The sequence below is a fragment of the Aplidium turbinatum genome, chromosome 5 (genome assembly GCF_918807975.1).
Source record: "Aplidium turbinatum chromosome 5, kaAplTurb1.1, whole genome shotgun sequence".
In the NCBI taxonomy this organism is placed as follows: domain Eukaryota; kingdom Metazoa; phylum Chordata; class Ascidiacea; order Aplousobranchia; family Polyclinidae; genus Aplidium; species Aplidium turbinatum.
Window position 1 is genome coordinate 4,529,122 of NC_137476.1, and position 144,179 is coordinate 4,673,300.

Genomic DNA, 144,179 nt, shown 5'->3' on the forward strand with positions numbered 1-144,179 from the left:
CAAAGAAAAATTGGTACCTCCAGCAAGATTCGAACCTATGACCTTCCAATAAACACTTAGTTTTTCCAAAAAAAAAAAAAACCGAAGATAGTTTTCTTCTTGCCCTCTCTTTCACTGGAATCACTACACTTAGTACACTATGGGACAAAGTCACTAGTCAGGAGACTGAAAACAATCGAAGCTACAGAAGAACATCTGCAAATTTATGACAAAAATAATAACTTTCAAACACATCACAAGAACTTGTTACAACCGAACATATTGCGTCTTACGGTAGTGCGCATTGAAAACTCATTAGCGCTGTCATTTATGCTGATGTCATTAAAAATATTTTGGTGAATGTTGCAAACAATGCTAGCATTCAACCTTTCCTGTCCCAAAGTATTTCTCAGCCAAGTTTCCAATCTACGAAGATTAGAAAACGACCTCTCACAAGCAGCATAGCTTTCAGGCAAACTAAGAAGATCTTAATCAGCTGGACTGGAGTAGTTGAGTATAGAGAGATTTTTCCAACTCGGACAATGCCTGGTAAGCTCTTTTAGCATCGTACAGAGATTTTGCTCCTGTTGCCTTGCTGAATGAATAAATTTGATAACTCATCGATTGTCTGTTCAGCTCTGGATAATTTTTGACCATTTCAGGAACTAAGCCGGTCTTGAAAATTCGTGTAAGTTCTTTATACTTTGCCGAATCGGAATTCAGGCTACTTTTAAACCTTTCGGTCAGTTTAGAGATAACTCTGTCCATGAACTGATTGTAAAGTATTTTATAATGCAGTTGAGTGTCTGCCGTAGTTGCCACCGAGCCTCCACCCAATCTTTCAGGGACTCTTCTTTGCCGTGGTGCTTGCAAAGGCGTGATAAAATAAGCAGCAAAATTTTCCGGAAGTGAAACTGCATTTTTGTTATTGTTCTCAAACTCCAAATCATTTTCAAGGTTTGAAACAGGTCTTCACAAGAGTCAATGTCAAGCTTTTCTTGCAGCGTGATACTATATTGCTCTATAAGTGCAAAAGGCTTCAAAATCAGCACAAGTTCCAAATATGTTTGTGCAGTTTTTTCATTACTGCAGTGCCGTGGCCAGTGGCCTGGTCCAACTCGTCCTTAATACCTTCAATGAAGTCCTGCATTGTCTAGCGTCAAATCCAAGATAACTTAGAACTGTGATCAAACATCAATAAAAGAAAAACAACTGCAATGCAAGATGCTTGCAAACAACTAGATCGAAGTAGCCTACAACTTCATAGCAAATAATTTTTTATGAATTATTGGGAGGGGATGCTGCCAAAATATTGGGGGGTATATCCCCTCCCCCAACTTCGGCACAACTGCCCTCCAAAACATACTTTCTGAAACGAATTGGAAACCCTATGCACAGGCATGATCAATGAAGCTGACGCTACAATGGGGGGTCTGGGGGGCGTAGCCCCCCAGAAGTTGAAATGACTATGACGTTTTTAGCCCACTGTCCAAAAATCACCCCCCCAAATTCTAAAAGTGGATAGAGCCCCTGGCATTTTAACAGGAAATTTAATGAACCCAGAAAATATCTTCGTTTAAAACAGCATATTATTGTAGATGTTGAAAGTCCCATGCTTTTCGAAATCCTTATCAGTACGTGACGTCGAACCACATGATCAACAATTGTAGCAATTAGGGTTGGGATTTCGGGATCAAATTTGAAATCCCGGGATCGGGATTTCCCGGGATTTTTACTACTTAATCCCGGGATTTCTCGGGATTAGCAAAGTAGGAAAATACCCATGCAATCTACACAAACGATATTTATTTATTGTAATACTGACGCAAAACATGAGAGCATCAAGAGTATCATCGTTTTAAGACGATTTCTGATTTTGCTGGCAAAATATCCAAGAGCTGAAAATGCACGTTCAGCCTCAACAGATGTTGGCTTAGTACTTTTCAATGCCTCATATAAATTGTTCAGGTTTTCTGGTCTTTTTTTTGCTTGCTTCATATAGCAGAATTTCTTTTTGCATTGCTCGAGCGCCGTCATCAAAGTTTTGTGCTTCTTCACTTGCATCTTCTGCTACGAAAACATGCAGCTCTTGAGCTAAAGTTATTTCAGTGTCATGGCTACTATCCTCTGTAATGACATCTTCATGCTGTTCAGTGTTCAGTAGAGCCTCAATCCAATTCAACTGTTGGGCTTGGGAACAATCTTTGAAGAACGTTCGTGGCCCGAGTTTCTGACGTTTTATTTTATGACCAAGCTGATCCTGCGGTTGATCAATGTAGAAAGGTTTCTTAACACTAGAACGGCCGAAAAAAAAGTATACCTCTAACGGCCGCTGGTGTCGAAATCGACATTTTTCACAAAAACTTTATTTTTCCATAAAATTAACAGTAAGAATTCGTTTTATTTTACAGTGATAAAATTATCTGAAGCACTTAATACTTTTGTCACCTATTTGCGCTGTTCCTTTTTTGGTTTTTGACGAAAATTATGACGTAGGCTACCAGTAGGTTTTGATCAGTTCGAAGCTTGACTGTATCTGTATCTTGACTCTGTACGATGATCTAAAAACTCAACAGAGAGAAGACATAATTATCATAAAAATAGCACAAAGTTTTATTATTCAAGGGAAAAAAAATCAAACAAACCAACAAACACTTTACGCAGTGCAGCCTTTGCACTATGTGACTTTCCAGTCACCATTATCACACTTCCCACTTTTCGACAGTGGCGGTAAATGGTAACTGTATTGTTTTTACAATAATGTCCAGCACATTTTCTGCGCTTTCTAGATTGTCGTCCTTGCTCTTCTTCTCTTTGCAGTGTCTGCTTTTGTTTCAGCACATGAGCAGTTCCCAAGCTCTCAATCTGGAGGATAAAATCACTTCGGCTGATGTTGCTGCCGGAACGTTTTCTAAAAATAATCCAAGAGTTCAAAACTGCAATATCTAGCATATTTATCCACCCTGCAAGGGGCCATATTTTGCTTGCTGCATGTGTGGTGCATTTTCTTGCCATTTAGTCGAACACATCAACTGCTACTTTGTTCTCGCTATAAAAATGGATCACAAAGGGTTTCTTTTTCTCTGTTGCATCAACACTGGGGCTGTCATGCACAGTGGTAAGAACATTTGCATTTTTTTGCATTGATACTTCACAAGCATGCAGCTGTTCGTTGAATTATAGAAGAATTTACTGGAAAATCGCTCTCCTCCACCTTTGGCCATCTCCTTTGTCAGCCCTTTACTGTTAGCTCGAACAGTTCCAACAATGGTTATATTTCTTTCATGTAGCAAACCAGAAAGATTCACCCTAGTAATGAAGTTAACTGTTGTGACGTTGTACCGGCTTTGTCTGTGTAAATTGGTGGTGATCCTTATCACTACATCCTCAGGGAGAAGCCTTCCATTTCGTTGCTTTCTTTCCATTGCTCCGTGGTACGATAAGTACGGTACGGTATTGCATACGTATTTGGAATGAACCTCAGCTAACACCAAGAATTTCATGACAAACTTCTCTGGTTTGTTTGGCATGAACAAGATAAAAGGACATCTGTTTTTCATTGGAAATAGCTGTTCGTCGATTGGCAGGCTCCAATCCGGAGTGTAATTGTTGATGCAATTAGCAACAAGTCCTTTCAGTGGCTCTCGAATATGAATAAACTTATCTGTTGCAAATCGCTGATAGATTTGTGGAAGGTATTTGTAAACTCATTAGGATGACCTAAAATCAAGCCGAGCGATAACACACATCAAGCCCAGCGTTGGACAATTACCATGAGAAACGTTATAAGTAAGTGTGAAAACTATTGAATTAGTTTTTTTCACACAGAAAATCTTTTATACTTTACAAATCTTATTAAATTTGTATGAGGTGTCGATTTCGACACCTCAGCCGTTGGAGGTATATCCGCACATTGTAGATAACATAAAAAGATTTAAAAAAATAATAATACTGAACTATAAAGTGTAAGCATAATTGGGAAGCTACTGGAAGTTTGAAAACGTTGCGATAACAATTAGGGCCCAAAATAATGAACTAAATTTCTAAAAGTGTCGATTTCGACACCTCGGCCGTTCTAATGTTAAGGTACCCAAAAAGGTGAATCAGTTCAACATTCCGATGCTGGTCGATTCGAAGCTTAAAGCTTTTCTTCGTCCTTGAATTTCCGAATTTAGTTATTAGTCCCTTTGTACTAAATGCTGAAGCTTTCAAAACGGCTTGACAGAAGTTACATTTTGCTTTTTCTGCAGATTTACAATACAAAACGTTTTGCCACACCTCGGATTTTCTCTTTGAACTTACATCTTCAAAATTCGCCATTCTGAGCTAAATTTTAATTTCTCCTTTGCAAAAAGATAGGGCAGAATTAGCAGAAACCATCCTAATAGGACAATGGCACAATCCTCTTTCTTACTCTAAGATACTCTGTTGCACTAATGCTATGCGACTGAAGCGATTGCGTGGTTTCATTGTTAAGCCATGGTTGTTATTATTATCAAACCAATGTGGAGTGTTCAAGACAACCAGCTGATATTGTAAAGCTGCTTTAAAACCAAAACAATATGAGCGTCAAGCGATATGGCGCTACATCAGCTTTTGTGGATGTTTTCTGGAAATCCCGAGATTTTAATAAATAATCCCAGGATCGGGATCAGAAAAACAGGTTAAAATCCCGGGATTTCGGGATCGTTGAGGTAATTTTGGGGTGCTGACTGCTGAATCCGCATCTGGCCTCAGATTTATTCCATCACGTCAGATTTTTGAGATATGATATCAACAAACTGTTACTTTTTCCAAACGTGGAAGATTTGAAGTTGCTTTTATTACACACACACACACACTGTGCTATATCCATTAATCCCTGCCATGGAGTGCGCAAATAGCTGAAATACACCCACAAACTACAATTTTGATACCTATTTGTTTTCGACGCAACATTATTAACAAAGCATTAATGACAAACTAAAAGAAAAGCTAAAAGTATAACTGACCATCTCCTGTCAATGTTTTGCATGAAATCACAAATATTTAAGCAGGCCTATGGCAACGCTTGCCCAGTAAACTTATATAAGCTATCTTGGCTTGTCTAACACTAACCTTTCGCTATGGCACTGCATTGGTGGTAAACGCAACGTCAAATCGTCCACTTTTGGCAAAAGTAACAGTGTGTTGTTATCATATCTCAAAAACCTGACGTGATAAGATAAATCTGATGCCAGATTCGGATTCAGCAGTCAGCACCTCAAAATTACCTCAAATCAGTTTTCAAAATTGAACCGCGAAAAAAAATGCTTTTTTTGTAGACCAGTGTTATCAGTCATAATTTTCAAACAAAAAGGCAAAAATCGAATGGGATTTGATACAGAGCTTATATTTTCCACATGTTTTATGTTTGCAGTTGAAGAAACCACGTCTATAACTTCAACACCAATCATCACTTCACTTTCCGAAATAGAATCTACAGTTATTCGTGAGTAATGGATGAGTAATTTTTTAAATAATGTGCAATAATTACTGTGCAAAATCGTATTGTAAAACAACAGCAATTTCGGCGCGGTCACTGTATGTCAGCGGGAAAGTTATTATAGTTCATCTTATTTTCAGTAATAATAAAAAAACAAAACAAAGATAAAATAATTGATGTTGCTTTAAAGTGTTGCATTTTTGATGAAATCTTGACCACTAGAGGGTAGTAAAATTCTCACATTTTTGCTACTGTTTGGCGGGTGAGTGTCTTGCCAAAAGTACAAGAAGACTGTCTCCTCTTCGCTTCCATTAATTTGAAAAACCGAAGAGGTCATGTTGGTGGTCTTTCATCTTCTTTCGTGTGAGACAGGATTGTTCAAATTTCAGGACAGGTGATGGAAATCCAAGTGGGTGTAGCTTTTTCCAGTGCTGCTATAGGCTTACCATGCATTCCATTTGGTGCCTTGTGAATGAGACATTCAAGAATGACATGGTCAGCAGTTTATTCCTCCGCGCCGCATTTGCAGGCCGATGAAGAAGCCAAACCTCACTTGTACATCATGGAATGGAAGCGGCCGAATCCTGTTCGGATTCTGTTTAGATTAACTCAAATCAGCCGGGGCAGGTCCTTACCAGGGTGGCGTGCCACCGGTGAAGTTTAACGCCATGGAGTTTGGTGTCGGCGGCACATCATACTGCATTCCAAGTATCTTCCATGTAATGTGCTGCGCTGATGGTATGATCGCTGAATGGTTGTAATAATTCAATGGTAGCTGGTACGAAGGGGTGTCTACTTTAATTGCCGAGAGGGTTCCTGAGGTGGGACGCTGAGTTTTGCGTGGAGCAGGTGATTGGGATCTTCTGCCCGGCGAGTCAGATGTATAACGGCTCTCTTTCGGTGAAGCTTAGCAGGTTGAATGCCTGCAAGGATTGATAGGTACTCTGTTGGAGCTAGGCGCACTCATCCAGTCACAATTCGCAATGCATCGTTGATTGGCCGGTCGATGAGGCGAGTATTGGCATCAGGCAGGAGAGCAGTATTCATCAGTGGAGTGAACCAAAGCCAGGGTTGCAGTCCGCAAAGTGTCAGCTCCTGCACCTACCCACGTTGTGCCTGCCAAACGTTTTAGCAAGGCGACGTGAGATGTCATTTTTTTGCGTAGTGACTGTAAACGGTGGCGGTATGTGAGTGACCTGTCAAGCGTAACCTTAAGTATGTTGGCTCTGGGCAGGAATGCAGCAGTGTGCAGCAGCTATTATCTTGTACCACTAGTGTGATTATCCAAATTGTGCGTGATGCACGTCTATGGTAGTAAACGTTTTGTATACACCTGCGTTGTCATACTTTTGGCTCGCAATTTTCAAGTCAGGTTTCAAAAGCACCTTAGCTTTGGTTCTTTGCCTGGTAGATACCCAATGAGGTCCATCGACGGTCCTAGACAACGGTTCTCTTTGTTATTTTGCGGTTTCGACGAATCGAAAAATAATTGCAGTTCGTGCATGATAACATGACCAGGCATCACGCCAAATTTCATGTAACAAATGAGCCAGAAGTTGAAGTAAGACAGAGAACCAGGTGTTAGATCAAAGTTCAGATATTTTGTTTATGTGAGACAGAGGACTGCCAAGTTTTAAAAACAGTGAATCCTTTATTACGAATAGAGCTTATATTTATTCCAAGCCACACTCGTTGTTTGTGTCAGCGAGGGCAAGGTCTTCATGTATCGCCAAAAAATCACATTCCAAGTCAAAATTCCTTTTTTAATTGAAGCTACAAGTAGGCTGTAAGATACAAGTGACGCTCCCCATTCAGTGAACACAAATTTAAAGCTTTGTTCTGTTTCTGTAGTTGAGTGCATTAAACACAAGGTGGAGTTTCCTTCGGATACCTCTATCCTGGTCGTCTTTTCCACAACACCAGCAGGATATTTGACATCATCTGAAACAACTTGTGGTGATGACACACCTAGCGGTAAGTATATTTGAGATCGACCTCATAGTTATTAGTTCCTGACGTAATTTATAACACGCAAACATGGACTGGGGTCAGCACAAAATACGTAAAGCATTATATCAAACAATGGAACAGCTGTGCACAAAAAAATGTTACTATATTATCAAGAACAGGACAGAAAGGCAAACAAATTTGATAGCTATATGGCATCATGCAGCACTGTCTCCTGGTGCCTCTGTAATGCAGAATCACGTTGGACCAACTTTAGAATACAATTCTACCCTATTGAAAGTGTGCAGTAGACCGCGTAGCTGTAACGGTAATATCGTATAGTCTACTATAGGCCTACTTATTATCTCCTGAGATCATGACAATCCTCAGACAGAAAAAGTCCACCAGGCTATAAGGCTATCCAGAACATCTGTGGTGCATGTAGCGACACTGTAGTAATTCGCCCACACACAGTTGCAATTAGTGCCGCAACATCCGAGCACTATGGCAATGGGGATGACCTGAGAAAAATGTCTACACTCTAGAATAGCAGTTTGTTGCAATAACAAAAATATCCTGAAACCATCAGAATAAAAGGGGGAAGACCGGCCTGACGCCCAAAATTAAACCATCATTCAAGCGTAGAACTGATAGAAATCAAACTTGTAACTGATGTCCAAAATAGAGCCTCCGGTAGGTACATATCGAGAGCCTACGTCTTGAAACGCACTGGTTGTACTGCTGGAATATACTGATTATCTTGAAAACTATTAAAACTACTTCACTACATTTTGACTACATATTGAAACTTCTTAAAACATATACAAAACTTACATATTGTTGTATTTTTAGACATATGATAAAGGTTTGGTAGAGAGTTTGCTTTGTTGAACCATAGAGAAATAAAACAAAGTAACCTTAGCTGGTTTAACATACTTTTTTTTACACACAAAATATAACATAATTAAAATAAACTCAAACATTTTCGACACGTAGGCCTACGTGTGTCTTCATCAGGAATTAAATCTACAATATACATAAAATGAAAATTCGTAACATAGATTTGACTTTGCACTATAACTGTAACGACATTCTAGACTGAAAAGCACAAACTGAACAAATGACACAAGAATGATTACGAGTAAATTATGCGGTGAGAAACATATCACATGAGGTGTAACCTGCAGGTGATCTGTTTCCCACCGCATAATTTACTCGTAATCATTCTTGTGTCATCTGTTCAGTTTGTGCTTTTCAGTATAACGCAATCACAAGAAAGTGGCCAATCGCTCTGTGGTCTTAAGCGCACTGAAGCTCGCAGGAGCTACAGTGCGCATTGATCACAATTTACAACTTCAAAATATTGCCTCCTTCGGAAAAAAAAGACTCTCTTCCTTGATTGCAGACTCAGAAAAAATGCTTCTTCAAGTTGAATTACCTTTCTACGAGCTACGTAAAGAAATTATGATGGTGATTATTAGGCTAGGGTGAAGTTTTGAGTTTTTCGAAGATGAATATGAAACGATCAAAGAGTTTTCTAAAACTCTTAGTCTGATTGAAATAACAGTCGAATACTTTTGCAAAGAGAATGGTGACCTTCGTCTGACTGAAAAAATGGTCACGTTCACTCCAAAAACGCTGAAAGACTTAGGAACAGCAATCAGTAGAGATCTGAAAGATAGATCGGAAAAACGTGTATGCGAAAAGGGAAAATGTAAAACAGATTCCATCATTTAAATATTCAAAGTCTCCCATTTACCTGGGTTGGTACGAAGGCCAATATGCGCACAAAACTTGGAAGCCAAAAATTGTATCCCAGCAAAATCTTTTTTGGAAAGACTTTATCAACAAAGGCCTGACGATCATATGGAAGAAAGACCAACATAAGAATTCATTCTGAGGAATTCGCTTCATTTCCGAAAAGTGAAGTTCACGACTGCGAGGCCATTCCTCCACGCAAAGAATAGCGAAAAAGCGATGTATTTTTTTCACCTACAAGCAAAAAACTTAAAAATCTTAAAAAAATCTTATTTACTTAGCTTACAATCAATTCATTTCAGTGGAGCCCAAAGGAGCTAATTCATCCATAGAATCCAATGGTTAGTGGTCACAAAACTGAGAAACAAGCTGATTGAAAAATTTCAACGCTTTAATTTTTTAGCGTTAATTTGATAAAAATCTCTTGTAAATAACGTGTTTTAGCGACAAACATTTAACCAAAGTGTATTATTGGTTATCTTTGTATATTTTAAGTAAGGGAAAGTGCAATATCGTACCAAACTGCAGTTTATTTAAAACCTGAAAAAATAAAGTATTTCTCGGGGTTCTTGGTTTTCCATTACCTGAAACCCGGCTTTAAAATTTTGTTTCAAATTAGAAACATTAATATCTACTGTCCATTATAATTTAAAAAAACTTAGAGTTGGATTCCGCAAATAAAGATAAACTTCATTTTACTAAACGTTGTATGACATATTTTCCAAGTCCTCTTGCAGAAGGCAAACATTAGAATGAATCAGATCCCCATAATTGTGCCAATTTAAATACTTGTTAATGGCAGAATGATAATAGTATTCTATTTCATAAAAAAAAGTCCTTTCCAAGTTTTATTTATTTTTAGATGTACACTAGAAAGGGTTTTACAATTAATCACTCGCATTAAATCACAAACCACAGAATAACCAGATAGTTCAGTAATTCATTTAGATTAGTCTCCATAGAAAGCAAGGCTATAAAACACAGAACTTAACGTACTTCTATTTGCTTCTAGCTGGAACACCCTATGGGTCAAGGAACTGCTTTCTCAATGAAACATGGGGTGAAATTACTTGGTTGTCATCTTGCATGGTAACTTTGCAGGTAATACCAAACATTAGGGTGATTGTCTTGTAAAGAATATTTCATAAACCATTATATACACATTATACTTTTAAATATTTCACTTGAAAAGTTTACAAACATTGTAAAATGTTCTAGTTATATTTTTTAGATAGTTTGGGAATGGAAATTGGAAAGTTTAAAAACTGTTAAAATATTAAAAACATAAAAATGTTACAAATATTTTGGTTTACATGTAAATACACAAATCTCATTTTTCGTATTTATTTTTCCAAAGCAACATTGCAGACATTACTATAAATGATGTGAGGCTATTGGAACGTTTGTTTTAGTAACTGAATACCAATTTACATTTTAATATCTTTATTGTATGTATACCGCTTATTATTATATTTATTTTCAAGATATTTAACTGTTTGTTTGTTTCACATCACAACTTTAATTTTTTTTTAAATTTTTGTTAGATTATTACGAATGGTAGTACAGACGTCGCAATACATATTTTTTTGGTATCACAGGACTATGAGAATATTACGATAACAACTTCTGAAAAGCGTCTGGAAGTTGCAAACGATTTACAAGTTCTGACATCTGAACCCGAAACTCTAAATGCTGAAAACGTGTCTTCAACTCTGTCTGCTCTGAAAACAGTCGTCAATACGTCAAAGTTGGAGAAAGAGGTAAGAGTGTTTTATGAAAGGTCGGGATTTCATCTCAGTAAACTGCATAAAAAAGTATTATGAACATACTAGAACTTAAAAAAGGAAATAAATGCATATAACCACTCATAGGTCAGATTGCAAGTATAGCCTTACGTTATATTAATATGCATTACAAAACGTTTTTGAAATACAAATTTATTTTAAATATTTACTTAATTTTTTTCGTAAAGTCTTGTTTAATGTTTATGTTTGTACTTTTGTAGTACTACCAAGTTTATTTTGTGTATTTACTTATTATTAGATAGCATCTTCTGTCGTGCAAACGGTCGGAAACTTGCTTAGCGTGTCTGAAGAGGAATTGCAGAAAAGCGATGAAACGAGCAAGTGAGTTGAAAAACCTTTGACATCTTGATTTACAGTGAATTACAATAATCTATTTTGACGAAAAACATCTGTATTTTGTGATGATTGAAAACTGTTTCTCAGTTTTTGTTTGATTTTAGTAAAATTTTTGTAGTAGTAGTTTATTAACATTAAAAATATAAAGCAGCATCATCGATAATATTGTCAGGTAGGCTAATAATAGACAAACATCCTTAGTTTAAATAAAATCTAAAGGAGGTCAGGCATGGTGTACAAGTGTGTTGTACATTATCTGGAGGCAAACAAGCAATACATTGTTTAGAATATTGAACACCCTTGATGCCCTTCATGAAAACGTTGAATTAGAGCAGTGGTTCCCAACCTTTTTAACCACCCTATCAAAGAGATAAATAGTTTGCGGCGCCCTGGCAAAACTGGTTAAATTTGATGAGATTTCTGTATTTCAAATAACTGTATGAAATAACACAGAAATGAGTTGTACAGTATAGCGAGAGTAAATAAATGTAGGCTATTTATTCAAAAGTCAGTGTGAAGTTTGGACTTGACTTCTTGCAAAAAGTCTCTTAATATCTGGGGGCACTAGTCGATAAAGCCACCCGCATTTCTTCCGCGAATATAATCAGTCGTTCTCGTTTTTTTTAGTTTTTATGTTCGTAGGGAAAATCCACTCTCACAAAGGTATGACGTGGAAAACTGCAGCAAAAGCACAATTGCTTTCTTTCCAACGCAAGGATATTCATTTTGAATTTTTATCCAGAGCTCGTCAAATTTTTATCCAACAAAATTTTCGAACTACATATTGGTTCCCAAACAATTGTGATATTTTATAATCGTGCTGGGTCACCCAATCCGATAATCCTATCTGTGAAATCACTGCGATTTGACTTTGTGCGCAGTGAAACGCAAAATAAAATCATGAAACCTGGCAATAATGATGCGTTTCAAACGTTTTTATGGAAAGAACAGCAACGAGTCAAAATCTCTTTCACGCTGTTTTTCCTGGGTGAGAAAACGAAAGCTTACCGCGGATCGGAGTTAAAATAAATAAATTTCGCACTTAACAGTTAAAATAAAGAATGGGCGGCAGTATTGCAATATCTCAATATCTCGCGGCACCCTTGGGTATTGCAATTGGCACCCCAGGGTGCTTCGGCACCCTGGTTGGGAACCACTGAATTAGAGGGTTGAGGAAAATATGAACAAGTTGCATCTATATAAATAATAATAAATTTTATAATAAATACTGAAGCAGGTCAGATATGGTGTATACGCTGTGTTATGGATTATCTGTAGGTTACCAAACATTTATTTGTTTAGTATATTGGACATACTTGATGACATCGGTGAAAACGTGGAATTAGAAGATGGGGTATATGAAGAAGTTGCAGCGACACTTGGATTCGCAGTTGTGCAAACAAATTCAAAAAGTAAAAGAATAAAATAAATAAACTAATTCTAAACTTAAACTGGCTTGGAAAATATTTATGAAATCTGGCACTATTACTTTAAACATACGAACAGAGAGCCTTACAGAACTGTGAAAGTTGCAGATGAATACACTGTTGAATGGTCTTTGTAATCGAGGTTATGATTTTAAAAATTCTAAATAGCCAATTGAATTTTAGTTCTATGCTATGAAGACTTCCGTCTAAGCCAGATAGAGAATGTTCCATCCATTTAATTATTGTTGCACGTTATAGCTTCCCAAAAGTTGTGCTACCATTTTCAGTTCATTGCTGTGCTGACGTGTAGGTTATTATTGGAACTGAAATAGAAAACACTATTTTATTTGACAAGTTAAACTAATTATTTTAATCAAACAAATAAAAAGGAAATTCTGTACATCCCGTCTTCTTCAAGTTCTTATTTTTTGTGATAGGTTTTCTTCAATCATTGGTAGGTACAGTTTACATACAGTTATTGTTTATAATGTTGCAGATATACAACAACCGGGAATAGGCTTCGTATTCAATGCTTCGACAACACCAAGTGACCTTCGCTTTCGAGAAGATCAACTAAGTATTTTTAAAAGTAGACCCACAAAAGGAAACTTTACATCGTCTGTATATGTACCAGATGAGGCTATCAACAAAAGTCCAGGTATTGAGCCTACTTCAACAAAACATAACCTTGAGCACTAAGTTTCTTTACCACTACCGTAGTTACAGCAATATAGGCTAGCTACTTCTCAAACACTTTTGCAAGTTGCAGTCTTTATTACCAGCGGACATGTTTTTTTTATTCTAAATCGTAGTAAAATTGTGCTTTGTGGTTGCACCCTTTAAATTCAAAATCAATTTAAACCAAAGAAAGGACATTTTAAAAAAACTTTTGCAGTGCTTAGCATTTGATCGTTTGAAGATAGAATTGAGAACGAGATGAGTTTTTCATTACGCAAAAAGCTAATTTTACAAATTAATTTTTTAGCAGGACTTGAGTTTATTAATTGTTTGGGTGATTTTAACTTTGTCTCCTACAAAACGTGACGTTTTTAATATACCTCGCGTGTGGATTATCATTTTTTGCGTTTTGTAAATAGATAGATTTTCCAGTTTAAATTTAAAGTGTAGTTTGATGTTAGCATATTTTAACCCTATTTCCTGTGGGGGGGGGGGGGTCGGTGGGGACTTGCTCCTTTTCAAAGCAATATCATTAAAGAACTACGCGATCCACAGCTTTAAAATTTCTTGACTTTTCCTAAAAATTATTCAAGTATTTATTCCGCTTTAAATGACGTTGCTATTGTCTATAGTTTTAGAGATATGGCATGATTTTCATAACATACTCTGATATTTTAGCTAGCTACTAGCTAGCCCTTTTGTTTTCAAATTATACGGATTAACAGGATTACTGAGCGCCGCCGTGCGTGGAACTGCGACGCAGATATCTCATGAGTTGGCTTTGTTGTAAAGCATTCAACCGTAATGAGTCCGCCTTTTGTTTGCAAACTCGAGTTTTGAGTTGCTTTGATTAATCTTTTAATTACATCTGAGTTGCTTTGAAATTATCAGAGAGCATCCGATAAGCTATACTGAAAAAATGTAATTTTACGTTGTTTTCTATGGCAAATACATTTTGTTTCTAACTTATAACAAGAAGCAGTCGGAAAATTCTTGACAAAACTCTGTTTATCTCATAAAACAAACAGACTGATGTGGTAAGTTTCTTGATTTCTTGTCGGAAAGCAAGGAGTGCGTTTTTGCCCCGCCAATAAACTTTTCCATGTACCTGAACACTAGGCGGGGTGAACCAAAAATTTTGCTTTGTCTCGTTGATATTTCTTGTGGAACAACATAAAACGACCAGAAACCGAATTTGAGGAAATTTTGACCTTGGGAACCTACCCACTTTTTGGGTTGAAAATTCTGCCTTTTTCGAAAAATATGCGAAACATGCTTATGAAAATAGAACTTTAAAGACACTTTTTTTGGCTAGATCTTCAATATACTATTTCGCATTGCACTAATACTGACTTGGACTAGCTTCTAATACAAGTTTGTTTTAGGTTTTGAGATTCGATTGCTTTAATTTTTTTGCAAAAACATGCAATTTTTTCCAAAAATCGAATTGCCTACCATTGCATTTTAAAATCAGTTTTGGGAATATAAAATGATAGACATGCAAAATCAACTGGATTCAACAGTCACTAATTCAATTGTAACACAAATATACTAGCACTTGATTTTAGTGTTAACAGTAACTACAAATGTGCTTGGCTGTAGTGCGCCTTTGTGTCTGCAACAGGAATCAGATTCCTGGAAGCTATACCAGCACGGATGAATCCATGTCTTCTATCAAACCCACACACTTTGTACGATGCATCAGTCACCAATTTCACAATTCTTTCTACTGATTGCGAGTGGTTTGGATAGCTTTTCACTTCTATTTTGCTTTCACGGTACGAGGTGATGTCATCAGATGTTATTGTGGTTGTGAAGATAGGTTCATAACATAAAAATACGGTGATGTCGGAATAATGGTTGGCCTCATAATTTATCGTTGGAACAACAAACTTCCGAACGGATCTATCACCAATATTTGCCTCATTGCGAATTTTCAATATAGCCATGACTGCATTTTCTCGAACTTCTCTGGAGTCATCAGCAAGCATTGCCATTATCACATTTTCAGAGTGTGCTGCGGTCGTAGAAGTAACTACACTCCGTGCTGGGATGCAGAGTGCGAGCGCCTCTACCAATCCTTTGTTAGCTCTTCAGATGGTCAAACAACACCCTCAGCCGCCAAGGCTCTTCTGGAAAGACTCGATGCAAAAAGAAAAGAACGCTGGACAGAGACCATCCAATCTCTCGCACTCAAGCCGTACAGCGTGGAGCACACTCAATAGCCTAACCTTACGGGACGATCAAGACAATCACCCCGACAATGTCCCATTCCTGCTAATAAGATCGCATCGCAGGTAATAAAAAATGGGAGATATAAGCCGTGTGACCGTACCTCCAATCGGTTTGTTACCAAAGAAGTGACAAAGCTTTGGAAGATCAACACACCCAACCAGGAGAGCATTTCTAGCTCCTTCTCACGGAGCGAATTCAATGCTGCCCTCAAGCACCTAAAACCTGGTAAGGCCCCTGGTCCAGATAGGATATGTCCAGAGCTTATCATGCAAGCTGGTTATGTTCTAAAGTCCTGGTTATGCGATTTCCTGTCGTCCTGCCTGCGCCGCCTCAAGATTCCTAAAGTATGGAGAAGATCTCTGGTCGTCGCAATCTCTAAGCCAAACAAACCACTAGACGATGCAAAGAGCTATCGCCCCATCTCCTAGCTCTGCATCCCTTTCAAGATCCTTGAGAGACTGATCTACGCCCGTGTCGAACCAATAATCGACCCACTGCTTCCCAAAGAACAAGCTGGTTTCCGACACGGAAGGTCAACTGTAGACCAAGTCACACTACTAACTCAGGATATTGAGGAGAATTTCTCGGCATAAAAGAAAGCGGGGGCTGTTTTTATCGACCTAACAGCAGCCTATGACACTGTTTGGCACCGTGGCCTAGTCTACAAGCTACTCCGCCTACTCCCTGACAGGCACATGGTCAAAATGATCATGGAACTCATCCACAACAGGAGTTTTACCCTTACCACCGGCAGCGGAAAACCAAGTAGACTGTGGCGACTCAAAAACGGTGTCCCACAGGGATCAGTCTTGGCTCCCCTCCTTTTCAACGTCTATACGCACGACCTACCATCAACAACATCTGACAAATATGCATATGCTGATGACTTGGCCATCTTGTACTCTGCGAAAGACTGGCAATCATTACAAACGACGTTGAGCCAAGACATGACGACCATATCTGGATACCTTCATCAATAGAAACTGAAACTCAGCGAAAGTAAAGCTGTGACGGCAGCCTTCCATCTCAACAACAGATAGGCAAAACGTGACCTGAAAATGACCGTTAACGGCAAAATTCTGTCGCCATGCCCAGAACCAACATACATTGGGGTTACACTTGACAGGTCACTCACATACCATTTACAGTCACTGTGCAAAAGGAACAAACTGCTGACCATGTCGTTCTCGAATGTCCCATCTACAAGGCACCAAATGGAACGCATGGCATAGCAACGCTGGACGAAGCTACACTCACCTGGCTCTCCACCACATGCCCTGAAAGTTGATCTAGTCTCAAACGAAAGAAGAAGACCGTCTCTATCAAATTGTCAGACAATCACGAAAGGGTAAACGACGCAGAAACTAACCAGACTATTCGACGCAGAAACTATTGACTGCGGGAATTATTGGCCTATACAAAACTAGATACTGTAACTTTTGACTTTGGTAAATTTTTAGAAAAAATCCAAGATTTTTACACTTTTTGTGATTCATTTCCCTACTTTAATTTGCATCTATTGGCCCCATATTGGGAAAAACACAAAAGTAAACTAATAGTTTTAGGTATAAAAGAAATATTACAATATTATATCAACTTTAAATACTGCGAAAAAAACTTTGAAATTTTAGAGATTTTTTGAAATATTATGAAATTTCAACTCAAAAAGTGGGTAGGTTCCTGTTGTCAAAAATCGCTGAAATTTTTTGTGTGATGTTTTCTCAAACCTCCACAAGAAATATCTGCGAGAGAATGCTCAAATCCAAAATTAGTACTTTTTCACCCCACCCTACTGAACACTTATATTCACATGAATGTTGTGAAAATGTTTTATGAAAACGAGAGATTGATGGGTATTGAAAAGAACTTGACACAGACTATCTAAACTGCTTGGCTTTTGTGGAAAAACACGCGCAGCTAAATTATTGTGCTTTGACAAGCATTGTGCATATTGTATCATCACTGAATCTTTACCTAAATGGTAATTTTGCAGTTGCTTGAGAGATTACAAAATTATTTTTTTATACGAGGATTGAAAATTTTTGATATATCTCAGCAGAAACACTATTAGGACCAACTCAATAATTTCAAACTTTTCATTCAAATGTTCGTCTTCAATAGCTTATTTTCACAAAACGGTGTAGGCCTACATCTTTTTCTCCATAAATTTAGACGTTTGTGTCATTTGGAGCAAAGTTGTTTGTTGGGTTGAAAGAATCTGAAATCAATGCCTCGTTTGTGTAACGTATCGTAACGTAATCTATCAGTCAGCGCTTTTGCGCCTTTTTGTTTTCGAATACATTTCCGTGACAAAAGATTGGCTTTTGTAATAACGCCATCAACCATAGAGTTGTATTCTCTGACTGCATCTCAAACGCTATGCCATACTCAGCAATTTTTCTAAAGCATTGTTACACAAAATGCATATCTGACAAAAGAAGGGAAATATGTTGAATTGATTTATATTTTATACGGATCGTTTTCCTTGTCCTTGAAAAAAAGAAAGAACGATTTTTATCGTTTGGCATAAAAATATGTATATTGAGGTTCACCTTGGTTTGCATAATGAAAATCACCCCAAAGAATTGCTTGAAGTGATTTTTGCAGCTATTTGATCCTTCGCGATGATATCAATTATAGTTTCTATCAGATGAAACCTGTTCAAACTATTTTTTTAAAACTATGGTTCATTCAAGAATATAATACTTTGTAAATATAGCTTACTTCATTTTTGCGTTTTTACTTCGATTTTTTCACAAGCAAGACTTTACACAAAACAAGTTATTTGCAACGTGAGTTGATTGACCATAGTAGCCTAAATGGACCAAAATGCTGTGGCCAAAACTTGATTACTTTTTATCAAAATGTTTGCACATTGGACACAGCAATCACTTTGTTTCAAATCAGCAAATCACTTTTTGTCATTGGTTCAACGTCTGCAGACGTCTAATCTAATATACGACAAAATTGGTTTTCTGGGTCTTCGGTTCGGAAAAACATCATTATGATGTATTGTGACGTGGTCTATCAGCCAGCAGTAGTTTATGCGTCTTTTGTTTTTGGATGTGTGTCAATTACAAAAGATGGTTTTTGCAGTAACGCCATCAACCGCAAACTGCATCTAAAATGCTATTTCAAAATTTGAACAGAAAGAAATCTTCTAATGCGTAATAAATAACTTGACACAAAATGCATGTCCAACAAATCAGAAAAAAAATGTAGAAAACGTTATTTTGCAAATCTAATTAACAACATGAAAAAAAACACTTCAATCATATTGACACAAACGTGCATTTTTAAAATATCAATAACCTTCAATTTTGCCCAAGGAAAAAGTCAACACTTTAGTGATTTTTTGTTTTTTTACGACAATAGCACTCGGCCTGAAAAATAATTTTTTTCTATTTTTCGTATTGTTATGCCACGACTTTGAGTTTGTCACGCAGAACGGGAGTTCCATTTGGCAAACGACCTGTTCTATAGCCTACCAACACGATTTGACTAAACGATTATTATCACCACATTTTGTCACAACTGTTTGCAAAATTGTTTCATTCAAAGTGATCATTGTTGGTAAGTATTGAAACATTTCACTTTGGAATGCATCGTGACATAGTTTATCAGTAAGGAGTTTTAGACGCTCTTTGTTTTTAGAGTGCATGATGGCCTAAAATGGAACAAGCTCCTATCGAAGCAAGTCACTACCTTTGGATAGGTTGTTGTTCAAATACCACGTGACACCACAGGCTACCTTACTTTTCTGTATTCAACCGCTACCCAGACAGCAAATCAGACACTTTTTACATCGATTCAACGTGTTTAGACGTTGAAATAATGTTAAAAACGAATAAATAGCTTCCTGAGATGTGCTGTGAAATACAAAGTGTTTCTTGATCATGCATAACCAAATTCGACAGTGTGAATGTGAAAAAAAATTTGCTTGATTTAGTTCCAATATCAAGTAATGACAGTACGTTTGAAAAAGTGTAGACTATAAACATGTGACTCAAAAAGAACTTGAAATAGTTTTTTTGTGGTGATTTTGTCTCATTCTCTGCAAATGTTGAAACAAAGCAAATTTTTTTTACAATGCCTCCGGCAAAACAACAAGCAAACGCGAGTTGGACGCCAATTACGATTTCATTGAAGCGTGGACGACGTCTCCGCGTAAGAGATTAAAATCTACACAATGGAATTAATCCGTCACACTCAATTATAAGTTAATTACGAAGCAATTTCTCAAGTCAAATAAAAAAATATGACCAACCATCAAATTAATTGATTTTTCAAGTTGCGCTGTTGAACAAATTGCAAAAGAGTTTCGATGTTATGTTGTCAGATAAATTATCTACACCATGTGAAAATTTGATTGATCTATCTTGCGTAGTTTTTGAGTTACACGAGCTCAAAGTGATAGTGTCGAACCGACCCCCCGTCCGCAAGTCAACTGGCCAAAATACGTCACAGGATAAAGGGTTAAACAAACTGGTCAAGCGAATACTGTATAGTAACCACACAGTACATGCATCTTAACTTTTATGTTGTCAACAGAACGTCGTGTTAGTTTTTATGCGTTTCTTGATGATTTTCTTTTCAAATCAATCACCCAACAATCTGAAAGTAGAATTGTCAATTCAGAAGTTATTCTGACAGCTACAATTGTTGGAAATGATGACGTAATAAATCTTGAAACTCCGATAGAGCTATATTTCTCACTTATTGAAAAGGTAAATTATGATTTAAATACTGTACAGTCAGGGCCGGATTTAGCTGATGGAGAGCCTGGGGCGCTTTTAGATCGAGGGGCCGGTGCGAAAAACCACCTCTACGTCTACATCAGCACTAATCCATCACTGCACTGCACAGCATTTTGCAGAAACTTTAAAGGCTGAAAGAAAAAAATAATAGCCAAACACAAAATCACATCTTTTCCACGTCAGGAAGCCCTTCAAAAGGGGGGCCCGAGGTACCTGCACCGTCTGCCCCCGTTTAATCGGGACCTGAGTACAGTTGATTTCGTGTTAGTCGGAGAGTAAAGACAGCTACCCACAACGAAAGGATTATTTTGTTTTCCTTTTCACAACTTCGAGTCCAATTGCATTAATTCAGTTTATTACATTTGTAAAAGGCAATTTAGGCCTACTCCATAGATAGGACTATGGTGCAGCGAAAAACTATATAGTGATACGTTTAGGTTTTTCCTATTCAAATCATCATTTAAAATTTTGTTCAAATTTAAAAGACAAAACATTTTATTTTTATTAAAATCTACATAATCCTCTACAATGTTCGACAGCTGATATGATGTAAATCAACCGTTTCACAAATGGATATACGGTATTTGTAAATGAAACCCATGTAAATAACTTTTAGGATGACGCTGAACTAGAAACTGCCAATACAGAATGTGTGTATTGGGATGAAGCAACTCAGATGTGGACAAATGAAGGAGGCAAAACAAACTTTTCAGATTCAGGAGTGTATTGTATCTTTAATCATCTCACAAACTTTGCAACATTATTTGTAAGTTTAGATTGTGTTTTTAACCCTTTCAAGAAGTAATTTGTTTTTCAAACATACGAGCGGTAGTTGCATAAAAATTGTGAAATGCATGACTGGCACACTAAATCTATCTGACTGTAAAAGTTTTTTATAATTCTCTGCAATAAAGTGATGCACATATATGTCCTGTTAGACTTTTTCGTCACAATCTAGTAGGACATACTGTAGGTGTCTCATTTGACTTTTTGTCACAGTTGAGTGGGACATATGTGTCCTACTAACCATAAAGTACGCAGCTGCTCCCTTTCATAAAGCAACCAGGACAGAATTAAATTGAATTTTACTCTGTGGCCACTCATATGTGATCAATTCAGTTAAAACCACAAAAATAGAAACGATTCGGACAGTAAGGGAACTGGTATGGTTCACCAAACTAGAAAAGTACCGTAGCAGGCTGGCCGGCCGCCCATACTTTAGAGGTTGGCCGACAGAAATGCAGCATGTAAATCTTGTAAAACCAAGAACAATTCAGTCTACCGTAAACAATTATTCAGCTTAATATAAACAATTATTTTCTGTGCAACACGAGTGTATTGAAAATTATAAAATAAAAAATATATTTAAATGATTTGTTTATTATTTAAAAATTATTTTTGAAAAACTTAAAAGGGGTAATTTTGGATTTATGGTTCAGAATTAAAGGTCATTCTTTGTGAAATCATCTATAGTTTGAACATTTGTTACCCATAATCACAACTATCCAAGAAGTTTTAAACAGGTTTAGAGTTTTTTTTTTTTTTGAGCAAACTAATACCGATTTCCGAAAACATGGGTCAGTAGTTTTTTAGTTATAACTCTTTGAAATTGGAGAAAATTAGTGATTACTCAAGTATGAAAATAAAAAAAGAATTCCAAGGAAGTAGTAAAATTAGGCTACGGTGGGATGGGATGGCGGTGGGATGGCGCAGCGGATAAGGCGCTCGCTTTCCAATCATGCAATCTTGGTTCGATTCCCGGCTTAAGCTGATTGTTGACAAACACCGCTCACCTCTACCCAGGGTGTAATAAATTGGGTGGGTGTAGTTGCTGAAGGAAAGGCGGCCGAGAGAAAAGAACTGGCCACCCTACTCTCGTTAGTGCCGAAGGCTTAGTATAATGAGAACCTTATCTTCTCATCCCCCGATGCTTGGATCAAGTATGGGACTCACCTTTACCTTTTACCCATAATCACAACTATCCAAGAAATTTTAAACAGGTTTAGAGTTTATATTTTTGAGCAAACTAATACCGATTTCCGAAAACATGGGTCAATAGTTTTTAAGTTATAACACTTTAAAAATGGAGAAAATTAGTGATGACTAAAGTATGAAAATAAAAAAAGAATTCCAAGGAAGTAGTAAAATTAGGCTACTACATCAAACGCAGTTTTCAACTTGCAAATATGGAATTTGACCAATTTGTTATTAATGCATCATCATTGCTTCATGCGTTCAGCCACTAACCTCAACCAAGGAAGAAGCAAGACTTAGGCAATGGAAATAACAATTCGAAAATGACTCATCATACACTGAAATGAAGGTCCCCCATCAGAGTCCCTTCCCCCAGGAGCAAACGCTCCTTGTGCAAAGTGGAAAACATTAAACCGACTCCGAACCGGTATCGGGCGCACTAAGTCTGCAATGGTGGAGTGGGGCTACGACACAGGCCCAGTTGCATGTATCTGTGGCACCGAGCCCCAAACAGCGGACCACCTTCTTGTTTTCCCTCGGCTTGCCACCTGGTGCAGTAGGTGGGACCTGCCAGTGTATAACCCCGTTGCGGAAGAATGTGTCGATCTGTGGTGTGCCAACGAACTTTAGAAGACTTGATAGAAGAAGAAGAATTGCTTCATGTCAATTTCAAGCAACCTTGGTCTCAGTTGAGTATTTTACCAGACATTTTTTCTAAGTTTGCTTTCATGTTATCACTCATTTGCAACAAAACCTTGACCAATTGTAACAATATGAAAGGTCTTAACATGCTCTTTTCAATGGTGAAAACAAACTAATGTGTATTAGAGTTTATTGCACCAAAATTAGTCAAAATGTAATCTCAACATTTTTGATAGGTAGTCTATTCATGCATTTTCAATGTGGTCATCAAATGATACATTAAAATTATGACAAATAAAATGATAACAGCAGCTGTAGAGCAAGAAAAGTATGTTTGTTCACCATTGATGAAACGGCATATTTTTGAAAAACAAAAATGGGTATTGCTGGCAAGTCATGGCTTGTAATAATTCTACAAAGTTTGTTTAAACCAAACAGACAGGTCTCATGTTGTCAACACAACATAACACGCAAAACAAAACAGAATATTTAAACGGAAATTATGCTATGCGCCTAAAAATAAAACAGTTCTTGTGTGGGATAATTGTAGAAAAGTAAACAGCGACTGTGACTGTTGAAGTCAGGCGGTTTGACGAAATTGTAGAGTGAATTTATCAACCAATATTTTGAAAACTTGTAACGACGAAAGAAATTGTTTAAGAAGTGCTACATGGAAACTCAAAAGAATTTGTTCTAGGCTACTTAAATAGTACAAAAGCTGTCACTGACGCGGTAAATCACGTGGCCTATCACAAGCAAAGCATCATTGCAAGCAATATGCAATTCATTTATGGAAGTAGGTTTCATGAATGATGGCACCAAAGCTATCATACAAACAAATGAACACAATGCAACTGAAATGCAAATATTGGAACAGATTTCGAGCACTTTGTTCGTATATTTAAATGATCTTCATCAACGTAATTCATTTGTCACTTCTTCAGTACACAAATGATATAAATAAGTTGAAAAATACCAACTTTTTGTACTGGCGTATAAAATATGTAAGCCTACCAACAGCGCATTAAAATAAAAAGGGACACTGTTATAATGATGTAAAAACAATTGAAAAAATTTTTTTTTCTTTTAACAAATTCTGTCAATGAATAGTTAATTAATTAATATTATTTAAGCTGACAATTACGTTGTACAGCAATAAAGTATGTCTCAAAAAGACACTTGTAAAAAAACATATTTAACCACAGAATCGTTTCCATTATTGACAAAATTTTTGATGGACTTTTCGGAAAAATTATACTGTACCATGTTTTTTTGCAAGGCATGGGAATTCTGTGGTTCACACAAAGTAGCGTTGAAAAAAGTGTCCAAAGGGTACGTTTTACACTCTGAATCATTTTAGGAGGCCTCAAAGCAAAAACAATCACGCCTATTCTTTGGAGTTCCATTGATTTTAGAGGTCTGTTGTTTGAAGGGGCTCGGGCTCTTCTTTCTACTGGATCCAATTTGTCTTCCGACGGCCCCGGGTGTAGAACACATGGGTCATAGTAAAGATTTGTGGTCATAGTAAAATAAAGAAGCTGGACCGCTTGGATGCATGAAATGTATTTACAATCACTATTTTCTTCTAACATACTTGCAACATACTCCCACATACAATTGCATGCCAAACACGGTTGACAAAATTTATCATGTTTTTACTATTTTCTCATTTTATTTATGTTTGAAACTGTGTGTATATGCATATATGTCATCATTGTTGACAAATACAAGCAATTACATGCATCATAAGTGGTAACATTCCATTTCTGAAAAATTAGCATCTATTTCTTGAGAGATTGATGAGTACTTTGAAGATGTAGTAGATGAAGTAGAAAAGCAGTCAATCATCAATAGGCCTAATCACCTAACTGATTTAATCGATTAGTGCTTATCGTTTTTCCAAAGTTAAAACCACGTTTTTGTAGCCATGTTTTTTAAAAATTGACGGAGTGAGTTTTTGTAGACTTTGTTTATGATCTTTCCATGTTGTTTCAAATAAGTTTGAATAATGTGGGCTGACATATAAGGTAGAATAAATAACATATTTATTCCGCAGACTCCTTGTGCTAATGTTAACAATATTCCACTGAATTTGATAACTTTGATTGGATCTTCGATATCAAGCGCTTGCTTAATCTTAACTTTGACTATATTCGCGTTTATGAGGTAAGGGATTGTTTGGTACGCCGAAAGTTGACTTATCATGCCATTGGTGAATTAATATAGGCTGATTTAACTCTGTTAATCTACAGTGAGATTTTATTTTATTGAAACTTGTTCATGAAAATATTATAAAGTATTATTTAAAGTTACAGTAAATATATTTGCATCACATAATGAAATAAAAGAGAGAATGTCTACTAAAGCGTCGACCCCTTCCACAACCTGTTTCATCATCAAGTTGGCTATCATCAAATAAGTTAAAACCAAATATAAATTATGATATGAGGATCGCCTGGTCATTCTGCTTAGTCTCTTAGGCGGCTAATTAAAGTCTCTTAGCCGGCTATTATAGTAATTAATTATCCATGATTATGCTGCACATTCAGCAGGAATGGCCAAAATTAAATTAATCTGTTATACTTTTTCTGATCACAAGGTTCCTATCAAATTTTTTACTTTTAGTGACCTCACATTTTGCATCGTTCTGCTTTGTAAAGCGCTGAGGAGCAACGCATTCTGCGATTGATACAGCGCTGTATAAAAACGAGCATTACTATTATTATTTAGGAAACTTATTTCGTTCCATAATTGTTTTTTACTATCTGTTATTTAAACTTTGCAAATATACGCGTTTCTATCTTTTGGTTTGTTTTCTCGTTAGTTTTATATTACAAAATGCAGGCTACTTTAGTTTTTATTTTCTGCGTATTATTGCTACATGAATCGTGTTAAGAATGCTCCTGATGACGTACATTTTCAGGTCAACATCAACTGGAACAAAATTCCGATCCTCTTTCTTGCTGGCCCATCTATGCTTGGCGTTGCTTTGCCTCAACCTTCTTCTCATTTTTAGTCAGCAGGAATATGTTACATCCTCTGACGAAGGATGCATTGCAGTCGCCGTGCTTTTGCATTTCTTTTTTCTCAGCGCAATGGCCTGGATGACAAATGAAGCTTTAGTTATTCACATGGCATTGGTTCATGTGAGTTTGTTTGTATATAATTGGATCTATTAGCTAACATTGATGTTTTTACTTCAGAAATGAATCATAGTAAACGATCATGGCAATTCTTGCAGGATAGCAAAAGGCTGCCTCGGTAGCAATGTCCAATAAAGAGTGTAAGTGAAACACCATGACGGAGAGACTTGGCTAATAAAATGATGTTAGTGAAATACAATTTCAATTTTCTTAATGTTTCAGTTGCCAGTTTCATAGTTTTGTAATCATAATGTTAGATATCATGACCGTGAACTAACTTTTAACAAAAAACATGTTTTGACACTATTTAACATATCAACTAGTAACAGATAACCATTTGTTGACACTATTTCCAGGTTGCCAGTTTCATAATCTTGTAACCATAATGTTAGATATCATGACCGTGAACTAACTTTTAACAAAAAACATGTTTTGACACTATTTAACATATCAACTAGTAACAGATAACCATTTGTTGACACTATTTCCAGGTTGCCAGTTTCATAATCTTGTAACCATAATGTTAGATATCATGACCGTGAACTAACTTTTAACAAAAAACATGTTTTGACACTATTTAACATATCAACTAGTAACAGATAACCATTTGTTGACACTATTTCCAGGTTGCCAGTTTCATAATCTTGTAACCATAATGTTAGATATCATGACCGTGAACTAACTTTTAACAAAAAACATGTTTTGACACTATTTAACATATCAACTAGTAACAGATAACCATTTGTTGACACTATTTCCAGGTTGCCAGTTTCATAATCTTGTAACCATAATGTTAGATATCATGACCGTGAACTAACTTTTAACAAAAAACATGTTTTGACACTATTTAACATATCAACTAGTAACAGATAACCATTTGTTGACACTATTTCCAGGTTGCCAGTTTCATAATCTTGTAACCATAATGTTAGATATCATGACCGTGAACTAACTTTTAACAAAAAACATGTTTTGACACTATTTAACATATCAACTAGTAACAGATAACCATTTGTTGACACTATTTCCAGGTTGCCAGTTTCATAATCTTGTAACCATAATGTTAGATATCATGACCGTGAACTAACTTTTAACAAAAAACATGTTTTGACACTATTTAACATATCAACTAGTCACAGATAACCATTTGTTGACACTATTTCCAGGTGATATACACCAAAGCTCACGTGACCGATCGAATGGTGGTAACCATCTCATGTCTATGGGGTTGGTTAATGCCAACTGTATTTGTTTCCATAGTAGTTGGAGTGGATGTTCATAATTACGTTGTAGCAGGCGACCAGTATGTATCTAACTGTTATATTTAAATTCTAGAATTGGCATTAACAGAATCAGAAAAAATAATAATATATCTCTGAGCCATCTGCTAGATTTTCTTATTAAAAAAGATTAAAAAAGCAATGTTTTAAAAATGTTGTTTAGAGGTTTGATAGAAACCTTTGTTTGTAAGTGCAATTAAGTGCAGACGACGGCAGACGACAAGCCATTTACATGTACAGTAATTAAGGATTTTTGCTACGCAAACCACAGTGTAGAGGAGCTAGTCTACATTTATGATGACCCAGGCATTGGCCAAATGACGGTAACCTAATCGTAAGAAATGTATGGGTAAGAAATTACCTAATGCTGAGAAATGTATAATAATACGAGAAAAGTATTAACCGTATCTGTCACTGCTTCCTTTTGACGTCAAGAGTTACTGGCCGAGACCATCAGGTATACGTCTCTCTTATTGCTAATTACTCCGTCGGCTTATATCAAATAACAATGGGAAAAAGTATGCCATTGGTCAAAAGCCTTATCTATCACTTCAATCAATTTATTTCGCAAAATATATTCGTGATTGTGTATTTTAGGTAGAAAAGGTGATAAAGACTCGGTTTTTGACCTATTTTCGCTATTTCTTGGTCAAATTTCTCAGTTGACATTTTATTTTGAAAGTCCTCTTGCATAGAACACAGAATTTCATCAATTTTGTTTTTCCGTTTTTGTGCAAACAGTATTCCATGCACTTTGTGCACTACAAAGCAATTTGCGCAAAAAATAAATTACCTTCCTAATTGATGTCTGTCAGCAAGAATGACTCATATCGCGTGAAAGACCAACTCCTTACCCAGACAGCAAAATCGACGTTGAATCAATGTAAAAATGACGGATTTTTCTGCCTGGGTAGAGAATGGAATTTTAGCGCCGTCGTGTTATGACTGACAGACACAAAATGAAACCGCACGCTAATAGTAAACTGTCAATCAAGCTATTGAATATCAGGAAATTTCTTGCATTTTATAACTGGCTGTGACAAAAGGTTTATTGTGAACTTCACAATTATCCGATACCAACAAAATCGTACGATTAAAAGTTAAGGCAAGAAAAAAAAGTAAAAGTCAAGAAATCTCAGGTTTCTAGCGTCACTGCTTCCATGTGAAATCGCTGAATTAGCAGAGGGCGAGACCATAAGGTCTACGCCAGTAACAGATACGGTTAAATACTGCAGATTTATAACCATCTTCTTCATCATGTGTCACACGGCTGTAGCCCAGAGCATCACGAAGCTCTTGCTTTATCATTAAACTCGGCGACATCCTGTGCAAAGCACCTTGCTTTTAGGTCAGGGCATTCGAGTAGATGTTGCATAGTTTGCTCCTGTCCGCATTTGCAACTTGTGCTCCCCATGGAATAGCCCCAGTGTTTCATCAAAGTTTTATAATAATGAAATACAAAGCATCGGTGGGAAATATGTAAGCAAAGTCAATATAGTTTTTTATATTTTTATACGAGTCAAAGTAAAACGATTTGACAAGAAATCATACTAACTCTGTTAAACTACAATTGCTGTGATTAATAACAATATACAATGGTAACCAACGCAAGAAAAGTGCTGAATCTAAGATGAGATCTTTTAATGCAACATATCTTGCAGTACACCGGATGAATAGAAAACCTAATAGCAATTGCATAACGCAAACTTGGTAACCTGAGATTGATTGATTGATTGAATCTTCATCCTCGGACCGGGAAAACTTCTTGCAGAGCTTAATCCTGACAGTTTAGCATACTTACAGAGGCTTTGAATCACTGACGCTGGCCTGGTCACTGAGGTTGACAGAGTGAAGTTTCCGATTGTTGAAGTGTTGTTGCCGGGGAATTATTCCATCCATTAGATGCCGCTGAATGGAGAGCAGTACTCAACGTGCGTTGCTCAAGCGCACACCCCGAGAGTCTAACCAGCGCCGCTTGATCTTGAAGCTTCTTCGTTCCAGAAGTGACGTGCTAACCAACTGAGTTATCGGGGCTCTTACATGAACAGATTTGAATACGTGAACAACGACGATTGTTTTACTTTTTGAAGAAATAGTCGCGATATTTCATAATTAGCAATTTAATTTGACTGGGCTCTACTACGCGCTTGAATACATTACTAAGTACAAATTTCACGCAAAGCAAGCATTAAATCCTTTACGTTTAAACTTCCAGCTTATAACCTTACAACATTTCCAGGTACGTTAGCTAGTAGAAGGAAAAAACAACGATACTAAAGATTCAAATACATACCTCTAACTAACTTCAGGAAATATGAAATAATATTGTTGTGCTAAGTTTGTGCTGTTGGCAGATCATAGCGTTTCAGATGCAATATGCCCTATATTTGATTTGTTGAAATATTATAGTTCTCACGATACCACTGACAATATAATTATAATTTTTAAGGTGTTGGATATCTCCGGATTTGATTGAACACTTAATAGTTATACCATGCTCCATCATGTTAGGTTCCAACCTCATTCTCTATGTGATAACAACATATAAAGTGACTTGTGGTCGCAAACCTGTCAACGAGGTAAGATTAATCCTTAGATAAGTATTATCTAAAAGCAACACACAGTAAAATACATAACAACAGTTTCAAGGGTTTCTTGTTTCGATTTTCTTACCCTAGCGGTGTAGATTTCATACTAGCTATAAAGAATTTCCAACTAATTTCCCAAGATCCGCTTACGACTTTATGTTAAAAAAAATTACATCGCTGTCTAATGTTACATCGTACAATCATAGCAAGAACAGAGTTGTGAAAACTGGTAGGCCATGCTAAAGTGGACACTCGGTCAAGTCTACTCGGTAAAGAATTTAACGTCCTTAACGTGCTCCACACTGTAGTCCTTGACGCACAACAGCTCACACTTCAACGCCTGCCTTCCAGGCGCCCCTTTTCTCGACACATTGTGGCGCTTCATGAAGATCACTTCGACCTTATACAGTCATTTAAAGACTGCTGGGAAGCCATTTCACGGCCCAACCAGATCCAGGTCATACCAGACACTAAAGTACCACCTTGCTTAGACCTGCAAAGAAAAGAATGGGTGACTTTGAATCGCCTCCGTACTGGTGATGGTCGCTTCAAACATAAGATGTTTCCTCTGGTTTGTGTCACTCACCAGCCTGTGATTGCGGCAAACCTCAAATAGCACAGCACATCATAAATCATTGTTCAGTGTTTCGACCTTCTGAGCACGTGGATCCCAGACCTTGATATAAACATTGCGCTGACTGCAGCAATTGGGAGATGTTGCTATGACCCTCAGGCTGATCTACAGTACCGTTGAGAGGATATTAGTGTCCCGGCACCAGTGAGTCTAAAAGTAGTGGTCCTTCATGTAACGCTATTGCTGATCCATGTTCGTGGATCGTACAAAAGAGCACCTATTTATCTGAAAATCGTACAGTAGTATTTAATTGACATTTTAAAGTAAAAGTTTGCATCTGCTTTTCAAGGTAAGATATAAAACTGGTTGTTCTTTCGATTGTGTTGGTAAAGGGCTGACATTGCATTGCCACACATGCTGTATCAATGACATTTGTTCAGAGTTCCAGGCGTACATCTGATGTCAAGCACAACTTTCTAATCTCCTGGACACTCTTTTTGACTTTTGGAGGAACTTGGATATTTGGATTCGTAGTGTTTGCTTCAGGCTGTAGTGAAAGCGTACAATTAGCATTTTCCTACGTTTTTGCAATCTTGAATTCACTACAAGGTAAAATCTCAAGCAATATTTTAAATTTATGATGATTGTAGTTTTTTAGTTTTTGTTTCAGTCAAAAGTGTTTGAAGCTCTAAAAACGTTTCTCATTCCAAGAATGGGCAATGTGGAGCTTATTGGCTTTTTCATGTTGCTTTCTGCGCTGAGAAGGAAAAAAGTTTCTTTGTTTATATACCTCGGTACTGAATCTATTTATTAAAGCAGAATGCTAACTAATATGGAGACTAGTTACACTGCAACTAAACTAACTAGAGAAACCATATCTAACCTCTCACCCTTATTCCTGGCTACATTCTTTTTTACTCAGGCCAACACCCAACTGGTAGCCTATTGTTGGTATGATCCATCCTTAAACATTCTTCCAACTATGATGAAAAGTTTAAAAGCCACTGTGGTCACGCAAAAAATTCTGTTTAGTTTTTAGTTTGTCTTTTATTTCAAAAACATACTCTAGCTTGTCTTGCTTCTCCAACATCTGATTGGCAAAGTTTTTGCCAACGAAAAAATTCGAAAACATAAAGTGAAAATGTGGCTAACCAAGTTAGATATTTTTGTGTCATAAACTTAATCAATTTCTACATGTTTAACACATTTTATATTCTACCAGGCTAAATGCAGATTGTAGGATATGAAAATCAATTAAAGTCACAAGAGCTGTGATATTTTTTCCCCGAAACACAGGACAATCGAGAATCTGCGAGCGTGACTATTGCTAGAAAGTCATTGTTATAAACCAGAGAAAAAGTTATATGACCAAGTTTAATTTAGGGCTATATAGTTTAATCAAATTAATAGCTTTACCAAAACTATAACAAGCAAACTCAATAAGAGGATACTGTTGACAAAAATAAGACAACAGGTGTAAATTCAGCGTTATGGGTAAGGGTTATTGCGATGGTAGTTAACCCTACAATAACGAAATTTTTTATTATCAAAATTAATAATGGGGTCAATTGACCCTTGGCATTAATAAGGTGGAAATGTTTGGAAATGGCATCATTGTATCTTTAATTTCTTTTATAAAAGTCGCTTCAGCCAGTTTGAGTATTTTCTCTGATGACTATGACGATTTTTTTGTAACCTCAAAAACTCAAAAAAGTGACTTTAATTTTGCGAAAAAGTAATCAAAATATAACTTTATTCAACGAAAACAAGAAAGCGAAAGAAATCGCAGCAATTCAACATCAAATACATCTAAATTAGTTTCAATTTGTGTTTAAATTATAATTACACATTCAAATTACACATGTTTAACCCTCAGAATGTTGTGCTCCTGGATTCTTGCTCAGTTTGGGGGGGGGGGGGGGGGGCTGGCGATTCTTCTTATTCTTTAGGAGTGATATCTCTGTTATTTTTTCAGGCACGGTTTCAAAATTTGGGATTCACGTTGCAAAATTATTCGCGCTGAGCATATCCGAAAATCAAAAATTAGGTGAATTTTAGAACTACTCATATACGTTGAAATGTTGAGGTGACTTATGACTTTGCGATTAAAGCAATTGTAGCGTGAGTTTTACACATTATTTTTGGGTAGAGTAGGCTAATGAACATGCATTGCAATGTTGTGATTAATTTTTTTTTTACATAAGTTTACATACAGCCAATTCCCTTCACACTGTAAAACAGTTAGGATTAACGAGACATGGGTCAAATTAATTACTTTCATCCAGCTGGTGGACAAATTTTGAACAATAGGAAATAAAATATTTCAAAGGATGTGCTGAGAAATGCCTTATATCTCTCAATTTATAACCTTTATTCGCTCAAAATTTCAGCTCAATAGAGGTGAATACAAGTTAGGAAAAGTCAAGAAGTCTCGTAGTCGCAGCCTCAGTGGTTTTAGAGATACAACTATTGATAGCAAAAAGTTGAATTGACAGACCCCCCAACCGTCAAAGGGTTAATGTTTTACATTCTCTGGCAGGAAGTTTTTGTCAATCAAACACTTTAGCTGTTGCAGAGAAAACAAGTGGCTAAATCTAGTTAACACAATTTGTTTCATTAAAACAATTACTTAACGTTTACGAATTTTCGGAATACACGCGATATGAACAAGTATGGGCTTGTGCAAACCTAAAATCCGTACCACAGAAGAAGATATGTTAAAAGTCTTGGCATTATATAGAATCTAAATTCATATCTCCAGTAGCAATCAAAGATGAATAAATAGGGGAATTAGTCAAAAACGTAAGCAAATAAAGTGACCTAACAAATGAAAAGTAACCTAAAAGCACAAAAAGTGACCTTTAGTAACTTTATAACTTCTTAAATATTGACCCCACTACCATGGAATTTTGGTTCTAGATTTCTTTTGTTAATTGGTACAACCAAAAAAAGTAGGCTAACTTGTAATAACAACAAATCGCCCTACTAATGACTTTTTAACCGTTTTTTTTGCGCATGCCCATTAGCAATGTCTTTCATTTGAGTCACTCATTGCTGGAATCAATTCTTTCAAACGTGTTTTTGTGAAGTGCTTACGCAACGTTAGCAACTATTTTAGGAACCTACAAACAAAGTAGGATTTATGGTAGACAGAGAAGCTCTCATTGAGAAATCATGCCAGTCAACTACCTTATTGTTTAGAAAACTACCTGAATACTGTTAGTTTTATGGTACATCTACCAGCGAATATCTGGAACTTCACAGTTGAACGTTAGAAGTTCATGTTTTAAACTTTTGTACTTTGTGACACGAGACGCATATTGTCTTATTGAAAACATAAAAGATTTTATGACAAAACTGGCTGCGAATTTGTGCTCATCAGAGAAAACAAGAGATGTCGGTTCCCCAACTTGTTGCATCTGAAACACGTTTGGGAAGAACTAAATGCCAAATGTGGCAGTCAGACAAAACATGGGTGAAATTTGGTAACTCTTCAAAGTTTGTTTGTGTTAGGTATTGTCAATCTATCCCCACAGCTTGCTTTGAAATGTAGTTGAAAAATCTCTCTACTCTCAGCTTATGGGTCAGTTCAAAATAAACCTTTCATCCAGTAGATAATATGTTTAATAGTAAGACAAAAAAAAATTGAGGTTGTTGGCAAAATATAATTAACTTAAAATTAAAAATAAAATCGCAAAGGGGCAATTGACCCGTACGGTAGTTTTATAAGTAATCCATGGTATCTATGAGATGGTAAAAAATTGTACTTTTTGTGATTGCGGTTACGTATTGATTCCAAAAGGTTATCGAAAGCATGTTTTACATAAACAGCCGCTTTAGATTTTACGTCTCGCTAGAGCTTAGGACCATATACAAACTCAGTTGGTACGTTTGGTGGGTCGATATGTGAAGATGGCAATAACTACCACAGATACACTTCACAGTGGCTCCAGAAACGAGATAGCTCCCCACTGCTATATTTTCTAAGGTAGACATGTAAACGTTACGGTTTTTTGCCATCACACAGACATCATTGATTAATTATAGAACAAACGATGCTCACATGCAGCTCTTTTCCTGATTTTTGCGGATGCTACGCTCGGTACAACTCGCCTAAGTCGACTTTGGTACGTCATTAATTTCTCAAATTTCACAATAAATTCGAGCATCATCATGAAGCCTGTGACAGAAATCATCAACTACTTTGTGACTGGCTATTTAAGAGTCTCATAACTGAGCTAGATCATGAACTTCCAGGTGACCTGCCACTGCCATGTGCTGTACGATGGCTGTCAAAAACTCAGGCACTCTCTCGCTTCTTTCAGCTTTTAAATGGTTTGAAACTGTTCATGGCAAAAAAATAACAGCTATTCCGAGCTTTTAAATCTTACAAATTGGGGATATGAATTTTTTTTTTGGTTTACATTGACATTATGTATCACTTGGAAAAACTAAAACTGTGTTTTCGGAATCTACAACCGAAAAGGGAACAATTTACGTTTCTCTTCGACCCGTTTAATTCTGTAACGGACTGTTTAAACGTCCCACTAGTTTCAGATGAAGATGCGCTAAGTTGGACAATATTGATCTTGGTGAGGAGGATCAACTAAAACCTGTTCTTAGGAAAGGGACCATTGAGTTATTAAAATATGTGCCAATGAAATAAACACCTCAATGTCAAACGGGGTGCACTGACGTCATTTTCAATGTTTGAATCAACATACGTCTGTAGTTTCTACCTTAAAATACATGACATCAAACCATCGATTTGCTCTAACTGACTTTCATGTGAACAAATTGCTTCGATTGGCAACGAAGAAACACAAGCCACATTTGCAGAGGACTGTTTCCGATAAATTCTGCCAAAATCTCCACTAAGTACTGTATTGCAACATGCGTAGAAATAAATGACTTCTAAATTTTTGTCCTTTTCACGTTTGCCTGTGATACATTATTACATAGGGATGGTTAAAAACATTTTTTAGTCATCGTTTTTTTCTGATATTTTTTCTTTAGTCATTGTTTTTTTACGTTATATTACCTTTTTTTTCATTTTTTGTCAATTTTCCAAAAGGTTCATACATTTTTTCAGCTAACAACTGTTTTTATTTATCATAAGAACTGAAAAAAGAAACTGTTGAAATATAGCTACTGAATAACTTATTATAAATTAGTTTACTGCCGTTTTGATCAAGTTCTGTAAGTCAGAAGTGTGACCGCATGCTCAGCAAGTGGTTCTAATGAACCATCCAACTTCAAGTGCTACCAATAACGAGGAAGAGGACTACTTGGTCTCCGTGGTTACCATAATTACAATAAACTCCTTTGCTGCTTGTCTTAATTTTTTTTATCAGTTTATTTATTTATTTCACTTTTTATCATTTCTTTCATTGCATACTGTATAGCTTATTATATGGTGAGTATTATACGGAGTATTAAGATGTTTTTTAAAGTCTAATTGATGAGCGTGTAGTCTAATCGATTGATATAGGTTAACATATCAATGAAAAAGTAGAGATTACTAGACCAAATTGGTAAATTCATGTTATTTCAATTTAAATTTAATCAGCGTAAATTTGCCAATTTAGTCTTGTACTCTAAACATTTTGGAACTAACAATTAATTAAAAATTAAAAGTAAAGAAATGATTATTTTATCACCCTATACTCATCCTTTCGGATCATTGGTGAAGTCAAAGGAAGATTTCCATGAAACGTTTAGTGGAAAAATGTTATTTTTGTAACCTATCCAAGTCTTGATTATTTCGGAACTGATATATTTGAAAAGCAGAAGTGCAAACTTGTTCCAAAATTTAAATTTTAAACAGATTGTATGTGCAAAAAACGTTTGTTTATTTATTTATTTTATTTTTACAAGCAACAAAAACCGACTCACATCTCTAGTAATATGCACAATAAATCTAGCTGAGCAAAAGGGTGTGTATGAGTGAGTAAATGGGGTGATATTCATGTTTATGATGCGGCTTTTTGCAGTTACAGTACAGTAACATTGTAAAAGATGAAGCTTGATTACTGACTGGTTGGTCACCCCTGAGCTATACCATAAGAAACTGCCTTAAAAAATTACCAACACGATAATGTGATGCGTAGTACCTATTCGTTCTGGATCATTGTTATGTTGACAATTATTAGGAACAAATATATAGAAAATGTCCATGATACCATTACAGTACAGCATACAGTGTAGCGTTTGTTTATTTTTGATTATTAAAACGTAAAATTATGTCATAAACTACCAGGGATTTATAAGAAAGTGAAAACCAGCAAACGCAAACTTAATGGCGTGATCAAGACAAAATAATATTTAAAATAACAAATAAGTGGCGACAATACTTACGCTTTCAATATTTTCTTGTAAACAAAATATTTTCATAATACTTAGTAATAAATAAGGTATTAGTGGTCATGTGATTAGTTACGTTTTGCTTAACACTAGAACGGCCGAGGTGTCGAAATCGACACTTTTAGAAATTTAGTTCACTATTTTGGGCCTTAATTATTATCGCAACGTTTTCAAACTTTCAGTAGCTTCCCAATTCTGCTTACACTTTATAGTTTAGTAGTATTTTTCTAAAAAATCTTTTTATGTTATCTACAATGTGCAGATACACCTCCAACGGCCGAGGTGTCGAAATCGACACCTCATAAAAATTTAATAAGATTTGCAAAGTATAAAAGATTTTCTGTGTGAAAAAACTAATTCAATAGTTTTCACACTTACTTATAGCGTTTCTCATGGTAATTGTTTAACACTCGGCTTGACGTGTGTTATCGCTCGGCTTGATTTTAGGTCATCCTACTGAGTTTAGAAATACCTTCCACAAATCTATTAGCGATTTGCAACAGATAAGTTTATTCATATTCGAGAGCCACTGGAAGGACTTGTTGTAAAATTGCATCAACAATAACAGTTGCGCATGAGAAAAACAATTACACTCCGGATTGGAGCCTGCCAATCGATGAGCAGCTCTTTCCAATGGAAGACAGATGTCCTTTTTTCGTGTTCATGCCAAACAAACCAGACCAGTTTGGCATGAAATTCTGGGCATTAGCCGAGGTTCATTCGAAATACGTATGCAATACCGTACCGTAGGCTACTTATCGTACCTCGGAACTATTGAAAAAAAGCAACGAAATGGAAGGCTTCTCCCCGAGGATGTAGTGATCAAGATCACCACTAATTTACACAGACAAAGCGGGTACAATGTCACAACTGTTAACTTTACTAGGGTAAATCTTGCTGGTTTACTACAGGAAAGAAATATATCCATTGTTGGAACTGTTCGAGCTAACAGTAAAGGACTGACAAAGGAGATGACCAAGGGTGGAGGAGAAAGATTTTCCAGTAAATTCTTCTACAATTCAACAAACAGCTGCATGCTTGTAAATTATCAGTGCAAAAAAATGCAATTGTCCTTTCCACTATGCATGACAGCCCCAGTATTGATGCAAACAGAGAAAAATAAACCCTGTGATCTATTTTTATAGCGAAAACAAAGTAGCAGTTGATGTGTTTGACGAAATGGTAAGAAAATACACCACACATGCAGCAAGTAAAAGATGGCCTCTTGCAGTTTGGACAAATATGCTAGATATTGCAGCTTTGAACTCTTGGATTATTTTTAGAAAACGTTCCGGCAGCAACATCAGCCAACGTGATTTTCTCCTCCAGCTCATTGAGAGCTTGATGATGGCGTATGAGCGATCTTTCCAGGCTAGATTGGAGGGCAGGAAATCTTCAGCCACTCTGCAGTCTCGTCGTCCAGGACCCTCAGACCATGCGCACCGTGTGGAGGCCGGTGGGTTAGGCAGTGGTGGATGACATGGTCTGCGGTCTGTTCAGTGGCACCACACTCGCATTCTGATGAAGGAGCCAGGCCCCACTTGTGCATGTCCGAACGAAAGCGGCCGACGCCAGTTCGCAGGCGGTTAAGCCTGACCCACGCAAGCCTTGCGAGGGACATCCCTGGTGGGTGGGGATCGGCGTCGGGTATGAAGTCACGGAGCGTGGAGGTGTGATTTTGCCACTCCGTGTTCCACATATGGTTCGTCCAGTGTGCCGCACTTAAACCAAGTTCTTCTGCGTTCTTAAGTAGTTGTTGTGCGGCAGGCACAAAGGTGCGTCTTGATTTCAGCCGCTGCTTTATAGGTGGTGGTCTCTTGAATGTTGCATGGAGGAGATGGTCGGGGTCCAAAGCGCAGCGAGCGAGAGAAATCGTGGCTCCTTTACGGCGTAGCTCAGCGGGTTGGATGCCTGCTAGGATGGGTAGACAGTCCGTTGGAGTGGGGCGTAGGCATCCAGTCACAGTACGCAGTGCGTCGTTGATGGCGGTATCAATCTGGTGGGTGTGAGAACTACGACACCAGACCGGCGCGCAGTACTCAGCGGTGGAATGAACAAGGGCTAGGGTAGCTGTACGAAGAGTTTTAGCACCAGCTCCCCAGCCGGAACCCGCCAATCGCCTCAAAAGTGCGACGCGTGTAGATAGTTTTTTGCGCAGTGACTTCAGGTGCCGGCGATACGTGAGTGACCTGTCCAGGGTTATGCCGAGGTATGTAGGTTCGGCACAGTAGGGCAGGCGTTCCCCATCAATGTTGATGTTTATCTCACGCTGTGCCTCCCGATTGTTAAGGTGGAAGGCCGCCGACACTGTCTTTGACTTGCTGAGCTGTAGCTTCCATTTCTGGAGGTATGCTGATAGTGTTTGCATGTCTTGGCTGAGGTTCCTCTCCACTGACTGCCAGTTTCCTGCTGAGTGCAGGAGTGCCAGGTCGTCTGCGTAAGCATATTTCCTGGAGATGGTGGGGGGCAAGTCGTAGGTGTATATGTTGAACAGGAGAGGAGCCAAGACTGAGCCCTGTGGGACGCCGTTTTTAAGTCGGCGTAGTCTGCTTTGACGACCGCTACCGGTTGTGAGGGTAAAACTGCGGTTTTGCACAAGTTCCATCATCATATGGACCATGTGTCTGTCAGGGAGCAGACGGAGTAACTTGCAGGTAAGGCCGCTATGCCATACGGTATCATAGGCAGCCGTGAGATCAACAAACACGGCGCCAGCCTTCTTCTTAGCCGAGAAGCTGTCCTCTATGTCTTGGGTCATAAGTGTGACCTGATCTACGGTTGATCGTCCGTGTCGGAAACCAGCTTGTTCACGGGGGAGCTGCGGATCTATTATTGGTTCGACACGGGCGTAGATGAGTCTCTCGAGGATCTTGAAGGGGATGCAGAGCAGTGAGATTGGACGGTAGCTCTTCGGGTCCCATGGGGGCTTATTCGGCTTAGGAACTGCAACCACAAGGGCTCTTCTCCAGATTCTGGGAATTCTCAGGTGGCGCAAACAGCAGGAAAGGAAGTCTTTTAACCAGGACTTTAAGGAGGCAGCAGCATGGAGTATCAGCTCCGGGCAAAGGTGGTCAGGGCCCGGGGCTTTACCTGGCTTTATGTGCTGGAGGGCGGCGGAAAATTCTTCCGGGGTCAACTCACCCGAGATGTTGTCCCCGTCTGGGGTTGTTACCCTCCAGAGGTCCGTCATTTCTTGCAAGACGGATCTATCTGATTCACAGTCTCTCGATTTGTATTTCCCGTTCTCCACAAGTTGTGAGGCGATGGAATTTGCTGAAACGGGACATTGTTGACGAGAGGCACGTGATCTGCCAGTTAGGTTGTTCAGTGTACTCCATGCTATGCGGCTGGAGTGCGTGAAGTCGATTGATTCAACGGCTTCTGTCCAGCGCTCCTTCCTCTTTGAGTCCAGCCTTGCCAGCAGAGCTGTGGCTGAGTTGTTGGTGTCATTGCCCTGAGGGGCGTGGAGGAAGTCGGAGTAGAGGCTTTCGCACTCCTTATCCCAGCACGGTATGTAGGTCTTTCGTCGGCCGCGGGGGATGGATTGTTTTGCCGCTGATGTTATTGCATCACAAAAGTCCTGGTAGGCTTCTTCCACGTTGTTGGTGTGAGGGGATGGGAGATACTGTGTGGCTTCATTTGTGAGGATGCTATAGTACTCCCAGTTAGCCATTCTGAAGTTCCATCGCTTAACAGGCTTGCTCGGGACAGGCATTATGAGCGTTGGAGCCGTGATAATCGAGGGTCGATGTTGGGACCTGGGGAACTTCTCTAGCACACGTCTGTCCGGTTGGCAATTATCTGGGTCATCACTTGCGAAAGCCAGATCGGGGTTTGTACCAGTGTTCCAGCGTCCGGAGAAGAAGCTCGCTGCACCCTTGGGATCGTGCAGTAGGGTGAGGTTATTATGGGCTGACCATGAGGCCAGGCTTTCTCCGTCGATGTTGGTGGTGTTGTAGCCCCAGTCAACGTGGTGGCAATTAAAATCGCCAGCATAGAGGCTGGGTTGGGGGAACACGGGGATGGCTGTTGGTGTTAAGCGTGAGGGTGGTGGCTTATAGACATTGATGATGTGATAGCCTGATATGTCTATGCATAGCCACTCTATCTCCGATTGGGCACTGGACTGGTCTATTGGCGTCCAGCTCAGTTGCTCATGGACAAACGTGGCGAGGCCGTGTTTCCTGCTGATGGTTGCGCCTGCGAGTGTGAAGTTGGGTAATACCAACTTATCCACAGATGTGCAGTGGGTCTCCTGGAGGAGAATGACGAGAGCCTGATGTTTTGTGGCCAGATACTCGATGATGCTGAGCTTGCTGGCCGTAATGCCCTCGGTGTTCAGCTGCAGTACGGTGGGTCGTCGGTACTTTTCGACAGAGGAGCTGCCGCGCCCTGAGAAGGGCGTTTCCCTATCCACCCTGCGCTGAACCTGGGCCTGGTTTGCTCGAGTATGACAAGCTTCGCTTCGCATATCTTTTTTTCTTGAAGATATGGTACTGACGGGAGGGACCACGAGAAGGTGCTTGTTCTTCCCTTCCCCCATTGAGAGCTTGAGAACTGCTCATGTGCTGAAACGAAAGCCGACACTGCAGAGAGAAGAAGACCAGCGACGACCATCTAGAAAACGCGGAAAATGTGCTGGATATAATTGTAAAAACAATACAGTTACCATTTGCAGCCACTGTCGAAAAGTGGGAAGTGTGATAATGGTGACTGGAAAGTTACAGGGTGCAAAGGCTGCACTGCGTAAAGTGTTTGTTGGCTTGTTTGAGTTTTTCTTCTCCTGAATAAGAAAACTTTGTGCTATTTTTATGATAATTATGTCTTCTCTCTGTTGAATTTTTAGATCATCGTACAGAGTCAAGATACAGATACAGTCAAGCTTCGAACTGATCAAAACCTGGTAGCTAACGTCATAATTTTTGTCTAAAACCAACAAATGAACAGCGCAAATAGGTGACAAAAGTAATAAGTGCTTCAAATAGTTTTATCACTGTAAAATAAAACGAACTCTTACTGCTAATTTTGCGAAAAAATAAAGTTTTTGTGAAAAGTGTCGATTTCGACACCAGCGGCCGTTGGAGGTATACTTTTTTTGTCGGCCGTTCTAGTGTTAATCAAGTTTTGTGCTGCAGCATTTCAATACTACTGCACGCAGGTTTCTTTTTGTTTTTGATGTACGTTGTACGACAAGGATTGCTTCCTATGTTTATTCAAAAGGCAAGAGCAATGATGTTCAAAAATAAATAGTAAGTTTTGTTTCGGAATACCGTTATAGCCGATGCTTTGTTGCTCCATCAGCCTTTAATTGCAGCCTTTAATGACTTTTGACATCAGCCTTTTGCAGCTTTTGCACATCAGCTTTTGCAGCCTTTTAACATCAGCCTTTGATGCAGTAGCTATGCCACATAAAGTGTGTAACGTATCTAAGACTAATGTTTGGTGATTAAAATTTAGCTTAGATAGATAAACAATAGACAGATAAAACCAAGCAACCAGACGGCATTTAACCCTTTGCTTTTCAACGTTTTTTTGGAAGTTAACTGCTCAAGGGGGGGCCGTTGTTGGATCAAATTCAATCAGCTGTTACGTGTTATCCGCTGGTGCTATTTCAACAGAAGTTGCACTGGTGTGAAAACAAATCATTTGTCTATAAGTTTAAAAAGTCATTATTTTAAAATTTTATATGTTAAACTTGATATTTCAATTTTTGCAAAGGTATCCAAAAACGACAATTTTGATTTATCTTGCCGCTATTTAATTACCATGCTAATCCGATTTCATGCAAAATTCTGAATAACAAAGAGCTCGATCAACCGCACGAAGTGTGTGTACGGTGTGCCGAATAATTGCATTGATAAAGATTTACAACTTGCCAACAAATCTTATTCCAGGCTGTACTCACTGATTCTGAAATAGTTACAATCAGAGTAATATTGTTACACGAATTTGAAAAAAAACAAAACTGCGTTTGTTGTTTTACATTTTTGTCCTAAGCTAATGCATTCCGAAACTCATGGCTAGCTTCTAGTTTTATGGAACCAGACTTCTCATAAGTAACACCTTAGCCTGCTTCAATAGCTGTTTACATCTTCGTTTGTGTATTTTAGGTCTACAATTGAGTTTGTAGTATGAATATTTTTAGTAGAGAAAAGACAATTGAACAAGTTGTTGAAATTATCTGAAATTTCTAAGTTCAAATTAGGTGCTTTTGAAATTGTGGATTTGTGTCAAGTAGCATCACAAATATCATGCAGGCTACATCATAAGTCATTTCGCTTACGGGTGTTTATAAACATAACTCATAAATTACATCCACAAAAAATACAGCATTTACATCAACAAAGCTAAGTTCGAAGCTCACTTTTCATTGAAGATTGTGTCAATCAATTTGAAAATACATTTTTAGTCCGCCCGCGTCGAAACAATGCAACAGCGAATTGAGGAACATGCGTAAACAAAGGAAATGTGAAATAACTCACAGTCAGCAAATCTACATAAATTTAACGTTTACAAATGTTGAATCAATGCAAAAGGACTGGATTGCTGACTGGGTCCTTATTGTTTGAAGCACAAAAAATACGCGTAAAGGCGTATCAGCAAGGCAGCAATTATGTATCTGGCCAAAAAAAAAATTAATTTTTGACTTCAAAGATAAAAATGCTTATAACGAAGCTTCAAAGTTTGTCGTAAAAAATATTGCAGAGATACAATGAACATAATCATTTTGTGCCAGATTGTGAGAAGACTTACTAGATTCTTTCCAAATATTTGCATGATTACAAATTATTTTCTATAACTTTATATTGCCAAAAAATTGCTTCTTTGTTGAAACAACGTGGCTACAATTCTATAAAAATTCTTAGGCCTACTACATTGAAGTAGTGAAATGTTTTTTTGTGATTTTGCTGATGACGTTTTACAACATCCGAGAAGTAAAAAATAATAATGATGAATTATTTTACAAAACCGTGGTTTGCAAGCGCTTCACAAAAAATTGTTGAGAAAATTCACTATTAGACGTAAAACGTTTGTAAAATAAAATTGTCGGTTTACGTATTTATAATGTTTATTACGCTGTTATCGAATTATATACTGCCTGTATTGTCTACCTTTGTGGTTGCCGGCCAGCTTAGAGCAGCATGCAAACTACGCGTTTATGGTATTTGCATCGTGTTATGATTCTCGAAAATTTCCCACAAAGTCTTTATTTTTATCGTGATATTTTTGTGCCTTTTCTGTCCTAAACTTGAAGTCATTGTGCAGCACAATCCACATCGCTTTTTAGACTCAGTCTTCATTGAAAATCTTTTGTGTGGTGCATCATTTCAAGTAGTGTCTTCCCCTAAGTTGTTACACAAGCCGCCCAGAACCAGGTTGATTAGTATGATCTTACAGCCGTTGAGAGCCCGTTATTGTATGTGTGGAATTATTAGATGTCTGACTAAATTCATGCCAAAGTCGAGCAAATTCTGCTTTCAGGATCCTTACCGTTATTTACGGTATTTTTTGTTGATAAGTTTAGGCAGCATTTTTCCAAGATAAATGAAGACATCGGTATTGTTCGTCACTTAGATTTAGTTTTCTAAGCATTGTTTATTCATTCTTTGATCCACTAGTTTGTCCCACTTTTGGTACAATTGGATCGTTTATAAATGGCGGGTCTTCACAATAGCCGGCCTCTCATACATTGGCGCAACGTATTCAGATGTTGAATCAATGATCAAGAAAGCTGATTAATTGTTGTTTGTTTTATGTGACGCCTTACTTTATGCCTCGTCTACATTACAAAATATTTTGAAATGTAGATGAGGCATTATCATCTTTATTTTGCGCTCTTTGGAACAACATTACAACACACAGTGCACTGTGAAACAAAAATGCAGGACATAACAACAAGTAGGCGACATAAAGCAGGGAAGGGACGCCATCGAGTTAGCTGCTACGTGTAAATGGAGCCTATATCATAATTTTAGTGTATCTCACAATTACTGTTTGCAAAAACGCTATTTCTCCGGCTTCTCCCAAAAGCATTTGCAGTGATACATTTCCTCAATTGCAAGTTTTGTCAATGAGAGCATTTCCATACAACGTTTATTTCGAAACCAGGTTTTTCGTGCCTTTATCCAAGAGAAGATTTCTTATTGTAACGTTTTTTATTCGTCAATGAATATTATCTGCTTGAAACAACTGTTTTGAATAGTTTGTGGCCTACATAGCCTACTATTTTGATCGTGGATTGCGATTCTTCTTTGTAGAGCTGATAACGCAGAAAACGTTTGCTATTATTGTTTCTAATTAACAGCTTTGTGATCACTGGCTTTTCTTTTGTAGAATAAGAAATAACGCGCTTTGTATTATTGAGGTCAAACCAAACAAAGGAGAACAAGAGGATGTTTCTCTCTGCTCGCGCATATCGATGCACGAAGCAATTATGAGCTTATGGCTTGTTATCGCAATGTAATCCATTTCACGCTTTGCTGGAAGTAAGCTAGAAATAGCAAAAATTCACCAAAATCTTGAATTTACAAGAAAACTACACAAATTTTAGCATCAAATTTAATATCATCAGATCCGCCTGGCAATTTTAGGAAAAGTCAAGAAAAACCAAGTGCATGGCGTTATTGTGCTTCAAATAATCAAAGGAAATATGAGGGGGGGGGGCAAATCTGGCCTCCCTTTGAGGAGCAAAGTGTTAACATAATACATTAAAGTGAACATCAACTATAACCTACGAACGTTTTCTGCCATACACATTAGGGTGAAGTGAAAAAAACTTTTTATAAAATTTTTATTAGCTTGGGGTTGGAAAACTTGCCAATTACTACTAAAACTAATTGTGCAAAATTAGAATGTAATCTGACGAGATCTTGATCTGCCACCAGCCACTTGAAAATTTACCATTGGGCCATTCCGTGTCAATTCACACAGTCAAGAAATTAAACCTCTTCAATTTTTCCTAAATTTTACACACCTTTTCACTATCTTATATCATGAACACCTGCAAAATTTGAGTGAAATTTATTGAGAAACACGAGAGTTATAAAGCATTTAATTTGGGGGGTCTGCCTAGGGGACACAATTTTTTTATTTTTGGCCATGTTTGAGGTCACATTACTGCTTAAGTAAATTAGGTAAGAACCTAATTTTTTTACAGGTGATAGTACTTCTGCCAAATATTTAACAAACAACATCGTTTATATTGTCACTTTAAAAGGTCAAAGGTCATAGACATCCAAATGTGGCCGTTTCCAGCTCTCGGTTAAAATTTTCCAAAATTTTAAAACCTTGCCAAGACACTATTTTTGATTGGTTTTGGCTGAAATTTAGTAGAAATGTTGTCCACAGGATTCTCTATGAAATTACAGTGTAAATTTTTACTGGGGTCATGGGTAACCGGGATATTAAAAGGATCTCTTTTTTGCTTTTTGCCATTTCGACCCATGTTTCACATTAAATACCTCCCAACCCCTTTAATATTTTGTACTGAAATTTCATGGAGAATCCTGTAAACAACATTTCTACTAAATTTGATCCAAAATCAATCAAAAATAGGGTCTTGGCAAGGTTTTAATATTTTGGAAAATTTTAACCGAGAGCTGGAAACGGCCACATTTGGATATCTTTGACCTTTGACCTTTTAAAGTGACAATGTGAACGATGTTGTGTTTTCAATACTTGTCAGCAGTACTATCACCTGTAAAAACATTGGGTTCTTGCCTAATTTTCTAGCAGTAATAGGACCTCAAGCATGGCCAAAAATAAAAAAAAAATGGTGCCCTCTCGGCAGAGCCCCCCAAACTAAATGCTTTATAACTCTCGTGTTTATCAACAAATTTCACTCAAATTTTGCAGGTGTTCATTATATAAGATCGTGAAAATGTGTGTAAAATTTCAGAAAATCTGAAGAGTTTGAATTTCTTGACTATGTGAATTGACACAGAATGGCCCAATGGTAAATGTTCAAGTGGCTGGTGGCAGATCAAGCTCTCGTCAGATTAAATTCTAACTTTGCATAATTAGTTATAGTAGTAATTGGCAAGTTTTCCAACCCCAAGCTAATAAAAATTTTATAAACAGTTTTTTTCACTCCACCCTAATACACATGTTAGCCTTTTTTAAGTAATGAAAATTTACTGAATTTACATCTACATTGAAAATAAATAACTGATCTACACAATGACTTGAAAAACAAAATGCATAAGAATGAAACGGCAAAGCATGGGTGAAAGGCACATCACGTGGTGGTTAATTCCGCGAGGCAAAAAGCGCATTATATGACGAATTAAAAAAGACGTTTAGCAGATATGAAACGCCTGCAGCAAATAACTTCGTATTGAGGCGAAGATTGCAGGATTTTATGAGCAAAGCCTCGTGGATTTTGATGTCAAATTCGGTGAAACATTTATGTAAAACTTTAAGAGACTCCAAGGATGGTTTATTGTTCAAACACCAACAAACAAACAACATAGTTGTTTGCTGCAGGCGCTTCCTATCAGCTTAACGTCTATTTTTTAATTCGTCACCTGGTGCGCTTTTTGTCTCGCGGAATTAACCTCCATGTGATGTGCTTTTCTCCCCTGCTTTGCCGATTCATTCTTATGCATTTCGTTTTTCAATTCATTGTGTAGATCAGTTACTTATTTTCAATGTAGATGTAAAATCAGTTATATTTCGTTATTTGAAAAGGGCTAACATGTGTAATGTGTATGGCCGAAAACGTTCGTAGCTTGTAGTTTATGTTCAGGTTAATGTATTACTATTACAGTATGTTAAATGCCGTGTGGTTGCTTGGTTTTATCTGTCTATGGTTGAAGAAAGTCACATGTTTACCAAAATTGTAGGCGTATAGATAAACAAGGCAAAGGTCTCCCTCTTCATATCCGCTTTCGAACACGTTTGTAACCGGTGGCTTGCCATGTATTGCACTCTATGAAGTTCATGTGTTGTGTGTTTAGTGAAATTCGTTCAAATAGTAAAATGAAGAATCCTCCAATCTCTGAGCCACAAACCAACATACGAACCAAGAAACTAACACCCACATCGGGTGCTGATGATGTAAAGATGGAAATCGTAACTGTGTGTAAAACCGTAAGTAGATTATTTGCTTGGCGTTGGCTTTTCAATAATGCGGTCCTGTTTAGATACTCGATTTAAACTGGTTGATGTACACCCCTCACCTCTAACCAGGCTGTAATAAACTGGGCTGGCGTAAGTGCTGAAGGAAAGGCTGCCGAGAAGATGTAACTGGCCTCCAACGAAAGCTGAGTGTGATAAGATCCTTATCTGCTCATTCCACCGAAGCTCAATATCTGAGCATGGAAAAAGTTTTGCCTTTAGAAAGACATCATTTCATTTGTTGAATAATAAGATAACATTGAAAAAAATGTTAAAGATGAACTTTTTTATTTTCAAAAGGAAATCCTCGAGCTCAGCAAAATTTCAAAAGTAAAGAATTCAGTTCTGTCCAATGGAAATGTCCAGTCAACGAAGAGCTGCTAAATCAAGGAACCACTTTATAATTTCGCACTTATCATTGTCGTTCTCTGCATTTTTGACAATTAATCAGTTTTTATGGGTGTAGGATTTGATTTTACTTTGTGTCTGATTTAACCTGCTTATGTTTAGTTTATAGAATGTCCATTTTGGCAAAATGTTTGAATCGGCAGGTCAGAGGCTGATTCCTCTTTCGAAAATTACATTTAAAGTTAGTTCTTATTTAGCCTTTGTGAATGAATGCGATATGAAGAGTTGAGACAAACTTATAAATATAAACAATTACAACAAAAAAAGTGGAATGAGATTTATCATAACCAAAATACTGGCGGCTGAAACAAATGATTAAAAGTTGCTTATTGCATCGGAGATTAAAGAAGCGTTCTTGCTTAAATTTGCTTCCTTAATTTAACCCTATTCGGACCAAGCTATTTTTGGCAGCTAATGGCCTGACGTGTGGACTTATTCCATCCACACTTTCATTTTGTAATAACGTTTGGCATAAAAACGTTACAAGGTTGCTTTTCTAGTAAAGTTAGAGCAAAATTATTGATAAACTGGTAAAATTTTTAAATTTTAAAACTATACCACTTTTTTGCTATTGCTTTTTTGCTATATTTGCTTTTTTGATGTCTCCGCCATAATCTCCTTGAAATCGCTAATTTCTTGGTTAAAGGCACGCACAGTCCACTCATACTTTCGTGAAATGACCTACTTTCTTCTGACAACTGCTGACGCAAAATCCAGTGGTGAAGTTAATCCCTCTTCAATTTTACGCAGATTATTTTTTTACTAGTTTTGCTGACAATTTTGGGAGTAGGGTGTCAAAAACTGCTGATAACTAAAAAACTATACTAAACAAAATCATTTTATTACTAAACCAAAGTTGAATAATTTTTAGGAAAAGTCATAAAACTTTAGTTAATTTGAGCCAGTAACTTTTATGTAATCGATGAAAGGTTTAGGTATGATCGGAACCCGTCCACCCGATAGTTGTGTTTAGAAGTTCAATCCATTTGCATTGTACTGCAGATATTATAATTTGCTTTAATTATGTTATGTTTTATTATTGTGTTAATTATGCCTTAATTTGCACTAAAAAATTTTGACCAATACAACAATCTTTAAATGAAAGAAATTGCAAATTTTTATACACTAGGACGCTTTGACATTATGCGCACATGGGCCTACTTTACAAGCATATCTACCTGGAGATGCGTCCTGATTTGTTATAGCCTACTTTGTAGATTTTTACTACTGCTACTGTATGACTGTTATTTTCTGAAACAAAATTACTGTTTGCTGACTCGTGATGGTACAAAAACTTTTTTTCCATCGAAAAAACAGTAAAAAATACATTGAAAGTATTTTTAAGAAACTACCTTTCTGACGGTTACAAAACGTTGGCAAAATCTAGAAAACTATGCGGAATCTAACACATCAGGCAGTATCTCTTGGTAGGCATAGTTATAGTAAGAGCTATTGGTTACAAGAGTAGAGGCTCAATGCTTTGCTACAATCCCACCTGTTCCAGCCTCAACCATGCTTGCAATCGTTTCTTGTATTTTTATTTATTACGTATGATTTGATTTAGTGAGTTGGGATAAAAAGCTGAATTTTTGTAGACACTTATAATTCTTAACGATTTAACTTAAATCCGAAGTCACACATTCCTCTAGCTTGCTTCACCAATACTGAAACCCAATATAAAGGCAAATGGTGTGCAGAAACAACAGCACCCGGCACTCGGCAAAAAGCGACAATCAGAAGTGAAATGTCTTGATAGTCAGGCAAGCCACGTCACGTAGAACCCAGGAACAACGCAAATTCAACGTTTACAAATTTCATCACAATTATAATCTGGAGGGCAATTGACCCGACGGAACAGCTATAAATTTCAAATTGCACAAGTTTTCAATGGTTGTATCACCATGAAATAGCTATTTTGAATGTTACTCCATCACCTGACTTCTAAGTTCAGTTCAGGCAGTTCAGGTTGTTTTGTTCTGTTGGCAAATAAACAAAAATTTACAAAACACAATAAATACAAATAATTTGCACAAGTATGGAAGCGAAAGACAAAAAAATCCCCAATGTCAGAGCTATACCACAAAAAATTTCATCAAAACACCCAAAATTAAGAACATTAATAACACAGCTAATGCATAATACCCGTACTTTACATAATATATAATAATGAAATAATAAAAGAAGTTAACATAAAACATAAAGACTATGTGTAAGAAGACAAACAACAGATATGTTTTAAGAGCGACTATTGTACAAATTCTTTAAAAAACATTTGTATTAACACTATTAAATCATAGCATCTACTTATCAAAGTTTGATGTTGCAGATGGTAAATGTATATCATTCCTTTTGTTTTGACAAGTGATATAATAGTAAGTTTTATTGACAAAAGCAAAGCAGCCATATAAGGCCCATTGCAGCATTTTGTGCTCATATTTGTACATGAACTTTGTCGTCTCTAATTTAATGATATCTTCAATCTTGAGCACATTAAACTTATGATCAAGAATAATTGTACTTGTTAATCTCGGTAAAAATAGACACGACCGAGCAAACTTGTTTTGTAACGTATGAATTGAAGCAACTACAGTAGGCTAGAGCAAAATTTGCTCTTCCTAATTTATAGCAGTATTGAATCTTGAATTTCAACAAAGCATAATATAAAGTTTGTAATATTGTTAATAGTTTGTTAATTGTTGATGGTCCAAAGCTTATCAGAATATTCAGGCAAAGCTTGCAAGGTAATGGTTTGCTTCCTTCAGTTGAGAGTCGTAATGTAGGCCAACTATAATTCTAACATCTGTGAGACAACAACACTACACAACATGCGAGTAGCTTGCATATTACGCATAATAGCCTACACATGCAGCCAACAGCGTGATCACACCGGTGCAGTTTTAAGCAATCGTTGATGTTAACGTTCCATTCAGTAAAATGCGCGTTTATGATTCCAGTGCATTCTATTGTGGAATAACTCGATTTTTTCTCGTGCTAGAAGGGCAAATACAACACATCGCTCTCTAATCCACCAGCAGAATTCGATTTCTCAAATCTTAATAGAACCTTGTGGATAAGACGATTCGAACGGTTTTTGATGTTTCAGGTTTAACAGAAAACGATTGCAAATTGCAAATCAATGCAGAATACACGTCTACACTGTATCGGCAATAAAGCTGAAAATAGTGCAAATCTTTGATCTTTCGATGGAAAGTTCCACGGAATGTGTAGTACAAAAAATGAACTCAAACAACATTTTCTTTTGAGAAGCAATATCATATTTGACCGCGCCCAGTTCAACATTAGAAACCAAAGCGAAACTGAGTTTGCAAGTTCATTTATATCTTGTTTTGAATAATGCTATTCAATGCTATCAAGTTATTTTCAGTCATTTGTTTGTGGTATTGTAAATTACTTCTCAAAACTATACTCTTGCTTGTACTAGGGTTGGGCACACATAGACTTTTTCTCTGTTGTCCCATTCAAAGGAGTGTTTTTATGGCCATTTTTCACGCTGATCACGAATCCGTTGAAATTTTTGATCTATGATGATGTTTTAGGTTGGTAAAATGCAAAAATTTTAAAATGGCTGCCAAATTTATACATTTTTTCAGCTAAAATTTGGTAATTATGTCTTACTATGTCATCTAATACGCCATTTCTTCTGTTTTCAGGGTCACTGATATCGATAATCGTGTTTTCAAAACTCGCACAGGTCAACTGGACCGCTCCAGATGCATATTGCGATAATATCTGCACAGAAATGTGAGCATCAGGACCATAATTTCAAAGGAAAAAATTAAGATGTAAATTTCCATAAGCTACTTTTTTTCACTTCAACATCTGGGTACCAGCATCTCAACAACTTTTTTTCTACAAGAGTCCTTTGAATTTCAAAGGATTTTTTTGAGCAAGATATCGACATCAACAGAAACATTGTCTTCTGGCTTGATCGCATTTCTGATGGATGTTTTCAGTTCGTCTACACTGAACTTCTCAAACGTGAATGTTTTTATGCCGTCGGCACATTTAACTCTACGCTTTTGGCGTATATCGTGCGCCACTGTCGATCTAAAGTAACCAATTTCCTTGAGCAGTTGTGATTCATTAAGTCTATAAAGAGAGTCAAGGGTATTTGGAGTCGCCGGACCTCTATGCTTCTTACACTCTTCAAGTACCAGTAGACTAGCACTTTGGACATTTTCTTCTTCTTCGCTTCTTGCTTCTTCAGAAGCGCAAGTTGTTGACTTGTTTTTAACTTAACAATAGTCTTGTTCAAGCTTTTTCGCCTGGGTAACTACTTCTGAGCACCTTGCCTATTTCCATTTCTTCAATTTCTCATCTTCACTGAGATCTGTAAACGACGAGTCCATGAGAAATTTATCCGTTGAAACTACATTCTTCCTTGAATGAGTTCTCACTGTCGTCGATCCACCACTAAAGTTATACGGTTATCAAGTTTGGCGAATTCGGATTCGCATTCTAAATTTGTCAATGGTGCATGTTTCAAACCAATTTGGCGATTGCTATCTGTGCCAAAGTATGGATGCTGGTGCTGGGAGATATGAATACTTTCTCACCAGCAGATACGTGTAGTAACTTCTGAACACCAATCTTTTGCTCTATATTATGAAAAACCTTATCGCAAGCATGGTCAATTCCAAAATTACATGGGCACAGCATTTTATCATCTCCTCCGCTTCAATACCTAGATGTTGCAAGAGCGTGGTACAGTCACCTGCCCTGTCGGACATCCAAAAATCAATGGCACCCTTAATTTCATCAACGGTTGAATTTGACAATGCTGCCAAGCATTTAAGCTTGTACTCGTATGCTGCGGCGCCATCTGCTCCTGCGTGACTTAGATTCTCTGTGAAACCAGTAGTCATAGTACATCTGTCTCGACTGGGTCCCAATATTGTAATGTGGTCGGCCTTTACATCATACAACCGATGGCCGGTCGCTTTACAGCAGTAGTGTCATCGAGGCCGACGGTTACAACACTGTCTCCTTTCTCTAGAAGTATATTAGTGACCATCTCCAAATTTATATGTGAGGCATCCTCCAAATACTTGTTGAGAGTTCTCCTACTTGGGAAAACGAAGGTCAAATCTTTGGTACATTTTCGTCGTTTTTGTGCAGGTGTCTCGGCTTCGGAGCTTCCGCTTGGAAGCAAAGAGATTAGTTCTTGGCTTTCAGAATCGGATTCATCATCACCATCTTCATTTTCTTCAGTGCTCAACTCCCAGTTTTGATCAAATATCAAGTTAGCAATTTGTACTTTTATACCGGCTAAATCTGCAGCACTCGCTTTATAATCCGAGAAACATTGCACTGTACATCGCACTATTTTTTCGTTGAGTTTATTGCGACTTTCTCTGACCTTGACTATTGGAAAACGATCACTGTAGAAGTCATTGACACTGTCCACTGTCCAGAGTATCAGGTAAACTGGACGATTTCTTATTACGGGTAGTGATAGAAGATGAAGAGGTACGAAAGTTCAGATTATCCATTGAAAAATCTACATCTTGTTTCTGCTCACCGCTGATCATGATTGATTGATTATCGCCATCAGCCAGAGACAATTATTCCTCATACTGCAGCTTTCTACCCTCTATTTCTCGCATTGTAGAAGATTTCATTTCTTCTCTTTTCTTCTCAGCTGATAATTGGCGTGTACCTTGTCGGTGCTTTTGTTTTCGCCAGGAACTTGAAACAGTAGAATAGCTTTATAACTTCCACAGCAGTTATAGCTGTAGAATTCTTCATCTTCTGGAGTCATTTTTACTCCAATCTGCTTCTCTAATTTCGCTTGATAGTCGCTGTTTTTTTGTTCGAACATCGTATGAATTTTTTGTCATTCTCTCATTAAAACTCATTATTTTCCTAATCCATGCGTTCGTTTTCTTGTACCTTGTATTGTTATCTTGTTTGCACAAATTTCTCAGAAGTTTGTAGTCATTTTTGATGTTTTTGGATACCACGCTTTCATGATCTGGGTAATGGGTATACGTTCTTTTCCACCCAATCTTTGCAAAGTTCAGTTGCAACTATTTTACTGCTATCTACTAATGTCAGTTGTTTCTTTCCTTTCTTTGTTTTCCATACATTTAACATGAGACCGCAGATGTACCTTCCATTGGGTACTTTACTCAATGTCTTTATTTCAGGTTCCTCATGGTAAACTATCCCATACAACGTTTTTTTTCACAGAGTCACTTCGTGTATTAAGCGTATAACTAGTTTCAGACATCACTGTTGATTATCTGTAACGACATGAAAAACATAGGCTACAACACCAAAAACAAAGGATATAGTTGATTAATCAACTCAAAAATGGTTCTGAAATTAAAAAGTAACTATTTTTCAATAAAAAATACACAGTTTTAGCTATAACTGTATAAAGCCATTATGTATCATTGTTTTACCTCATATTCGATGTCAGTGACCCTGAAAACATAAAAAATAACATGTTACATGACCTAGTAAGACATAATTATCAAATTTTATCTGAAAAATGCGTGAATTTGGCGGCCATTTTGAATTTTTGCATTTTACCAACCTAAGACATCCTAAGTCAAACATTTCAACGGATTCGTCATCAGCGTGAAAAATGGCCATAAAAAGCACTCCTTGTAACAAAAGTAATGTTGTTTGCCCAACCCTACTTGTACCTACAACATAGTAGAAGGTTTGCAGTTCGCGGCCTTCACGATGAATTTTTGTGTGACCACATCGTGGTAGGAATTCGAAACAAACGATTCTCTGAACGACCACAGATAGACACTAAGCTCACACTTCACACAGCGATGAACCGAGTTTATTAAATCGAGAAAGCAAAACAACATTTACACAAAAGCTTTAATTCAAAAGAGCAGCAAACCCGCAAGCTACTACCGTAGAATCCATCAAATAAAATGCGCTTTACAAAAAATAAATGTATTTTGTGTGGGATGTGCAGTCGATTCGTTCATGCTAATGGTAAAATCTGCAGTCACTTCCTATAAAAGCAAAAGGTACCACACGTTGCTTTATGTTATAATACCTAAACTTATAAAAGTGTCAACGAAGAATGGGAAATGACATCACGTAACTCCACTTGGTTTGCGAAAGTTTTGGAAAACAATTCTTTTGTGTATTTTAATATCGACACTGTGTCATGCCTGCTCATGTTTGGGGGCAGTTGGGTAAATAGACGTTACCCCAAACAGACAAAGCAAGACCCATGTTGCAATGTTTTGTTTACTTGCTGTATTTATTTATTCCCATTGTTTGTTTTAATTTTTTACGTTAATCAGGCCAATAAGTTCATAGTTACAGCAAAAGATGCAGATATTTACCTTGCTTGTAGCTACAACATGTTGGAAGGTTTACAGTTCGCGAGCTTCACGATGAATTGTTGTGTGACCATATCGTGGTAGGAATTCGAAACAAACAATTATCTGAACGATCACAGATAAACACTGAGCTCGCACTTCATACGGCGATGAACCGAGTTTGTCAAACCGAGAAAGAAAAACAGCATTTACACAAAACTTTTAATTCAAAAGAGCAGCAAACGCGTAAGCTACTGTAGAAGCCATCAAATAAAAGACAACCGGCGCTTTACAAAAAATAAATGTATTTTGTGTGGGATGTGCAGTCGATCAGTTCATGCTAATGGTAAAATCTGTAGTCACTTCCTATTAACCCCAAAGGAACATGTTACTTTACGTTGAAACACCTAAACTTACAAAAGTGTCAAAAAAGAATGGGAAATGACATCACATATCTCTACTTAGTGTGCGAAAGTTTTTTTAAAAACAATTCTTTTGTTCATTTTACTGTCGACACTGGTTCATGCCTGCGCTGTATTCATGCCAGACTTGTATTTAACAAAGACAGATTAAGGCAAAGATAGGTAAAATAAGTCGAAGTGGAGTATTGTGGTTGATTACACTACAGTAGTACCTGCTAATAATAATGTTATCATATTATTTATTGTCTCTCTACAACAGCTAGGGTCATTTAGCCAAAGGGCCCATTTTTAATTTTATATAAGGTTTACGATGGCGTCACATTATTACCCGACTTATTCTCACAGCAGTATGGCAACATGGTCCTGTTTTTTACCATGCTAGACAAAGTAGACAGGTAGTCACTACCTGTTCTATCTCCCTGAAGAAGTCAGTCGTGTATGATTGACGTGTACTTTATCCTTTATACATCGTGTGATAGTTTAGCTTAATTTGCACCAGTAGAAAGCATCATGTTATTTAACCATCATTCCTGTTCGGCATTACATTTGATGTTGCTATAACTTTTTCTCAAGATGGATTACTTCACTTTTGGGTGTAAACTATTTGCTAAAACTGCAAAAATATAAAATTTTGTTTGTGGATTTTGTTTGTCAACACATTAATCGATCCCAGTAACTATTCATATTAAATGACAAGAGAGGCTTGGAAGAACATATTGATCAAGTCTGTGTCAGATCAGGCACACACACGATCATCATCAATTAAATTTGTACTTTTTTATTGTTTGAGCATCATTAAGTGTATTGAGATTTAATCTGGTGATTTAGTGTGACTAAGTGATGTAGTATATAAGAAAGTTGAAAACTATTGTTGATATATTTTGTTATTGAAACTATTGTCATATGTATCGGCATGGCTGTTGATAAGATGATTTTGGCCTGGTACCCATTAGATCATCGGGCTCCATATTAAGCAATCTGTACGTTTCTTCTTTCAGCTTTGTTTTGAATATTCTTTAACGTTAATAAAACCAATATGCAACAACAACAACAGTAGTAGTGAAAGAGGAGATCGATATCTGCTGGCAGAGCCAAAAGCAGAGTCTTGGCAGAGCAAAAGCAGAGCAGAGTCTTGGCAGAGCAAAAGCAGAGCAGAGTCTTGGCAGAGCAAAAGCAGAGTCTTGGCAGAGCAGTCTGGCAGAGTCTTAGCCTCTGTCCTGGCAGTATTTCTTGTTTGTTTATAAAAGCAGTGCTCTGGCACTGCCCTGGTCTTGTTTGTTTATAAAACACTGTCCTGGCAGAGTCTTGGTCGTACGAAGCAGTGCTCTGGCACTGCCCTGGTCTTGTTTGTTTATAAAACACTGTCCTGGCAGAGTCTTGGCAGTACCTGGCACTGTCCTGGCAGAGTCTTGGTCGTACGAAGCAGTACCAAAAGCAGTGTACAAGCAGTGCTCTGGCACTGCCCTGGCAGTGGTCTTGTGCAAAGCTTACCACGATGTCACAACCATTGCGTCAGATGTTTTATTTCAATACATACACAATAAACAAATACAATAAAAAGGTCGTCACATTTGAGAAGAAAACAATGATCGTACTGCTAAAAGAGAAACTTATTTATATCTTGTTTGTTTATTTTATACGAAATTGTTATTATTTATTTCTTGTTTGTTTATTTTATGTGAAGTTGATATTATTTATTTCTTGTTTGTTTATTTTATGAGGAAAACAACCCCCTTACAATGCTACGACTGGCAGTACAGAGCAAGAAGTAGTGTGACAAAGCAGGGAAAGCTGAGTATTGTTTCTTGTTTGTTTATTTAATGTGAAGTTGATATTATTTATATCTTGTTTGTTTATTTTATACGAAATTGTTATTATTTATTTCTTGTTTGTTTTATTTTATGTGAAGTTGATATTATTTATTTCTTTTTTGTTTATTTTATGAGGAAAACAGCCCCCTTACAATGCTACGACTGGCAGTACAGAGCAAGAAGCAGTGTGGCAAAGCAGTGAAAACTGGGTATTATTTCTTGTTTGTGTATTTTATGAGAAATTGTTATTATTTATTTCTTGTTTGTTTTATTTTGTGAGAAAGACAGCCCCCTTACAATGCTACGACCGGCAGTACAGAGCAAGAAGCAGTGTGGCAAAGCAGTGAGGCAAAGCAGTGAAAACTGGGTATTATTTCTTGTTTGTTTTATTTTATGCTAAATTGTTATTATTTATTTCTTTTTTGTTTATTTTATGAGGAAAACAACCCCCTTACAATGCAACGACTGGCAGTACAGAGCAAGAAGTAGTGTGACAAAGCAGTGAAAGCTGAGTATTGTTTCTTGTTTGTTTATTTAATGTGAAGTTGATATTATTTATATCTTGTTTGTTTATTTTATGCAAATTGTTATTATTTATTTCTTGTTTGTTTATTTTATGAGGAAAACAGCCCCCTTGCAATGGTACATCTGCCAGTACAGAGCAAGAAGCAGTGTGAAAAAACAGTGAAAGCTGGGTATCATTTCTTGTTTGTTTATTTTATGTGAAATTGATATTATTTCTTATTTGTTTATATGATGAGACAAGTTGAGTCCTAACAGAGCAAGAGTCCTGACAATGTCCTTAGCGTCTGGTAGCAGTGTAGAAAAGTAGTAAAAGCTGAGTATTATTTCTTGTTTGTGTATTTTATGTGCAATTGAAATGATACCATACAGTGCTACGTCTGGTAGTACTAGTACACAGCAAGAAGCAGGTAACTAAACAGAGCAGTGTAGCCAAACAGAGCAGTGTAGCCAAACAAAGCAGTGTCTTAAAAGCTGAGCAACGACATTATATTAGTTCCACCGCGTCATCGTTCATCGGTGTCACAACCATAGCGTAATCTTAATTCGACTGGATAAATGAAAAAAGAAGTCGGTACTTTCCCTACTCATAATTTTGTAGGAAATTTGTTGTTAATTACTTCCTTGCCTAGGTATGTTCACAGTTACCTCAAATTATATTACAATATTGATTTTAATTCATACTCTTTAACCTTAGAAGATTAGTTGAACTAAAGTTTTATTTTAGTTTTGTAAAAAAAAAAATTATCATTTAAGGTACATTTGTTAGGTAACAGCTTTTTGGTTGGTTTAAATTTATCGTAATCCAAGGTTTTAAAGGGTTCCTTTGTTACTTATCATTTAGTTTTGGGATTCATTATTATCTGTAACCTTTGCAGTTGCCTCAAATTATATTACAATACTGATTTTAATTCATACTCTTTAACCTTAGAAGATTAGTTGAACTAAAGTTTTATTTTAGTTTCATAAAAAAATCATCATCTAAGGTACATTTGTTAGGTAACAGCTTTTTGGTTGGTTTAAGTTTATCGCAATCCAAGGTTTTAAAGGGTTCCTTAGTCACTTATCATTTAGTTTTGGGATTCATTATTATCTGTAACCTTTCGCAGTTGCCACAAACTATGTTGCAACTCTGATATTAATTCATACTCTTTAATTTTTATCCCTCTATGTCCAACAGTTTAACCCAAAGACTTAACAAATCCTATATTCTTTCATCTTGTTTTAGTTTATATACTTGTATTGGTAAACCTCCATTAGGTCTTCGTTTAGTGAAGGTTAGCGCAACAACGGCTTTCGTTAAAAGCTTGATACCAATTGTTTGTAACTGCAGTAAACCCTGAAATTGTTACAACCCAAGGTTTGCAAAAGTGATAACTTTGTCGCAATGACGTAAGTTTAAGTTTGTAGTTTTATTTGTATTTTTGGAAATAACTTTTTTGTCTTACTGTATGATACTAACAACAACTAAGCACTGACATGATAATATAACAACACGACTTGGTAAACGATCACTCTCTTTTACAATAGCACCTAGCCTCCAAGACATTTTGTTTTTTGTAAGAACACGCAATCACACCAACAAAACATACAATAAGTCTACAAAAATTCATGTATTCTGAGTTTTTTTTTTTTTCTTATGAAGTTGTTCGGTTCAGATTTTGTAAGATACTTGCCTATCAAGTTTCCTCAGGTGTGATTCTACATGAGGTGATCACAAGAGATGTGTTTGAAATTATCAGGTGAGACACTATCGATCTATGACATACTCAAGTGATTGTTACCAATAGGGTTTTTAGATAAACTTCTGAGTGTTGTAGTCATTTCAAGTTTTATTTTAAACTATTTGTAATGATAAAGAGACAAGATTTTCTAAATATGAGAAACAAACGCAAGTGTAGACAATCCCTTTTGCATAAAGAACCACACAAATGAACACCTAACACAAGTCGCATATAATGCTTTTATAATGATGATCAAAACAATCAATTTTTAGCACAAGGTTTACAACGCATGATTTGACAAGTGGACGACTTTATAACAACTGCAAGTTTACTTTTGGTGACAGAGCACAGAGTACGTGTCCTTAATTAAATTTTCTTTACAAATTTATAAGAAATTTTATAAGTTTTAGTCTGTAATTTTATTGAGTAGACCTTTATAAGTTTTAGTTTGCGATTTTGTAAAACAAAAGATGAAATGTGCGGGCATATGTTGAGAGGATCGTTAGACCAGATGCATCAATTGGTTGTTGAAGGTAGGGTAGAAACAGAAAGGTCCAGGGAAAAAGAGACAAACATGGAGAGCTGTTGTACACCTTGTCAAGCATGGAGAAGCTAAAAGAATAACATAGGTACTAACAACTGAAAGTTTCTTTTTTGTAACAAAACACATATTGTCCTTTGCTTCAGTTTATCTTTTAGTTCAATTTTGTAGAATAAAATATGAAATTTAAAAGACATATCTTGAGACCGTTGTCAGATCAGGTACATCAATTGTTTGTTGAAGGTAAGGTGAACAAAAAAGATGCAAGGGAAAACGGAGACGAACTTGGAGAGGTGTTGTACAAATGTGAGCTGACTTGTCAAACATCGAGACGCAAAAAGAATAACAAAGGTACTAACAACTGAAAGTTTGTTTTTTTTCAGTTCAATTTTGTGAAACAAAAGATGACATTTGGGAGACATGTTGAGACGATTGTCAGACATCACTTGGGTGTTGAAGGTAAGGTCGTCGTCATCGTTCGTATGAAGCAAAAAGTTTGTGGTCGGTCGAAAGGAAGGACTTGGAGCCAACTTTTCGTCAGATCGTCAAGTGTACGGATGACTGTTATTCCGTTGGGAGGGGAATAGATGAGACGCCCAAAGATGATGTGGTTGGCTGTTTGTTCCGTGGCACTGCGCTAACACACAGCAGAGTCCCTCATACCCCAGCGTGTCAAGCAAGCATTGAAGTGCCAACTCCCGTTCTTAATCGTAAGGCAAGGTGAACGAAAAAGATGCAAGGGAAAACGGAGACGAACTTGGAGAGGTGTTGTACAACTTGTCAAGCATCGAGAAGCAAAAAGAATAGCGTAGGAACTAACAGCTGGAAGTTTCTGTTTTATAGCAAAGCACAGAGTTGTCCTCCAAATATATTTTCGTTTCTAAATTTATAAGAAATTTTATAAGTTTTAATTTGCGATTTTGTAAAACAAAAGATGAAATTTACGGACATATTTTGAGAGGATAGTCAGGCCAGCTACATCAATTGGTTGTTGAAGGTGTGGTGGAGGAAAAAAGATGCAAGGGAAAACGGAGACGAACTTGGAGAGATGTTGTACACCAGTGACTGACTTGTCAAACATCGAGAAGCAAAAAAAAAAAAATAGTACAAGCGTGACATGTGGAAGCAAGTGACAACCAACCTTCGGTTCAAAGACGACACATCACGATGGAAAGTGATAACAAGGTTTATTAAATAGACTGGACAAGGAGAGGGTATAAGGTGTCAGTCTTAAAAACCAATTGGTTAACGTTCGCGTGGATTCGAATCTCACATCCAACATTGATGACCATTCTCATTCACTTCATTTAAAAAACTTTTATTTTTAAAAAGCTTGAAAGAAATGCTTTATTACGAAGATAAAATGGTTAAAGAATTTTGCTTCCAAGTTTCATTATTTAAGAATATTGTGCCCAATATATCTAACTTACAAATCCACTTAAAGCAAAATGTAATACCGGTACCAATAAAATTTAGAGAAAGCTTATAGGCTACATGTCATTAATTACAGATCACAAGATATTTTATGAAAGTGCGGATTTACCTCACGTTAGCTTTCAATAAGAACAGTCCCCACACCACTCATAGATTACCTTTCATTCATGTAGGCTATATATCAAATGATATCTTACGCATACAAAGAAAACTTAAGAAGAAACTAACATGATTAAAATTACCAATGTTTATAGAAAGCGATACGAAACCGATCAAATTATAGTTGTCATACGAAAATTAACAACTTGCTCTTAAACTTTTGTCCGATAATAGGCTATGTCTTTGGCAACCCTTTTGTAACCGTAATTATTTTGAGTTTTTATGATTGTAGCAGTATTAATCTATCTTTTGTTTGAAAATGTCGGATGAAAAGACTCAGTTTAAAATGGTGTACGATACCCATATACCTTTCAAATAACTTTCTTAAGTTTTATTATTATTTATTCTTCCGGGTATCAACGTTAAACTTGACAACAATTTCGGTCTACACATTAATTGTATTTCATTTGCAAATAATAACAAAAAATAATTGTTAAGCAAAAATAAACCTTCCTCATTGTTCTCCGATCATAAAGCATCATCTGTACTGTTACACTTGACACAATCTACTTTTTTGAAACAAGTCTGAACATGCTTTGTATTTGCATTGATTGCAACATTGTTTCAACTTTATGCTGTAACAAGGTTTTTTAGATTTCGGTGAATGTCACGTATTTACACCAAGGAAAGGATCATATTTTTAATGTCACTGTATTCTTTGGTAACTATTTTAATCTTTTTGTGTAACTTTAAACGTTTTGTTAGACATGACAATCTCATACATGTTATCATAGCTTTTAAACCGATCTTACCAGGTGTTGATAAAAAACGGGCTTGAATAGCCTACACATTAGGGTGGCTCGTTTTTGAACTTTTTTTTTTAATTCTCTCGGGGTAGTGGGGAAATGGTGCCAATGAGTGAGAAAACAATCATGACAAAATTTGAGATTTGTAAAAAATTGTCTTCAGCCTCCTCATGGGGCCCAAAAATCGAAAAATGGGGTCAAAAACGCAATTTTTTTTTTAAATATTTTTAGTTTGGGTAGATACAATATTGTTTAGATATATCTAAATAACCTATAAAAAAAAATTGGAGTCATTTGAATGATTCCTTCAGCTTCCTCACAGCTTCTAAAAATTTTTATTTTGCTGAAAATTTCGCATTTTTGTTTGTGGTTACATAACTACAAACTTTGTCAGTGACGTAAATTCAAATAAAAGACGTCACTTTTTCCTACCAAATTAACCCAATTTCATTAAAAAATGACGCAACAGCTCAGGGCAGGCCTATAAAGAGAAATACAATGACGTTTTATAGCTGGCAAAATGTCTAACGCAATTATGTATCATGTACCCACCCACAAAAATGCGAAATTTTCAGCAAAAGGGAAATTTTCAGAAGCTGTGAGGAAGCTGAAGGAATAGTTCAAATGACTCCAATTTTTTTTCTTAGGCTAATTAGACATATCTAAACAATATTGTATCTACCCAAACTAAAAATATTTAAAAAAAAAATTGCGTTTTTGACCCCATTTTTCGATTTTTGGGCCCCATGAGGAGGCTGAAGACAATTTTTTACAAATCTCAAATTTTGTCATGATTGTTTTCTCACTCATTGGCACCATTTCCCCACTACCCCGAGAGAATTTAAAAAAAAAGTTCAAAAACGAGCCACCCTACTACACATACTAGATTGTTGAATGATCAGCTTAATTGTGTGAATGAAAATACGAACTGGTTACAATACGCTTGTTTTACTTAAGTAAAATTTTGTCTTCCTAAAATTTTAGACATAGTTTGCACCTAATAAACTCCATCAGATTGTTTGTAATTAACTTTCGTGTAAACATGAGAAAACTACTCGAATTGTCAGTAGCATTTAAATGTTCCAACGCTTTAAAACAACCGCAATGTACTTTTTCCGCTTTCAACTCTATCCTTATTTTCTGTATGAAGAGACGGAATTTCTTCATAAAGTTGTATATTTTAGTGAAGAGACCAAAAGGCAACCAACCAAATGTTCAAAAAACTATAATATTTATAGTATATTGATATGTATATATAAAATCAAATGTAGTTATTACTATCTGAAGCCTTTACAAATTGTTTCACCTAACGGATCATCAGAAGGTCTTATTCAAATAGAATCTATTTGAATAAGTCCTTCTGATGATCCGTTAGGTGAAACAATTTGTAAAGGCTTCAGATAGTAATAACTACATTTGATTTAATTCGCTCTGCTTTGCCTTTTTGCTTGGCATTGAGCACTTTTTGTAGTATTAATAGTTTTCATTGTTTTGATATATATATATATATATATTATACTATATAACTGCAGTATTTCATAGGAATAGGTATATATTTTACATAAGTTTTAATATATTTTATTATATATCATAAATAGCTATAATTTTATAGGATAACCTAGTTATAATAAGTGTTTTTTGAACATTTAGTTGGTTGCCTTTTGGTCTCTTCACTAAAATATACAACTTTATGAAGAAATTCCGTCTCTTCATACAGAAAATAAGGATAGAGTTGAAAGCGGAAAAAGTACATTGCGGTTGTTTTAAAGCGTTGGAACATTTAAATGCTACTGACAATTCGAGTAGTTTTCTCATGTTTACACGAAAGTTAATTACAAACAATCTGATGGAGTTTATTAGGTGCAAACTATGTCTAAAATTTTAGGAAGACAAAATTTTACTTAAGTAAAACAAGCGTATTGTAACCAGTTCGTATTTTCATTCACACAATTAAGCTGATCATTCAACAATCTAGTATGTGTAGGCTATTCAAGCCCGTTTTTTATCAACACCTGGTGAGATCGGTTTAAAAGCTATGATAACATGTATGAGATTGTCATGTCTAACAAAACGTTTAAAGTTACACAAAAAGATTAAAATAGTTACCAAAGAATACAGTGACATTAAAAATATGATCCTTTCCTTGGTGTAAATACGTGACATTCACCGAAATCTAAAAAACCTTGTTACAGCATAAAGTTGAAACAATGTTGCAATCAATGCAAATACAAAGCATGTTCAGACTTGTTTCAAAAAAGTAGATTGTGTCGAGTGTAACAGTACAGATGATGCTTTATGATCGGAGAACAATGAGGAAGGTTTATTTTTGCTTAACAATTATTTTTTGTTATTATTTGCAAATGAAATACAATTAATGTGTAGACCGAAATTGTTGTCAAGTTTAACGTTGATACCCTGAAGAATAAATATAATAAAACTTAAGAAAGTTATTTGAAAGGTATATGGGTATCGTACACCATTTTAAACTGAGTCTTTTCATCCGACATTTTCAAACAAAAGATAGATTAATACTGCTACAATAATAAAAACTCAAAATAATTACGGTTACAAAAGGGTTGCCAAAGACATAGCCTATTATCGGACAAAAGTTTAAGAGCAAGTTGTTAATTTTCGTATGACAACTATAATTTGATCGGTTTCGTATCGCTTTCTATAAACATTGGTAATTTTAATCATGTTAGTTTCTTCTTAAGTTTTCTTTGTATGCGTAAGATATCATTTGATATATAGCCTACATGAATGAAAGGTAATCTATGAGTGGTGTGGGGACTGTTCTTATTGAAAGCCAACGTGAGGTAAATCCGCACTTTCATAAAATATCTTGTGATCTGTAATTAATGACATGTAGCCTATAAGCTTTCTCTAAATTTTATTGGTACCGGTATTACATTTTGCTTTAAGTGGATTTGTAAGTTAGATATATTGGGCACAATATTCTTAAATAATGAAACTTGGAAGCAAAATTCTTTAACCATTTTATCTTCGTAATAAAGCATTTCTTTCAAGCTTTTTAAAAATAAAAGTTTTTTAAATGAAGTGAATGAGAATGGTCATCAATGTTGGATGTGAGATTCGAATCCACGCGAACGTTAACCAATTGGTTTTTAAGACTGACACCTTATACCCTCTCCTTGTCCAGTCTATTTAATAAACCTTGTTATCACTTTCCATCGTGATGTGTCGTCTTTGAACCGAAGGTTGGTTGTCACTTGCTTCCACATGTCACGCTTGTACTATTTTTTTTTTTTGCTTCTCGATGTTTGACAAGTCAGTCACTGGTGTACAACATCTCTCCAAGTTCGTCTCCGTTTTCCCTTGCATCTTTTTTCCTCCACCACACCTTCAACAACCAATTGATGTAGCTGGCCTGACTATCCTCTCAAAATATGTCCGTAAATTTCATCTTTTGTTTTACAAAATCGCAAATTAAAACTTATAAAATTTCTTATAAATTTAGAAACGAAAATATATTTGGAGGACAACTCTGTGCTTTGCTATAAAACAGAAACTTCCAGCTGTTAGTTCCTACGCTATTCTTTTTGCTTCTCGATGCTTGACAAGTTGTACAACACCTCTCCAAGTTCGTCTCCGTTTTCCCTTGCATCTTTTTCGTTCACCTTGCCTTACGATTAAGAACGGGAGTTGGCACTTCAATGCTTGCTTGACACGCTGGGGTATGAGGGACTCTGCTGTGTGTTAGCGCAGTGCCACGGAACAAACAGCCAACCACATCATCTTTGGGCGTCTCATCTATTCCCCTCCCAACGAAATAACAGTCATCCGTACACTTGACGATCTGACGAAAAGTTGGCTCCAAGTCCTTCCTTTCGACCGACCACAAACTTTTTGCTTCATACGAACGATGACGACGACCTTACCTTCAACACCCAAGTGATGTCTGACAATCGTCTCAACATGTCTCCCAAATGTCATCTTTTGTTTCACAAAATTGAACTGAAAAAAAACAAACTTTCAGTTGTTAGTACCTTTGTTATTCTTTTTGCGTCTCGATGTTTGGCAAGTCAGCTCACATTTGTACAACACCTCTCCAAGTTCGTCTCCGTTTTCCCTTGCATCTTTTTTGTTCACCTTACCTTCAACAAACAATTGATGTACCTGATCTGACAACGGTCTCAAGATATGTCTTTTAAATTTCATATTTTATTCTACAAAATTGAACTAAAAGATAAACTGAAGCAAAGGACAATATGTGTTTTGTTACAAAAAAGAAACTTTCAGTTGTTAGTACCTATGTTATTCTTTTAGCTTCTCCATGCTTGACAAGGTGTACAACAGCTCTCCATGTTCGTCTCTTTTTCCCTGGACCATTCTGTTTCTACCCTACCTTCAACAACCAATTGATGCATCTGGTCTAACGATCCTCTCAACATATGCCCGCACATTTCATCTTTTGTTTTACAAAATCGCAAACTAAAACTTATAAAGGTCTACTCAATAAAATTACAGACTAAAACTTATAAAATTTCTTATAAATTTGTAAAGAAAATTTAATTAAGGACACGTACTCTGTGCTCTGTCACCAAAAGTAAACTTGCAGTTGTTATAAAGTCGTCCACTTGTCAAATCATGCGTTGTAAACCTTGTGCTAAAAATTGATTGTTTTGATCATCATTATAAAAGCATTATATGCGACTTGTGTTAGGTGTTCATTTGTGTGGTTCTTTATGCAAAAGGGATTGTCTACACTTGCGTTTGTTTCTCATATTTAGAAAATCTTGTCTCTTTATCATTACAAATAGTTTAAAATAAAACTTGAAATGACTACAACACTCAGAAGTTTATCTAAAAACCCTATTGGTAACAATCACTTGAGTATGTCATAGATCGATAGTGTCTCACCTGATAATTTTAAACACATCTCTTGTGATCACCTCATGTAGAATCACACCTGAGGAAACTTGATAGGCAAGTATCTTACAACATCTGAACCGAACAACTTCATAAGAAAAAAAAAAAAAACTCAGAATACATGAATTTTTGTAGACTTATTGTATGTTTTGTTGGTGTGATTGCGTGTTCTTACAAAAAACAAAATGTCTTGGAGGCTAGGTGCTATTGTAAAAGAGAGTGATCGTTTACCAAGTCGTGTTGTTATATTATCATGTCAGTGCTTAGTTGTTGTTAGTATCATACAGTAAGACAAAAAAGTTATTTCCAAAAATACAAATAAAACTACAAACTTAAACTTACGTCATTGCGACAAAGTTATCACTTTTGCAAACCTTGGGTTGTAACAATTTCAGGATTTACTGCAGTTACAAACAATTGGTATCAAGCTTTTAACGAAAGCCGTTGTTGCGCTAACCTTCACTAAACGAAGACCTAATGGAGGTTTACCAATACAAGTATATAAACTAAAACAAGATGAAAGAATATAGGATTTGTTAAGTCTTTGGGTTAAACTGTTGGACATAGAGGGATAAAAATTAAAGAGTATGAATTAATATCAGAGTTGCAACATAGTTTGTGGCAACTGCGAAAGGTTACAGATAATAATGAATCCCAAAACTAAATGATAAGTGACTAAGGAACCCTTTAAAACCTTGGATTGCGATAAACTTAAACCAACCAAAAAGCTGTTACCTAACAAATGTACCTTAGATGATGATTTTTTTATGAAACTAAAATAAAACTTTAGTTCAACTAATCTTCTAAGGTTAAAGAGTATGAATTAAAATCAGTATTGTAATATAATTTGAGGCAACTGCAAAGGTTACAGATAATAATGAATCCCAAAACTAAATGATAAGTGACAAAGGAACCCTTTAAAACCTTGGATTACGATAAATTTAAACCAACCAAAAAGCTGTTACCTAACAAATGTACCTTAGATGATAATTTTTTTTTTTACAAAACTAAAATAAAACTTTAGTTCAACTAATCTTCTAAGGTTAAAGAGTATGAATTAAAATCAATATTGTAATATAATTTGAGGCATGGCCACCTAAATATACGGCCTGATTTGTCACATTTTGCAGAAATTTCCAGGTTTTTCTAACTTTGGGCGAACGTTTAAATAAATTTTTCTAAAACTTAGATTTTTACCCTTTCTTTATTCTTTTCCCCAGATGACACAATAGGTTTTAACATCTTCACATGTTGAAAAACAAAGAAAATTTGATTTCGAGGATTTTAGTCAGACTGTTAATTTTCAATAACAGTCTGATTTTGCGTTTTTCAACTTAGTTTTTCTCATTTGCTACTGCTTCCCCAAGGCAACAAAAAAGTTTTATGTCATTTGGAAACCGCAAAAAGTAAAAACATCTCAAAAAATTTCAGTCAAGCACTAGCAGTAGCTGTAATCAAAATTTGCAAAATGTGACAAATCAGGCCGCATCTCCAGGTGGCCATGTTTGAGGTAACTGTGAACATACCTAGGCAAGGAAGTAATTAACAACAAATTTCCTACAAAATTATGAGTAGGGAAAGTACCGACTTCTTTTTTCATTTATCCAGACGAATTAAGATTACGCTATGGTTGTGACACCGATGAACGATGACGCGGTGGAACTAATATAATGTCGTTGCTCAGCTTTTAAGACACTGCTTTGTTTGGCTACACTGCTCTGTTTGGCTACACTGCTCTGTTTAGTTACCCTGCTTCTTGCTGTGTACTAGTACTACCAGACGTAGCACTGTATGGTATCATTTCAATTGCACATAAAATACACAAACAAGAAATAATACTCAGCTTTTACTACTTTTCTACACTGCTACCAGACGCTAAGGACATTGTCAGGACTCTTGCTCTGTTAGGACTCAACTTGTCTCATCATATAAACAAATAAGAAATAATATCAATTTCACATAAAATAAACAAACAAGAAATGATACCCAGCTTTCACTGTTTTTCACACTGCTTCTTGCTCTGTACTGGCAGATGTACCATTGCAAGGGGGCTGTTTTCCTCATAAAATAAACAAACAAGAAATAAATAATAACAATTTCGCATAAAATAAACAAACAAGATATAAATAATATCAACTTCACATTAAATAAACAAACAAGAAACAATACTCAGCTTTCACTGCTTTGTCACACTACTTCTTGCTCTGTACTGCCAGTCGTTGCATTGTAAGGGGGTTGTTTTCCTCATAAAATAAACAAAAAAGAAATAAATAATAACAATTTAGCATAAAATAAAACAAACAAGAAATAATACCCAGTTTTCACTGCTTTGCCACACTGCTTCTTGCTCTGTACTGCCAGTCGTAGCATTGTAAGGGGGCTGTCTTTCTCACAAAATAAAACAAACAAGAAATAAATAATAACAATTTCTCATAAAATACACAAACAAGAAATAATACCCAGTTTTCACTGCTTTGCCACACTGCTTCTTGCTCTGTACTGCCAGTTGTAGCATTGTAAGGGGGCTGTTTTCCTCATAAAATAAACAAAAAAGAAATAAATAATATCAACTTCACATAAAATAAAACAAACAAGAAATAAATAATAACAATTTCGTATAAAATAAACAAACAAGATATAAATAATATCAACTTCACATTAAATAAACAAACAAGAAACAATACTCAGCTTTCACTGCTTTGTCACACTACTTCTTGCTCTGTACTGCCAGTCGTAGCATTGTAAGGGGGTTGTTTTCCTCATAAAATAAACAAACAAGAAATAAATAATATCAACTTCACATAAAATAAACAAACAAGAAATAAATAATATCAACTTCACATAAAATAAACAAACAAGAAATAAATAATAACAATTTCGTATAAAATAAACAAACAAGATATAAATAAGTTTCTCTTTTAGCAGTACGATCATTGTTTTCTTCACAAATGTGACGACTTTTTATTGTATTTGTTTATTGTGTATGTATTGAAATAAAACATCTGACGCAATGGTTGTGACATCGTGGTAAGCTTTGCACAAGACCACTGCCAGGGCAGTGCCAGAGCACTGCTTGTACACTGCTTTTGGTACTGCTTCGTACGACCAAGACTCTGCCAGGACAGTGCCAGGTACTGCCAAGACTCTGCCAGGACAGTGTTTTATAAACAAACAAGACCAGGGCAGTGCCAGAGCACTGCTTCGTACGACCAAGACTCTGCCAGGACAGTGTTTTATAAACAAACAAGACCAGGGCAGTGCCAGAGCACTGCTTTTATAAACAAACAAGAAATACTGCCAGGACAGAGGCTAAGACTCTGCCAGACTGCTCTGCCAAGACTCTGCTTTTGCTCTGCCAAGACTCTGCTCTGCTTTTGCTCTGCCAAGACTCTGCTCTGCTTTTGCTCTGCCAAGACTCTGCTTTTGGCTCTGCCAGCAGATATCGATCTCCTCTTTCACTACTATTAACAACAAGCTAACATGATGACTGCACAACCACAACCTGTTATTGCTATGACAACACAGCAACCACCGGTCATTCCATCATCCAGGACACCTGAAAGCACACAACGTGCTCTGAACATAATCCGTTGGTTAGGGGTAAGCAGCAATTTATGACAAAGAACTTATTTTGGGTTGCAAAATTAACTTATTATAATTTCCCTTTTCTTGTTCAGGCTTAACTTACCCTGACGAGCAAAAATAGTTCTTTTCACATGCCTACTGCAACTCCTGAGAATGAATCAATGAAAAAAAAAAAAAATTAAAGAATAACTTTGAAGATGGATATGTGGAGCGTTAGGTCTGCTAAAAGTGATATAGGAAATTGTTAACAATCAAGGAGAGTAATTGCAAGAAAACCGAGTTTTCCTCGCATCAGTGGGAACAGCTGTGTAAATCGAAACTAAAATAAAAATTGTGGAGCTATGAACACAAATTTCTTTTAAAATAAATTAAGATTTAAAATTCAAAATAGTTTTATGATCCCTAAAATATGATCAACAACTTAAATTTGGCAATAACAAACGTAGGCTACTTGTTGGCAAAACAACAAATTGTGTGATTTGTTTCAAAGCTGACATACTGATGTTCGTTTGCTAAACACTACTTCTCAAAATTAATCATAAATGTGGCATTGTAAAACATTTGAGTTGTAAATACACCTATTCTAGATCAACAAACAAAACAAGCATCAATCTTACGTATTGAACAACATAAATGGCAATGAGAGAGGAGTAAATCCACGAAGTGGTGTGATTTTTCGTGGTAGGCACTTTAACAAGACGAAATTCTGCTACTAAAAATGACTAGAATGAAACCGCCAACCAATCATAAGCTACGGTTTAAATGACGTAAAAAATGACGAAAAGAAGGTGATAGAAAGCAAATTAAGTGATGGATTTTTTGTCAGCTGGTTGGCTTAGAGGTTAGGGCTAGAAAGTAGTCATTTCATTGACGCGGGTTCGATTCCCACCATTGCTATTGCTCTTTTTCTTCTGTAATTACCAAATAAAGTCCAAAACAAGCATTAACTCTCTGGCTGAGTGCTAGAAGGGTCACAATTGGACGGTAGCGTCTTACAAGATGTTCTGATTGGTTGGCGGTTGCATTGTAGTCATTCGCAGCGGCAGAATTTCGATTTGTTAAAGTGGCTACCATTTTTCGTAGCATCCAGTAGGGTGACCAAAACAAAAATAAATTTTGATTTTTAAACTTTTTCTTGTTTAGACCTCTGCATTATGGTCCAAAATGACACCTTGACAAGTTATGTTGAGATTGGTCTACATTTGACGCCGCCGCGAATTTTTTTTTCCCACAAGATTTCTGTCTCATTGATTCTAGTCACTCTAAAAGTAAGATTTTCCGAAAGTGTTTTGAGAGATTGGTTGATTCAGAATGCGAAATAACTATTTACCAATGAAATTCTGCAATGATAATAAAATATAAGCTTTCCCTAACCCTACTTTTTTTTTAAAAGCTCTTGTGCACCGCAAAAATTAATTTAAAGAAAAAAAAAAGTTTGACTTCGACGGGCGTCGAACCCTCGTTCTCAGGATCACTAGGCAGAGGATGAAAACACTGAACCAACCGTGCCAACGAGAAACCGTTGCATTCACACGGTTTTAATACAAACTTTTACCAAAATATGTAAATGAGACAGAAATCTCAAGAAAAAAAAAATTTCGCGCCCCGGCCGGATCAAAATCGGCCAATCTGGCTGCATCTCAGCAACCGGTAGGCCTAGAATGATCAAAATTGGCTTTGAAGAAGCATAATGCATTGTTTCCTATCTAACTTCCAGAGGGTTTTGAGGTCTAAACCATTTAGTTTATGACAAAAATGCAAAAAACACATTTTTGACCAAATGTGGCCCCCATAAATGTGTAATGTTCAGCTTTTAGTTTAATATACAACACTAATTGACTAATGACACAAAATTTAAAATACAAGCAACTTTTGTTTAATCATAGACAAGCTTTATTGCTTTTGCACTTTAGTTTACCACTTAACTTTCAACCACTGACGACTATAATTACTCATTAAATAATTCAGACTTTCATGAGTCGGACCAGACTATTTTGAACTCATTAGAATTTTTCCCATGTTTGAATGTCTGACTCATGAAAGTCCTAGATCTTGGCACCATATGGAGGAGTTTTCATCATTCAAAACTCTGCTACAGAACATGCCTGCTACAAATGATGTTGTTGAGAGAGTTTTGGGCATGGTCACTGTTGTTGAGGAAAGGGCTTCTGCTCCAAGTAGTGAGAAAGAGTTGGACAAAGCAATCAAAGTCACTCATGCTTACCTTTCCAAAGTTCGAGATATAGCCAAGAAGTCATTGTCTACCAATCAGCTGGACACAACCACAAAATCATTTTTAAGAAATGTTAAGTGGTAAACTAATACGAGAAATGAAAAAAAAACTGTCTTGAATTATTTAATGGGTAATTACATTGGTCAGTGGTTGAAAGTTAAGTGGTAAACTAAAGTGCAAAAGCAATAAAGCTTGTCTATGATTAAACAAAAGTTGCTTATATTTTAAATTTTGTGTTATTAGTCAATTAGTGTTGTATATTAAACCATGGCCACCTGGAGATGCGGCCTGATTTGTCACATTTTGCAGATTTTGATTACAGCTACTGCTAGTGCTTAACTGACATTTTTTGAGATGTTTTTACTTTTTGCGGTTTCCAAATGACATAAAACTTTTTTGTTGCCTTGGGGAAACAATAGCAAATGAGAAAAGGTAAGTTGAAAAACGCAAAATCAGACTGTCATTGAAAATTAACAGTCTGACTAAAATCTTCGAAATCAAATTTTCTTTGTTTTTCAACATGTGAGGATGTTAAAAACTATTGTGTCATCTGGGGAAAAGAATAAAGAAAGCGCAAAAATCTAATTTTTAGAAAAAAAATATTTAAACGTTCGCCCAAAGTTAGAAAAACCTGGTAATTTCTGCAAAATGTGACAAATCAGGCCGTATCTTTAGGTGGCCATGATTAAACTAAATTTGAACATTACACGTTTATAGGGGCCACATTTGGTCAAAAATGTGTTTTTTGCATTTTTTTCATAAACTAAATGGTTTAGACCCCAAAACCCTCTGGAAGTTATATAGGAAACCATGCATTCTGCTTCTTCAAAGCCAAATTTGAGCATTCCAGGCCTACCGGTTGCTGAAATACAGCCAGATTGGCCGATTTTGACCCGGCCGGGGGCACCGGCCCACTGCTAGGGCGTCAAATGTAGACCAATCTCAACAAAACTTGGCAAGGTGTCATTTTGGACCATAATGCAGAGGTCCAGTGGCGTAGGAGCATATGCTGCCGCCCCTGGCTTTCGTTGAAAATGCCGCCCTAAGTAGACTGCAGCAAATTTCGAAATAGTTTCATGTTCAAGCAATCTTTTCAATAAAAATAATTACAAATAATGTGCGGCGTCTCAGAAGTTCTATATTGCTTGAGAAAGAAGTCTCACTGTCTCAGCGTTAAGGCCAAAAATAAAAGACAAAAAATGGACAACAAATGTATTAGGCAAATAAAAGATCAATAGCCGCCTCAAAATTGAACTTTTCGAGCTTTCGCCGAAGCAAAATCAGCGATAAATATCTTCAAAATCAAGTTTTTGAACGTAGTCTCTTTCTATAGAAAGAATCGATAGAGCTGATAGCCGATCATCATTCATGGTAGAACGTAAATAGGCTACGATTTTATGATTTTGAGCTTTGAGAAACTCCTCTCACAGCTCGCAATTGAAACACCAATGGTAAGACAAAGTTTCAGACACAAGCATGGTGTCGAATCAAGTAGGTGTGATTTAGTAAGACCACTGTAAAACATCAAACGCTGTATGAAGATAGAGATTATAACAATGAATCGTGATTATAACAACAGATTTATGACGTAATAAATGTTACTAAGAATTGAACAACAGACGGAGTACAGGCTACAGCTATCCAACATCACGCAAGAAGCAACTTGAGCTTTTTAGCTGTTGTTCTATCCTTAAATTTTTTAAGGTGTGCTAACTGTCTCTTTGTAAATCATTTTTTTGTTTTACTTTTTATTTATTTTTGCATTACTTCATTTCTCGTGCTGTGTGCACTGTACAGCCTCATTTTGCCGCCCCCTTGCAGCCTGCCGCCCCTGGCGCAGAGCCAGAACCGCCAGGTGGCTGCTACGCCACTGCAGAGGTCTAACAAGAAAAAATTTAAAAATCAAAATTTAGTTTTGTTTTGGTCACCCTAGCATCCAGGCTTATGTTTCATGCAGGGATATCTGGTTTCATGATTGTAGATTCAGTTAAGTTGCACAGGAGAGCGGAAAAATAATCTCTGTCTTTCACCTTCAGGTAGCCTATGCCATTGCGTTTTCTGCTATAAACACTGTCATATAATGTTTGAGCAGTGTCGAAGCGACGCTGTCAAAGCGTCGTTCTGGGATTCACGTCACTAAACTGCGCAGCCTACTACAACATGATGAAATTTGATCTAAAAATAAAAAATGTCACCTCTAGGAATTAAATCAAGAAATGGTTTTGCCAAAATGTGTTTCTTTCACTGTTTTCACATTTTTTAATCTATGCAGATATCTCTAATTATAATGGGATCCCATTCTATTTTTATTGAAATCAGTATGATCGGAGTGGTCAACAACATATATGGGTACGGTTACGGCAGTACCAGTGGAGAAGGACTATGGTGTGGTGTATGGGTAAGTTTCATTAACGATTGTAGACAAAATAGTTTCAAAATAGTCGACAAAAGCAGTGTAGCCTATTCATCAATATAACGTGATCACTATTCTTTTGAGAATGAGAATTTGATGTATTTTTTTTTGTAGTCTACAAGTATACAAATGTTTGGGTGGCAGCTGACTTTGGTGACCTTTTGGTTTTTCGCTGCCATCCTTGTTGTGCGAATTATTTGTGTTTATTGTGTTTTTGTATACTTTTGTTTTTTTCTTTCTTTTTCGCCAACAAAACAAAAATAAACTGAACTGAACTATACATAACTTCCAGGCATAACCTATCTGAGACTTTGTCAGTCCGAGTAGCAGTGGCGTACAGTAACCACTTGTTTAGGTCTTCAAAGTTTTTTAAAAAGCTTTAATCACATGCTTTATTTGCACAGTGTCTTATTATATCATATCACAGTAGTTTATTTTGATAATGTCTGAACAGCCATTCAGCAAATTGCAAACCTGGTGTGTGTTTAAAACCTGCTGAAAAAAAGGACACCCAAAAAATTTGTAACGTACGACATTGGCATAAAGCTTCAAAACCAACTAACGATTTATTATTTGCTCAGTTAAAATAGGTGATGATAATGGAAAGTAATCTTTTGTAGTAACCTGGTTATCAGACACAAAAAGATCAAATCTTTGGTTTTCTTATTTATGTTATAGATTATTGTTGCTGGTGCACTTGGTATCTCTGCATCAAGACAAGTCTCCAACAGATGCTTGGTGAGTTGATCCATGGAAGTCAACAGCTCAACACTTTTGTTGAATCTGAGATTTCATAAAGTCAACATAACAAAATCACACAGAAAAATTGCTGCTCCTTGAGCAAGATCATTTATCATTCAGAATTTCTTTCTTGACTTTTGTAAGCTGGTAAATACAGCATTGCACGTAGCCTCATTCTCCCCAGAGTTGTTGGAAGATTACTTTGGGCCCATTTCCAATGAAATCTCCTAACACCGAAGTTAGATATTTATTTAAATTTAAACACAACTCTTAGAAATTGCAAAAATAAACTACCTTAAAGGAAGAGAAAAATACAAAAATATTTGTGAAATCATTGTGAAGGTGGTTTTATAGTTTTTCTAAAAACTGAATAACTTATCATTAAAAAAACTACAGATCAGATTCGCACCCATTATAGACTCCTGGCAACGCTGTTACTTATTCTTGATCTCTGCCAAAGACATTTGAAGTTGTAATTAAAAAAGTAGCCTGCTAAAGCGTAGTTGACATTCTTCAAGTTACAATCAAAACCTTTAAGCGGTGACAGGACAACTAATAGTGTAGGCATATTTGTAATTTCGTGTTTTTTTTTTGTTAAAAGCAAAAATCACTTGTTTTTGAAACAAAACATGATAAGCTTAAAAAAAATTTAGGGTGGCATTTTTTCTGAACATTTTTGGGGCATGAAATCCAAGATGGCGTCCAAAATGGGGCACAACAATAATTATGCAATATTTTCACAAGTATTTTCAGGAGGGATCCATCTGAAGCAAACAATGATCGAGGCACCACACCAAACTCATACGTTCCGATGCATTCCTTGAGGTCCAGCTCCGGTCGACTTCTTGATATTACAATGAGCCGATTCAACAGCCCTCTCTCTTCTTTAATTTTGATTACCTTGTCTCCCATGCTGACTTTTGCAATTGCAATGGCACTTTTGAATGTAGACAGTTTCTTTCTGGTCATTTTGTCCCACACGGAAAGTTTTCCTTCTACTAGAGGTTCAGTGACGAAATTTTCAAAACTCTGTTGCCCAATCTCATCACGCCGAAGGATGTCGTTGGTAGCAGTTTCATTCATAACTGCTTTGGTGAGCAAACCGTAAATTTCATCTTCGTCAGAGGATTCAAATAGGTTTCCATGCTCGTAAAATACTACGCTGGGTTTGATAGCATTTTGCGTTATTCGGGAGAATTTTCCTCCTGTAAGCTATTGGTGCTGCGTTCTCTTTGCCTTGCTACCAGAGTGGTACTTTTTCTCAAAGTCATGCTGCAAATTTGAGAGTTCGTTTGCGATGAGAAAGTATTTGTACAGTGACTTTTGATTCTGTATAATTCCAAGTATGCCTCCAATAATCTTCGATGTACTGTATATATAAACTCTGGCTACTCGCAGACTGCTTGCTTCACAGATCATCGCCAGAAACTATTCTATATAAAAAAGCAACAACTATGAGTTCTTCAATTTATTAAAAATCTTTAACAGGCTGTTTCGCCCTTTACTCCAGTATCACTTCTTTGTTATTTTTATCCAGCAGCCTGAGTAAACCTGTAAAAACAGTTATACAAGCTTGGGTACTGTCATTTATCTATGACGTCACAAATTATAAAAAAAGCTGATTAAAATGATTCAATAAGCTTGCTGTATGTGCGTCACAAAGTAACTTTGTTACAAAGTATTTACGTCATAAAGTACTTTTGTACATTTTTTTTTGTAAATGAATGGGGTTTGATAGGGGATTTCAGGTCATTAGAGTGCACAGAAAAAATGCCACCCTAATTTTTTTTTATCTTTATAGTATTATCTGACAAAATCAAGAAAGTTTTTGCTTTTAACAAAAAAAAAATACACGAAACCATTTTTCATGACAAATGTGCCCACACTATAACAGAAACTGTTAACAAACTAAACATTTAACTGCAACTTTCTTCTTCGTTGTAATAGCAAGCCATTGGTGCTAAAAGGCTGAAGCAATACAGTAGTCCTCGCTTATTAGCCCACCTGCTTATTCAGTTCAATTTGGTCCGGTCCGAATTTATTGAAGGTATAAGAGTGGCAGAGAATCGTCTCCTTCTAATAGGCCCACCCGCTAAATAAGCCAATAACCGTCCGGTCCCTAGGTGGGCTTAATAAGCGATGACTACTCAATTATGAAACAAAACAAAAAATCGTCAAAGAATTGTAGCTTTGAAATCAGTGAAATGCCATTCCTTCGCACTTTAACCGATGAAACATAACTTAGATTGTGACTGAATAAAATTCCAGAAGTTGGAAAATCTTAGGAGTGCAGCTTTGTTTTTGATTAATGTTTGTCCAAGACCTCAACCTTGCTGAAACAACTTTGATATTAAATCGCAGATAACATGCCTTTTAGCCTTCAGCATAGTTGGAGCAGTGTTTTCTGTCATACATTTTGGAATCAGCGTTGCATCAACCTTAGGTCAATGGTCGGTAAGTAAAACATCTAATAGACTTAAAAAAATCGAAAATCTATTTGATTAGGAAGAAAATTCATTAGAACAGATTGCACTGTAATGTGAGGAAGTTTTTCAATCACACTTAGGAGACCGGGGCAAGTTGAGCAGGTTTTTTTTTAATCTTTTTTTTTTTTTTACTAACTTTTTCGAAGACTCAAGTATTGCATTTCAAAAACATGCTAATAAGCCAAGTTTTAAGACAAAAACTGGTTGGTTTTATTTATTATTTTGCACTGTATTCAAGTTTAAGTAACGATTGCGCAACTTGCCCCGAATTATTTTCCGGGGCAAGTTGTGCAACACCATGGTGGGCAAGCTGTGTAGCACCATGGGGTAAGTTGAGCAACACTACTGCCAGGGGCAAGTTGAGCAACATATTACGATCATATTACAGTTGCACACCTTGCCCCGTCATCAATTGCACAACTTGCCCCATTCACACTTTTTTTTTTAAAGAACAAAAAATTTCAAGAAAACTAACAAATATACAAAAAAATTTTACCTGCGAAAATACAACTACATCACATGTCTACTGACCCCTACTGCTAAAGTTTGACTAGTTCTATTGTGCATCCAAAAAATCAAAATTTTGTTTGCATCCGAATTTAGATCCTAAGACCTAAACACCTTATATCGTTGATCAAGCCTAACCTGCCCAAAAAACTGATAACTGCAATTCATGTGCTTCAAAGGCATTATAGGTAAAATATAATAATGGCGTTAAAGATTCATTACGCTCTTTATTTCCTTTCAAACGGGGACTTGCAAAATAGGGTGGCTCGTTTTTAAACTTTTTTTTTAATTCTCTCGGGGTAGTGGGGAAATGGTGCCAATGAGTGAGAAAACGCTCATGACAAAATTTGAGATTCGTAAAAAATTGTCTTCAGCCTCCTCATGGGGCCCAAAAATCGAAAAATGGGGTCAAAAACGCAATGTTTTTCAAAAATATTTTTAGTTTGGGTAGATACAATATTGTTTAGATATATCTAATTAGCCTAAGAAAAAAAATTGGAGTCATTTGAACTATTCCTTCAGCTTCCTCACAGCTTATGAAAATTTTCATTTTGCTGAAAATTTCGCATTTTTGTGGGTGGTTACATGAAACATAATTGAGTTAGACATTTTGCCAGCTATAAAACGACATTGTTTTTCTCTTTATAGGCCTGCCCTGAGCTGTTGCGTCATTTTTTAATGAAATTGGGTTAATTTGGTAGCAAAAAGTGACGTCTTTTATTTGAATTTACGTCACTAAAGAAGTTTGTAGTTATGCACCACCAACAAAAATGCGAAAATTTCAGGAAAATCAAATTTTCAAAAGCTGTGAGGAAGCTGAAGGAATAGTTCAAATGACTTCAATTTTTTTTCTTAGGCTAATTAGATATATCTGAACAATATTGTATCTACCCAACTAAAAATATTTTTGAAAAAAAATGCGTTTTTGACCCCATTTTTCGATTTTTTGGCCCCATGAGGAGGCTGAAGACAATTTTTTACGAATCTCAAATTTTGTCATGATTGTTTTCTCACTCATTAGCACCATTTCCCCACTACCCCGAGAAAATTAAAAAAAAAAGTTAAAAACGAGCCACCCTATTGCACAACTTGCCCCGTCGCACAACTTGCCCCGGTCTCCCCTACTGACTGTTAGACACAAAAATGATCGCCTGAGGGTTAGGCAAGACGAACTGTAGAAGTAAAACTTCAAGGATTTACAATATATATTCAAAATTAACACAGATACAATGAATATTTCAAGAGTTTCAAGAGTTTTGGTTTGAATCACATTAGTGATTGTTACACATAGCGTGACATTTAGTTTATCCACAAAATATTGTTTTGGCACGTTACATACAAAATTACGCTTTGTTGTTTTTGACTGTTTACTGATAGCAGCTGAAGCTATAGGCTACTGTTGGTATTTTCACTCGGGTGTTTCAACATATACTTCACATAGTCTTCCACTCCAGTGCATCAGTGCTTTCAGACGCCGAAGGTAACAATTTGGCAGCACTGCAAAGCACTTCTACACGGTTCGAATAGCCTTTTTCTCTTTCAGACAATCGGCTATGTTTTGAAAATAATTCAAAGCTTGCTTTCATTTGCTTCTTTGGTAGTTCTCATCATAAGCGCTTGCTACAGTGGATATCTTGTACCAGGATGCTGCCAGGTAAGTTATCTCGTAGGCTACGTCGTCGTTGTGAAACAAAAAGTTTGTAATCAACAGAATGGTTGCACGCAGTATCAAGTCGGTGAAAGCCAGTTACTTGTTTTTTTAAACTGAATATGCTTTATATATTTTTTGTTTTAGGCAGTTTTACAGTTAGATGCATTTCCTTGACTAACTTGATACACTTTTGGCAGACCAAGACCTCTACCGTTCCCAGCTAACTGGGGTAGTTATAAAAAATTCCACCTGCATAATGCACTGATTTTCCTATAATATACCACTAACCAGTAACCAGATGCACATGCTGCTGTCATCCAGGTCATCACAGGCCATCAAAGATAACAGACGCCAGATAACCTTGTGACCGTATATTGGATTGCTGAGTGCCGAGATGTTTCCACATGTCAGCCGGCTCTGCACACTGTGCTCCGAGATCCCATTAGTGTCTTGGCAATAAAGGCAATATAGGCAATAGAGCTGCTGTTAAATGCACTCTTATTCCGTTAAATGCATGGGAAGATACCTGGCTTTTTTCGAATAAACTGAGACGCATGAATCCACAATGCTAATAATCTCCACGCAAAAACCTCGCAACGAGGATTTTATCTTTTAGCCTACATCATAAGCATCTCACTTACTTAAATTTCCGGCAGGAAAATATGGAAGATATAAGGGGATGTGGGGGGTTGTCAGTTCATCAAGGCTCTCGATCGAACAAAACTAGAAGACGTGCGTATCCAAAGTGGTGCGTATCCATGTGTCTTGAGCGAGAATCGAACTTCCAAGGACGTCCATGACTTGAACGTAAGGGAGTAAATGGGGAGATTGAAGTTGATGTGATTAGTAGTCTGCTTCATCGTCACACACTACAGCATGCAACTGACACAGTTGTCTATCCTTTAACACAATATAACTTTTTCAGCCTAATGCATTTGGCCAGCCTCAAGTATACGTCACAGCAAATCCACAACAACCAATCATAGTGCAACAACGTAAGTGAAATGATTTTGTTAAAACCGAAAGTAGCATAATATTTGACCTGTGATTTTGGCCTATCTATGGAAATATATTTCTTCAGACATTCCAGTCTAATTGCGTTGGCGTGCAGACATTTCTGTACTTAGGCCTAATATTTGTTTGATAATCTGATTCATAGCTGGAGTATCCGGAGCACAAGGATACGCCATACAAGGTAATAAACCAGTGTCCCAGATGGTCCAGTATCCTGGAATACCAATCCAGCAACAAATGGCACCAGTAGCTACTCAAAATCCAGCACATACAATGGAACAACAAGCCTAGGCCTTCCAAACCGGCTAACCTAATCATCCACCTGTTTATTCCAATGTATAATCTTAATCAAGAACATGTTTCTTTTTTGCGTTTTGTGAATAAATTCATTAATTATATTATCATCTGATTTCCGTGTATCGATTACTCTCTGCCTTGCGTGAATTGCAGTTGTTGTGTTCTAATGTTTGACGATGGTCTGCAAGCATAATAAAAATATTAAGTTTTAATTGCACCAACATTGTATTATTTGAAGATTAAGCAAATCTGTCTATTAAGAAATTTAATTTGTCAAAACTATTAAGAAATTTAATTTGTCATTGAAGTCAAAACTGCCTCTTTCTCTCAAGAAACAAGTCTACGATCAATGCATCCTTCCAACCGCTACATATGGTGCAGAAACTTGGAACCTTACAAAGAAATTAACACTTAAACTAAGAACTATGCAGAGAGCACATGAACGAATCATGATGGGTTTGACATGGCTAGATAAAAAGACTGCCGAATGGATCAGAAATCAAACGAAATTACGAGATATATTAAGCACAATCAAGAAACTAAAATGGTCCTGGGCAGGTCATATAGTAAGATATCAGGACAATACATGGACTAAAAAATTAACAACATGGACACCACGAGAAACCAAAAGAAAGAAAGGAAAACCAAAAGTGAGATGGAGGAACGACATTGACAAACAATGCAATACAACCAATTGGTACCAACTAGCACATAATCATGTAAATTGGCATGAAAAGGGGAGTCTTGCGCTCTGCAGTGGGCTCTCACAGGCTGAAAATGGTGATGATGATGATAATGCCGAACAAACAATTTCAAATTGTAATCGTTCAGTTGACCTTAATTTGATGTCTTTCAACAAGTTATATGTGGTCTGTAGAACAGCATTTGAAGCCCATTTTTGTTTGTTCATTATGACAAGACTTTTTATTTGCAGAAAACAATAATATTAATAATGACTTTTAATTCATAAATTAAAAATTAGATTTTCAGAAAATGCTTAATTCGATAACCTTCGTCAGTTACTTTATGGCCTGTATCACATACTGTATACTAAAGCCTAGTGCATGTAGCCTTTTTGTAAAATAAAAATTGTAACTTATCACTTGTGACAGTTTATTACTTGCCTGCAACTTACAACTTTTTGAGCAAAGATTGTTAATTAAAAATATCACAATCATCCTACTTAACAATCATCATGAGCACGAAGTATGATATTTCTGCTTAAAAAAGTTTTGCATGTGACCAGTTACTTACGCACGGGATATTAGGCCATGCCCCTCCCCCTTCCAAGTTTTTTTTAGAAATTCAACGAAGTATATTTAATATGTTTTGGATAGCACAGTCAAAGCAATTAACAATGTTGGTATAGGCTAAGCCAGGGGTGGGCAACTTTCGGCTTTTTAGCTTCTCTGAAGCGGCTTCCTCTGGGTTTGAGCAAAGCTTGTAATTTATTTTTGCGTTTGATAATAATTACAATTAGAAAAAAAATGGTAGCCTATCAAAACATTGTTTAATACTTATGCAATGAGCCTTTGAAAATAAAACTGTTTGAAAATAGATCATTTTTCTATTTAAGTTTTGATTTTATCAGATCATTTTATAGATTTTAGCGCTTATGCCACTAACAGCAAACCTTTTTTATCAGTAGCCATCCCATGCAAAAGAACAAGAAGGCGCGAAAATGATAGGCTGTTGCACTAGTATGCTGATGTATAGTGCAAGTCGTGAACAGAAATGTTGGTAACAACTTTTTTTGTGTCCAGTGTCCACTAGTGATGTGACCTAATTTTAATTTTAATCACTTAAGCGAGAAAAGCGAACATAATGTTTTAGAAGTGACGTCAAGGGTGGTAGCATCCAATTACTTAGTTTAAGAACTGCTGATTTACCCTATAAACCCTATCAAATAAATGAAGGATTACTCTTTGAATGGACTTTCCTTTTCAACTTTTTATGACAGAGACGGGAGTGAGTGACGTTGAACCGATTAGGAACGGGAGTAGGCCGCTTCAATGCTTGCTTGACACGCACTGGGGCATGAGGGATTCTGCTGAGTGTCAGTGCAGTGCGACGGAGCGGCTCGGGTTCCAAATAGCGACTGTCAGAACAGCGACTGTCAATAGAGCGACCACACGACAGCGATTAATTAAAAACAGCGACTGTCAATAGAGCGACTACACGACAGCGATTCATCAAGAACAGCGACTGCCACAACAGCGACCTCACTTCTTTTACCTTAGCCTACTAATTCTAACCCAATTTGGCCTCCAAGTCAAAACCTGCTGACTGGCATGATATAAATCCAAAAACTTGTCGCTATAAATATGAGTAGCCGCACTTGGCACTTAAAGTGTTAACACTTTGCTCCTCAAAGGGAGGCCAGATTTGGCCCCCCTCTCATATTTCCTTTGATTATTTGAAGCACAGTAACGCCATGCACTTGGTTTTTCTTGACTTTTCCTAAAATTGCCAGGCGGATCTGATGATATTAAATTTGATGCTAACAGTTGTGTAGTTTTCTTGTAAATTCAAGATTTTGATGAATTTTTGCTATTTCTAGCTAACTTCCAGCAAAGCGTGAAATGGATTACATTGCGATAACAAGCCATAAGCTCATAATTGCTTCGTGCATCGATATGCGCGAGCAGAGCTTGTTTTCCTTTGTTTGGTTTGACCTCAATAATACAAAGCGCGTTATTTCTTATGCTACAAAAGAAAAGCCAGTGATCACAAAGCTGTTAATTAGAAAAAATAATAGCAAACGTTTTTTGCGTTATCAGCTCTACAAAGAAGAATAGCAATCCACGATCAAAATAGTAGGCTATGTAGTCCACAAACTATTCAAAACAGTTGTTTCAAGCAGATAATATTCATTGACGAATAAAAAACGTTACAATAAGAAATCTTGGGTAAAGGCACGAAAACCTGGTTTCGAAATAAACGTTCTATGGAAATACTCTCATTGACAAGCATTGCAATTGCGGAAATGTATGACTGCAAATGCTTTTGGGAGAAGCCGGAAAAATAGCGTTTTTGCAAACAGTAATTGTGAGATACACTCAAAATTATAAGATATAGGCTCCATTTACACGTAGCAGCTAACTCGATGGCGTCCCTTCCCTGCTTTATGTCGCCTACTTGTTCTTATGTCCTGCATTATTGTTTCACCGTGCACTGTGTGTTGTTCCAAAGAGCGCAAAATAAAGATGATAATGCCTCATCTACATTACAAAATACTTTGTAATCTAGACAAGGCATAAAGTTAGGCGTCACATTAGACAAAAAACAAATCAGCTTTCTTGATCATTGATTCAACATCTGAATACGTTGCGCCAATGTACAGTATAAAAGGCCGACTATTGTGAAGACCCGCCATTTATAAACGATCCGATTATACCAAAAGTGAGACAAACTAGTGGATCAAAGAATGAATAAACAATGCTGAGAAAACTAAATCTAAGTGACGAACAATACCGATGTCTTCATTTATCTTGGAAAAATGCTGCCTAAACTTATCAACAAAAAATACAGTAAATAACGGCAAGGATCCCGAAAGCAGAATTTGCTCGACTTTGGCATGAATTTAGTCAAACATCTACAATAATAATTCCACATATACAATAACGGGCTCTCAACGGATGTAAGATACATAATAATCAACCTGGTTCTGGGCGGTTTGTGTAACAGCTTAGGGGAAGACACTACTTGAAATGATGCATCACGCAAAAGATTTTCAATGAAGACTGAGTCTAAAAACCGGTGTGGATTGTGCTTCACAATGACTTCAAGTTTAGGACAGAAAAAGGCACAAAAAATATCACGATAAAAATAAAGACCTTGTGGGAAAGTTTCGAGAATCATAACACGATGCAAATACCAAAAACGCGTAGTTTGCATGCTGCTCTAAGCTGGCCGGCAACCACAAAGGTAGACAATACAGGCAGTTTATAATTCGATAACAGCGTAATAAACATTATAAATACGTAAACCGACAATTTTCTTTTACAAACATTTTACGTCTAATAGTAAATTTTCCCCCAACAATTTTTTGTGAAGCGCTTGCAAACCACGGTTTTGTAAAATAATTCATCATTATTATTTTTTACTTCTCGGATATTGTAAAAGGTCATCAGCAAAATCACAAAAAAAAATTTCATTACTTCAATGTAGTAGGCCTAAGAATTTTTTATAGAATTGTAGCCACGTTGTTTCAACAAAGAAGCTATTTTTGGCAATATAAAATTATAGAAAATAATTTGCAATCATGCAAATGTTTGGAAAGAATCTAGGAAGTCTTCTCACAATCTGGCACAAAATGATTATGTATATTGTATCTCTGCAATATTTTTTACGACAAACTTTGAAGCTTCGTTATAATCATTTTTATCTTTGAAGTCAAACGTTAATTTTTTTTTTTGGCCAGAAACATAATCGCTGCCTTGCTGATGTTGTCGCCTTTACGCGTATTTTTTGTGCTTCAAACAATAAGGACCCAGCCTGCAATCCATTCCTTTTACATTGATTCAACATTTGTAAACGTTAAATTTATGTAGATTTGCTGACTGTGAGTTATTTCACATTTCCTTTGTTTACGCATGTTCCTCAATTCGCTGTTGCATTGTTTCGACGCTGGCAGACTAAAAATGTTATTTCAAATTGATTGACACAATCTTCAATAAAAAGTGAGCTTCGAACTTAGCTTTGTTGATGTAAATGCTGTATTTTTTGTGGATGTAATTTATGAGTCATGTTTATAAACACCCGTAAGCGAAATGACTTATGATGTGGCCTGCATGATATTTGTGATGCGACTTAACACAAATCCACAATTTCAAAAGCACCTAATTTGAACTTAGAAATTTCAGATAATTTCAACAACTTGTTCAATTGTCTTCTCTCTACTAAAAATATTCATACTACAAACTCAATTGTAGACCTAAAATACACAAACGAAGATGTAAACAGCTATTGAAGCAGGCTAAGGTGTTACTTATGAGAAATTTGGTTCCATAAAACCAGAAGCTAGCCATGAGTTTCGGAATGCATTAGTTTAGGATAAAAATGTAAAACAACAAACGCAGTTTTGATTTTTTTCAAATTCGTGTAACAATGTTACTCTGATTGTAACTATTTTAGAATCAGTGAGTAGCTTACAATAAGATTTGCTCGCAAGTCGTAAATCTTTATCAATGCAATGATTCGGCACACCGTACACACACTTCGTGCGTTCGATCGAGCTCTTTGTTATTCAGAAGTTTGCATGAAATCGGATTATCACGGTAATTAAATAGCGGCAAGTTAAATCAAAATTGTCGTTTTTGGGTACCTTTGCAAAAATTGAAATATCAAGTTTAACATATAAAATGTTAAAATAATGACTTTTCAAACTTATAGACAAATGATTTGCTTTTACACCAGTGCAACTTCTGTTGAAATAGCATCAGCGGATAACACGTAACAGCTGATTGAATTTAATCCAAAAACGGCCCCCCCTTGAGCAGTTAACTTCCAAAAAAACGTTGAAAAGCAAAGGGTTAAGTCGCTATCATAACAGTCGCTGTTTTAATGCAGTCGGCATTTATACAATCGCTGTTTGGAATGTCGCTCACTTCATTACGTCGCTATTATGAAGTCGCCATTATGACAGTCGCTGTTTTGACAGTCGCTATCCGGCCTGGATGCCATTTTGGCCAGTTGACTTGCGGAAGGGGGGGGTCGGTTCGACACTATCACTTTCAGCTCGTGTAACTCAAAAACTACGCAAAATAGATCAATCAAATTTTCACATGATGCAGATAATTTATCTGACAACATAGCATCGAAAATTTTTTGCAATTTGTTCAACAACGTAACTTGAAAAATCAAATAATTTGATGGTTGGTCATATTTTTTTATTTGACTTGAGAAATCGTTTCTTAATTACTTTATAATTGAGTGTGACGGGATAATTCCATTGTGTTGGATTTTAATCTCTTACGCGTGGACGTCGTCCACGCTTCAATGAAATCGTAATTGGCGTCTGACTTGCGTTTGCTTGTTGTTTTGCCCGAGGCATTGCAAAAGTCTTTCGCTTTGTCTCAACATTTGCAGAGAGTGAGACAAAATCACGGCAAAATTAACTGTTTCAAGTCATTTTTGAGCCATATGTTATAGTCTACACATTTTCAAATGTACTGTCATCGCTTGATATTAAAACTAAATCAAGCAATGAGCTTTAGTAAACATTTTATTTGTAACAATTGTGTTCAGTTCAGTTTTCTTTTCACACTCATACTGTCCAATTTGGTTATACATGATCAAGAAACACTTTGCAGTTTACAGCACATCCCAGGGAGCTATTTATTTGTTTTTAACATTGTTTCAACGTCTAGAGACGTTGAATCGATGTAAAAAGTATCTGATTTGCTTTCTAGCTAGCGGTTGATACAGAAAAGTAAGGTAGCCTATTGGTGTCACATGGTGTTTGAACCACAACCTATCCAAAGGTAGTTACTTGCTTCGATAGGAGCTCGTTCCAACTTGGACCTTCATGCACTTCAAAAACAAAAAGTGTCTAGAACTCCTGACTGATAAACTATGTCACGATGCATTACAAAACTGATTTGTTTCCATACCTACCAACAATGATCACTTTGAATGAAATAATTTTGCAACAATTTTGATAAAGTGAAGTGACAATAATCGTTTAGTCAAATCGTATTGGTAGGTTATAGAAAAGGTCGTTTGTACATTGCCAAAGGGAACTCCCGTTCTGCGTGACAAACTCAAAGTCGTGGCATAACGATAGGAAAAATAAATACATTTAGCAAGATATCACATCTTGCAAAAAAAATCTTTTTTAGGCTGATTGTTATTATCATACAAAAAAATCACTAAAATTTTGACTTTTTTCTTCGGCAAAATTGAAGGTTTTTGATATTTTAAAAATGCACGTTTGTGTCTAAGCGATTGAAACGGCTTTTTTATGTTGTCAACTAGATTTGCAAGATAAGGTTTTCTACATGTTTTTCTAATTTGTTGGACATGCATTTTGTGTCAAGTTATTTCTTACGCATTAGAAGATTTCTTTCTCTTCAAATTTTGAAATAACATTTTAGATGCAGTTTGCGGTTGACGGCATTACTGCAAAAGCCATCTTTTGTAATTGATACATAACCAAAAACAAAAGGCGCATAAACTACTGCTGGCTGATAGACCACGTAACAATACATCATAATGATGTTTTTCCGAACCAAAGACCCAGAAAACCAATTTTGTTGTATATTAGTTCAGATGTTGAACCAATGACAAAAAGTGATTTGCTGATTTGAAACAAAGTGATTGCTGTTCCCTATGTGCAAACCTTTTGATAAAAGTAATCAAGTTTTGGCCACAGCTTTCTGGTCCACTGAGGCTACTCTGGTCAATCGACTCACGTTGCAAATAACTTATCGACATTATTGGGTAGGCTCACACTGAAGTTGTTTTGTGTAAAGTCTTGCTTGTGAAAAAGTCGAAGTAAAAACACAAAAATGAAGTAAGTTATATTTACAAAGTATTATATTCTTGAATCAACCACAGTTTAAAAAAAAAATAGTTTGAACAGGTTTCATGTAATAGAAACTACAATTGATATCATCGCGAAGGATCAAATAGCTGTGAAAATCACTTCGAGCAATTGTTTGTTATGATTTTCATTTTTCATCATGCAAACCAAGGTGAACCTCAATATCATATTTTTATGCCAAACGATAAAAATCGTTTTTATTTTTTTTTAGTTACTTTTAGGAGACAAGGAAAACAATCCGTATAAAAAATAATTCAATTCAACATATTTCCCTTATTTTGTCAGATATGTATTTCGTGCAACAATTTTTTAGAAAAATTGCTGAGTATGGTATCGCGTTTTAGATGCAGTCAGAGAATGCAACTTCGCGGTTGATGGCGTTATTACAAAAGCCAATCTTTTGTCACGGAAATGTATTCGAAAACAAACAGGCTCAAAAGCGGCTGACTGATAGGTTACGTTGCGATACGTTACAAAAACAAGGCATTGATTTCAGATTCTTTCAACCAAGCAAACAACTTTGCTTCAAATGACACAAACATCCAAATTTATTGAGAAAATGATATATGCCTACACCTTTTTGAGGTAAGCTTTTGTGAAAATAAGCTTTTGAAGATCAACATTTGAAAACAAAGTTTGAAATTATTGAGTTGGTCCTAATAGTGTTTCTGCTGAGATATATCAAAACTTTTCAATCCTCGTAGAGAAAAAATAATTTTGTAATCTCTCAAGCAACTGCAAAATTACCATTTAGGTAAAGATTCATTGCTGACAATACAGTATGTGCAATGTTTGTCAAAGCACAACAATTTTGCTGAGCGTGTTTTTCCACAAAAGCAGAGCAGTTTAGATAGACGATGTCAAGTTCTTTTCAGTATCCTTCAATCTCTCGTTTTTATAAAAACGTTTTAACAACATCCATAGATATTTATGTGAATATAAGTGTACCGGTACATGCAGAAGTTTATTGGCGGGTCAAAAACACACTCCTTGTTGCTTTCCGACAAGAAATCTACAAAAAACTTCCCACATCAGTTTGTTTGTTTTGTGAGATAGACTGAGTTTTGTCAAGAAATTTTCGTACGGCTTCTTGTTATAAGTTAGAAACAAAATGTATTGGCCATAGAAAACTATGTAAAATTACATCTTTTTCAGCATGGCTTATCGTATACTTACTCTCTGATATAATTTCAAAGAAACCCAGATGTAATTAAAAGATTAATCAAAGCAACTCAAAACTCGAGTTTGCAAACAAAAGGCGGAATCATTACGGTCGAATGCTTTACAACAAAGCCAACTCACGAGATATCTGCGTCGCAGTTCCACGCACGACGGCGCTCAGTAATCCTATTAATCCGTATAATTAGAAAACAAAAGGACTAGCTAGTAGCAGGCTAAAATATCCGAGTATGTTATGAAAATCATGTCATATCTCTAAAGCTATAGACAATAGCAATGCCATTTAAAGCGGAATAAATACTTGAATAATTTTTAGGAAAAGTCAAGAAATTTCAAAGGTGTGGATTGCGTAGTTGTTTAGTGATATTGCTTTGAAAAGCGCCAAGTCCCACCCGACCCCCCCCCCCACAGGACAAAGGGTTAACCACACCTCGTACCCCTCGGCCGTTGGGGACCACGACTGTTTAGGAGCCAACAGATTTTAGTCTGTTTAATGTTTTTTGGCATGTTTGCATACGAAAAAAAGCTGCTACAAAAACTCGATAGCCTAACTCATGCAAGGCCGTATTTACTGCTTAAAACAAAACACCCTGGCTGGAGGCCCACCTCCGTCTATGATGGGAACACGCATATTCGTGCAGCCTTTTTGTGGTTGTAATTTTAAAAATTTAGAATGTAATTTTTTTCCAGTTTTGCATTTCTCGCTCGCTTTGCAATCAATATTTAAACTTTCACAGAGAAGTTCGATTTGTGCTAAAAGCTAATGATATTGCCTGTCCGGCTGCCGTAATAGAACTATAGCTTTTACTTTTCCATTTATGCTTACTATCATGCTTTTCCTATTCACATAGAATATGTATAATTTAATGTGTAAATAACCTAAAGGGATATAGGCCTAGGCAAAGATAAATATAAAGCCGTGAGAGTTAGGTCAGTGGTAGGCTACTGACAATTTATAATTTTAATTCCAGTTTAGACTTGGTATCCCTTTAGAAAAGAGAAACATTTGTGGCACCCCCAGAGAAACATTTGTGGCACCCCGTGGCAGACCAACGATCTTTCAGCTCAAAAGCTGCAGGTTGTTGGAATAAAACGTAACCGTATCATATCAAACACTTCTATTTTGCTTTAAAATTAAATATAAAGTTATCTGTTCGAAGTCAGTGTGAATCTTGTGAAAACAATTATTATCTTTGTGATGTAACAAAAACAATCGTGCATGAAATTATTTAACCATTTGAAGACGGATAAAACTTAATATGACAATATAACTACCGGCAACCCAGAGTATTGTAAATGTCACTCCAGCGTGCTGCCGCACCTTGCTTGGGAAACAGCGGGAGTAAACCAACTAGGTCGTCTACGTAAAAACCTAATCTGCTACGTCAAACGCAAAATCTATTCAAATCAGTAACCCAGCTGCTGCAAACTAAAAAATGATCGTCAATGCAAACAAGTATGGTAGACTAACCTTATAGGCTATAATATGACCTACTAGTTATTATTGGCAAATGTGCGTTTTTTTAATTCGATTTTCTTTTCTTTCGAAAAGTATTTCTAGAACACCTTCTTTTCTTGCGAACATGTGGGATTGTGGGTACCCCACTGTGATGCGATAATTGTTGTTGGCTACCCATAATATACGTCCGCAGTCAAGGAGGAAGAAACTGGGGTTGCAAATTGCTGACTTTTGTGGACAAAGAAGAAAGGGGGTTCCTGGAATGTGTAATTACTCGATTTTCTCTCGTGCTGAAATGGCAAATAGCCTACAACACATCCCTCTTTCATCCACCAGCAGAATTCGACTTCTTTAATCCCAGAAGTAGAACCCTGTGGATAAGACGATGGATAAGATGTGCAGGAATACAGATATCTGTTGTATTTTTTTGATGTGAGATGGTTATCTCGTGGCAAAGTACTGGAGAGATTTGTAACTCTGCGCAAGGAGGTGACTGAATTTTTGATAAACAAGAAGCATAGCTTGACAGAAAAATTTGCTGATCAAAAGTGGATTGGTTTGTGGAGTATCTTTCTGATATATTTTCGCAGCTGAACATCTTGAATAAATCTTTGCAAGGACCAAACATAATGTTGGTCGACGTATCTAAAAAACTGATTGCTTTTAGGGAAAAGCTGAAGATCGCGTCCCAGTAAACAGCATCACTTACTGTTTTGAATCGGTTACTATAGAAGATATGGAGTTAGGCTTTCGATGTCCAGCCGATCATAGAAAGGCATTTGGGTTCATTGATACAAGAATTTGAATTGATTATCCCTAAAAATGCAAAGGATTCGGAATGTGTGTGCAATTCATTTGCTATTGACGTTGATACCTTGCCTGAAAACTACCAAAGTAAATTTGGATTTTAAGAAGAGTTCATTGACGTTCAGTGGGACAGTGTAATGATGAACTGTTTTAAGAAAGAAACCCTTGGTCAATTTTGGACAAAAGTTAAAAACGAGAAGATTTTTGTTGGCACGCACGCAGTAAAAGCTCTCCTGCCATTTGTTAGTAGGCTACATCCTGCCTGTGTGAGAGCGGGTTTTCTGCGCTTACTCACATCAAAACAAAGGAGATAAATTGTCTTCAGCCTAAAGATGACATGAGATTGGCACTGAGCAAGATAGTTTCAAATTTTGACAAAGTTGTTGAAACAATGCAAAGTCAACGCTCACATTAATTAAATTCGACATTTTGTTATTATGTTTAATCGTGTTATATATGAGTACGGCTCATTTTTTCATGCTTACAAAACGTTTTGGAAATCTTAGCTATCTAATTTAACCTTAATATTTGGGTCGCCACAAATAAAGATTGAGAAGCACAGCACTAAGGACTTCTGTGCTGGCATTCTGCGAGACAATACCAGATATCGTGCGAGCAGCTTGCATATTACGCATAATAGCCTACATATACATTAGGCTGGCGCAAAATCTAGAAGAAAAAACTTTTTTCTTTTAAATCTTTCGTCAGTTTGTAATATTGTTCCTTTTGGTAAATGTATCTCCTACACCAAATTTCACAAAAAAATATTAACGTTTGACCCTGGTTCACCTGGTTTAAATTTTTTCAAAATATCGAGTTTTCGCATATCCCTGAAACTGCTCACTCGCTATCTTCTAATGCATTCTAGCATCTTAATGGACACAATAAGGCAGTGGTTCCCAACCGGGGGGGAATTTTTCAATTTTCAGGGGGCAATTTGGCTTTAGGATTGTAAAGCTTTTTAAGCCTAGTAAGTTGACCTAGACCAGAACTTTAAAGCGTTAAGGAAGAGCCCTTAACTCTCGATTATTTAAGCAACTGTGCACTGAAACAAGGATGCAAACCATCACTTAGGCCTACTTCTTTTTCATGCAAATACTCGATGACTTTCAAAAGGAAACGAGATCAAGCGAGTGTGTGAGCTCAGAGACGAGCTTAAATTATTTTTTGACCTTTAACCCTTTGTCCTGTGGGGGGGGGGGGGTCGGGTGGGACTTGGCGCTTTTCAAAGCAATATTACTAAAGAACTACGCAATCCACACCTTTGAAATTTTTTGACTTTTCCTAAAAATTATTCAAGAATTTATTCCGCTTTAAATAACATTGCTATTGTCTATAGTTTTAGAGATATGACATGATTTTCATAACATACTCGGATATTTTAGCCTGCTACTAGCTAGTCCTTTTGTTTTCTAATTATACGGATTAATAGGATTACTGAGCGCCGTCGTGCGTGGAACTGCGACGCAGATATCTCGTGAGTTGGCTTTGTTGTAAAGCATTCGACCGTAATGATTCCGCCTTTTGTTTGCAAACTCGAGTTTTGAGTTGCTTTGATTAATCTTTTAATTACATCTGGGTTTCTTTGAAATTATATCAGAGAGTAAGTATACGATAAGCCATGCTGAAAAAGATGTAATTTTACATAGTTTTCTATGGCCAATACATTTTGTTTCTAACTTATAACAAGAAGCCGTACGAAAATTTCTTGACAAAACTCAGTCTATCTCACAAAACAAACAAACTGATGTGGGAAGTTTTTTGTAGATTTCTTGTCGGAAAGCAACAAAGAGTGAGTTTTTGACCCGCCAATAAACTTCTGCATGTACCGGTACACTTATATTCACATAAATATTTATGGATGTTGTTAAAACGTTTTTATAAAAACGAGAGATTGAAGGATACTGAAAAGAACTTGACATCGTCTATCTAAACTGCTCTGCTTTTGTAGAAAAACACGCTCAGCAAAATTGTTGTGCTTTGACAAACATTGCACATACTGTATTGTCAGCAATGAATCTTTACCTAAATGGTAATTTTGCAGTTGCTTAAGAGATTACAAAATTATTTTTTCTCTACGAGGATTGAAAAGTTTTGATATATCTCAGCAGAAACACTATTAGGACCAACTCAATAATTTCAAACTTTGTTTTCAAATGTTGATCTTCAAAAGCTTATTTTCACAAAAGCTTACCTAAAAAAGGTGTAGGCATATATCATTTTCTCAATAAATTTGGATGTTTATGTCATTTGGAGCAAATTTGTTTGCTTGGTTGAAAGAATCTGAAATCAATGCCTTGTTTTTGTAACGTATCGCAACGTAACCTATCAGTCAGCCGCTTTTGAGCCTTTTTGTTTTCGAATACATTTCCGTGACAAAAGATTGGCTTTTGTAATAACGCCATCAACCGCGAAGTTGCATTCTCTGACTGCATCTAAAACGCAATACCATACTCAGCAATTTTTCTAAAAAATTGTTGCACGAAATACATATCTGACAAAATAAGGGAAATATGTTGAATTGAATTATTTTTTATACGGATTGTTTTCCTTGTCTCCTAAAAGTAACTAAAAAAAAATAAAAACGATTTTTATCGTTTGGCATAAAAATATGATATTGAGGTTCACCTTGGTTTGCATGATGAAAAATGAAAATCATAACAAACAATTGCTCGAAGTGATTTTCACAGCTATTTGATCCTTCGCGATGATATCAATTGTAGTTTCTATTACATGAAACCTGTTCAAACTATTTTTTTTTAAAACTGTGGTTGATTCAAGAATATAATACTTTGTAAATATAACTTACTTCATTTTTGTGTTTTTACTTCGACTTTTTCACAAGCAAGACTTTACACAAAACAACTTCAGTGTGAGCCTACCCAATAATGTCGATAAGTTATTTGAAATGTGAGTCGATTGACCAGAGTAGCCTCAGTGGACCAGAAAGCTGTGGCCAAAACTTGATCACTTTTATCAAAAGGTTTGCACATAGGGAACAGCAATCACTTTGTTTCAAATCAGCAAATCACTTTTTGTCATTGGTTCAACATCTGAACTAATATACAACAAAATTGGTTTTCTGGGTCTTTGGTTCGGAAAAACATCATTATGATGTATTGTTACGTGGTCTATCAGCCAGCAGTAGTTTATGCGCCTTTTGTTTTTGGTTATGTATCAATTACAAAAGATGGCTTTTGCAGTAATGCCGTCAACCGCAAACTGCATCTAAAATGTTATTTCAAAATTTGAAGAGAAAGAAATCTTCTAATGCGTAAGAAATAGCTTGACACAAAATGCATGTCCAACAAATTAGAAAAACATGTAGAAAACCTTATCTTGCAAATCTACAGTAGTTGACAACATAAAAAAGCCGTTTCAATCGCTTAGACACAAACGTGCATTTTCAAAATATCAAAAACCTTCAATTTTGCCGAAGAAAAAAGTCAAAATTTTAGTGATTTTTTTGTATGATAATAACAATCAGCCTGAAAAAGATTTTTTTTGCAAGATTTGATATCTTGCTAAATGTATTTATTTATCCTATCGTTATGCCACGACTTTGACTTTGTCACGCAGAACGGGAGTTCCCTTTGGCAATGTACAAACGACCTTTTCTATAGCCTACCAATACGATTTGACTAAACGATTATTGTCACTTCACTTTATCAAAATTGTTGCAAAATTATTTCATTCAAAGTGATCATTGTTGGTAGGTATGGAAACAAATCAGTTTTGTAATGCATCGTGACATAGTTTATCAGTCAGGAGTTCTAGACACTTTTTGTTTTTGAAGTGCATGAAGGTCCAAGTTGGAACGAGCTCCTATCGAAGCAAGTAACTACCTTTGGATAGGTTGTGGTTCAAACACCATGTGACACCAATAGGCTACCTTACTTTTCTGTATCAACCGCTAGCTAGAAAGCAAATCAGATACTTTTTACATCGATTCAACGTCTCTAGACGTTGAAACAATGTTAAAAACAAATAAATAGCTCCCTGGGATGTGCTGTAAACTGCAAAGTGTTTCTTGATCATGTATAACCAAATTGGACAGTATGAGTGTGAAAAGAAAACTGAACTGAACACAATTGTTACAAATAAAATGTTTACTAAAGCTCATTGCTTGATTTAGTTTTAATATCAAGCGATGACAGTACATTTGAAAATGTGTAGACTATAACATATGGCTCAAAAATGACTTGAAACAGTTTATTTTGCCGTGATTTTGTCTCACTCTCTGCAAATGTTGAGACAAAGCGAAAGATTTTTGCAATGCCTCGGGCAAAACAACAAGCAAACGCAAGTCAGACGCCAATTACGATGTCATTGAAGCGTGGACGACGTCCACGCGTAAGAGATTAAAATCCAACACAATGGAATTATCCCGTCACATTCAATTATAAAGTAATTAAGAAACGATTTCTCAAGTCAAATAAAAAAATATGACCAACCATCAAATTATTTGATTTTTCAAGTTACGCTGTTGAACAAATTGCAAAAGATTTTCGATGCTATGTTGTCAGATAAATTATCTGCATCATGTGAAAATTTGATTGATCTATTTTGCGTAGTTTTTGAGTTACACGAGCTCAAAGTGATAGTGTCGAACCGACCCCCCCTCCGCAAGTTAACTGGCCAAAATACGTCACAGGAAATAGGGTTAAATAAAATTGGAATTTGTTTCATTGATGAATGATGACAGATGAATTAGATTCCTTGCTTATTTGATCGATATGTTTGGTCCATTGAATAAACTGAATCTGAAAATGCAAGGGAAAAACACCAATATACGGTATATATTCAATCGCCATCTCCGTTTGAAGCAGATTGCGTTTCAACATGGGTTATCTGTATCCATGCTCCATTGACATATTGATGCCATGTGAATTTACAAACTATAGTACCACCCTATAGGTTAACCGAACAGACGATGTGGGTTAACCATTGGTTAATTTGATGAAAGCGTTCTTGAAACTTGTATAAGACAGTTGATCATTTCCTGGTTTATCCAGTAATTGAGCCTGTTTCCAAGTTGTTTATGTAATGTAATATTTTGTAGTTATGTATGTAATGTATATTGTACCATTGTATGATGTACATACTGGTAATGTATGTTGTAACATTTTGTGGTTTTGAGGTCAGAATGCTATGCTTCACCTTCTGGTAATTCCTACACTGTTAACACTTTGCTCCTCAAAGGGAGGCCGGATTTGGCCCCCCCCTCATATTTCCTTTAATTATTTGAAGCACAGTAACGCCATGCACTTGGTTTTTCTTGACTTTTCCTAAAATTGCCAGGCGGATCTGATGATATTAAATTTGATGCTAAAAGTTGTGTAGTTTTCTTGTAAATTCAAGATTTTGGTGAATTTTTGCTATTTCTAGCTAACTTCCAGCAAAGCGTAAAATGGATTACATTGCGATGACAAGCCATAAGCTCATAATTGCTTCGTGCATCGATATGCGCGAGCAGAGAGAAGCATTCTCTTGCTTTCTTTTGTTTGGTTTGACCTCAATAATACAAAGCGCGTTATTTCTTATGCTACAAAGAAAAGCCAGTGATCGCAAAGCTGTTAATTAGAAACAATAATAGCAAACGTTTTTTGCGTTATCAGCTCTACAAAGAAGAATAGCAATCCACGATCAAAATAGTAGGCTATGGAGGCCACAAACTATTCAAAACAGTTGTTTCAAGCAGATAATATTCATTGACGAATAAAAAACGTTACAATAAGAAATCTTCTCTTGGATAAAGACACGAAAACTTGGTTTCGAAATAAACGTTCTATGGAAATGCTCTCATTGACAAAACTTGCAATTGAGGAAATGTATCACTGCAAATGCTTTTGGGAGAAGCCGGAGAAATAGCGTTTTTGCAAACAGTAATTGTGAGATACTCAAAATTATGAGATAGGCTTCATTTACACGTAGCAGCTAACTCGATGGCGTCCCTTCACTGATTTATGTCGCCTACTTGTTGTTATGTCCTGTATTTTTGTTTCACAGTGCACTGTGTTTTGTTCCAAAGAGCGCAAAATAAAGATGATAATGCTTCATCTACATTACAAAATATTTTGTAATGTAGGCCTACAAACAAAATGTACAATGTACACAATGTACATTACAAAATATTTTGTACTGTAGACGAGGCATAAAGTTAGGCGTCACATAAGACAAACAACAAATCAGCTTTCTTCATCATTGATTCAACATCTGAATACGTTGCGCCAATGTATAAGAGGCCGGCTATTGTGAAGACCCGCCATTTAGGCTATAAACGATCCGATTATACCAAAAGTGGGACAAACTAATGGATCAAAGAATGAATAAACAATGCTGAGAAAACTAAATCTAAGTGACGAACAATACCGATGTCTTCATTTATCTTGGAAAAATGCTGCCCAAACTTATCAACAAAAAATACAGTAAATAACGGCAAGGATCCCGAAAGCAGAATTTGCTCAACTTTGGCATGAATTTAGTCAGACATCTACAGTAATAATTCCACACATACAATAACGGGCTCTCAACTGCTGTAAGATAACACGATGGTTCTGGTTCTGGGCGATTTGTGTAACAGTTTAGGGGAAGACACTACTTGAAATGATGCACCACACAAAAGATTTTCAATGAAGACTGAGTCTAAAAACCGATGTGGATTGTGCTGCACAATGACTTCAAGTTCAGGACAGACAAGGCACAAAAATATCACGATAAAAATAAAGACCTTGTGGGAGATTTTCGAGAATCATAACACGATGCAAATACCAAAAACGCATGGTTTGCATGCTGCTCTAAGCTGGCCGGCAACCACAAAGGTAGACAATACAGGCAGTTTATAATTCGATAACAGCGCAATAAACATTATAAATACGTAAACCGACAATTTTCTTTTACAAACGTTTTACGTCTAATAGTAAATTTTCCCTCAACAATTTTTTGTGAAGCACTTGCAAACCACGGTTTTATAAAATAATTCATCATTATTATTTTTTACTTCTCGGATATTGTAAAACGTCATCAGCAAAATCACAAAAAAAATTTTATTACTTCAATGTAGTAGGCCTAAGAATTTCTTATAGAATTGTAGCCACGTTGTTTCAACAAAGAAGCCATTTTTTAGCAATATAGAGTTATAGAAAATAATTTGCAATCATGCAAATGGTTGGAAAGAATCTAGGAAGTCTTCTCACAATCTGGCACAAAATGATTATGTTTATTGTATCTCTGTAAAATGTTTTACGACAAACTTTGAAGCTTCGTTATAATCATTTTTATCTTTGAAGTCAAAAGTTATTTTTTTTTTTTTGGCCAGAAACATAATCACTGCCTTGCTGATGTTGTCGATATTACGCGTATTTTTAGTGCTTCAAACAATAAGGACCCAGTCAGCAATCCAGTCCTTTTACATTGATTCAACATTTGTAAACGTTAAATTTATGTAGATTTGCTGACTGTGGGTTATTTCACATTTCCTTTGTTTACGCACGTTCCTCAATTCGCTGTTGCATTATTTCGACGCTGGCGGCAATTCGCTGTTGCATTATTTCGAATTGATTGACACAATCTTCAATAAAAAGTGAGCTTCGAACTTAGCTTTGTTGATATAAATGCTGTATTTTTTGTGGATGTAATTTATGAGTCATGTTTATAAACACCCGTAAGCGAAATGACTTATGATGTGGCCTGCATGATATTTGTGATGCGACTTGACACAAATCCACAATTTCAAAAGCACCTAATTTGAACTTAGAAATTTCAGATAATTTCAACAACTTGTTCAACTGTCTTCTCTCTACTAAAAATATTCATACTACAAACTCAATTGTAGACCTAAATACACAAACGAAGATGTAAACAGCTATTCAAGCAGGCTAAGGTGTTACTTATGAGAAATTTGGTTCCATAAAACTAGAAGCTAGCCATGAGTTTGGGAATGCATTAGTTTAGGATAAAAATGTAAGACAACAAACGCAGTTTTGTTTTTTTTTCAAATTCGTGTAACAATGTTACTTTGATTGTAACTATTTTAGAATCAGTGAGTAGCTTACAATAAGATTTGCTCGCAAGTCGTAAATTCTAATCAATGCAATGATTCGGCACACCGCACACACACTTCGTGCGTTCGATCGAGCTCTTTGTTATTCAGAAGTTTGCATGAAATCGGATTAGCACGGTAATTAAATAGCGGCAAGTTAAATCAAAATTGTCGTTTTTGGGTACCTTTGCAAAAATTGAAATATCAAGTTTAACATATAAAATTTTAAAATAATGACTTTTCAAACTTATATACAAATGATTTGCTTTCACACCAGTGCAACTTCTGTTCAAATAGCATCAGCGGATAACACGTAACAGCTGATTGAATTTGATCCAAAAACGGCCCCCCCTTGAGCAGTTAACTTCCAAAAAAACGTTGAAAAGCAAAGGGTTAAGTAAAAGGTGTATAAATTTCTACCCCAAGGGTGGTCTCTGTTTTCCACCCTATCCCTTTGTAGGGTGGATCTTTCCACCAAAATTGGTGGATATTTCCACCCTTGACCAATGGTGGACATTTCCACCCCCAGCGAAATCCACCCTAAACTGTGGAAACTTCCACCCACCCTATACACTTATAACACTTGTAGGGTGGATATTTCCATCACAAAAGGTGTAAATTTCCACCATTCTTCTGAGGTGGAAATTTCCACCTCAGCAGCATGCACTCCCAGGTTTTCCAAATTTCCACACTTTAGGATGGTCCTATTTCTACCTTTTTATTCTTTTTGCTTGAGGTTGTTATTCACCAGCACTACCAGATTGTTATTCAAAACTGATTTATTAAAGCTTGCACAATAGGGTGGGCCGTCAATGCACTTTTTTTGTCAAATCACTTAGCAACTCGGCTCAGATAGGAGGCTTAGGTCACAAACAATTAATCTAAAATTTTTTTTTAGATCGGGCGGCGGGAAGACGCCGCACAAAAAAATCAATATCACCTAAATACAATAAAAAACGTTTTTTTTTTCCAAAAAAAAATAAAAAGTGCGGTAATTAAAAAAGTAAAAAATACACAAAACGACGTAAACACAGTCAAAAACAATCACAGAACGTAATCTTTCTTTGACTCAAAACGTGAACGCTGTGAGCGAGCAGCAGTTCGCGTCAGAATGAGTTCATGTCTGCGGTCATGGCCGATGACTTCATCGCTCACTTCGGTGACGAGTTTGATTGCGCGCTCAACTGCTTGTGTGCAGCACGGAAAACTGTCAATCGATGTAGGAAAATCGGTCTCGACGAAAAGCTCTGTGAGCTGTTGGATGCTGAAATCGCGTAAAATTGGTGGCTCAGTGAGCTTCTGCTCGCTCCACCGGAGCAACGAGTTTGTTGTCAAGTCTGTGTACTCAAAGTTTATTTTGGGAATTTCGAAACGACGTATCCCACCAGTGTAATCGTCCCTTGCTTTCTGGATCCGATGAACTGCGAGCTTACGCATTGGCTTAGACTCGTCATGCAGAAGAGCCAACACTACATTCTCCGGATGCGCAGCGAAGGCGTTTGTCTGTAGGCAACTGTCGACGACTTTTTTTAATTGGCCTGTCAGATAGCGAGTCAGCTTAACCAACCGAAGGAAAGACCGAGCAGCGAAGTGAATCTTATTGTTTCGCTTGATAGTAAACCACATGGGAGCGTAAACTTTAACGATGTACTTCGTCATTTCTATCAGCGCCTCTGTTGGTTCTGGCTCCGAGATATAAAGTCGGCATATCCTTGAAGCGAGAGTAAGCCATCGTGCATGACCCTGTTTTCCTGGATCACGGAATCGAATGCTTTCTGGAGGCAGACTTCCCTCGATGACCAACACGATATCGAGCAGATACTTTTGATCGCCGCTAATATCCATCACCTCATCGACTTCTGTCAGGTTGGATTTTATCTTCTCGAACTCGACGACTGCAAATTCTCCCATTTTGTACTTATCATTAGCGACGACACGGCCGATAAATCCTTTGAAGGTTTGCGGTCCTGATGATTTCCCGTCCAACTCGCCGAAGAGATGCCGAAGCGGGAGTTCGTTGAGGTGAAACTGGCAAATCGACCATTGTACCACACTCCCGATATGTTGCTCAATGCTGGTGATGGCTCCTGTGTGCTTACCTGTATTGACGGCAGTTCCGTCGCAGCCAACGACCTGAATGCCTTTCACGTCAATTCCCTTGACTTCAAGAGCAGCCAACATCGTTTTGGCAATGTTGTTTCCAGTTGAACGCCCTTGAATGGAAACGTGGTCGATATATTCACCTCCTGGGTATTTCAGCATCACGTAGTGGTCTTCGATTGATTTTTGACGATAGCCAGTTATGCCATTCAATGTAAGGGCTTTATCCTTTCTGCCGTCAAAGTAAAGGCCTTCAACTATTGTGCCGAGCGAAATTGAAGCAAAGTGATTCATCTCTAAACGAAGCCGTTTTCGTGCACGAACGAGCTTGTTTTTATCCACTACCATCATCCGATTGAAATCATCTTTTGTGTCCAGTAATGTTGCGGTGGCGAGGGCAGCTGCTGCTCTACTCGAAATTCCATACCTTTCCGCCTCACGCGCAACTGTACGAAGATCGAAAGTACATCGCTCCTGCTCTTCTTCGATTTCTTCTCTGCCGATCGAGCACTCTGAAGGGAAGCGCCTTCTAGGAGTTTCTTCTGTATTGTCGTCATCCGAGTCTTGAGTACATTCTTCGCGTTCTTCCCGCTCTTTTTCTCGCTTCTCTCTCAAAAGCAATTGCTCCTTCCGCTCGTCCCTCTTCTTCTCAGATTTTTCCGCCTTCCAATCGACGTTTCCAATGAAACCAATGCGTGCTCCGCGTTGGTCTTTAACAAAATCAACCTCGCGTGAATGCAGCGATTTGTCGTCAACGACGTCGAAAAGAGTGTCGAGGCAAAGACTGGCCTTCATTGAAGCTTTCCATTCAGCCGTCTTTCTCGCCGTAGGGATTTTATTCTTCATCTTAACCATGGCCCATTGCTTCAGAATCTTCTTGATCACTCCCTCACGCGTAATGATCGCCACTGTGGCGAAATTGTAGATGCTTGTTATCTTAGTCGCCACTGCTTCCGCCATTTCGCGCAGCCCCATTTCCTTCTTGCAATCTCCGGTGTCCTTCTTCTTCATGATTTTGTATTGTTCTTTCACTTGGGCGCAATATCGGAGAACGTCACCACTGGTGGGAAGAACCAGTTCATTCATTTCTTTGGCAAAGCCGAACACCGGATCAGCAGATCGAGTATATGCGGCCATGTTATAACTATTGCAGACCAATTAACTGCAATTAATTGGTAAACTGCCACCGGTAGCCTACTGATTACTTGTATTCAATCAATCAATGTAAAATTCGACGTAGGCTACCGCCACCACTACGAATTACTGTACTGAATACCTGTAATAAATTGCGAATTTTGTTTTAAATTTCCCTCCACTATTGTGAATAAACTTTTCACTGAAACAGAACCCAATTATACTTGCTTCAGTCAGTAGGCCAATACCCTACCTGTTTGCCTTCTCTGAGCACTAATATATACCTGATACCTGAGTACTGTGAGTAGTCCATATTACCTTGCCTTCACTTTTATATCTACCTTACCTGCAATGCTCATACCATGCCTTCACCTTTTATATAGGCTACCAAGTAGCCTACTTACTTGCATACCCTGCCATCACCTTTTATGTAGGCTACCAAGTACTTAGGCTACCGTACTTGTATACGCCTTCATCATCTTAGGCTATCGTACTTGTATACGCCTTCATCATCACCAAGTAGCCTACTTACTTGCATACCAAACCTTCACCTTTTATATAGGCTACCAAGAAGCCTACTTACTTGTATACCCTGCCATCACCTTTTATATAGGCTACCAAGTACTTAGGCTACTTGTATACCCTGCCTTCACCATTTATATAGGCTACCAAGTAGCCTACTTGCATGTTTAACTGTATGATGATTGATGAATCAACCATGTTTGATGGGTATGCGGCACACAAACTCTGAATATACGCCACTGCAATATCTAGGGTTGCCATCGACATGAACCCCAAAATAAGGACAACAGAAAAATTAAATTTTCATACAAAGTAAAACAAACGTTTTTGAACAAACCTCAGCATTTATACGAGCCATTATATATCACATGCCATATTGTTTGCCAGAAACAATGTGTTCCAGCAACTCATTGTTCGTAAAAAAATACTTTGTGCATCTCAAGACAACTCAGGTCTAGGTTTACTTTTACTGTAGTAGGGATTTGGCTGTCATTCCACAAAGTTTATTCACTAATTGTTGAAAATAAGACAAAATAAGGACTCAAGTCAAAAAGAAGGACATTTCCTAGCAATAAGGACAGTAATATTTTCTAAGATAGAGTTCTTCAAAATAAGGACAAATCTTAGAAATAAGGACGTTATGGCAACCCTGTCAATATCCCTGGAATGGGGTGATTTACCGATTAGGTCCCAGTTGTGCGCCGTCTTCCTGGCGTTCAATTAAAAAATGGTTTTCGATTTCGCCATTTACTCGACAAACCTCCTAAGAAACTCGAGTTGCTAAGCGATCTGTTTCCGACGGCCCACCCTATTGCACAAGTGTGCTAATAGCAACGGAAATGTCGCAAAAGTAAAAGTTGTAACGTTTTGGCGACTTCTTTGGGAAAGTTAATAGCAAACATCCAATATGTGTACAAAAGCAGAAGCAGTGCAGTTTCAGCCTCCTCGATGTGGCATAGCAGTTGGTTGTGCAGTGTGCACGTATAGAGAAAATCCCGTGGATGTGCTTGACTGGAGAATGGGATAAGGAGTTGTGACTTTTGTCAAGCTGAAACTGTCATCCTGAAAAACAAGATGTAATTAACATTAGCATTGATCCAACCTTATAAGAGTTATAGGCCTATGGTAAAACTGATTATACTTGAAAAGGTATAGACTTTCCAGACAGCAAAACCCGTCACTTTTACATTGATTCAACGTCTGCAAACGTTAAATCATTGTAAAAATGACTAATTTTGCTATCTGGGTTATATGATGCCAACGAATTTTGTTGTTGTGGCACACTACCATCTCTATGGCACGCGAACAAATAAGTTATAGTAGAATTAATGGCAATGTAACAATTTCGTGCCAGTATAAAAATGGCAAGCCAATGATGCATTCAGCAGCGAAATGCGACCCACGAAAAATAACAGACTGTTTATGATCTGATTAATAAAATATTTATTCAATAGAATTCAATAATTCAAAATTCAATTTTCATCATTTCATTTGCATTTCATTTCATTTTTAATTTCATCTTCAATCAGACAAAACAAAACGTTGTTTTTAAAAGCTGTAACTTTAGTTCTCATTTCGTATATGTGCAAGATAAAGCAGTTTCTCAATTGTTTAGATTAGGCCATAATTTTTTTGTTATTCTGTATATTTTTGTCTAATTTTTAGTATTTCTTATTCAAGGTGTAAGGTCTTTTAAAGGCTTGATAAGGACTATACTAGATGCATAGCCGAGAACGATTGTTATGTCGTTTTTGGTTTCACAATGTTAAATGCTGTGTCGTTGCTTAGTTATTTTCTCAAGCCAAAATAATTTGTCCGCGTCCAGCTGCGCAAAAATTGGTTGTTTGCAGTGCGATGTCTAGCACATAAGATTATGGCCAGGGGTTACAGACGCTTGTCTTTGTTTTGATTGCATGCGTTTGTCTCATCTTTGCTTCATTTCGCCTTTGAACATTGCAGACAATAATGCGTAGCAAAAAAAGAGACATCAAAGAAGACTAATTAAAAAGTCAGACGTTTCTATATTAAATCAACGTTTGTTAATGTTGAATTAACGTAAAAAGGACTAATTTTCACTGAACGAAATGTTTTCTATCACAACTTATAAAACCAAATGCTGTCTATATAACTGCCAACATACTAACAGCTATGTTCATTGTTCACATCAATGCGAGTACGCCACTAAGATATTTTTATACTTCACTCATCACAGTTACTTTCTAACACAGCCACCATTGACCTGGAAATCAACAACAGATCGCCAAAGCATCTATCGCCTTTGGTAGATTGAGGTCTAACGTATGGGAGAGGCGGGGAATCAAGCTGCCCACAAAGCTAAAAGTTTACAAAGCAGTTATTCTGACGACCCTTCTGTATGCATGTGAGGCCTCGACTCTTTATAGGAGACACGAAAGGCAAGTGAACCACTTCCACCTTTCCTGCCTCCGAAAGCTCCTCAAGATTCGATGGCAGGACAAAGTCCCAGACACCGAAGTTCGCAGTAAAGCAAACATGCCCAGCACTCTTACCCTCGTAAAAAAGGCACAAATAAGATGGGCTGGCCATGTCCACCGGATGCCGAACCATCGCATTCCTAAACAACTGCTCTACGGAGAACTGACTAACGGCAAACGTCATGTAGGTGGTCAAAGAAAACGCTTTAAGGACACTTTAAAAGCTTCCATGAAAGAATTCGCCATCGACGTAGATTCGTGGGAAGACTTAGCCGCAGAACGACCAACATGGCGCAGTCTTATTTATAAAGGCGTTGAATCAGCTGAGAAACACCGTACGCTATCTGCTGTCAGAAAACGAGAACATCGCAAGGCCCGAGCCTCAAACAACCCTGGCCCTAGCCAACCATCCTTCCAATGTTCATCCTGCAGCAGAAGTTTCACCGCACAGATAGGCCTCATCAGCCATCTCCGCACTCATGTAGCCTACACTGACCAAAGTCAACACTAAAAAAAAAAAAGAAGCTTGATCTCAGTCTCATTGGCCATCTTCGGAAACGAAGGGCGAACATCATCATCATGGGCTCTCTACGTAATTGTGTATTTTGGACAACCGCCGTGCTTGACAGTCCAATTGAATTGAGTGACGTCATAATCCCTTTGGCAAAGGATTAACTCATGGCCTTTGTCTTCCTTTATCAAAACAAATCAAGTTCTTCTGCTAACTTGCATCTCCTCACGTTGATATAACGCATCGCCGCATTCTAAAGCTTTGTACTTATTGCGTCATATTGCCCTGTCAAAGTTTAAGTAGTGACGTCATAATCGAGTTTTCACAAAAATTGTGCCTGCAGTATTGTTCTGTGCATGGTCTAGTTTTTCTGATACCAATTCATCCGCGGGAGGCGAAAAAACGGTTCGCCGGATCGATCGAAGTAAAAGTAGCGATCGTTGTTGTGAATCTCGCTTGTGTTTCGGAGTTTGTGATCGCTGATCGTCATTTTACAAATGAAAAATTGTTTGCAACATCATTCTTCAGGTCGTGCATGTCCTATGGGGAAATCGTTATAATAAATGTATATTATTTTCTTTGTAAAAACTTTCTTCCCTAGTCAAAGGGTCGGGGTCTGCTTCTTTTTTCTTTGTTGCTTAGATTAAATGTCAAGGCAAGTGTCGAACAGCTATTATGTTGTTCAGTCATAAAAATCACGGACTGTGTTTGGGGCAAAGCAGATTACTGACAACATTTTGTGAGATTTGAGCTGATGTGTTTCAGCAGAACATGGTTTTCCATAGGGATGGTGAACATTAGGCTTTGGCAAACAATAATTGTTTTGGTCTTGATTCTGTAATTTAAAAGTTAGTCATTCGATATTTACATAGGCCTACATTCACAATCCTTATATTGCCGCCACACTATTTTTGACTGTCTTAAAATTCAAGTAGTTTGTCAAAGTCTATTGTTTTACATCACTGTGTTTGCTGTTTCCGATGGTAAGCCAAACGTGCAGTCAGCATCGTCAAAAACCTGAACCACCGACAAAATATGATCGTACCCTACATATGAAAAATAAGTTACAGTAGAATATTTTCCCATAGATTCGTGGTTCAAATTCAATTGCTAGGAGCGCTGAAATCAAGTTTAATTTACAAAAAAAAATATATTTCAAATTATTCATATTATCAAGAAATTATATAACGTTGCATTAAAATTTACTTTAAATTAAGAAAAAGAATAATTACCGCAAAGCTACTGATGCGATACGTTAATTATCACTATTTTGTGATGTGAACAAATTTTAGATGGGTGGAACAATCCACCCTTTCCTTCATTCCACCCTTGCCGCGAGAAAAAACCACCCTCAATAGCTTTCAACTCAACCTTTCCACCCTCTTTGTCAACAGCGTGTGTATTTCCACAGTTTAGGGTGGATTGAATTCTAGATGGTGGAAATATCCACCATTCTTTTCAATTTCCACCCTTGCCGCGAGAGATTTCCACCCACGGAAATTTCCACCCCAAAGTTTCCACCCTATTGATTAACAGTGTACTTTGTTTTCGCTTCAGTTAGCTTGCTGGTGCTGATTGCTGAGTTAAATTATCATTAGCTGTATTTTACCACATGTTTGTATTATATAAACAACAAGTTTGTACATCGCGACATCAACATTAAAAATGAATTTCAATAATTCAGTTATGGTCACTGTAAATTTTCTTTTTCAGCTTTCTCTAATTTTAATTGTATAATTTTCATTTTCACTTCATGTTCTTCCCTCTTCCAATCAAGTTCTTTCTTCCTGCAGTCGATTTCATGCTCTACCATTTCCATTTTTCTTTTCTTCAACTTCAATTTTGTGTGCCCATTTGACTTAGTGATGAAAACAACTGAAAACATCTAACTTCTCATGATTAATTCGTCAAGGCAGTTCAGAGCAAAAGGGTTTGTTGTGAAAATGAAAAGTTGCAATTTTTCAGAGTGTATGTTTTTGAAGAAAATATTTTTTTGATAACCTGAAACAAAGCATTGATACAGGATTAAAAAAAAAGGACTAAGTTGAAGAATAACTTTGAAGATGGATATGTGGAGCGTTAGGTCTGCTAAAAGTGATATAGGAAATTGTTAACAATCAAGGATAGTAATTGCAAGAAAACCGAGTTTTCCTTGCATCAGTGGGCACAACTGCGTAAATCGAGACTAAAATAATGATTGTGGTAGAAATGACACAGTTTTCTTTTAAAATAAACTAAGGTTTAAAACTCGACATAGGTTTATGACCCCTGAAAATATGATCAATAAATTAAATTTGGCAATAACAAACGTAGGCTACTGGTTGGAAAAACAAAAAAATTGTGTGATTTGTTTCAAAGCTGACACAGTGAGTTTGGTACAAAAAGTATAAATAAAAAAATGACCAGCAAGTTTTCACGTCGTGATATTGAAGTTCGTTAGTTAAAATAAACTACTTCGCAAAATTAATCATAAATGTGGCATGCATTTGGGTTGTTCATACACCTGCTCTACAGTAGATCAACAAACCAAAAAAGAAATCATTCTTACGTATTGAACAACATAGATGTCAATGGGGAGGAGTAAATCCACGAAGTGCTGTGATTTTTCGTAGCATCCAGGCTTATGCTTCATGCAGGGCTGGTTTCATGGCTATAGATTCAGTTAAGTTGCACAGGAGAGCATAAAAACAATATCCGTGTTTCACCTTCAGGTATGCCATTGCGTTTTCTCACTGTCATATACTTTTGAGCAGTGTCAAACCGACGCTCTCACGAGGGTCGTTCTGGGATTCACGTCTCTAAACTCCGCAGCCTACTATAAAATTATGAAATTTGTGTTTATATCACCATTTTCACATTTTTTTTATCTTTGCAGATATCTCAACTTGTAATGGGATCCCTTTCTATTCTTATTGAAATCATCATGATTGGATTGTTCAGCAGAAGCTATGGGTACCGGTACGGTTTTACCATTGGGGAAGGAATATGGTGTGGTGCATGGGTAAGTTTCTTAACGAATGATGATAAAAAGTCGTTTCCAAATAGTCGACAAAAAACACTGTATTCATCAATATAACGTGATCACTATTCTTTTGAGAATGAGAATTTGATGTAAATTTTTTGTAGTCTACAAGTATGCGTAACAACCTTTATCAGAGGCTTACAAAAAAAGAACACCCAAAAATTTGTCACCGTGCTTCAAAACCAAATAACGATTTATTATTTGCTCAGTTAAAATAGGTGATCATAATAGAAAGTACTTCTTTGATGTAGCCTGTTTATTTGCGTCAACAAGGCCAAATCCTTGGTTTTCTTATTTATTTTAAAGATTATTGTAGCTGGTGCAATTGGATTATCTGCATCACGACAAGTCTCCAACAGATGCTTGGTGAGTTGGTCCAGGGAACTCAACAGGTCAATACTATTGTTGAATCTGAGGTTTTATGTAGATGACGACAGAATTACTGAGAAGAATTGATGTTTCTTGAGCAAGATCATTTATCATTCTGAATTTCTCTCTTGACTCTTGTAGGCCAATACAGCTCTACACGTCGCATCATTCTCTCCAGAGTGGTTGGAAGATTACTTTGGGCCCGTTTCCAATAAGATCCCCTAACACCGAAATTAGACACTTATTTAAATTTGAACACATCTTTTAGAAATTACAAAAATAAACTACCTCAAAGGGAAAACAAAATGCAAAAATATTTGTAAAATCCTCACGTAAGGTAGTTTTTATATTTTTTCCAAAAACTTAATAAGTTATCTACAAAAAAAAACAACAGATCAGATTCAAACCCATTATAGACTCCTGGTCACGCTGTTACATATCCTTGGTTCATGCCTAAAACTTTTGAAAGCAAGAATTCATTACTTTAATTAAACAATAGTAGAGAATATCAGAGTTGGAATTCAAAAAGTAGCCTGCTGTAAGGTAGTTGACATCCTTCATTTAACAAACAAAAACTTTAATCGGTGACAGGACAACTAAAAGATATGTTCAACGGCCACTCTCTTCTTTGATGTAATAGCAACGCCATTGGTGCTAAAAGGCCGAAGCAATACAATAGTCCCCTCATATTAAGCCTTCGGTTAATAGGCCCACCTGCTTAATAAGCCCAAAATCGAGGTGGGCTAAATACGCCTTGACTACTGAATTATGAAACAAAAAAATGTCAAAGTATTGTAGCTTTGAAATCAGTGAAATACCATTTTTACGCACTTTAGCCGATGAAACATAGCTTAGACTGTGACTGAAAAAAGTTTAAAAAATAGGCTAATCTTAGGAGTGCAGCTTTGTTTTTGATCAATTTTTGTCCAAGTCCTCGCCCTTGCTGCAACAACTTGTCTTTAAATTGCAGATAACATGCCTCTTAGCCTTCAGCATAGTTGGAGCAGCGTTTTCTGTCGTATATTTCGGAATCAGCGTTGCATCTACAGGTCTGAATCATCTACAGTAGGGTGTTTTTAATTTTTTCATATCGTAAGTTTGATTTGTACAGGGCACCAGGTTGTTACAATTGGTAAGAAAACAATGTCTTTCAAATTTCAAGAAATTATTTCAACATTTACAACTTGCGCAAGGAGTTTGAAAAATTCGCAAAATCAATAAAACAAGCAACTTTACAACACGCAACCAAATAACCAGCTTTATTTAGTACTTTTAATATGCACGCATTTCAGGCACGTTTATAGGATAACAAAGCAAATATAGCAACAAAGCAACTATTCCTCTAACAACCTTTACACCGCGTTTCACCCATAACCGAGATGATCAGAAGCAGTGGCGTATTTAGAAAGCTTATTAGGGGGGGGGGGGGGCAATACATTGTGTCAGTCAGCCGTGTAGCGGTCCAGAATCGCCAAAAATACCGTCATATGGTATTTGAACGGCCCCATACTTTAAATCAAGAGCGATTCCGCAGAAGTAAGTTACTGTTCCAATCAATGAACCAACAAAAGATATCAAGATCCGCTATGCCCCAACTATATATTTCGGAGACCACTGCTTCAGCTTCGACGATTGATTTTCCCGATTCTAGTTTTGGTACAGCCAGAAGTTTGGTAACGTCTTTGCCAGACACTAAAATTGGCAAACGGTCTACTTTGATGTGATTGTATTGCTCATAATCACCCATGATCTTCCCATCCCAATGTATGGTCAGTGGGGTGCAAGGGTCAAAAGCCTCCCTAATTTCTTCCGACAGCTTTTGGCGATAGATCTGGCGAGCTTTGTGAATTAAACTTGGGCTAATCATCAGATCACCGGTTGGATGGAGCAATTGCTTGGACACCGCCAGTGCATTTAAAAATATGAACGGCCTTCCTCGAGGTAGTATTGGTCCTGTCCAATGCTGCTGCTATCACGGGGGTTACTACAGCAATTTTACTTCGTCGGAATTTCGGCAGACAGCTTGCAGCACTGGACCCAGGCTGTTCGGAGCACGTTGATCCACCAGCTGATGGATGACGCCCATCTCCAGACTTCTTCTTGCTGAGTATTCATTTCTGAATTACTGGATTCCAGTATGGTTAAATTAGTAGATTCGGCAACACGAACTGCTTCCGCCTCAACTCGCTCTCTCTCCTTTAATGCTCTATTCCTCACTCGCTCGTCTCTCCTGCATAGAACCATATCAACGCCAACCATGGAACTCAGGCGCCCCTCTTCTCTCTGGGCAAGAAGGAACTGGCGATCTTCTTCTATGTTGATCATTTTCAAAGCATTACTGTGTGCTATATCGAATAGGTGATCCAATGATTTCTTAAAGTCTGTCCGTTTGACTAACTCAAGCGCACTCTTACGAGTGTAATTTTTTCACCTGATTAATCACATGGTTTTGATGGCGTGTTAGAATTCGTGCTCGACTCCAAATAGGCAAAAGCAAAGATACTGTATTCTGGATACTACTTTTCAAATCAAAACCTTTTTTACAATGAAAATCAAACAAAACTTGAAGCACTGCTCCCCTCGATGGTAATTTTACAGCGCTGAAATGACCTGAACTGCTACCTACCAGCCAAATTTTATCTTTAGACCTTGTCACAGCCATTGTACAACCGCAAACTGTTAGTAAACTGAAATAAATGCAACAGCACAACAGACTTGACAGTGTAATTTTTGTAGTTTTACGAGGTGTTGCAATTGTGACGTAACAATGCTTTATTTGTTCTGTGAAGTGACGTAGCCTACAAGTACCGGTAATTGCTTATATTCCGCTGCTAGATTATAGGCTAAACAACCTAAACTTTAGCTTCCTTGCGCAAGTAGTAAATGTCGACGGATTTCAACAAAAATTTGCCAAAAGGATTTTTTTACTGAAAGGAAATGAACACCACCCTGTACATTAATATTAACAATGGTTAAAATTTTGCGTATAACGCTAAAAACACCCTAATCTACAGGTCTGTACCTTAGGTCAATTTTCGGTAAGTAAAATATCTAATAGACTTAAAAAAACCGAAAATCTAATTGATTATGAAAAAATATTTATTACAACATAGTCCACTGTAATGTGAGGAAGTTTTTCAATTAACTTACATTTAGCCTACTGACTATTGAACACAAAAATGATCGCCTGAGGATTAGGCAAACAAGATGTACAGTAGAAGTAATACTTCAAGCATTTACGTTACCTATTCAAATTAAACCTATTCAAAAGTTACCTATTCAAAGTTACTTATTTAAAATCAACACCGTTGGAATGAATATTTCAAGAGTTTCAAAAATTTTAGTGTGAATAACATTATTGTTTGTTAGACATAGCGTGACACTTAGTTTATCCACAAAATATTGTTTTGGCACGTTACATACAAAATTACGCTTTGTTGTTTTTGACTGTTTACTGATAGCAGCTGAAGCTATACTGTTGGTATTTACACTGGCTATTTTTCAACGTATACTTTACATAGCTTTAAGTGTACCAGTGGTTCCAGACGCCGAAGTCAACCATTTGGCAGCACTGCAAAGCATTCATACACGGTTCAAATAACCTTTTTTCTCTTTCAGGCAACTGGCTTTACTTTAAAAATAATTCAATGTCTGCTTTCGTTTGCTTCTTTGGTAGTTCTCATCATAAGCGCTTGCTACAGTGGATATCTCATACGAGGATGCTGTCAGGTAAGTTATATCGTAGGCTACGTCGTCGTTGTAACGCAGAAAGTTTGCAATCAACAGAATGGTGGCATTCAGTACCAAGTCGGTGAAAGTCAGGTATTTCTTTTAGAAAATTGAATGTGCTTGATGTGTCGATTTAGACAGTTTTACAGCAATAGATGTATTTCCTCGACTAACTTGATAGACGTTTAGCAGACCAAGACCTCTATCATTCCCAGCTAACTAGGGCAGTAGTGAAAAATTCCACCTGCGTAATGCACTATTGTTACAATAGTATATTATTGATCAGTGACCTGCTGCATATGCTACTGTCATCTAGTTCTATGTCATCACAGGCCATCCAAAGATAGCATACGCCACATAACCAAGTGGCAGTATATTGGATTGCTGAGTGCCGAGACGTTTCCACATGTCAGCCTGCCCTGCACACTGTGCTCCGAGATCCCATTAGTGTCTTGCAGTTAGTCAGTGATTTACAGAATGGCAGACATCCGAGCCATTTCCTTGATAATTATCAAGTACCACCTTCTCCACCGTAAAATCTTTGCTCTCCCAAACGAGCACCTCCGTCGACTGAAATCAAGACACCCATTCGTGCCAGCCGCTCAACTTCTTATCAACGAAGCTGATGTACAAGACATCTCTGCGGCTACTTGGGCGGACCATAAATGGAGTTCTGAATGGAAGACAACCGCCAGACTCCATTCGTTCATCCCCGACGCCAACACACGCCCCATCGGCCTAACACTACCAAGACAGGCATGGGTGCGCCTCAACCGTCTCCGTACGGGAGTCGGGCTTTTCCGCTCAACCATGCTCCAATGGGGAATGGCCTCTTCCTCCTCCTGTGAATGTGGTGCCGAGTAACAGACCACAGACCACATCATCAATGACTGTTCCATCTTCAAGCCACCTAATGGAGTGGAAGGTCTGCGTGTCATGGATGATGAAACCAAAGACTGGCTGCTCTCTAGTAGCCTTCCAGTGTAGTCCGGGAACATCGTGAATCTGGGGTGGTAAAAGGATAGACCCTCGGCCCCAGAGGCTCACACGACGACGACGAAGCACGCAGCATGTTATTCGATTTCCCGTTTGAACGACAATATAAGACGCCAAACTCATGTTTTTCCCTTGTTTGGGTGGTGAATTTATACATGTGACTGTCTTGAGCAAGAATCCAACTTCAAATTGGATGGAAATGTTGAACGTCCTTGACTTGAGCGGGAAGCGAACCTCCGTCGAGATTGTACTACGGTGTCCGGTAGGCCGCTTTCAACCACTGGCCGTCTCAAGGCAATGAAGTTGCTGTTAACTGCACATTTATTCCGTTCAATGCGAGGGCAGATACCTAGGTTTTTGCGAATACACAGAGAAGCATGAACCCACAATGCTAATAATCTCCACGCAAAAACCTCGCAACAAGGATTTTACCTTGTACATCATATGCATCGCACTTAGGGGAAGGTCTAGTTAGTTGAGCCAGAAATCGATGTTTCTGCAATAAAAATTTAACGACAAACTTTACCAAAAATCCGAATCCATCATGATAAATTTCAGTCTTTTGCGGTTCTTGTGAGCATGTTTGTGTTTGCGACTGACCCCGATTCATATCATTTATCGGCATTTTGAAATTGAAATTCAGCCGGCTCAAATGATACCCTAAATTTCACGGTTGAGCCACCCATTGTTTACGGTTGATCCACTATGATTTCACTTCCAAAAGATATTCCAAAAGAGAGCTCAATCTGCATCAAACACAATAAACTCTTCTCTTGAACATCTTGCAAATAAACAATCAAAAAATGTTTAAACTGTGTATTGTGTCTAGTGTCTTAAAATGAAATAACAGTGAAAACTGAACGAACAGAAATTTGTATTACTGAAAACACTGAGAATCATTGAATAGGAAACTTTGACGAAGGTGCTTTTACCTTTCTGAAACGATTTCGCGAGGTTTGTGAAGAAAACGAACATTAGCAACCAGTGGCGTTGCTATAGAAAAATATAAAAGGGAGGAGTGCTAAAAAAATTACCCTCAAACTGGCGCATTACAGAAAGAATTACTTTTAAGGAAGTTTAAGGGGGCAGTGGACCGCCCCCCGGCTACGCCACCAGTTCTACGCATCAATTACAGTACGGTACAACAAAATTAGGGCAGTACGTAAAGACCATCGGCTCATAAACTACATTCCTTATGACAAAGACATGGCTCAACCGTGAACATTGCAAGTGGCTCAACTGTTAACATCGCCGCCATTTTCAAAATTCATGAAAAATTGCCAATAACCAACTGGCTAATCAAGCAACGAGAACTACTAAAACAAAGAGTAAGTTACCTTTACCTATCCCAGAATTTCGATTAAGACAACGATGAAACATCGTAGGAAAAAAAACACATTTCTTATTTTTCTCAAAACTACTTTTACCTACCATTTTACATTTAACTGCTTCACAATTTTTCTGCTTGTAGAAAATCCCTAAAACTACATGTGCTGATGGACTTCACGTTTTTCGATATTTTCGTTATTAAACGGTTGACTAATCATGCACGACGTTGCGATAAAACAGGATGGATCAACCGTTACCCGGCTCAACTAACCAAACCTTCCCCTACTTAAATTTCTTGCAGGAACTCATGGAAGAGTTAAATAGATGTGGGAACTTGTAAAGTCATTAAGTCTCTCGATGGAATAAAAATACAAGACGCCACATTTGAGTGTCACCCTTGTTTGGGATCTTTATTGGTGCATATCCATGTGTTTTGAGCGAGAATCGAATTTCCAACTTGATGAAAATTTTGGACGTCCTTGACTTAGACGTAAGAGAGTAAATCGGGAGGTTGAGGTTGATGTGATTAATAGTCTGCTTCATCGGCCCACGCTATAGCATGCAACTAACACAGTTGTCTATCCTTTAACACAATATGATTTTTTTTCAGCCTAATGCATTTGGTCAGCCTCAAACCGTCTACGTCACAGCAAATCCACAACAGCCAATCATAGTGCAACAACGTAAGTGAAATGATTTTGTTAAAACTAATATTTTACATGTGATGTTGGCTTATCTATGGAAATATATTTCTTCAGACATTCAAGTCTAGTTGCATTGGCTTGCAGACATTTCTGTACTTAAGCTTAATTTTTGTTTGACAATCTGATTCATAGCTGGAGTATCCGGAGCACAAGGATATGTCATACAAGGTCATCAACCAGTGCCTCAGATGGTCCAGTATCCTGGAATACCAATCCAGCAACAAATGGCACCAGTAGCTACTCAACATCCAGCTCATACAAAGGAGCAAGATGCCTTGGCCTTCCAAACCTGCCAGCCAATTCATCCGCCTGTTTATTCCAATGTATAATCTTAATCAAGAACATGTTTCTTTTTTGAATAGATTTATTAAATATCATCTGATTTCCGTCCATCGGTTACTCTCTGCTCTGTGTGGGTTGCATGTTGTCATGTTCTAATGTTTGACGATGATTTGCAAGTATAATAAAAATTTTAAGGGTTAATCGCAACAACATTGGATTATTTGAAGATTAAGCAAATCTGCCTATTAAGAAATTTAATTTGTGGATTTTTTTTCGCCTTTTTCACTAATCGTTATCCGCTCATTTAAATTACTGTTTAGGATACTGACCACAAATTAACTTTACACAAACTAATCTAAAATTAACTAATCAGAAGTTTAGCTTAATCGGCCGCTTAAAAAAAGGTTGTTGGGACGTATTACCCTGCTGCAATACCTACATGATATGCAGATTGCCGAACAAACAATTTCAAATTCTAATCATTCATGTAACCTTAATTTAATATCTTTCAACAAGTTATATGTGATCTGTAGAAGAGCATTCGAAGCTCATTTCTGTTTGTTTTTGATGACAGGCTTTTCTATTTGTGGAGAACAATAATAATGACTTTTAATTATTAATTAAAAATTAGATTTTTAGAAAATGCTTAATTCGAGCACCATTGTCGGTTACTTTATGCCCTGTACAGTATATTGTTTACTATAGCCTACTGCATGTAGCCTTTCTGTAAAATAAAAATTGTAACTTATCACTTGTGACACTTTATTACTTGCTTGCAAACCACCAACTTTTTGAGCAAAGATTGTTAATTAAAAATATCACCATCATCCTACTTAACAATCATCATGAACAAGGAGTGTGATACTTCTGCTTAAAATTTTTTTTCATGTGATCAGTTGCATACGAAAGGGGAATGTTAGGTCATGCCCCTCCCCCTTTCAAGTTTTTTTTGTAATTCAGCGAAGTGCATTTAATATGCTTTGGTTAGCACAGTCAAAGAAATTAACCATGTTGGTATAGGCTAAGTAAGTAGGCAAATTTCCGCTTTTTAGCTTCTTTGAAGCTGGTTCCTCTGGGATTGAGCAAAACTTGTAATTTAAATTTGCGTTTAATAATTGCTACAAAAAGAAACAAAATGGTAGCCTATGAAAGCATTGTTTAATAGTTGTGCAATGGGCCCTCATTGAGTGATAGTCTGTCAGAAAATAAGAGGTTATTCCATTGAAGTTTTAACTTTATCACATCAGTTTATAGCTTTTAGCGCCTAGACCACTAGCAGCATAGGTCAGTAGCCATCCCATGAAAGAACGAGAAGGCTCGAAGATGATAAGCTGTTGCACTCGTTTGCTATTGTATAGTACAAGTCTTGAACAGAAATATTGGTAACAACTTTCTTTGGGTTCACTAGTGATGTGACTTAATTTTAACTTTAGTTCCCAACCATTATTCCTGTTTGTTGTTTAATCCTTTGTTCGGTAACAATCGCTGTTTGTGACATTCTTTTGTGTGAAAGTGATATTTCTGAACTTGCCAGTGTAAAGACACAAGCTGGGAACTAACAACTGCGAACCTGACATGCGTTGTGTGTTGTTTTCAACTAAGCCAAGAATTAAACTGCTGGTTTCGTAAATAAAGCTACATCCTTCTAAAAAAAAAAAAGAACTTTGTTTTAAAATCCAAAACATATAAAATGTATTCTGTTTGACTTTGATTTATCACTTAAACGAGAAAAGGGGGGCACAAATTTTTGAAGTGACGTCAAGGGTGTCGCATCCAATTAGTTTAAGAACCCCTGATTTACCCTATCAACCCTATCAAATAGATGAAGGACTGCTCTTTGAATGGACTTTCCATTTTATCATGTTATGGCCCTACGTAAGATCTCAGTTAAACCGTATTGCGTCTATTGTGGTTCAAGTTTGTTTCATGTCTGGTATAGACTCCCATTTAGTTAATTCGGTTTCTATCAGAAATGTTTCGAGAAGAACGCTCACAGTATCACGTGCATGTAATACTCGATCTGCTGCAGCGACATACACGGGGCCGTATTAACCGCACCCGTGCCCCTCGACTGTTTGGGCCCACAGGTGTATAGTGGCCCACAGATTTTAGTCTCTTTAATGTTTTTTTTGGCTTGTTTAAAAAAGAAAAAAGGTGCTACAGAAGCTCCATAATTAATAGCTCAATAGTTTAATTCATGCAAGGCATTGCTTTCAAACCCCCGGATAGATGCCCACCTCCGTCTATGGGCCCACGTAGGCTATAGTTAGTTTGTGCAGGCTTTTTAGCAATGTTGGGCATGCATAGTTTCAGAAAGTGAATTGAGGGTGTAAAAAGATTATTGTATCACACAAAAACTAACAAAATAATAATAGTCATAATAACATCTTAGCTGGAAAACACTGTCAAAAATCTCTCAATGAAACGAACCACATGTGGAACACAGAATGGTAAAACCACACCCCTCCCTCCGTGATTTCATACCCGACGCCGATCCCCGTCCACCTGGAATATCCCTCGCAAGGCTTGCGTGGGTCAGGCTTAACTGCCTGCGAACTAGCGTCGTCCGCTTTCGTTCGGACATGCACAAATGGGGCCTGGCTCCTTCATCAGAATGTGAGTGTGGTACCAATGAACAGACCGCAGACCATGTCATCCACCACTGCCTAACCCACCGGCCTCTACACGGTGCGCATAGTCTGAGGGTCCTGGAAGACGAGACTGTTGAGTGTTGAGGGGCTGATGATTTCCTGCCCTCCAATCTAGCCTTGAATGATCTGCTCATACGCCGATCATCAGCGTTTGTCGAAGGGAGAGGAGGTGTACTGTGTTGCATTGCTAGCATCGTAGTCAGTCATGCATATCGTCCCGCCACATATACTTGGGACTTCTGCGCTGGCATTCGTCGAAACGATACGAGAACACACGAGTACAATCATTCTTTTACGCACAACAAAACAAAAAAATAACATAGCTTGATTTTGGTACCTATTAGAGACAATCGGTTTTGTGGATAGCCAACGATCTATACCCCCAGCTCATGACTTGCAATCTCATAAGCAGCAAAAGAAGCTTTTTGTTGTAAAATAATGGAAACAGAAGTTAAAGTTATACCCTAAAAACAGGTAGAAAATCAAATAAGACAAGAAAGGTCCTAATGCAGACTCTCAGGAAACACTTGATGTAGGCTACATCAGACCATATTGTAATATTAAAAACCCTTCTTTGTTTTCAAAAGTCAAACGCATAGCCCATTTCCTTATCTATGCACATGGATCTAAACCACTTTTAGTTATTATTATCAGCTTCACGCACAACGCCGTAGAGCGTGACGCTTGTGATCCGAAAAGAAATATTCTTTAGTGAGCAAACGCGACCTGGCAACACTGGACACAATCAACAATTTTGCACGACAATTTACTGTGGAACAAGAATACAAAGAACAGAAATATAGAAAATAAAGAAATTAACGGTTACCATCAAACATGCCACTGCATTTACAAAACGTTTTTGAGATCCACATGTTTATCATCATATTGATGTTACAAGAATTCACAAAAGAAGCTGTCACAATTAGTCACATTCTAATTGTCTTGAAGTACATGAATATAAAATAATTAAACTGTAGGCTACAGTGCACTGAAACTGGACACACACGAATTTCACAGCAGAAGTAATGTACAACATGTTCACTAAAAACTGAAGAAATCCCTTGCTACCTCTAATCGTCTGTTGAAGTTTATAGATAAACTGAACAGCAAAACATTAGCCAAATTGCTTGTAAAATCAATCTGTCGTCAACAACTTCAAAAAGTCGCGTAATGGGGACTGCAGAATCAGTTCACATTTTTTTACAAATACAATACAAAATGATTTTAGGATTACATATCGTATCGCAATCACTGGGCAACAGAAAAAGCGTTTGTGCCATTTTCGGCAAGTCATTATTGTGCGCAGGCATTCCTCTGGAGTCAAGACATTTATATCAAAACTGATCAGCAAGGAACTGACCAACACGGAATCTTTGCTTTGCATAACGATTTTTTTCATTCGATAGAGTAGGGAGGAGAGTAATAGCCATAACTTGCTGACCTAATCTTAAATCTCTCTTCAAACGAGAAACACATTTACTTGTGGAACTGCAAATTTTTACTCAAAAGGAATTGAACGTTTCTAACGAGCAGGTTACTGCTAAAAATATGGTAACCGCAACTAAGAAATAACAATAAAAACAAAGGGCGTAAATTCTCATACAATTATGAATGATTTATGAACTACTCATTTTGTGGTAATATTTATTTACGTGTAAGGATGGTTTTAGAGGTGGTTTAAAATGTTAATTAGCTGTCTCATGAAAGTCTGTCTGTCTAATGGATATTCAATTGAAACAACGACGTTTACTGTTCAGTTTGTTGTTCGAGTGTGTAGTGACTGAAAATGCACGTAAAAACTTACGAGTTGCTATGAAGAATAACAAAAGGTTTATGCTTCAGGCAACTTTCATACAAAATACAGTAGATTCCGCCTGGCGACCATGTATTTTTCCAAAATTAATTATACTGTGTACGTGTAAGAATAGTTTTATTGAGATTTTGTATGTTAATTGACTGTCTAATGAAATTCTGTCTGTCTAATGGATATTCTAACTAATTTGACTATCTGACTCCATTAACTATTTCCACACAATTATTACTCGAGTTATAATTTTGAGTTATCAGAAGGTGTTCGTATATTCTTGTAGGTCTATAATAAAATTGAGTTCAAACATTACAGGCTAGTGAAACTACAGGACAGTGAAACATTATCACGAATTATTACATTTTAACAGACGTCTAAATTGTTGCGTAAAAATACACAATCAATTTGATGTTTTCTAAGCGGAGCTGAGCTGGCCTGACTTTCGCCAAATGAGAACAAACCATTTGATTGTCTGCACCCTTTTTCCTATTTACCTCGGGAGGAGGTTACATGGAAAATTACAAAATCTTTAGGAAATGAAATTACGTAAGTTACGTAAGTAATTAAAGTTACGTAAGGAAATGACGTATGGATTAAAATGGTTCACTTGTTAGTAAGGAAAACTTATCTGACGCGATAATGGATCGCCACAATCACGATTCCTCATATGCTCTTGTGGTGGTGTTTAGCTAGCAGGATTTTGTGATTAATGGTGTCACATGCGTTGCACAAATTAAGGGAGATTACAAATATAAGATGTGTGTACTTGAAGGTACTGGTAACACAACACAGAGAATTTTCATAATACACAAGAACGTGGCAATTATTTCAAACGTTCGAACAACAGCAGCCATTAACCATGATATCGATGACTATCGATGCACCAGACCGGAAACCATGACGCCATAACAAGAACGCTGCAACTCATGACGATAAACTACTTGGTTTTGTTGGACAAAGTCGTTAGCATGGCGTATGCCAACTCAGTGATCCAGTTTTGATCAAAGGCAAGAATCGTCACAAGTTTGAAATACAGATAGAATATTAAATCTACACAGTTTTTAATGCGTTTTGTTTGCATTTACTTAACGTCTGCAGACTACTAAAACTGCAAAACAGACCTACAGGGCTTAAATAGGAGTGATTTTCTGTCTGGAGCCTAGATTACTAAATGTATGAAAATGTTCAATGCGATACGCTTCTCGAAAAGCATGGTTGCGATTAAACCTTATAGCTCATGGCCATCATTCCTGTTGGTCATTAAATGATAATTATGTTGCTGTCACATTATCTCAAGTTGGTTACTTCACTTTTGGGTGTAAAATATTTGTTAATACTGCAAAAATATAGGATTTTTATTTGTGGCTTTAGTTTGTCAACACATTATTCGATGCCAGTAAACTTTATATTGATAATAAATGACAGAGAGGCTTCAAAGAACATATTGATCAAGTCTGTGTCAGATCAATATTTCAAGTTTCCGAGCTTGTTGGAAAGGTTCCGGGCTTCTAGAATAATCTCGGGCTCAGGGCTAACAGTTATGAAATGTGCTCAGGGCCAGGGCCAACAGTGTTCCTTGGACCTCCTGCCGACGCTACTGTGTATCGGTATGTGTGAACAGATCTTTACGTGTATGCAAACGTCATGAAATGGAGAACAGAAACTTGATTATAGCTTTCTGTTTTCAAATAAAGCTTCATCACATGACTGTATTATTGTGTCATGTTGTAGCGATCCATTATTGCGTCAAATAAGTTTCCTTTTCTTTAACTATAGTGAACCATTTTAACCTATATATTATTTCCTAAAGATTCTGTAATTTTCCATGTAACTTACTCCCGAGCTATAGTAAATAGGAAAAAGGCAGCAGACAATAAAATGGTATGTTTGCATTTGGCGAGAGCTCAAGACCAGACCAGACCAACAGCTCAACTCGACTCAGAAAACATTAAATTGATTGTGTGATTTTACGTAAGAATTTGGACGACTGTTAAAATGTAATAATTCGTGATAATGGTTCACTGTCCTGTATAGTTTCATAAGCCTGTTGTCGTATCCAGGCTTACACCTGGTGGTTGAACATTTAGATTAAGTGGACCGGAAGGCAAGTAAGCCAATCTTCATGTCCACCTTCAGGCATGCCTTTTAAGTGTCCTGCCAAAAACACAGCCGCATGCTCTTGAGCGGTGTCGAACCGGCGCCCTTTCGATTGCCGTTCCAGCGCTCTCACCACTCGGCTATGCAGCCGACAATAAGCCTGTAACTTTTAAACTCATTTTGATGTTATAGACCTACAATATTATACGAACACCTTTTGACAAATAAAAATTATGATTCGAGTAATAGCCTAATTGTGTGGAAATAGTTTAATGGAGTCATATAGTCAAATTTAGATAGAACTTTCATCAGGTAGTCGGACAGTCTTAATAATAATTAAAATATAAGCAGACTTTAAACAATAATTAATAACTGCTACCACATTAAAATCACTTTAAAATCACTCTTATCTTATACCTACAACAAAAATTTACCACAATGTCATCTGTATGATTCTTCTCTTAGCTTTGTTTTGAACATCCTTTAACGTTAAATAAACCAACATGCAACAACAAAAAACACAACAAGCTAACATGACGACTGCGCAACCTCAGCCTGTTGTTACTATGACAACTCAGCAACCACCGGTCATTCCATCATCCAGGACACCTGAAAGCACACAAGTTGTCCTGAAGATAATTCGTGGATTAGCGGTAAGCAGCAATTTATGATAATGAACTAATTTTCGGTTGGAAAAAGCAACTTATTACAAATGTCCCTTTTCTTGTCCAGGCTTAACTTAGCCTGACGAGCAAAAATAGTTTTCGTCACACGCCTGCTGGAACCCCCCTGAGACTGGATGTAAATATAAATCAATAATTCAATTTTTCCCCTATGTTTGCAAAGATTTAGTTCAGCTATAATTACCCGCTGGCGTATATACTGTAGCCATGATAAAACATTCGCACTGCCCAATTGTAAACTTAATTTTGTAGAGTTTTGTTTGCTGTAGAAATGAAAATAAATTATTTCCATGTTTATCAATGAAATCCTATCCAGAGCGAATTTAGCGAGTTGTTAGTATTGCTATCAGCTCTTAGATTGTTGTAAAAACTGTTCAGTTAAACAATGACACCCGAACATCATAAATATCAACTGCAACTTCAGAAAAGGAAATCCGAGAACCATCATACTTTTTCTAAGGTTTATGGAAGGGCTTTAGAAGTTCAAAGTGAAACTAGAATTTCCATAAAAGGAAATATTTTTAAATTTGTTTAACTCCATGACTAGTTAAGCTTTTTATTGTTGTTTTTTTTTCTGCTATTACCAGAAAAAAGTGCAAAGTGTGTTCACTTACAGTAGAAACTTCAAGATAAAAAGAATTTGGTTAAGAATGTTATGAAGACATACAAACATTTGCTATCAACTTGAATTCATCAAATTACATTAATCAAAACCGCACAAACTTGACAAAGTGGTCAAAATTTTGTGTGCCCATTTTACTTTGTGATGATTAAACATCAAACAAAAACTACTGCAAACATCCAACTTTTCATGATTGATTCGTCAAGGCGTTTGAGAGCAGAAAGGCGTTGTGAAAATGAAAAACTGCAATTTTACAGAGAAGATGCTTTTAAAAAAACAATTCTTTAAACAACCGGCAGCAAAACATTGATACAGAAATAAAAGAAAAAAAAGAGACAGAAATAAATTGAAGAATAACTTTGAAGATGGATATATGGAGCGTTAGATCTGGTAAAGTGGTGGAGAAGAATGTTATCAATCAATAATAGTGATTGCAAGAAAAGCGACTCTTCCGCGCATCAGTGAGCACAACCGCGTAAATCGAGACTAAAAAAAGATTGTGATAGAAATGAACACAATTTTCTTTTAAAATAAATTAAGAATTAAAACTCGAAATAGGTTTATGACCCCTGAAAAAATGTGATCAAAAATTTAAATTTGGCCGTAACAAACGTATAGGCTACTTGTATGGTAAAACAACTAATTGCGTGATTGGTTTCAAAGCTGATGCATTAAGGTTGTTACAAACAGTATAAATAAAATAATAACATTGTATTAAAAAAATAATGAAACAAATAAAAAAAATGACCAGCAAGTTTTCACGTCGTAATTTTGAAGTTCTTTAGGTAAAACTGAACTACTTCTCAAAATTAGTCATAAATGTGCCTTGTAAGGCATTTGAGTTGTTCATACACCTGCTCTACATCAACAAACCAAACAAGAAATCATTCTTACGTATTGAACAACATAGATGTCAATTAGAGAGGAATAAATCCACGAACTGGTGTGATGTTTCTTAGCATCCAGGCTTACGTTTCATGCAGAGATGTCTGGTTTCATGATTATAGATTCAGTTAAGTTGCACAGGAGAGCAGAAAAGCAATCTCCGTGTTTCACCTTCAAGTATGCCATTGCGTTTTCTCACTGTCATATACTTTTAAGCAGTGTCAAACTGCTTAAAAATGAAGCCACTTTAACAAGAAACAATTCAACTATTGCCATTGAAACCTAAAACCAATCAAACAATCATAAGCTATGTTTTCCGTGAAGTAAAAAAGGGCGAAAAGAAGATGATACAAAGCAAATTAAGTGATGAATTATCTGTTAGCTGAGGGCTAGAACACAGCCATTTCCATGGCTGGTTTGATTACCACACCTTCCATTGGGCTACTTTTTTTCTTGTGTAACTACCAACTCACGCTCAAAACAAGAATCAACTCTCTGGTTGAGTGCTAGAAAGGTCACAATTGGACGGTAGCCTCTTATAACATGTTCTCATTGGTTTGAGGTTTCAGTGGCATAGGCTGAATTTCTTCATGTTAAAGTGGCTTCCCTTTTAAGCAGTGTCAAACGGACGCCGTCACAAGCGTCGTTCTTGGATTCACTTCACTAAAATACGCAGCCTACAATGAAATGATGAAATTTGGTCTAAAAATAAAGAAAAAAGAAGAATATCACTAGCAGGAAATAAAACAAGAAATAGTTTTTCCAAAATGTGTTTCTTTCACCGTTTTCACACTTATTTACCTTTATAGATATCTCAACTTGTAATGGGATCCCTTTCTATTCTTATTGAAATCGTCCTGATTGTATTGGCAAGCAGCAGATATTGGTATGGTCAAACCATTGGAGAAGGACTATGGTGTGGTGCATGGGTAAGTTTGTTAATGAACGATCATAAAAAACCGTTTCTAACGTGTTCACCAATCTTTTAAAAATTCGAATTTGATGTAACTTTTTTTTGCAGTCTGCAAGTATGCATAACTTACAGGAATAACCTATCTGACACTTTGTCAGTCCAAGTAGCAGTGGCGTACGGTAACCATTTGTTAAGGTCTTCAAAGTTTTTTTTAAAAAGCTTTAAACGTATGCTTTATTTGCACAGCGTGACATGATCTGAACAGCTATTGAACAAAATGCAAACCTGGTGTGTGTTTGAAGCCTGCTTAAAAAAAGAACACCAAAAAAATTTGTCATCGTACGGCACTGGTATAAATCATCAAAACCAACTAACAATTTATTATTTGCTCAGTTAAAAAGTGTTATAGTAATAGAAAGTACTTTTTTTGTAGTAACCTGGTTATCTGACGCAACAAGATAAAATCTTTGGTTTTCTTATTTATATTATAGATTATTGTTGCCGGTGCACTTGGCATCTCTGCATCAAGACAAGTCTACAACAGATGCTTGGTGAGTTGGTCCGTGGAAGTCAACAGCTCAACACTTTTGTTGAATCTGAGGTTTCATGAAGTCAACATAACAAAATCACATTGAAAAATTGTTTATTCTTGAGCAAGATCATTTATCATTCAAACTATCTTTCTGTATTCTAAGAGGCCAATGCAGTTCTACACGTCGTCCAATTCTCTCCAGAGTTGTTTGAAGATTACTTTGGGCCCGTTTCCAATGAGATCCCCAAACGCCGAAATTTGACATTTATACACAACTTTTAGAAATTACAAAAATAAACTACCTCATAGGAAGAGTAAAATGCAATAATATTTGTAAAATCATCACAGAAGGTAGTTTTATACTTTTTCCAACAAACTAAATAAGTTATTTTTAAAAAACAACTGATCAGATTCAAACCCATTATAGAAAAAGAATATGTGTATTTTTTCTAAATTGTAAGATTCTAGAAATCATTTCGGTCTAATCTAAAATTAATGCAGTGGGATGGCGTAACGGATAAGGCGTTGGCTTTCCAATTATGCAATCCTGGTTCGACTCCCGGCTTCAGCTGGTTGCCGAAAACACCGCTCACCTCTACTCAGGTTGTAATACATTGGGTGGGCGTAGTTGCTGCAGGAAAGGCGGCCGAGAGAAAGGAAGTGGTCACACTACTCTCCTTAGTGCCGAAGGTCTAGGACTATGTGAACGTTATCCTCTCATACCCAACACTTGAATCACGTATGGGACCACTTTTACTTTTACCTTTAATCTAAAATTACTCTTGACTCCTGTCAACGCTGTTACTTATCCTTGATCCCTGCCTAAGACTTTTGAATGCAAGAACTCATTACTTTAACCCTATCTGTAGCGACACGGGTTTTATGAGGACGACCCACGCTAATAGTAAAATATTTTTCACAAGGAAATATGCTAGAAATGTGAAATTTCTTGACTTTTAGTTTGTGTTCTTTGCGTATTTTCTAAACCTACACTGGTCATTTTTCTACCTTCCTGCCCTTCACAATGAGCAATTCGTCTCAAGTGGCTAGACCTTTTCGTGCAATGCTAGATATATATAACTTAATGTAAGTGCAATGTAAATGTTAGTGCAATTACTTTGAAACATAAAAACGCTCAAAAATGCCTTATATTTATGAGAAAAAGTATTTTTTTGTATAGTTTAGCATTACTTTTTTATTATAATTAAAAATTTCAATTTTGAAGCTATTTTTGAGAAAGTAGAATAAAAACCGACTTTCTGGCGTCTTTTCATCCCAAACACTTTATTTCAATAAATTTGTTGGGTAAAAATTTAATTTCTATACGCACAATACGCATGGCCATCATCTGGTAAAATATTTTGGCTCTGTGAATTTCATAGCTAAATAGCACGTGACTTGCTTTCCGCGTACGAAAACAGCTCGTCGGTAGGGTTAAAGGTTTATATTGCATTGATTTAATGTTCCCCTATGTAATTGCATGAAATCGGAAATGGTTAATTAACTAACATTAAAGACTATCAGATTTGGAATTCAAAAAGTAGCCTGCTGCATGGCCACCTGGAGATGTGGCTTGATTTGTCACATTTTGCAGATTTTGATTACAGCGACTGCTAGTGCTTGACAGACATTTTTTGAGATGTTTTTACTTTTTGCGGTTTCCTAATGACAAAAAACTTTTTTGTTGCCTTGGGGAAGCAGTAGCAAATGAGAAAAAGTAAGTTAAAAAACGCAAAATCAGACTGTTATTGAAAATTAACAGTCTGATTAAAATCTACAAAAGCAATTTTTTTTTGTTTTTCAACATGTGAGGATGTTAAAACCTATTGTATCATCTGGGGAAAAGAATAAAGAAAGCGTAAAAATCTAATTTTTAGAAAAAATTATTTAAACGTTCATCCAAAGTTAGAAAATCTTGGAAATTTCTGCAAAATGTGACAAATCAGGCCGCATCTTTAGGTGGCCATGCCTGCTGTAAGGTAGTTGACATATCCTTCATTTAACAAACAAAATCTTTAATCGGTGACAGGACAACTAAAAGATATGTTCAACGGCCACTCTCTTCTTTGATGTAATAGCAACGCCATTGGTGCTAAAGCGCCGAAACAATACAGTAGTCCCCTCTTATTAAGCCCTCGGTTAATAGGCCCACCTGCTTAGTGCTTATTCAGTCCAATTTGTTCCGGTCCGAATTTATTGAAGATATAGGAGCGGCAGAGAATCGTCTCCCGCATAATAGTTCTACCTGCTTAATAAGCCCAAACCCGTCCGGTCCCAACGCTAAATAAGCCTTGACTACTAAATCATGAAACAAAAAACAAAAAACTCGTCAAAGTATTGTAGATTTGAAACCAGTAAAATGCCATTTTTACGCACTTGGGCCGATGAAACATAACTTAGATTGTGATTGAATAAAATTGCAAAAAATGGAAAAATCTCAGGAGTACAGCTTTGTTTTCAATTTTTGTGTCCGCACCCTTGCTGCATCAACTTTTATTTTAAATTGCAGATAACATGCCTCTTAGCCTTCAGCATAGTTGGAGCAGTGTTTTCTACCATGCATTTTGGAATCAGCGTTCGATATATCTTTATTCAATGGTCGGTAAGTGAAACATCTAATAGATTTTAAAAAACGAAACTCTAATTGCTTAGATGAAAATTTATTAGAACAGATTGCACTGTAATGTGAGGAAGTGCTTCAGTAACATTTACTGACTGTAGTGTTAAATACAAAAATGATCGCCTGAGGATTAGGCTAAGCAAGACAGAGCCTACAAGTAGAAGTAAAACTTCAAGCGTTTACGATACATTCAAAATCAAAACCTTTACAATGAATATTTTAAGTGTCAAGAATCTTGGTTTGATTCACATTATTGTTTGTTAGACATAGCGAGACATTGATTGTATCCGTAGCTCAGTTAGCGCTAACCAACGATAGCTCAGTTTGTTAGCGTTTGACTTCTGGAAAGAAAAAACTTCAAGATAAAGCGGCGCAGGTTCCACTCTCGGAGTGTGCGTTTGATCAACGCACTCTAAGGACTGCTCTCCATTCAGCGGCACCCAATGGATGGAATAATTCCCCGGCAACAAGACTTCAACAATCGGAAAACTTCAGTCTGTGGATCTCGGTGACCGGGCCTGCGTCAGTGATGGAAAGCCTCTAGAACAGGGGTGGGAAACCTTTTTAGTATTGCGGGCCACAAAAAATGAGAAATAACACAGGCGGCCACTAAAAATTTCGAAATTTTATCCAATCATTCAGGAACATTCTGCCTTCATCACCAATCTTTCTTTTCTTCCAGAAGCCATTATACAACGTAACATTTTGCTAATTTGAGAAGTAGGCTACTCTGCAAAACACTTTTCACAAACGGCATAACTGACCGATTAAAAATAACTGGTCTAATTGTGATGGTCACATTGTGACGTACACATTGTTGTTACAAATGTACTTCTATGATGGATTAACTAGTCATATAAGGTCATTCGCTATAGACCGAGAATGCAGAGCCAACTCTTTTTTGAGCTATTGTTTCAATATATTTTGGGTAAAGAAATTTTTGAAGCGGGCCACATGGAACAGTCACGCCGGCCGCATTCGGCCCGCGGGCCGCAGGTTCCCCATCCCTGCTCTAGAAGTATGCGAAACTGCCAGGATTAAGCTCTTCAAGAAGCTTTCCCAGTCCGAGGATAAAGGTTCAATCAATCAACAAATATTGTTTTAGCACGTTACATACAAAATTTCGCTTTTTGTTTTTGACTGTTTTTTTTACTGATAGCAGCTTAGGCTATACAATTGGTATTTTCACTCCGTATTTTTCAACATGTTCTTTTCTTTACATAGCTTCCAGTGCATCAGTGCTGCCAGACGCCGAAGGTAACAATTTGGCAGCACTGCAAAGCACTCCTACACGGTTCAAATAACCTTTTTCTCTTTCAGACAACTGGCCTTGCTTTGAAAATAATTCAAAGTCTGCTTTCGTTTGCTTCTTTGGTAGTTCTTATCGTAAGCGCTTGCTACAGTGGATATCTCATACCAGGATGCTGCCAGGTAAGTTGTATCGTAGGCTACGTCGTCGTTGTGAAACAGAAAGTTTGTAATCAACAGGTTGGTAGCATTCAGTATCTACCAAGTCGGTGAAAACCCGTTCGTTTTTAAGAAAATTTAATATGCTTGATATGTTTGGTTTTAGGCAGTTTTACAGCTAGATCCATTTCCTTGACAAACTTGTTACACTTTTAGCAGACCAAGACCTCTACCGTTCCTAGCTAACTAGGGTAGTTGTGAAAAATTCCACCTGCATAATGCACTGTTGTCCCAATATTATACCACTGACAAGTAACCTACTGCATATGCTACTGTCATCCAGGTCATCACAGGCTATCCAAAGATAGCAGACGCCACATAACCCTGTGGTCGTACAGTATACTGGATTGCTGAGTGCCGAGACGTTTCCACATGGTAGCCGGCCCTGCACACTGTGCTACGAGATCACATTAGTGTTTTGCAGTTAGTCTGTGGTTTACACAATGACAGGAATCCATTTCCTTGTTAATCATCAAGTGCGCAACCTGTTATTAGATTTCCCGTTCGAACGACAATGAAAGATGACATACTCGTGTTTTACTCTTGTTTGGTGCATTTATACTATACATGTGTCTTTTGCGAGAATCCAACTTCAAATTGGATAGAAATGTTGAATGTCCTTGACTTGAGAGGGAATTAAACCTCCATCAAGATTGTACTACGTGGCCAGTATGCCTTTTTCAACCACTGGGCCGTCTAAAGGCCATAAAGCTGCTGTTAACTGCACTCTTATTCCTTTCAATGCATGGGAAGATACCTGGGTATTAGGGTGGCTCGTTTTTGAACTTTTTTTTTAAATTCTCTCGGGGTAGTGGGGAAATGGTGCCAATGAGTGAGAAAACGCATGAGACAAAATTTGAGATTCGTAACAAATTGTCTTCAGCCTCCTCATGGGGCCCAAATATCGAAAAATGGGGTCAAAAACGCATTTTTTTTTTAAATGTTTTTAGTTTGGGTAGATACAATATTGTTTAGATATATCTAACTAACCTAAGAAAAAAAATTGGCGTCATTTGAACTATTCCTTCAGCTTCCTCACAGCTTCTGAAAATTTTTATTTTGCTGAAAATTTTGCATTTTTGTTTGTGGTTACATAGCTACAAACTTCGTTAGTGACGTAAATTCAAATAAAAGACGTCACTTTTTCCTACCAAATTAACCCAATTTCATTAAAAAATGACACAACAGCTCAGGGCAGGTCTATAAAGAGAAATACAATGACGTTTTATAGCTGGCACAATGTCTAACGCAATTATGTATCATGTAACCACAAACAAAAATGCGAAATTTTCAGCAAAATGAAAATTTTCAGAAGCTGTGAGGAAGCTGAAGGAATAGTTCAAATGACGCCAATTTTTTTTCTTAGGTTAATTAGATATATCTAAACAATATTGTATCTACCCAAACTAAAAATATTTAAAAAACAAAATGCGTTTTTGACCCCTTTTTTCGATTTTTGGGCCCCATGAGAAGGCTGAAGACAATTTTTTACAAATCTCAAATTTTGTCTCATGCATTTTCTCACTCATTGGCACCATTTCCCCACTACCCCGAGAGAATTAAAAAAAAAAGTTCAAAAACGAGCCACCCTACTGGGTATATCAGAATACACAGAAACGTATAAACAACAATGCTAATAATCTTTACGCAAAAACCTCGCAACTAGAATTTACATTGATATGCCATTAGCATCGCACTTACTTAAATTTCTTGCAGGATAGTATGGACGAAATAAGGGTATCTGGTGACTTGTAAAGTTATTAAGGCTCTTGTTCGAACAAAAATAAAAGACGTCATACTTGAGTTTCACCCTTGTTTGGGATCATAAGTGGTGCATAGGCGTACCCATGTGTTTTAAGCAAGAATTGAACTTACAACTTGATGAAAATTTTGGATGTCCTTGACTTGGACGTAAGAAAGTAAATGGGGAGGTTGAAGGTGATATGATTAGTAGCCTGCTTCATCGGCCTACAGTATTGCATGCAACTGACACAGTTGTCTATCACTTAACACAGTATGATTTTTTCAGCCTAATGCCTATGGCCAGCCTCAAGTCGTATACGTCACATCAAACCCACAACAACCAATCACAGTGCAACAACGTAAGTGAAATGATTTTGTTAAAACCGAAAGTAGCATAATATTTTACATATTGTGATGTTGGCCTATCTATGGAAATATATTTCTTCAGACATTCAAGTCTAATTGTGTTGGGGTGCAGACATTTCTGTACTTAAGCTTAATATTTGTTTTATGATCTGATTCGTAGCTGGAGTATTTGGAACACAAGGTTACGTCATACAAGGTCATCAACCAGTGCCCCAGATGGTCCAATATCCTGGAATACCAATCCAACAACAAATGGCACCAGTAGCTACTCAACATCCAGCCCATAAAAAGGAACAAGAAGCCTTGGGCTCCCAAACCGGCCAGCCTGATCATCCGCCTGTTTATTCCAATTTATAATCTTAATCAAGAACATGTTTCTTTTTTGTGTTGTGTCAATGAATTTATTAAATATCATCTGATTTCTTCTATTTGTTACTCTCTGACCTGTGTGGGTTGCATGTTGTTGTGTTCTAATGTTTGACAGTAATCTGCAAGCATAATAAAAAAATAGGCGTTAATTGCACCAAGATTGGATCACTTGAAGCTGCTTAGTAAATCGATCAAATCTGCTTATTAAGAAGTTTAATTTGTTGACTGTTTTTCGCTTTGTTCACTAATCGTTATCCGATCATTTAAATCATTGACTACTGAACCACAAATCTGCTTTACACAAACTGATCCACGATTAGCTAATCAGAGTTTAACTTAAACGGCCGCTTAAAAACGCCTATTGATGCGTATTATCCTGCTGCTACACCGACATGATATGCAGAACAAACAATTTTAAATTTTAATCATTCATTTGACCTTAATTTAATATCTTTAATAAATGAACTGTGGGAGAGCATTCGAAGCCCATTTGTGTTTGTTCTTTCTGACAAGCATTTCTATTTGCTGAAAATAATAAAAATCACTTTTTAGTTAATTATAACTGAAAAATTAGATTTTCATAAAATGCTTAATTCGATCACCATTGTCGGTTTCTTTATGCCTACTACAGTATATTGTTTACTATAACCTACTGTATGAAGACTTTCACTAAAATAAAAATTGTAACTTATCAGTTGTGATACTTTGTTACTTGCCTGCAAACCTACAACTTCTTGAGCAAAAATTGTTAATTAAAAATATCACAATCATCCTACTTAACAAACATCATGAGCAAGGAGCATGATCAGGAGCAAGGAGTGTGATATTTCTGCTTAAAAAAGTTTGCATTTGATCAGTTGCATATGAAGAGAGGATATTATGTCATGCACTTCCACCTCCTCCTTCAAGTTTTTTTAGTAATTCAAGAAAGTGTATTTAATTTGTTTTGGTTAGCACAGTCAAAAGCAATTAATAATGTTGGTATAGGCTAAGGCAGGGGTGGGCAACTTGCGGGTTTTTAGCTTCTCTGAAACGGCTTCCTTTGGGATTGACAAAACTTGGAATTTAAATTTGAGTTTATAATTATAACAATAAAAAATTAGCCTATCTAAACATTTGACGTGAAGTAAACAATATCACACCAAATCAGAAAAAATCAATTTATTAATACTGTGTATTGAGCTTTCTCCACAAAAGTGTGTGGCGACAACTTTATATACTAATACATTGATTTTTCTGATTTGATCACCCTGCTTGGGAACTAGTGCGTTAAGTAAACCAACTTGGTAGTCTACGTAAAAAAGTAACATGCTACGTCAAACGCAAAATCTATGCATATCAGAAACCTAGCTGTTGAAAACTAAAAAAATTATCGTCAATTCAAGCAAGTGTGGTAGGCTAACCTTATAGGCTATAATATGACATAGGCCTATTGGTGATTATTAGCAAATGGGACTTTTTTTATTTCGTTTTTATTTTCATTCGAAAAGTATTTCTAATAATCCCTCATTTATTGCGAAAATTTGGGTACCCTACTGTGATGTGACAATTGTTGGAGGTTGCTCAGTGCTCACAATAAACGTCCGCAGTAATGGGAGAAGAAGGCGGGGTTGCAAATTGCGGACTTATGTAGACAAGGAAGAAGGAGGTTCCTAGGATGTGGACGTTGGTTGGTTTTGAATCTTTATCCTCGGACTGACAAAGCCTTGATTGGTTATTCCTGGTAGTTTCGCATACTTGTAGAGGCTCGTGACAGGGTCGGTTATCGAGATTGGCAAAGTGAAGTTTTCTGATTGTTGAAGTGTTGTTGCCGGGAAATTATTCCATTCACTAGGTGCCGCTGAATGGAAAGCAGTCCTGAAATGCGTTGCTCGAGCGCACAACCCGAGAGTCGAACTTGTGCCGCGTGATCTTGAGCCTGGGGTGCAACCACTGAGCTAACGGAGCGGACCTTCTTTTAATAGTAAGCTACCAACAACAAAACCGTTTTCAAAAATCATCCTTTTTAAAGCAATTTCAAATCATAACGATTTCATATCAAGGTCTCGCGTCTAATTGCAAACTTAAAGCAAATAACTAAAAAAATCAACAATTTAGTCTGAAAGTCTATTTCTATTTTAGAATAACGAATCTCTTAGAACCGATCCAAATCATGGAGCCGAAATAAAATAGGCTACTGTAGGATTTTTGGCGCAAAATCTACGTTAGAGATTTCTCACTGACGCCTAGCAGTAGATTGGATTATTATATGCGTCGCTTAGTTAATACGGTTTTGAGACCTCCAACAGACAAAGAAACAAGCCAAGTAGATTGGATCTGAACACGGTCTTGAGTTTTATTAGTTTATTGTGTCAGAAAGGTTGCAAGATCACAAGGTCAGAAGATCACAAGGTCAGAAGATCACAAGTTTACAAGATCTCAAGTTTAAAAGTTTACAAGATCTGGCCACGAGGTCACAAGTTTGTTTAACAAACTTAGTGAGGAGATATACTTCAATCCTAAATAGAGCTGGTGAAGATAGTTTAGTCGACTCCCCAAGGCAGCAGGGCTTGAAGTGATAAATCTGTACAAATAATCATCTAAATTATAATAAAGTCGTAACAGTCATACAGAAATTGATTCTACTAGTGCATCTTATTCAAATAGAATACAAAATTTACAATTAGTAAGTGGTCAAGAAATATTTAACATCACGTTTCTCAATTTATGCTGAATTAAGATTAAACAGCTCGTTTTACAAAGTGCAGCTAAAATAAAACTTAAAAGAATTCCTCGTCTGCTTTCACGAGTAAACGAACGTTCACTTTGCTCAACTATTATGTGATGTAGCAAAATACAGAGAAGCCTTGTTATTTAAAGACAAAGAGAAGAAAATATAACTTCAAATAATATGCCTTGGTTGAAGCAAGTAAGCGGATAACAATCGTTCGCTAACATTTATATTGCATTTTTCAAGATGCGGCGTAAGCTTCGAAGAAATATTGCACTACACCAAATATTTACAGTCACATTCAGGCAAATGTCATTTAAACATTGAAATAATGTTGGCCATGCTATGCCAACGTTTAAATGCACGATGAAGAATGCCAATTAATTTCTCAGCCCACAAGATGACATAAAATTGTTTTTTTACAGAAGTAAAAGTTAAAAATTGCGTTTCTGAAGCAACAAACTACAGGTTCTGGCGCCTTTTTATAAGTCAGGTTTTGCAAACCCAGTTGCTTGTCTAAAAACTGACAGCAGTTATTTAAGCTTGTTTTTCAGAAAAAATAAAGGATTGCTAAAATGTAATTGTTTTTGTACAATCCGATGGACCACCAAAGAGGGATATGAATTCAAATAAACGCAAGCTTTATGTCTGTAAAAGTAACGTAATAATCTATTGACACAAAGACACGGTTGGCTTGTTAGAGGTTATTTAGAAACAACAAGCATCGCTTATTCGGCTAATAAGTTACTTGACATGATATTCAAGCCAATTATAAAATTAACAGTTACTTGTCAAATTTTTGTCGCTGATTTGCCTCGTTCTGGCTCTAATCACATAACTTTATTGTGATAAAATTTGATGCGTGTGTTCGAAGTGAGAGGACACTTGCCGCGTATCTTAATCTTTGCTAAAGCTCGCAGTGCAAAGGTTGCATGAGGTAGATCTTTTTTTAGTACTCAATGGTTCATTCACTTGAAAATTTTTCTTACAGTCGCAGCAGCCATCAGGGCCTTTGAGAGAAATTTTTACTAGGGATACGAAGAGTCATTCCGGCCCCTTTTCACTTCGGACCCCCTTTGTCTTGGGCAAAACGCGTGATGTTTGCTTAGGCATATTGCACACCATACAACATTTTACTGCAGAATTGGATATCTGTGCGCAATAATCGTATCAGGCTGCAATAAAACTATTATTTAGTGTTTTGTGTTGTGCATATCATGTGATCTGTCCCTCGCCAATTTGTGTATCCTGCATTGAATTCGTGTGTCAGTTGTTGATGGTGCTGTTGAAAGGTGTCGCTTGTACAGCTTTAATATAAAATTTTCAAATTCACTTCTCGTAGATGTAGCCTATATTTATTCCTGATGAGGACACTAGGCTATGTGGTGTCGAAAACGTTGGATTTAGTAGTTTTTTTCTTTTTTTGCGTGTTTAATAAAAAATGTTAAATCCGTTAACGTTACTGAGTGTTATGCGTACGGTAGCCTATCTGTTACAACAAGTCAACCTCTTTACCAAAGCTCAAACTTAACATCTTGCTGAAGCATAATAAAATTAATCATCTTACCAATAAACTTTCTTCATTAATTTTACATTCACCACATGCCTATAGCAGAGGTGAACGAAGTCACTTTTTTTACTTCGGCTGCGCTCCTGCTCTGAAATTCCTTTTGAAGTGAAATAAGCGTGAAACCATCGTTTTCAAATAGTTTTTACAAAACACCAAAGCCCAAAAATACCCGAGCTTTTTTAAAAAAAACCTAGCGGTTTGGGCTTTTAAAAAAAGCCCAGGTTTTTCTCAACCATGCTTTTGCTACACTATGCCTCCGCGGACAAGAGAATAACTAACTTTTATGATTTAATTTAGGGTGCTTTTAACAAAACATTTTTGCACTTAAAGCATTAAATCACCACATTAGTGCCCCTAATTTGCGCGCAATGCGTTCAATTACCTTTCCGGGCCCTTTTTCTACATTACGGGCCTCCCCAGGACTAAAGAATAACAACTTTTATGCTTGAATTTAGTCCTTTAGGATGGTTTTAACCAAACAATTTTGCGCGTAAACTATAAAACCACAATTTCGAGTTTCCCAACAATCACAGTCCTAAGCCCTCCAGGGTACGCCGTACCCTCCGTACCCCCCTCTCATACGCCTTGGCAGCCATTGCAGATCAAGTGTGAAAAGAACATGCGTAAATATACGTGTTAGCAGCAAAGATGATTGTTCATGTTGCTCGGCCAAGTTTAAGCATCCTCCACCCATAACACCATATATTGACTTTCTAATCGGGACATTCTTGCTGACCGAGCAGGACGGAAAGATTGCGTTAAAACTGGCGCTGTCCAAACTAAATCGAAGCAACACACAGGATGGCAACGAATATCAACCACAATTGTAATAAAGACATTGACTCACAAGTCGAGGAAGCGAGTAAAATTGAATTCCCGAAAATTGATGAGTGTGCTCCAATGATGGTGTACATAAATACTTTTGATGTCTTTCAGTGTCTTTGAAGCGATTACGACTAGCTTAGGCCAACATGTTTTGCATGCAGTTGTAAAGCAGTATTTACAATTCATGGGTATCTGAAACAGTTAAAGGGTTTCTAAACCGCCACTTCAGTTGAAGTAGCCTAATATATTTGTAGTCTCACGACAGGCATACAGCTTTATACAACGCCCATGGCCACTTACACTTAGAAGATGACAGTAATGTTGTCCGCACGGACAAGGGGAGGGGAGGGGTTGACAAAAGATGGGCATTTTGCGGAAATGAGAAAAGGAGGGTTATAATTTTGTGAGGACAACTTTCATACTGTAGACAGCCGCTTATCATACATAAAACTTTTGATAGGGCGAGCTATTTCCGTATTAGTTTTTGCTGCAATTGACGATGATTCTGTTAGGGGCATCAAGCGGTGTATTTTCAATTTATGCAATTTATATCTGCAATAAATTTAGGCTATATACAGGGTTTCATAATGGATAATGATGATGATATACAGCGTATTATAAATTGATTTATATACACAAAACTATATGCTGAATAACTGCACACAGGAGACACCAGAACTACATATTGGGGTGATCCAAAAAAAACTAAATTTTGATTTTTAAACTTTTTCTTGTTTAGACCTCCGCATTGTGGTCCAAAATGACACCTTGCCAAGTTTTGGTGAGATTGGTCCACATTTGACGCTCTAGCAGTGGGCCGGTACCCCCCGCCGGGTCAAAATCGGTCAATCTGGCTGTATCTCAGCAACCGGTAGGACTAGAATGCTCAAACTCGGCTTTGAAGAAGCAGAATGCATGGTTTCCTATCTAACTTCCACAGGGTTTTGGGGTCTAAACCATTTAGTTTATGAAAAAAATGCAGAAAACACATTTTGACCAAATGTGGACCCCATAAACATGTAATGTTCAACTTTTAGTTTAATATACAACACTAATTGACTAATGACACAAACTTTAAAATACAAGCAATTTTTGTTTAATCATAGACAAGCTTTATTGCTTTTGCACTTTGGTTTACCACTTAACTTTCAACCACTGACCACTGTAATTACCCATTAAATAATTCAAGACAGTTTTTTTTTCATTTTTTGTATTAGTTTACCACTTAACATTTCTTAAAAATGATTTTGTGGTTGTGTCCAGCTTTTTGGTGGACAATGACTTCTTGGCCATATCTCGAACTTTAGAACGGTATAAGCATGAGTGACTTTGATTGCTTTGTCCAACTCTTTCTCACTACTTGGGGTAGAAGCCCTTTCCTCAACATCAGTGACCCCTGACCATGCCCAAAACTCTCTCCACAACATCATTTGTAGCAGGCATGTTCTGTAGTAGAGCTTTGAACGATAAAAACTCCTCCATATGGTGCAAAGATCTTGGACTTTTACGAGTCAGACATTCAAACTTGGGAAAAACTTTAATGAGTTCAAAAGAGTCTGGTCCGATCAAGTCCAGCAAGCGAGTGGAGTTTTGAATAGTATGCATTTGAACTAAGCCCTTTCCAATAACGGCTCTCTCAGAATTTGATCGAAATGTTTGCATCTTTTGCCACATTCGGACCTTGGTGGATATGCTCACACGATCACTTGCAAAAGCAAACACAACGTGGCGCTCAATGAGGTACCACAGGTGCAGGTTGAGTTTCGTGCGTGCAGTAATAGCCATTTCAAGGAAGTGGTAAACCAAAGTGCAAAAACAACAAAGCTTGTCTATGATTAAACAAAAATTGCTTGTATTTTAAATTTTGTGTCATTAGTCAATTAGTGTTGTATATTGAACTAAAAGTTGAACATTACACGTTCATGGGGTCCACATTTGGTCAAAAATGTGTTTTTTGCATTTTTTTTTTATAAAATAAATGGTTTAGACCCCAAACCCTGTGGAAGTTAGATAGAAGACCATGCATTCTGCTTCTTCAAAGCCAATTTTGAGCATTCTAGTCCTACCGGTTGCTGAGATACAGCCAGATTGACCGATTTTGACCCGGCAGGGGTACCGGCCCACTGCTAGGGCGTCAAATGTGGACCAATCTCACCAAAACTTGGCAAAGGTGTCATTTTGGACCATAATGCAGAGGTCTAAACAAGAACAAGTTTAAAAATCAAAATTTAGTTTTTTTTGGGTCACCCTACTACATATTATGATAACACTGTGTTGATAGAATTCCCAAAACTGATTTCAAACCAAATTTTGTTAAAAAACATAAAATGTTTGGATTAAAATAATTTAGGCACAGGCACATGCAAAAAAAATTTCTGGGCACACTAAAGGCGCATTAGTTAAAATTTGCAAGCAAGCAAGACAATACATAAAGATTAAAATCTACATGCAGTTTTGCCGACTCATTTTGGTTCGTTTGATTTTTCAAAGACAACAATTTAACCTAGCCTAACATTGTTTTTATAGTTTTATAAAAACTTTATTAAACATAAAAAATTGTTTTATTAACTTTTGTTTTTATGACTTGGTAAAGATAATTTTTTTACAATATTCAATAGAAAGATTTCATTGAATTTGATTAAGGGGTAGTGCATGCTTTAAATTCACGGAGAATACGCCAATGTTATAAACGTGGGGAAGTTGTAGCACAGTACCTACTTATTCTAATATACAGACTACAAAAGACCTGAAATGATAACAAATCAATTGTTTGGGGAAATATTCTCTGCAATTGAGAAATTGCTTTAGTCAAGTATGTTGATGTAGCCTGAAGGCAATCACGAAACTGAGTAGGCAGATCCCAGCTTTATAGCTTTATTAGTTAATTATTGGTTTGTTGCATAAGAAAGGATGCGGACTCTATTGCTTATGTCTCACGATATTCCACTGCCAGAGTGAAATTGCTTTGCTTGATATATAGTTGAAAATTGGTATCTTGTTACGAATCTACATAGAGCAAGAACACAGGTAGGCAGATCATTGATGGATAGGCTAACTTTAAGCAGGCTGCTTGACAGTTTGAAGCTGTGTATTTACAAGTCTAATGTATTTTTGTTGCATGTGCATGGGATAAGGTTAGGGAGGCCACAAATTTTGTAGGAACGATTA

At 36.8% G+C, this 144,179-nt stretch overlaps 4 protein-coding genes across 4 annotated transcripts; all 4 read left to right on the top strand.

Moving 5' to 3' along the window:
• Positions 1-5,930: 5,930 nt before the first annotated feature.
• LOC145770859 (adhesion G-protein coupled receptor G7-like) lies at positions 5,931-52,242 on the top strand. The gene is made up of 16 exons (XM_082582600.1): positions 5,931-6,096; positions 7,295-7,417; positions 10,161-10,249; positions 10,747-10,908; positions 11,192-11,274; positions 12,592-12,701; positions 13,213-13,374; positions 20,181-20,356; positions 21,003-21,152; positions 25,059-25,168; positions 25,926-26,148; positions 27,312-27,448; positions 29,875-30,004; positions 30,423-30,584; positions 31,028-31,196; positions 52,148-52,242. Exons 1-16 carry the CDS (start codon positions 5,931-5,933, stop codon positions 52,240-52,242), a joined length of 2,247 nt encoding a protein of 748 aa, XP_082438726.1.
• A 19,282-nt stretch (positions 52,243-71,524) lies between these two features.
• LOC145770860 (membrane-spanning 4-domains subfamily A member 8-like) lies at positions 71,525-113,180 on the top strand. Its single transcript, XM_082582601.1, has 4 exons — positions 71,525-71,641; positions 111,596-111,721; positions 112,049-112,108; positions 113,082-113,180. Exons 1-4 carry the CDS (start codon positions 71,525-71,527, stop codon positions 113,178-113,180), a joined length of 402 nt encoding a protein of 133 aa, XP_082438727.1.
• Positions 113,181-114,807: 1,627 nt separating this feature from the next.
• LOC145770861 (uncharacterized) lies at positions 114,808-119,255 on the top strand. The gene is made up of 4 exons (XM_082582602.1): positions 114,808-114,834; positions 115,730-115,840; positions 118,776-118,848; positions 119,002-119,255. The coding sequence occupies exons 1-4, from the start codon at positions 114,808-114,810 to the stop codon at positions 119,196-119,198; spliced, it is 408 nt and encodes a 135-aa protein (XP_082438728.1). The 3' UTR covers positions 119,199-119,255.
• A 6,984-nt stretch (positions 119,256-126,239) lies between these two features.
• LOC145770862 (uncharacterized) lies at positions 126,240-136,568 on the top strand. The gene is made up of 7 exons (XM_082582604.1): positions 126,240-126,359; positions 128,706-128,825; positions 129,301-129,360; positions 131,851-131,943; positions 133,282-133,392; positions 135,458-135,530; positions 135,698-136,568. The coding sequence occupies exons 1-7, from the start codon at positions 126,240-126,242 to the stop codon at positions 135,892-135,894; spliced, it is 774 nt and encodes a 257-aa protein (XP_082438730.1). The 3' UTR covers positions 135,895-136,568.
• Positions 136,569-144,179: the final 7,611 nt, after the last annotated feature.

Coding starts and splice junctions, on each gene's coding strand:
- LOC145770859 (XM_082582600.1), top strand. CDS start 5,931: ATGACATGGTCAGCAGTTTATTCCTCCGCGCCGCATTTGCAGGCCGAT. Junction 11,275..12,591: donor AAAAGCGATGAAACGAGCAA/GTGAGTTGAAAA, acceptor TTATTTGTTTAG/TATATTGGACATACTTGATG. Junction 21,153..25,058: donor CAAACTTTGCAACATTATTT/GTAAGTTTAGAT, acceptor TTTATTCCGCAG/ACTCCTTGTGCTAATGTTAA.
- LOC145770861 (XM_082582602.1), top strand. CDS start 114,808: ATGCAACAGCACAACAGACTTGACAGT. Junction 115,841..118,775: donor TCATACGAGGATGCTGTCAG/GTAAGTTATATC, acceptor ATTTTTTTTCAG/CCTAATGCATTTGGTCAGCC. Junction 118,849..119,001: donor GCCAATCATAGTGCAACAAC/GTAAGTGAAATG, acceptor TCTGATTCATAG/CTGGAGTATCCGGAGCACAA.
- LOC145770862 (XM_082582604.1), top strand. CDS start 126,240: ATGACGACTGCGCAACCTCAGCCTGTTGTTACTATGACAACTCAGCAA. Junction 131,944..133,281: donor ATATCTTTATTCAATGGTCG/GTAAGTGAAACA, acceptor TTTCTCTTTCAG/ACAACTGGCCTTGCTTTGAA. Junction 135,531..135,697: donor ACCAATCACAGTGCAACAAC/GTAAGTGAAATG, acceptor TCTGATTCGTAG/CTGGAGTATTTGGAACACAA.
- LOC145770860 (XM_082582601.1), top strand. CDS start 71,525: ATGACTGCACAACCACAACCTGTTATTGCTATGACAACACAGCAACCA. Junction 71,642..111,595: donor ACATAATCCGTTGGTTAGGG/GTAAGCAGCAAT, acceptor TTATCTTTGCAG/ATATCTCAACTTGTAATGGG. Junction 111,722..112,048: donor GAATATGGTGTGGTGCATGG/GTAAGTTTCTTA, acceptor TTTATTTTAAAG/ATTATTGTAGCTGGTGCAAT.